The sequence below is a fragment of the Anastrepha ludens genome, chromosome 4 (assembly GCF_028408465.1).
Source record: "Anastrepha ludens isolate Willacy chromosome 4, idAnaLude1.1, whole genome shotgun sequence".
NCBI classification, from domain to species: Eukaryota; Metazoa; Arthropoda; class Insecta; order Diptera; family Tephritidae; genus Anastrepha; species Anastrepha ludens.
Window position 1 is genome coordinate 27,960,904 of NC_071500.1, and position 144,179 is coordinate 28,105,082.

Genomic DNA, 144,179 nt, shown 5'->3' on the forward strand with positions numbered 1-144,179 from the left:
ACCGGGACGACAAATGAATTAATTGCGTGGATTTGGTTTTTGCCATTTAGTTGGGTTTTAAAGACAGCGTGAAGACGCCTTTTAAATTCTGCTATCAGATTTTTCCTGATTTGCATCGTATTTATGCTGCTGCTTTGCATAACTCCAAGGTACTTGTATACCTCTCCTGGTTGCATTTCTGTTATGATAAGTTATTGAGGTTTCGACACATTTCAAAAGCTTATCTACTTCTGCTCAAATATGAACGAGACGTTATCAATAAAACGGTCCGCGGATGTCATATGGCAAAAATAAATTTTTTGTTTTTTGGCAGGACTGTTATAAGCTTACATGGCAAATTTCAGCGTGATATGTCACATAGTTTGTTTTCTGTGCAACTGTAAACAAGTCAAGCTCGAGTGTGTTCTTAGAATTCTCTTTTATGACTTCAATTGCCTCAAAATGTTTTCCACGGAGCGGCAACTTGAACTTGGGAAACAGGAAAAAGTCACATGGAGCCATATCAGGCGAATACGGTGCTTGCGGAACGATATTAACATTATTTTTGTTCAAATAATCGCGAACAAGACGTGATGTGTGAGCTGGTGCATTATCGTGATGCAAGAACCATGACTTGTTGTCCCACAATTCCTTCCTTTTAAGACGAATGTTCTCGCGCAAACGCTCTAAAACGTCTAAATAATATTCAGCGTTAACCGATCGGCCTTGCGGAAGGAACTCCTAGTGCACCACACCTTCGTAATAAAAAAAAAACAGTCAGCATAACCTTAATTTTTGAGCGACTTTGGCGTGGTTTTTTGGGTTGATGTACGGCCCTCTTTGAACGATTTGTACCACTGAAAAACACGTGCATGCGATAGAGCAGATTCCTCATAGGTTGTCTGCAACATTTTTAAGGCGTCCTTTCCTATCTCCAAAAAAGCCTTTGAAGCACTTTTGAAAAGAATAGAACTTTTCAGAAACAAAACCCTTGAAATTTTTTACCAATCTTTGAATTTTCGACTCATTCGGGCGATTATTTCCCAAAAAAAAAAAATCACTAATTTTGCTGTAAGTTCTTTTTAAAGATCAACCATTTTCATTTCAATCATTTTAACGCGTTCTAGTGCGTTTTAAGTTACATTCCTACCTGACTTCCAGTGAAACCTTGGTGACACTCGGTTTAGTGTAAGCGAAGTTATTGCGTCTAAAGTGTCAGTATGATTGTGTCATCGGTACAAAAATGAGTTTCGAACAAAGAGCTAATATCAAATTTTGATTTAAAATCGGTAAAATGTTTACCGAAACATTTGAATTGATGAACGAAGTTTATGGCGATGATTGTCTATCTCGTGCCAGAGTTCGTGAGTAGTTTACACGTTTCAGAGATGGTTGTGAGGACATACAAATAAATGTTAAAGAACATACAGGGCGCCCAAAATCAGTGATCACCGAAAACTCCATCGAAATTGTTCCTAAATTTATCACCGAAATTATCCTTGAAATTCATGGAATCGGAGTTGAATATCTCCAAAATATCAATTTATTGCATTTTAACTGATCATTTGCGAAAGGTATGTGCACGTTTCATTCCGCAGAAGTTAACTGAGGACCAAAAATTGCTCAGAATTCAACATTCGAAAGATCTCATTAAAGAGGCGGGGAAACCGAGAACTTCCTTTACAAAATTGTAACTGGTGACGAAACTTGGTGTTTCCAACATGAATCAGAAACTAAGCGTCAAAGTGCCAAATGGAAGACCCCAGACGAGTCACCACCCAAAAAATCGCGTTTGGAGAAGTCAAAAATCAAGTCGATGCCCATTTGTTTTTACGATTCGAAGGGAATTGCCCACAAGGAGTTCGTGCCAATGGGCCAAACCGTCAATGCAATTTTCTCTCTTAGCGTTTTGAAGCATTTGTTGCATCGCATTTGTCGATTACGCCCTGAATATTGCGAAGGAGTAAGCTGGCGCTTATTGCATGGTAATGCACTAACTCATAGAAGTCGGGTTTTAACCATCGATCACTCATCTTATTCGCCTGATATGGCTCCCTGTGACTTCTACCTATTCGGAAATTGCATTTGGAAATGAAAGGAAAATGTTTTGCGTCTGTAGAGGCCATCCAAAAGGCTTGTACCGACATGCTGAAGAACATTCCGGTCCGATGAACTGAAACAACCTTTCGAAAAGTTTTTAGATCGCGTAAAATAGTGCATCCAGGGCAAAGAGGACGATTTTGAATAAATAAACTCGCAGTTATCAGAGCAAAGCTACTGTTGTTTCTATTTTACCTCAGTCTTGTTTATTTTGGACTTCACCTTGTATAGTATAAAATTCTTTCAATTTGACACTTGCCACAGATGACATACAAACGGAACATGTTTTAGGAATGTTTCACTACTGATATGTAGGCGTCACTTTTGAAAGACGCTGTATTTTAAGTTTCATAGTTATATTTATTTTTTACTGTAAATTTTCTGTGCGCTATATCATCCTACCATAGGGACTAAATAAAGCTCTAGCAAATCAGTGAGCGTAGGTTGAGTTATTTTTATGCGAATAATTTACAATAAGTCTATTGTAAACTCGATCCCTTCCATTGTTGAACGAGGCGGCGCAGTCTGTGCGTACGAATACTCTTATAACAAATGCGCCATTAATTTCGGTATTTGGCAAATAATAAAGCTTAATAAGATTTATAACTAATTTTAAGGAGTCTAGGGCAGTAGGCAATGAAATGATAAGCAGGCAGAGCATATTAAGAAAACGCAGGAAAATGGACTAAGGGATAATGGATTTAGTATGGAAGTGACCAAGGCTTAACAAAGTGTTGCTGATTGCCAGCGTTGATTGCTCACCTCAAGGCCAATGCGCGAGTGAACGAAATTTTTTGGGTGGAGTGCCAACGAATAGTAGAGCCTAAGTAGTGAGAAGCCAAGAATTCCAAGTGTGGACGTCTTATTGCGCTTTAAGGAATAAATAATTGATACGTACGTATATAACTTTCGGATTATTTATTTTATTGCTTCGTCGATACAGAGTCTCATACAGTGAGTATGTGTGGGTGTGTGTGCTACAATATATTTGCATAGAGATTAAAATAATGTTAATTTATATACGCGTAAGTATGTCGGTATAATATATTATATAAGTGTGTGTTTTCATGTGTATTTTTCGAGATGTAGTAGTTGATTTTTTTTGTTTCTGAATTTTTCCAATAAAAATATCGATCCATCGCTTTACGAGAACGGCGTTTAATTAAAATTTCAATACTCATATATACTACATACATACAGATAGTAAAATTACGAACAAAATTTGGAAAGTCTAAAAACAAAAATCTCTTAAGAATATCTTATACAATTTAAAATAACTAACTGCTTTCGAAACACGCGCATAATATTCAATAAAATATACTCATATATATGCATATATACATACTTTTTAATTGTATAATAATTTTAAAGTGAAAAATGCAACGCTGCTAGTTACTACAACTACAAATAGCATGAGAAATGTTTAAAACATATTTATAAAGTCACTAATCAGGTTTAAACTATTTTAAACATTAACAAGTAAACATTTTATATTTAGCAAAAAATTCGCATTTATTGCATGCGCCATTTTCCAATAAAAAAAATGTATGCATTACCTCTTATGGAAAGAAATGACTCATTTACATTTTTAGACGGATATTTTTTAGATTTAATTTATATATTTGCGTTTTTTTTTTTTTAATAAAATTACGCTTTCGGATACATAATTTTATCGGTATTTTTTTGTAATTAATTTATATTTTTGCATTTTCTCTATAAAAACTTGTATGCTTTTCCTTTTTTTTTGCTTAAATTTTTGCAAAACATTTATATGTTCATAGTTCACTTCGCTTTTGACATTTTCGTTGGAAAATCGTGCGGCTTTCCTCGTTCACTTCAAGTGTCCTCCTCGTACTTAGTGCTAATCCAGCCATTTCGACTTCTACTCCAATTCCTCTCTCCCATTTCTTCTCTGCTGCATTTTAAGTGCGCGCCAACATGCCATTGATCATAATATTGGCGAGCGCATTACGTCGTTTACGCCAGGCGCCCATACCCTGTGCGTGATATTGCAACTGTGTGTACCATTGTTTTGTGCGAACACCATCCTCAGCCTGAAAGTATGTAAAGCAATTAGAAGGGTAGTATTGTTATTACAATATGTATTTGATTTCATATGATATTTAATATTTAAGTAGAGATGGGCTACAATAAAATTATTTAAATGAATTCAAATTTGACGTGTTTTTTCGAAAGTGGATCTGAGTGTAAACTTTTAAAGATTATATAATTTGATTTTAGCTCTAAAATACGAAAACATCGAAACGTAGTAAATGTATCGGAAGGCACATCTAGAATGACAATTTAAAGCTTATGATATTACAAATTATTAAGCGAGAAGCATTGCGGCTAACTATTTCGGTGTAGGTTGAAAAAAAAAAAATCCACAGTTTTGATCAACTATTTTCGAAGCTGGATAAAATGGCGGTGACTAAGCAAATGCAGCTATTTTTTATTTACGTTGCCTTAAGTTTATTTCACTTTGCTTCATTTTAAACATCTCCAAATTCAAAGAGTATATCGCCTAACAAACAGGGACGATGGCTCAAAGCTCTAGAGAAAGGTGGGCTGAGCATCTGGAATCTATTTTAGCTTTCTACTACCTAACTATGGCAATACTAAAGACTTAAATGTATTTTCTACCTCCAAAGTAGTCACGACATGCCGCACATTTTATAGCAAAATGGCTGTGTCATTTCGCCCAAACGTCGCCCGTTCGCCTATAACCCATGGTAATTGCAACATCGAGTGGAATTTTATGGCAGTTGAACTATCGATACTAGGCATCTAACTGCTTTAAATATCTAATATTTTTCTTCATGTCTAAACTCCAAAAATCTACGCGATTTACTACAAAGTTGAAGAGGCACAAACACTTCTGAATAGGCGCATTTCAGCCGCAATTGGTTCTATGAAAACTAATTTGAAAAAGTGTTTTATTCTTATATCTCGGAAGGGAGCAGAAAATACAATAGAATAAACGTTAATGGTTAATCGCAATCTACTTTATTGCCACAAATATCCTTTATGAAAAGTATGCTGTGCACCTTCCTTCAAAGAATCTGGAAAATTCTCGCAGGACTAACTATCTCTATCTCTGTCTCTATTCTTTCCTATCTCTTTCTTTGATACTTTTCTCTTTCCCTCCTTGACTATCTACCCTCTTTCCAGAGCTTTAAATACAATGGGCTTTTTAGCCTGAGTGTTTTAGGAATCACCAAATGTCCTGGTGCTCCTTGGCTCGACCTTTTCAAAGAATAGCAAATTTCCCTACCAAAGCCAAGTAAGATCCATTCTTATATATGCATCCGTTATATGGCATCACTTTTATGCGTTTCATATCAACAGAATTGAGGGAAGTCAGAAAAGTTATTCAAATTTGATCTTAGGAGAGTTAAGCCTTTGACATTATGCCTAACTAAGAGAGAAGATGCAAGTTAGTAGGTTGACTAGATTAGCTGAAGGAAGAAAGATATACAGTACATGATGAAATGAGCACATGTTTGTACTCCGCACACTTCCAAGTGCATAACAGTAACAGCAATAAAGCAATTCGTTAGTAAAATAAATAATAACACAAAACAAAAAGGAGCAAATTCTAGGAAATAAGCGATTAAAACAAAAACAACTTCTATGTACTCAATTTTGCACCTTTCACCAATTGTACGGATGGAGTGTGTTTTTAGTATTTTGTCCATAAACCTTTATTACGTATGACATTTTTCATACGGTTCGGCATACTTCCTACTAAATTTTGTGTAATTTCAGCCGGAATAGTTTTCCATTCGTGCTGTACACGCCGCCACAATTCGTCTGTATTGGATGGGGCTCTTTGATATTATCCTAACCGTCTTTTCACGATTGACCACAAGTTCTCAATCGGATTGAGGTCAGGACTTTGAGCGGGCCACTGCATTACCTCTAAATTTTGCCCAGATAGCCATTCTTTCACAATTTTGGACGTATGTTTGGGGTCGCCATCCTGTTGAAATATTACTTCTTCTTCAGGATAAGCGGCTATGTCAACAAAATGGGGAAGATGAGTCTTTAGAATATGCAAATATTCCTCCTTCCTCATTATTCCGTCAATCTTTTGCAATGTCCCAACTTGCCACCACGTGAAACAACCCCATACCATGACGTTTCCGCCACCGTGTTTCACCGTTTCTTTAATATGGTGTATTTGTATGGTTTCTTCGGGACGGCGCCAGCAATACTGCTTACCATCGGACTGAAACCGATTAAATTTTGATTCATCTGACTACATTACCCGCTTCCAGTCATCTTCAGTCCAATTTAGGTGTTCCCTGGCGCGCCTTAACATTTCGTTCCGACAGTGCAGGTTTTGGTTTTTTTACCGCTGAGATATAGCCGATGTAATGAAGGGCTCTTGCTGCAGTCCATCGGCTAACGGGTTTGTTTATAGCTATAGCCGCGTCCTTTGGGGTTAATCATTTGTCCTTTCTCAATTGTGACATCATGACACGTGCATCCGAATCCGTTAAAAGTTTTCGGCGACCTCTAACTTGTGCTTTAGTGACCACCCCTCTCCTTTTCTGGACTCTTATAACCACTGATTGGCTTATGTTCAGCTGCTTGGCTATTATTCGCGTCGCGGAACCAGCATTTGTCATGGATATAACACTGCCCTCAATTTGTCGCGATAATTTCTTCATGACTTTAATTACGTATTAAATTGTTTCACTAACTTCCTCTATTTTATTAAATTTAAATGTGCCGCGTTCACAGTTTGGTTTAAACTAAGTAATCTTAAAATTTTCGAGAAAAAAACCAACGGTAAATACATTTTTTCGCTGATATTATTGATAGAAAACTGAGATCTTGCAGGTGTAAAATTGAGTACATAGAAGTTGTTTTCGTTTTATTCGCTTATTTCCTAGAATTTGTTCCTTTTTGTTTTGTGTTATTTTTTATTTTACCAAGAATTTAATAAAAAATTAAATTGAAAAAAAATTTTGCGAATTGCTTTATTGTAGTTACTGTTATGCACTTGGAAGTGTACGGAGTGCAAACATGCACTCATTTCTGCACCCCACTGTAAGTATAAAAAGAACATAAAAAGTTGCTTCATATTTTTGCAATCATTTCGTAAGATATTTCGTAATAAATAAAAAACTCAACTTTGAAGGATTTTGAAAGTCTAATTTCACTACGATTTTGGAATCCTAATTGGAAAGCAACAGATTTGCAATTTATTAAAATGTGCTTTCTTATGTGCCTTAAGTTTTCTAATACGTTCGGATATCAAAGTTAAAAGGAGGCTGATTATAGGAAAATGTCAAAATTAGCAAAATATGTTCCACATCACTTCACATTTGATATATAAAACGAAAATTCCCGCTAGCAGGATACCCCTAATGTATGCTTATCTGCTTCGCTGTTTTAAAAATTATGTATTTTATTACATTTCATCGTTTTTTATACTTCATATACATTCGACAAGTTATCTATGGTAAACTGTAATATAATTTTTTATATCAAATACTCACTTTGAATATGAAAGTGTCCTTCGATGAAATTTCCTGCACCTCGAAATAATCATCCCAGTCCGCTTCGCTGCACACAACGCATCTGTCCAGATACAATGGCTCACGTATCAGCGTGTAACGTCCGCACTTCTCCTTCACCACCAGCAGTGAGGCCTCTCGTATGCCGGTATGTTTCGAGAAATTCAGTTTATCTGACATAACTTTTTCTGCCTTATAATTGGCACTCGGCTGCAAGCATCGACACATGCATGTGTTGGTTGGTAGTAAATTGTAGAGCCAGGGTGTATGCGGAATGCATAGCCGGCATTTCGACGAAGGTACATGGGAGCGGGTGAAAAAGAAACAAAAAATGCAGAAATAGTGAAATTCATGTAAATGGTTTTTTTTCTTCTTTTAAACAGCAAATCCATGAAAGCGAACTTCAGAACGCCCATGCTTGTTCATACCTATGAAGCCTAAAAGTGTTGACTTTATATTCTAGTCTGCGCGCTATAACTACTATTCGCAGTTGGTGGCTTTTGTAAATTTTAAAACATGCACTCAATGCGTGAACGATGCACTCTGCGGCACCTAAACCAAAAAACGACACGAACTAGTTTGCCAACACCCGTTGAAAAAGCGGATAGATTGGAATGTAATATCAGATAGTACGTACGACTATGTGTTTTGCGCGTTGTCTCGATATCTCCTTGCACACACATATCTGCAACACTAATCCTCACAGGCGCATACAATATAACCATGTATATGTGTGTGCGTGTACGATTGTCTTTGTCTGTTATAAGCGGGAAATCTGCCATTTGTTGAATTGCGATTAAAATCAATTCACCAAAAATGGCAGAAAGATATTTGAAAAAAGGCTTTGTACATTTGAGTTCCGCAGCTTATCTGTGGGAAGTGTAGTTGTATGAATTATTGTTGAAAGACTCGTGTGAACACGTCGGAATTAACAGTATGGTTAATGATGCTGGAAATGTATGTGCGAGTATATGAGAACGCAGCTTCGTTAAACTTTTGACACGCTTGGCGGATGTAAAAGTTTAACTTTTAATACCTACTTTTTTGTTCAACAATTTTAGGTGTCTTCTACTGTGGAAATGGAAAAGAATGGAGTTTGCTTTTGATACATAAAATGACTTTTTTAGCAATTTAGTTGGTCCGTATGGCATTAGGGGCACAATACAAATATATGGAAATACAAAATCATGGCATGCATATCGAAAAACCTTTTAGTTAGTTCGCTAGAAAGTAATTCTGCTCGCGTATTGAAAGATGGGCTCGTTGATGTGTTCGTTTGCAAATAAAATACATGGGGTGCCTTTTATATGCCGGGATTAGAGAACAAAAACAAATTTTAAACATCGAAAATCACTTTATTGTTTTTCAAAATATTCTCCATGCGCTTGAACCAATTGCCGAAGCACTATTGCAACTCTGAATGAGTTACCTCCAAAACATGCATTCTGAATGCCGCAACCGCTTCTTCAAGTGTCGAAAAACGTTGACCTTTCAGTGTGTTTTTTACGTACGGGAATAAAAAGCAGTAATTTGGTGCCAAGTCAGGACTATACGGCGGATGACCCATTAATTCGATGTTTTGGGTGCTCAAAAATGCAGTTGTTTGAGTCGATGTGTGATAGCTCGCATTGTCCTGGTGCAGAGTGATCCGTCTTTGGCGATTGGTTTTCCTAATTTATTGGAAGACAACTGGCAAACAAATGGTTGTGTACCACTCAGAATTTACTGTTCTGCGTTCTTCTAGTGGTACGGTTGCGACATGCCCAGTTTTTCCTAAAAAACAGGCGACCATTTGCTTGGAAGTGCTTCGTGCGCGAACAACTTTTGTTGGATTTGGCTCACGAACGTGCGCGATTGACAAATTGTGTGGGATCCAAGGCGAACAAATTTTTTTGACAGTCAAATATTTATGCAATATTGAATGTATGCTGGCCCCACTAATGCCTAAGATTGTCTCAATCTCACGATAGGTCACATGACGATCTTGCAATATCAGTTCGCGCACAGCATCAATGGTTTTCGGAACAACAACTGATTTTGGACTACCTTCACGAAATTCGTCTTGGAGTGAACTACGACCACGACTGAATTCACCATACCATCGATAAACACTGGTCCTTGATGGAGCTTCATCGCCAAAAAATGAATTAAGTTCATCCATGCAATGTTGCTGAGTTAATCCACGTCGAAAGTTGTAAAAAATAATCGCACGAAAATGTTCACGATTTAATTCCATTTTTGGACCGAGATGAATCTTTTAAGTAACTGTAAACAACACAAATAGCGCTGGTATTTCAAAACGTTCTGAGTACGTAAAAGCCAAAAAATGTCTAACTTTGCGATACAGCTGTCAGTTGCCAGATTGCAATACCAGGGTTGCCAAATCCCGAAATATAAAAGGCACACCTCGTAGTTCGAGCACTCGATGAGGTGACTCTCAAAGTGTGCGAGCGAAAGATTTTGCGGAAGATATGTGGCATTTTGAGACTAACCCAAATACGTACGAACTTAGCCCTTCATTACCGGTACATCTACGGCGTGCGCCATTTTTTATGTCGGTATGTAAACGCTGAGTAACTTTGTCATTTGCCAACCGATCGACTTCAACATATATGTTTTCGACACATCAATTCAGTATAATTTCAACCATGGATCGCTTTACACCAAAACAACGCGCTGAAATAGTGACGCTTTACATCGAAAATAGTTGGTCTATTGCTCTAACTCAGCGCGCATATTGAAAAAAGTAGCGCGGCAAACAGGCACCGTCTGACAATACTATTCGCCGTTTGGTGTTGATTTTTTTTGAGCACGGGACAGTGGGAGATCGACAACATGCCGTTCATCAACGACGAAGACATTCCAATGAACTTGTTGAAGCAGTGAGGGAGAGCGTTCCCCAGGAGCCTACAGTGTCGTATCGTCGTCGCGCTCATCATTTTGGCGTCAGTGAAACCACAATGCGGCGCATTTTAAAGGATGATTTAAATTTGTTTCCGTATAAAGTGCTATTGACACAAGGAATTTTGCCGACAGACCATTCACGTCGCATGGAATACGGCCAAACAGTCGCTGGAATGGTTGACACTGAACCCAATTCTTGGAAGCAAATTTTAATGACTGACGAGGCACATTTTAACCTCTCTGGCAGCGTGAATAAAAAAAATTGCCGCATTTGGAGAACTGAGAATCCACACGAGATCCATGGAACGCCATTGCATGACCGAAAAGTAGCTGTTTGAGCCAGTATTTCCGCCAAAATCATATTTTGGGCCATATTTTTACCGAGAAAACAAAACTGTCATTGGAAACCGATATCGGTGGATGTTGGCTCATTATGTCTGTCCGCAAATGCGTGAAAAAAATTTATACGGTTACTGCTTTCAACAAGACGGTGCGTCATGCCACACTGCTAGTGCAACAATTGTGCTTGACAAGTTGACAAGGGATGACAAACGCAGAAAAAAGATCGCAGTTTGTGATTGCGAATAAAGGTGGCCACTTGATTGATATTTTATTCAAAAAAAGTTTTAATTAATTGTAAATAACCAAACCAAATAAAAATACCTCACTTATACAAATCAGTTGTTTTTTTTTCAAAGTTATTCAATGTTTAGATACTGACATAAAAGATGGCGCACCCTGTAGGCGCAAAATTAATCATCCAATGTTATTTTTGAAGAACTTTTTTACTAAATGAATAAAAAAAATGATTTTAAGTGGCAAAAATCTTTATTTTGACTTTTCGCTCACCATCCCTTGTTTGTTTGCATACTGCAGTTGTCTAATTAACAAATTTTAATTATGATTTGTATTTGCAAAAATTATAATTCTTCCTATCAGGTGATTAATTTTGCGCCGCCCTGTTCTATTACACAGATATATGCGCAGAATTTTTTATTTTACACATTACACACTTTTTGCTAGTGATGTTTTTGAATTTTCACTAAAAGGGCTCTAACGACCCCATTTAATTCATTTAGGTAATGCGTTGTTCATATTTTAGGTCACACATGCAAGATATTTTGTTTTTTTAATTTCGTATGCCATTTAATACTAAAAATATGTACGATTTGAACCCACCTAAAGTACTTTTTCTTCGTCCTTTATGTTACATATATGCACCTCTTAAACTTTAAACATCCGTAAAAGTTTCAAATTTATTTATTACGTAAATAACCTGCTTCTATGATATTAAAATTTGCTTTTTTTGTAGTGCCATTCGAAAATCAGGGCGAAAGAGTTAAAAAACGGAACACTTAAAGTACAATACAATTCAATTGGTGGAAGCTTTGTATTTTAAAGGAAGCTAAATTATTTTTTTTTCATTTCGTAAAGTAAGTGCATGAGGTTAAAATTACGTATACGCCATGGTGAACAGATACTGACTTTGCTCCTGTTAAAATTTCGGTAGGAAGAACAACACAAATCGGATTTAAATTTCTTAATATAAGTAATGTAAGGTTTTTGTGGCAGTTTGATACGAGTAGCCTACTCACTGAGACCATGTAGGTCTGTTATGGTACCAGTGTGTACTACGAGAGCCTCAGTGCTTATACATCATCGAACCATTTAGACGTTCTTATAATGCGTAAGATAGGTTTTATCCCAACACCGGATAGTTCCGTAAAAGATTCAAAAGAGTATTATCATAACAACCTTGCTCTACTTCTAGCTAAGGCTGCATAATTACAGAGGAACTGTTGAACTGCTTCTTCCTCTTCCTCTTCCTCTTCCTCTTCCTCTTCCTCTTCCTCTTCCTCTTCCTCTTCCTCTTCCTCTTCCTCGTCTCAACAACTTCTGCACTATTCATGAAAAAATACTTCTACAAGAGTGCCCACGTAACAGCCAATGACTGGTGACACAAGCCACGATCTTCTTCGCGATGTTCTCTCTTGAGAGGTTGAGCAATTCTTCTGACCTTTTCTTATCTATTTGCGATGTTGTAACACAAATATTTTCTTATCTCCTTGACCTATTGGTTTCCTGGAGAATATTATTTTTTAACCTTAACTTGCAAGTTGTCAAAGGAATTCCAATATTGCCTCTGCTTTCAAGCAGTGGAAGTTAAGTACCTCTTTCCATTGTCCCGAAACCCATATAAGACTGTACTTGAAGACGGTGTTATTATTATTTAGAGCTGCCAGGCAGTTTTGAACAACCTTTGATCTTAGTATTTGAGTCTCTTAAATGATGCTTATAGGTCTTACGAGTCATACGCTAAAAATGTTTCTGAAACTGATTCATAATAGAACATAAAAAAAATTGTGAAGAAATAAGGGCAGAATTTCATTTTGGTTTCAGAAATGTCACGGGCACAAGGGAAGCATTATTTTGTGTTCATGTGCTAGGAGAAAATTGCATGGGCGTGCTAAAAGATGTTTTCCTATGCTTTAACGATTATGAGAAGGCGTTTGATAATGTGCTGTAGGAAAAGCTCTTTAACATTCTGAGGCCGGTAAATCTGGGAGAAAAAGTTATAAAAAACTTATATATCCATTCCTGAAGGTGTATGGCAAGGTTGTATTCTTTCTGCACTTCTATCGAATATCTGTTAAGAAGCAATTTTCCAAGAGGCCTTAGCGCATACTGAGGACGATATTAAAGTTAATGGCGTATATACTCATATAATATAAAAAACGAAGATATGCCGAAGACACAATTTTGATATGGATGGATGGACTCCAAAGATTGGTGGAGAGTGTGACAAAACAAAGTCGAATATATATCAAGACCAAATTCATATCGATCAGTCGAAGGAATATTTCCATAAATCTCACATTCACACTCGACCTGACATAGCGATTGAATGGGCTAATAAATTTAAATATCTTGGCCGCTTTATTAATGATAAATGCTATGATATAATGTAAATCAAATGCTGCATAGAAATGGCTAGAGCTGCTTTTATAAATACAGCAGTGTTTCTTAGCAGTTTCTTAAAACTATGTTTTTAAACTAAATCTGAAAGTATGATTTAAGAGATGCTATGTTTTGTCAGTTTTATTGTATGGTCTAGAAACTTGGACTATGAAAATTTCTGATATGAATCGCAAAGAAATACTCGAAATGTGTATACTAAGAAAACTATTTAAAATTCCGTGGAGTTATCGTATCGCCACCTTTGAAATGGAGAAAAATAGCGTACTTGGGCTCTTTATGTCGAAATTATAAGTATCATACGTGCAACTTATAACAAAGTTGAAAAATTGAAAGACGACGAGATGTAGGAAGGAGGATGTTACCATTATTGCGAATTGCGGAATATATGCCAATAGATTGGGGTTCAAAATATTGGCCATCGCTTGGAGTTAGCCCGAAACGGAGATAGTTTTTCAAATATTGTAGAAAATTTATAGTTTTGTTTATCTTCATTGTAAAATTCTTTTTTAACTATTTTATTTCAATATTTTATTTCAATGCTTTGCATTTTATACCTTTTCACACATGATCGCTTACATTCGGTTACGAATTGCCAATAAAGAGGAAGAAGGTGGTTAATTTATCAACTAGGGAATCAATCTTAATAAAAGCTTTAGTTTTCTATAAAATCAATGAAACTTGGTTTAATAAAGCACTTCTTCAAGTGGCTTTACATTGATTTTTGACCGTTTTTTTGTTGCAGGTGGGTTTGTGCATTTTCTCTATACAATGATTGCTCAACATGGTTTTTCTATAGAAGAAAACACCCAACATCGTCAGCCGCCTGAGAAGTTGTTTTCATTTTCCTTGCTTCTACACCATACACCAGCACGGGAAGAATGAGTGACTTATGGGGTGCGGCTTTTGTACGGCGAGAAAGGACTTTACTTTTCCATTACCTGCTCGCCGAAAATATAAATGTAATAGTTAATAATAGTAAATAGCGCTTATACCTTCTGTTGGGTGTTTGGAGGAGCTGTGTTTGCCAGAAGTTTTCGGAGAATTAAAGTAAACTAACCAGCGAAAAATAAACATACTTCACCACGACAAGGTGAGCTCTCCCGTATCAGCTCACACAAGGCATTTTTTGAGCCCTTCAAAGATCGAATTAATGGGTCATCCACCTTATAGCCCTGATTTGGCACCTTTTGTTCCCGCACATCCAAAATAAAATACGAGGTCAACGTTTTTTAACGCCTGAAGAAACTGCAGAAGCCTTTAAAAAGCGGTTAAGAAGCATCCACTTCAGAGTGGCAAAGCTGCTTTGAAAATTGGTTTAAGCGAATGCAGAAGCCTAATGACTAACAAACGAAAATTTTGAAAAACATTAAAGCCATTATCATTATTAATTTACTTTGCTTTTACTACTGGGCGCAAAATAAATAAGGAAATCCTTGTATTAAAAAACACCTTTTTTTATCATTTCGCATTTCTGGCACACGGTTTCGAGCACTGCCATATGGTATTCAGGGGCCTGCATGCATGTAAATTTGGACAACTAACTTTTTTAAAACTGCCTGTTCTTGCCACAACTGAAAGAGGCTTTTTTTGTTTTTTGTTATTATGATAAAGTAATATTGGGGCTGTAAATTTTCAAAATTTGCCATCACTACCATTTTTTTAAACACTTCGGTGAAAAAGTTTGTTAAAAAAATTCTTTCCTTTTAAACGAGATGTAACTTAAAATAAACAAACTATAACAGCCTGTTTTGCTTGTAAGCGTAATGTAGAAAAGCTGCAGGAAAAGTGCGCTGCATTGCCTCCTTCTCCAGATGAAATTCAAAGAGTGGGTTGTTGTTAATGATACTTAGGGCCAATTTTGGTGAGGCATACAGCCTTTGGGTAATAGTCGAGCAAGGCATGGCATATGGATCGCCGCATCATCTAATATTTATTGACTTTGTTAAGGCCTCCTCATCTACACGATGCTTTTTGGGCCACCCTCCAATGAAAAGGCATCCCCGAAAAAAATTTGCCTCATATAAAACGTATACACAGACGCACGCTGCCGAATTCTGCATGAAGGATTCTGAACTCTGAATTAACCGATCCATTAAGCGTAAAATCTGGAGTTAAACAAGGCTGCCTGCTCTCTCCAACTCTCTTTAATATTGTCCTGGACGTCATCTTAGGTCGGGCTCTAATTAGTCAGAGAGGCATTACCTGGGGTCTGCGAGGATTCTTAAACGACCTCGATTATGCCGACGCTATTTGCATCTTTGACACGAAAACTCGAATCAATATAGACCCTGGCGTCCAAATTGGGACTAAAAAGAAATCTCTTTAAAACCAAGCTCATGCGCTGAAATACAAATAGCACCCGTCCACTCCTCACTCAACACCTAGTAAGAAAGTTCAAAGTTTCTGCTGCTTGGGATGCATTATTTCGCCCTCTGGTGCCTGTGTCGACGACATCGAAAACGGAATAAACAAGTCGCAGCAAAGATTCAGGCAAATGAAAAACATCTGGAGCTCCTCAACCATTTTCCTATAAAGACGCGATGGACTGCTGCATCACGGCTCGTGCAACGCATGCAACCTTTTACAAATCGTTGCCTTAGGCGAATACTAAAAATAAGATGGGTAGAAATTATATTCTACGACAGGCTTTGGAAATGGACTAACCAAACGCTGAACAAAACAAATATTCTGAAAAGAAAATGAAATTTGATCGGCTATACGCTTAGAAAATCTGCACAAGATATTACGAGGCAAGCCATCGAATGGAACCCACAGGGATCACTTAGAAGGGGATGTCCAGCGCACATTTGGAATAGACAACTGGAGAAGAAAATAATATTAAGTGAATTGCAATGGAACGAAATAAAAATAATATCATTGGATATCAGATTGGATCAGATTAGAAATCATTGGATTTCCGTTGTGGCACTATGCTTCACTATGGAGCGGGAGGAATAAATTTAGATATATGGATTGTGCGACGAGAACAGTACTGCTTAGTAATGCAACACTTTCAGTCTCATTCTGGAAAAAATACAACCAGTCTGGTCTCTGGTGTGTCTACAAAACAATTGGTGGTCCATTGGTTCATCATTTTTGTTGATGGACAGGGGAAATTTGTTGCTCAACCTAGGCCTGAAGTACTCTCATTTCTCACAGATCTACTTAAAAATACTAAAGGGTAAATTGATATTTTGAGTGGCAATAGTTCAAGCCTTCACTGTCACACCGTTGTCAAGTGACAGCCAATATAATACATACACGCACGCACGCAAGCATTTACAAATTCTATTTAGTTAGGTCATTGGTTGGTTGGTTGTTTGGTTAAGTGGTTAGTTTGCAGGTGGTTGGGGATTGATTGTCTCATTGAATGTTTAAATTCATTCTCACCTTGCCATTTGTAACGAGCAATGCATTGACTGGCGTCAATTTGATGGTGCGTGCCTTCTTCCAATTGCTATCCGTAGGCTGAGTGTACAGCAGCTTCCCCTCCATGGCAAAACGTACCTCATCGTGATTCCATTCCAGAATGTCGATGGCCATTTTCCGTAGTTTTATATTAATCATATCGATTTCGCAAGAAGCACGTCGATTGGGGCTTGATGACGATATGCGGCGCCACAGTTTGGTCGGTACATCTTTGGCTTCCTGGTTGATATGGTTTAGATGCAATTCGATTTTCTCTTGGGCCTGTTTGAGTTGATCACGTCCTTCGAGATGAGCAGGCGTCACTTTGTATAGACGTGCGAGTAGGAGTGGATATTTGGTTACACGTTGTACGGGTACCTGCCCAAGGAAAAGTGCAATCAATAATTGAAACTTGGAATGGTTAGATGTGTGAATGTATGTATATGCATATGCTGTGTGTTCACTCATGTTTTGTGTTCAAAGTAAAATAAGTAAAGCTCTATGAAATTTGTTGTGAAAATGTATTGCTTAAAGGTTATTTATGCGTAGATGATGATTTGATTAAAATGTGCAAACAATGAACTTACGCCTAAACAGTTTTACTTATAAATACTAGGAATATGTATGCGGTGGAATTATTGATCGAAATCGAATTACTTTAACCATTTATAGCGTGCTTAAAATTGATTGAAATACTTAAATAAAGCAAATACAAAATTTAAAATATTGAATTTGGTTTAGACATATTTTCACTTACCATCAGGAAAGAATTGAGATTCATGCGTCGTAAAACGGCATTCTCCATTTGAGACACCTTCAAGAATATGCGTAAAAGTTCTTTTTCCTTTTCTAGATTAGCCAGCAGCAAACTTGCGCCCGCCTGTCGCACACAGTAGCTCTCGAAGGCGTGCAACATCTGCGTGAAATCGAGGAATATCTTACCGATGTTCACGGTCAGCAGATCGTCGTCGCCTTGCTCGAGAGCAATGTCGAGTGCGTCGCGCATACGCTCCGCCAGAGTTTGATTGTTCTCGAGCAATTCTTCGGTATTCAAGAAGATTGCAGAGAGCTGATCCTGTGTAAGTAGACCGGCCACTAGCATGGGATGACAAAACTCCTCCAATATAATTTGCAGATCCCGTCCATATTTCTCCTCTGTCTCGACAATTTCGGTTATAATCTCTTTGCGTTCCACACGTTTCTTGCCACATTTACGACAAACGAGTGGCGCAAACATAATACCCGAATCGGTGACTTTCATCTCTACAGGACCATCACAGTCCTCACACAAGTGTATGGGACTATCCAATGAGAGCTGTGCGTTGACAGTAGGAAGTGGGTTTTGATATTTGTTGCGTGAGCTTTTGCTAGTCTCCGAGCCCACACCGGAGTCGTTACGTTCAATATCGCTGGATGCGCCTTTATTACGTTGCATGAGGCTTGTTTGGCTGCTACTATTACCGCAAATGAAGTTGTTAGTCGGTGGTGAAAGCGAGCTCATCATGCTCTGAGCATCTTCGCTTGAGTCACTTATCACTGAGGCGCGGGAGCTGAAATCTCGCATTGTTTGACGTTTGCCGAGTTCGCTGAGCGTGTCGCCAGCTTCTTCTTCTATAATAATGGGATTAGAATAGCTGAGTGGGTAGTCGAACGTCTCTTCACGCACTACGCCACGCTCTTTTGCGTCTACAAGGTACGAGAGTATATCATATTTGGACGCGCCTTCAAATATGGAACGCGCCGCCTTTTTCTCCATATCGGTGTCATTGATTGGCGGTGCGCTGAGCGGCAAGGGTGGCGGCACATCGTTGATTTCTTCATATATGGGATCACCGTTGTTGCGTATCGACTCATAGTGATGACTACCAATGTCCTCCTCCAAGTTTGTAGACATCTCTATCTCTGCTAGAGTAGCGTCGACCAACATTTGGTAGAATTTAGAACGTGTGTTCGCAGAGTTGATGTCATCATCACCTGGTGATGTGATTTCGCTGGAACAGCTCTGGTAGCAATCGGATTCATTTGCGTCAAAGTCGAACAACTCATAGTTATTAGCTGAGGCAAAACTGTTCGCTGAGCTGATGCTGCCGCGATTAGACAGTCCATCTTCATCTTTGGTGGGTACGGTAAGGTGGGTATTGTTTACAGAGGATAACGCGTTAATTGTTGGCGTTGTGGAGGTGGTTGCACTTTGCCGTTCTTCCTTGATTTTCTGTAGTGAAAGATTGATTAAACGATTCATGTCGTCATTATCTTTGGTACCAGTCATATCCACAGCATTGCGTGTTTCTTGAAGACGCTTCAAAGAGTTTTCGATTAGCTCGGCAACGGTCTCGGTTTCTAAGCCATCAGCAACTTGACTAAGCATTGGATCCTCAAGTAGTTTAGTTATGAAGGAAGATTTGACAGGAGTTGTAGCGGTAACCTCTTTCTTAGTTGTAACAACGTCGAACTTGGCTTTATGCTGGCTACTTTTATTGGTTGTGAGTTTGGTGTCTGTCACGATCGCCTCCTGTTTACTGACATCCTTCATTTTTCTATTTCTTATCGTATCTCGCTCTGTTATTGCTTCATTTCGACCACAAACATGCGGTACTAAATTCCTTTTCACAGCCTCAACAGGATTACGCAAAATCTTTAACAACTCTTCCTCATGAGACAACAGTTCGGTTTCTTCCATGCTAGTTGTAATATCTGCCGGCGCACTCACACAAATTTCTATATCAGAACATAATTTCGCTTGTTGTTGCTGCTGAAAGACAGTGGACTTATCATTCTCGTAATCCAACCTAATCAAAGTCCGACCACGTTTCGGTATTGAACCACTACTGCCACCGCCACTGCCACTACCACTGCTACTCAAGCTGGTCATAGAGCTGGTCGATGTGGAAGAGGTCGAAGAAGCAGAACGTTGCAGATTTACCTCTGCAGATCCTTTAATTGGTATAATGGCTCGCCCACCACTGGAAACTCCTTCGCTTCCGGCTGCAGTTTGTTGACTCAGCATTGCATTGATTTTATTGTGCTGATAGATAAGTTCTTCGGCAGCACTGCGGGGACTGCTGACATTTATGGTCACTGTATTTGATGTGGTTGTCACTTTGAGCCCACTGAAGCTACCATCGTGCGCATCGCCAATTGTGGAGTCTACAATTGGCTTTTTTGCACTATAGTCAGCCACTACCACCGATGATTGATATAGTGGTGTGCTGGCATCATCACAACTTAGATTCATTGTTGAGTAGCAGTCGTCACCGTTAATTAAAATTGAAGTTTTCTTCTGTGCCGTAGACACAGTGAGGTCAGCCGCTTCACCGGCGAATGTTGCACTATTCATGCCATTATATTGAAAACTGTAGTGGGGCGACTTGGGTGACTGTAGTTGGTGTGCACTGAATGCATCATCGTTGTCGGTGTGACTTATTTTGAGACGATGTACTTCCGAAGTGGTTTTGGTTTTGTTAAACGGTGCGACGCGTACGACAGTGCGCTGGTGCGACGAGGTATTAGTGTTGTTGGTAGCGGTGATGTTAGCGGTAGAGGAAGACAACAAACTATTGCCCTGTGGCGTTGTTATCGGGCAAATTTTGGTCTCCCAGGCATTGAGGGTACATTGCTGTTGTTGATGTTGCACTTTTGTATCGTGCATATTTTGTTTTGGCATTTGTTGCATGCCACATTGTGCGCTATCTGCGAGGCTTTCATATGCCAGATGCGTTCGAGTTTTTGCACCCTCTTCTTGTTTTAGCTCCTCTAATCCATTTGTGCTGACTTTGGTAATTCGAGCATTTTTTCCCGCTGCCGCTGCTACATTCTTTGCTTTGTCCGTCGGTCGCTGACTTGTTGCTGCTGCAGGAGATAGCGTCGAATTGTTTGTTTGGCAGTTTTGTGTTGATGACGCCGAAGCCATTAGTGCAACGACGGCTGGCATATCTTTTGTGGCAAGTGTATCTGCGCCCTTGTTATTGCCAGCTCTGTTGGCGTTTGTGGCGGTCGAGGTCGTTTGTGTAGCAGCTGCTACTGCGGCTACTGCTGCTGCATCAACACCACTGACACCATTGGTGTGTGGTGGCGTGGGTGTTGGTGGTGGAGGCGGCGGTTCGCGTGGACGCGCAAATAAATCTCGACTATCGTTACGGTGCAGCCTGGTACGCAACGCCATAGTATCTTTAAAGCTCAAAATGGCCTCTTCGCGGTGAGTTTCGCTTTTGTTTTTGCTATTGTTGTTGCTGTTGTTATTGTTGCGTTTTCTGTGCTCCCCATTTCCGGCACAAGAGTCTGCCGCAAAACGCGGGCCACCATTTGTTGTGTGGTTTTCTAGTTGATGACCGTTGTTGTATTCACTGTCGGGATCGTTGTTTTTATTGCGTATTGTTGGTGTTATTGTTGTGCGTGGGTAGCGCTCACTTTGTGAACGTCTGATGGGATTTCGCGATTGTGTCGCTTGCGGCTGCTCAACTTTATTTGAATTTTTCTTGCTATTGTTGTGCTTTACAGCTCTGGAGTCCTGCTCAACAGCAAAAAGGTCTGCATTGCCTGAAAGTATACGAGAGCAAAGTAAGCGTTGAACAGTGATTGGGTGAAGAGGAAGAAGTTGAAAAATTATACTATTTGCAGTAAAAAAGAATAAAAAAAAACGGTATTCTTAAAAGCGACATACAAAAGTGTTGAAAAATGCCATTTTCGGTGAAATGACAATTTGGTGTGAAATAAATTAAATTTTGTTAAGTTTAAGTAGCATTTTTCATAGATACATGCATATATTATTTTCTTCAGTCACACAAATGCGAGTGCGAGAGGTACTAGTTTTAAACAGCCCTGCAGGGAGAAACAATAGTTGAGAACTGTAATATTACCAGTTGAGAACTGTAATATTACCTGTAATTAACCAGCTCGCGTTTTATCTTCTTTTCAAAGTTACGAACTGGTAGCAGTTTATACTAGCCAAAAAAATTCTAGTCCAAGACGGGCTTAACAGTTTGTAATATTCTACTTCATATTAAAAGTTTATGCAGAAAAGGTTTTTCTTAAAATTAAATGAAACCTCGTTCAGATACTGGAATTGGTTAAATATTCAAAAATTGGTTCACTGACTACCATTCGAGGAACGTAGGCTCAAATCTCTGTGAAACACCCAAATGAAGAAATAGTTTTTCAAACAGCGGACGTCCCTCGGCAGGCAATGGCAAACCTCCGGACTTTGATTAGATTGGATCCATGAAATGAATCGTCATACAAAAAATATCTGCCGTTCGGAGTCGGAGTCGTTCAAAACGCAAAGACGTATATAGAGACGTATTTCTATGCTTCGTAGACTACGAGAAGGCCTTTGACATCGTTCAACATAATAACTTATTCGAAATACCTCAATCAACCGGCATAGATACAAAAGAGCTCCGATGTATAAAAAATCTTTATTGGAATCAAACAGCAGAGCTCCGAGTGAATAACGAAAACACCGATGAAAAAGAAATTTTAAAAGAAGTGAGACAAGCTTGTTTATTATCGTTCCTTTATTCAACCTTTACTTCGAAGCAATATTCCAAGAGTCTGATGATTCGAGGAGAAGCGGTAGAAATGGTGCCTAAATTTAAATATCGTGGAAGTTGCATTAACCGGAACGGGTTAAGCCACGAAATCCTTGTCGACAACCAAACAATTACTAGGGAGATCCTGGGGCCTCAGCCCTAGTATGGCCCTCTGGATATACACCCAAATGGTTAGACCAATCATACTGTATGGGACAATAGTATGGTGGAGCAAATATATCCAACAAACAGCGATATCCAAACTGGGAAAAGTACAAAGGCGTGCTTGCCTATGCATAACAGGGGCTATGAGAACTACCCTAACAGCTGGCATGGAAGCACTGCATAATCTTCCACCACTTCATATAGCAATCCAAGAGGAAGCAGCTACACATGAAAGAAAATTTCAAATTAGGCAACCTCACCGGTCTCCTATGTATCCTACATAAAATCAAAAACACCATAAGCATGGCTCAAGTCTCAGACCACATTGACCCAACCCTCTGTTTCACAAAAGGATACACAGTTACCTTTCCTGAGAGGATCGAGTGGAAAACAAACCCAAAACGGATGAATGATGACTCACAAAAATGGTACACTGATGGATCAAAAACACCTTATGGTGTAGGAGCAGGAGTAGTGGGGCCCAGAATCCAAAAGTAAAATACTGGTCCAAAACTCTATTAAATCAGCGTTGGGACAACGTAGAGGGTCTTAGACACTCCAAAAAGTTCCTAAGCTTCAACGCTAAAAGAGCTAACATGGCCCTCACGTTAAACAAAAAGAGCATTCGCACTCTCACAGGCGCCCTCACGGGTCACTTCACCTGCAACAAACACCTACATAAATTAGGCATAACTAACAGTAGCACTTGCAGATTTTGCTGCGAAGATGAGGAGTCTATAGAACATCTCATCACCGAATGTCCGGGGTTGACGCATAGAAGGAAAAGGTTTTTAAACAAGTTCATGCTTACAGATGAAGACCTCCAATCACTCACTCTGAAGGAGCTGGTACAATTCATAAGCACACATAACAGTCAATAGACAGCATAGGGTGCACAATAGATCAATATGGTCGCAGTGCTAAAGGGCCATACCTTAACCCTTTACTACCATTAACCATTAACCATTAACCGGAACGGGGACTGCACGGAAGAAATAAGAACAAGAATTGAAATGGCACGGGCAACCTTTTACAATTATAAGAAGATACTATGCAGTTATAATTTTAATATTCGCCTCAAGATTCGCTTCATCAAATGTTACGTGTGGTCAATACAGCTATACGCAATGGAAATATGAACCCTTGAAATCGCTGTCTTGAATAGGATAGAAGCGGTCGAAATGTGGCTATACAGAAGAATTCTGAAAATACGGTGGACGGGTCACGTTTCAAACAACGAAGTACTAACCACAATTAAGCGAAGGAAGACAGCATATTAGGGTCACATCCTCAGAAATCCAAAGTACGAACTGTGGAACTAATCTTGGAGGGTAAAGGCGAAGGAGAACGATGCATCGGGCGAAAACAATTGTCATGGCGGCGAAACAAGAGAAATTGGACAGGCTTGAGCTATATAAAAGAGCTGGAACGTTGCCAGAGATAGATAAGCCTTTTGCAATATACAAGGTGAAGTCCCAAATAATCAAGACTGGCGTCATAAAAATGTGTTCGATGGCGCCATCTTTTTAATGAGTTAAGGCGTAGGAAGTTACATTCCTACCTGACTTCCAGTGAAACCTTCGCGACATTCGGTTCAGTGGAAGCGAAGTTATGGCGTCTAAAGTGTCAGTATGTTTGTGCTATCGGTTCAAAAATGAGTTTCGCACAAAGAGTTAATATCAAATTTTTTTTTTTTAAATCGCTAAATCGTTTACCGAAACATTTGAATTGGTGGAAAACGTTTATGGTGATGATTGTCTATCTCGTGCAAGAGTTCGTGAGTGGTTTACACGTTTCAGAGATGGTTGTGAGGACATAAATGACAAAGAATATACGGGCCGCCCAAAATCAGTAATCAAGAAAACTCCATCGAAATTGTTCCTAAATTTCTCAAAAATGAACCGAAATCATCGTTGAAATTCATGGAATCGGAGTTGAATATCTCCAAAATATCGATTTATCGCATTTTAACTCATCATTTGGGCTGCGAAAAGTCTGTGCACGTTTCATTCCGCCCAAGTTAACTGAGGACACAAAATTGCTCAGAATTCAACATTCGAAAATCCTCATTAAAGAGGCGCGAAAAGACGACAAGTTTCTTTACAACATTGTAACTGATTACGAAACGTGGTGTTTCCAATATGAACCAGAAACTAAGCGTCAAAGTGCCAAATGGAAGGCTCCAGACGAGCCACCACCCAAAAAATTGCGTTTAGAGAAGTCAAAAATCAAGTTGATGCTCATTTGTTTTTACGATTCCAAGGGAATTGTCCACAACGAGTTCGTGCCAACGGGCCAAACCGTCAATGCAATTTTCTATCTTGGCGGTTTGAAGAGTTTGTTCCATTGCATTCGTCGAATTCGCCCTGAATACCGCGAAGGAGGAAGCTGGTGCTTATTGCATGATAATGCACCATCTCATCAATACAATCTTGTGACTGATTTTTTGACCAGAAATCACATTTCAACCATCAATCACTCACCGTATTCGCCTGATATTACTCCCTTTGATTTCTACCACACGTACAAGTCAAAATGAATATTTCCTGCACTCAAATCACTTTCTTTCATTTTTTGAAGAAGTTATTCGTTTACAAAATTGGATGATTAATTTTGCGCAATCCAAAAGAGACACACACTAATTCGTAGGCAATCTAGTCAACCTCTTTTAATTTCTTCTATTAAATACCCCTATTCGAACTAGAATGTTTCCATACTACTTTTGTTTTTTCCTGCAGGGAGCGAGCAAGTGAGAAAACCAGAGTGCAGATTTATATTTTTTATCATTGAATTGCTCGACACTCCTGCTAAAAGACAAAATTTTCAAATTTCCCTTTCACACAGAAAATTTCTCCACCCGCAGAGCGTATGAATTGTTGGCTCACACAGCAACCGCCTTGTGTAGTGTTCTTGTTGACAGCAGCTTTAAGATTGCTTCTTAGCGATAAGTTGTTTTGTGGTACTTTACAAAGTGCTGCTACAACAACAACTAACATTTCCAACTTCTATAGTGCAGCTGTTTGAGTGCGATGCCATCTTTGTGACTTGCCAGTCGGTCTGCATACTTCTGTGGTATTTGTGACCACTATTACTCTCGTTGAATTGGGTGATTTACGGAGCGGCTGATAAGGAACCAGAACACGCGGTGAAAAAAAAAGAAAAACAAAAATAAATATTATATTAAGATTGGCGTTAAAAATCCGCTTGAAGTTTATATATGCCGTATAATATATAACAAAAAAGTGTGGCGTTGAGCGATATTACGCTTTATGGCATCTCAGTTTGTGCGTTGCAAACAATTTGAGTAGCCCTTGAAGGTGACGCTAAAAGGGTGAATGTGCATTTTTTGCTTTGAGAAGTTCCATAATCGTTGTTTTACGATTGACATTAGGATAAACGCTTATCTTTGTGCTCGTTCCGGCATTTCGACATTGACTGTCGGCCAGTTTGCAAACAATAAGATTTGCATTTACATCTTTGCCTTCAGTTGGTTAGCGCACTTTGTTTATTTCTTACAAGTCTTCCTAAATTGCGAGTGTTAAGAGATAAAATATTTGATAAGAAAGTGAGGGCACAATAATGAAATAACTCAATAAGTTATGTGGAAGGAAATTTTTGTTGCGTTTATGGAATTGAGTAATGATTTCTGTGTTTTTCAAAGAGCCCCAAGGATTGGCTTTTTTCAAATCGGCCTGGACAGGTTTCCTTTAATGAACCGTTGGACGAATTACCCTTTTCGAGGTAATCGATATGAACAACTCAGTGCAAGCTATAGAAAATTGTTCATACAAATTCTTTCGGCAACAAACTCAACTTTACTTTTGGCTGTTTTGGCTGTTCTTAGGTCTCTGGTAAAATGTGTCAAGACCATGCTGCCTTTGCGGTCACGAAGACAACAACAGGGTACCTCACTAAAATTCTGAAATGGTTGCATTTATTGTTTATTGAGGACAACCAATTTTGAAATATTTATGCAAAATAGATAGCACTGATCCATGATACCAATCTGTAGCTCCTTAGAAGTCAATATCCGTCCTCGATTTATTGACTATTTCAGGTATTGCGTCCTCAATTAGGTGTCTAAAATAATTGACGGTACCGGAAATAAATTAGCCTGTGGTGTATCACCCCAATCGGTGCTGACAAGGTTCGCAATAATTTTGAAGCTTTGGCGTTTTTTCGCTCAAAATTTGCGACCCATTAATTTTTCGTTTTTCTGCTTATTATTTATTGGGTTGGCAACTAAGAAATGGGAATTTTTTTTAGAAAATCAAAGACAATTTTTTCATGGAACTAAATTACTTTATTCTGTAATGTATTGCCCATTTTGATCAGTGACCTTTTTGGCCATCTTTCAGGCAGCATCATAATCCTATGTTCATAAAACTTCTGGTTTTATTATATTAGCAAGCAACTGAATCAGGTGCGATTTGACATCATCATCATTATTGAAATTTTTACCATTCAAGGAGTTTTGTAAAGATTGAAGCAAAAAGTAATCAGATGGTACAAGGACAGGACTATATGGTGGATGTGGCAAAGCATCCCAACCAAGCTCGAATAATTTTTGCCGAGTGGCCAAAGATGTGTGTGACCTTGCATTTTCATGATGGAATACAAAACTTTTTCGATTTGTCAATTCGGACTGTTTTTCTTCAACTGCATTGTATAATTTTGTTAGTTGTTCAATGTAGACATCAGAATTGATCGTTCGGTTGGGCGGTAAGAGTTTAAAGTAGGCAATTCCCACCAAACTCATAACAAAACCTTCTTTTGTTGAATATCAGCTTTTGATGTGGTTTGAGTTGATTCACATGGCCTGCTTCAAGATCTTTTCCGCTTGATATTGTTGCAAACAACCCATTTTTCATCGCCAGTCATCAGTCGTTTTAGAAATGGATCATTTTCATTACGTTTCTTTAGCAAATCGCAGCTGTTAATGCGTTGCGTTAATTGCGTTTCTTTCAGTTCGGGAGGAACCCATGCATCGAGTTTTTGAGCATAGCCAAGCTGTTTTAAGTGATTTTCAATGCATGTATGTGTTACATGAGGTTTCTCTGCAATCTCACGTGCTGTACTGTGACGATCCGAATCCATCATAGCTTTGATTAGGGCGTCATAAACTTCAAATGGACGTCGAAAGTGTTTTTCATCTTTAGTTGAAAACTTACCAAAAGAAATTTCGCAAACCAATTTTGACAATGTCGTTCTTTTAAGCTCTCGTCACCAAAAGCAGCACATAACTTTTTATGAGCTTGTAATGCCGTTTTCCCTTTGCGGAAATAAAAAGGCTAAATATGACGAAAATGTTCTTTTTGATTTTCCATTTTTCAACGAACGCCAAACGAAAACTACGCAACGGATCAAAACACTTGTTTTACTGATTGACAGCTGAATTGCCAACTATCAAATAACAAAATGTGTTTTACATTTGTACTACGTCTGTAAACCTAAAAATCCAACTGAAGCCATCTATGAGTGAAATCCACAATTTCTTAGTTGCCAACCCAATATTTATTATCTATTTTAATCTATTTATTTACCGTCGCAACAAAAACAAGTTTTAGGTCAGTTAGATTGAAGTTAAGTTCGTTTTGTTTTTTAATGGTACTTCTTGACAAGTAAAAGGTTGAATCTATCTAAGATAAGTAGTGCAATTCCTTCTTATATGTAGAGCTTTAGTAGCCATCTTTCGCATATTTGATGTGGAAGAAGCGAGCTTAGCTTTGTTAAAGCTGTAAGGCTCAACCTACTCTAATTGGGAAATAGGCAGCTTACCTACCAGGTATGCAATTTAAAAATAAACATTTTCACACATTTTGGCCACGCCGCTGGCAATGCTGCTCACACTCAGTTACAGTTTGCGCAGAGTGAACTCTTTCGAAGTTTTCGCTATCCTTTATATGTACACATGCATTTTTTAGTGAAGAGCTTCATTTGGATGCCCAACTTTTGTTTATAGGTACATTTTGGCACGCAATTCAACTATTCCAACCTCATAAAAGTATTACTGTACAATGGGGTATACGATATTTGCTGCATTTAGTATATGTAGGTGTATGTATTTATATATCATATGTTAGGGTGCTTCTTGTTTGACCTAATTTGGTTTTTTTGTTTTTTTTGTCTCTTCCAATTGTTCATACGCATCTAAGGCGTAAAAAAGTTATTTACAGCAAACTAAACTAATTCGTGTAATATCTGTTCGCTCGACCAAGATTATTCGCACTGACTGAAATCAGGAATTGAAAGACCGTTTAAGTTAGTTCACTAAGCAGTTGAACACATTTTTTTTTAAACATCAGAATTTTCTAAAATTTAAAATAATATTTTTGTTTAAAAGTCTTTCATCCAACATTTGTTTCCTTTTCTTTTCTTTGCGACTTTTTTTACTGCTTTATTCATAAATTCGCGAAGGGCAAGCAAAATATATTGTCAAGGGAAGTCTTGTTTCCCCCTGCCCACTCGCTGACTTTTACAAAGGCTGTAAGGCAGCAGTATAAGCAGCTTCTGAAGCCGCTAGAATATTTTTTCCCATTTAATTACTAACTTTTGCTTACTCCACTTAACGTCAACAAAATTGTTTTCCTACTCTACAGAGTACCCAGTGAATGAAAATTGGTGTTCACTCGATCTAACAGCTCAGTTAACCTGGGGTTCATTGCAATATAAACCCAACAGCTCTCACAAGAAGTGGTAAGTTCTTTATGCAAACTTCTTTGTTATTTTACACTACTACACATAACGCAACTCACTCGCTCGCTCTTTACCCCAGCGCGTTACTTACTTTGTTAAGGGGGTGGTAGGGTTTAGCGTTAAAAAAAAAAAAAATTTTTTTACAGAAATATGGCTTAAGATACTTTAATAAAATCAGTTGCATGTTATTGTACATCTTTTCAATAAGTTTTTAAAAAATATTAATAATAAAATATTGACAAATAAGCCCATGACAGAGTTTTTTGGAGATATGTTTTTCGAGAGGTGCTCTGCGGTGCCAATCGGCATTCGTCGTAGAATCATCTGAAACTAAAAAAGTCGAATTTTTCAGTTAAAGTATGACGTAATGTTCCCCCCCCCCCCTGCTCCGATCCACTTACAATTTTTACACAACATTCCTGAAATGATTTACTATAAGTTGAGTGAAGAAAAAAAATTTCGATTTTGTGACCCTACCCCCCCCTTAATGTGCGGAAAAACAAAACCAATAGGGGCGTGCCACTGTTTGCGCCGGAAGGGATACAAATTTACTGCCACGTTTATACGTACAAATAATACAATTGCGCGTGCGATAATTTGTAGGAAATTATTTTATTAAAATCAAACTAAAAATATTAAGAAATAAAAAAATCGTTCATTATTTAAATGATAACAGCAAATAGGGGTCGAAGTAGACGAATGAGTTTGTGCATGACTACCATCGGAAGCGCGTAGACTCCGGTCTCAGCGCATGAAATAGCAAAATGATAGAACAATAGCGTCCGCCCCATGGCAGGTAGTATCAAACCCCCGACTGTATTTCTGCCATGAAAAAGCTCCTCATAAGAAACCATTTGCCGTTCGTAGTCGGCTTAAAACTGTAGGTGCCTCCATTTTGGAAACAACATCAACACGCACGCCAAGAGCTCGATCAAACACCTAACAGAAGTGGACGCGCCAATTTTGTTTTAAAGCGAATGGTGAGCTGCAGCGACTACTTTTCGAAAGTTGAAAAATATGAAGCACCCTAATGCATGTGTCTACTCGCCCAATTTGTCTACTTAAAGGTGGCGCATCACGTATTTCTGTCGAAAATCTTTTATTATCTTTGCAAAAATTTAACACAGCAAATAAACTTTAAAGTTCTTTTGCAATCTTTCCTCTGCTCCGGCATTATTACGAACTATGAATTTGTGTGTTTGTATTTGTGCTGTTGGCAACTTGCGAGAAGTATAAGCAAATATTTGCTGATACCTGCTTTTACAACCTATTACCATTCTTCATCTCCTGTGTATCAGCAATAGCGCAGTAGAAGTTCATATTTCCATAGTAAAAATTTAATCTTATCTGAAAATTGTAATGCCAATATTTGCACGGAAATTTGTATTTGGTAATAAAAAGCGGGAAATTTTCAAATTATCCAGCTATTTTCTTATTATTCAAATATGAAGTGTGAGAAATGAGGTGAGGTAGTCGGTGAAAGATAGGAAAAGCAAACAGCTGCGCAAAGTGATGTAATAAATGGGTAAATAGGTTTGTTGTAGTTGTCTTACTCTCTAGTGGATTTGATAAGAAATGAGAGTGAGAGCAATAATTTGATTGCTTTTGCATTGTGCTAGAATGTGATTGAGAAAGAAGGAAGCTGGTAGCAATAGAAATAAATGGATGAAAGGAATTTATATGAAATTAGCTGAAGACAGGAGTAGGCCTCACATTACATTCATAGCTGTATATAAATCGTTAAGCATTGACTATGAATTCTCTACAATTGTTTGCAAAATATCTAAAATTTCGGTATTCATATCTAATACATATTTACGAATATGTATGTATGCTTAGTGAGAAGTTAAGAGTAGCAGATTAATTGGGAATAGTTTTCCCCATAGTCGGTTCTAATCGGACGGATCAGGTTTTAAATTCAGTTAAGGTCTTCACGACGATTCTAACTTGAACAGGATTCTCCACATATTAATGGTGAATATTTTATGCTCTAACAATAATGGTTGTCGAGACCCCGATGATGCACAACGCAGTAATATGGCGGTATCACCAGAAAACATCAAAAAAATCTACAAAATCGTTTTGAATGATCAAAACGTGAAGTTGTGTGAGTTAGCTCACATTGTAAAGATACCAAAAGGACATTTTGGCTTTATATTGCATGAGCATTTGACTATGAGAAAGCTCAGTTCAAAGTTTGCTCACTGTTGACTAAAAACAAGAGAACTCACCGTGTCACAAGTCGATCCAAGCAAGGACACAACTACTTGAATTGAGCTTTGAATTGCTCTCACACCCACTGTATGCACCAGATTTGGCTCTCAGCGACTACTGGTTGCCCGCAGACCTAAAAAAATGCTCGCCGGTAAGAAATAATGCTCGAAAGAAGAGGTTATCGCTGGCACTCAGGCCTATTTTCAGGCAAGAAATAAATCGTTCTAAACGATTGCGTTTTTCTTGATGGAAATAACGTTTACAAATAAAACTAAACGTGTTTTCTTTGTTAGGCCAGGAACTTTTCAGCTTATGTGATAAATTTTATTAACCTTCTACTCAAGCATTCAAATAGTAGAATTTCCCATTCGATTAACGGAATTTTAGAAACGTAGAAAATGTCGTACTCTAAAAGGATATTGAAATAGTTTACATTCTGTCAACAAAATATCAGAAACTGTTCGTGCACGTTACACACATGCCCAATTTTTTTGCTGAAACATTGGTACAACTGCCCTCTTTAGTGTCACAGAGTTTGACCGTGATCTGTTTATTAGCTTGTTTTTGGCATTTAATTATATCAGTCAACGGCAGGTGTGCTCTGCGATTTTCACTATGGGCAAAAATATCTTAAATTTTTGAACGGGATTTCGTTTGTCAAATCATTAAAAATGCTTCAGAAAGCCTATGGCGAGTGTGATTTATCAAAAAACACGGACCTGCGAGTGGTAGAAGGCTTTTGCAGACGGCCGAGAAGTCATGGAAGATTTGTCCTGATCTGGTCGCCCATCAACGTCTTCAATGGATGGAAACGTCGACAATTCAACAATTCGCAACATTTTACACCATCAATTGGGCCTGAGACGCGTTGCTGCTTCGACTCTTTCAAACAATTCATCGGAAGAAGGTGGCTGAAGATATGCTTGAGTAAGTGAAATCGGACCCAACGTTTATCCAGCGTATCATAACAGGTGATGAGACGTGGGTATATAAGTTTGACATGCAAACCAGTCAACAGGCGGCTGAATGGCGTTATCCACATGAGTCGACACCCAAAACAGCACGTCAAAGTCGGTCAAAAGTAAAAGTCACCTACTCGTTTTCTTTGATTGACATAGTGTTGTGCTTTCGGAATTCATTCCAAATGATTCTGCGGTAAATAAAGAATATTATTTGGAAGCTGACGTTTGAGAGAGAATGTGCGTCGGAAACGGACCAATTTGTGGAAAGAAAACTCATGGATCCTACACCATGACAACGCAACGTCTCACAAAGCTCATATTGTGAACACATTTTTGACCAAAAACTCAACAAATATCATCGAACAACAATCGTATTCACCGGATTTTGGGCCCCTGGGACTTTTCCCGTTTCCCAAAACTTAAACTGCCATCCGCGCACGCCGCTTTGATCGCCGCGTCGATAGAGACCATTAGGGAGAATTCGGTGAAGGAGCTGAAGAAGATCTCTTCAAACACTTTTAAGGTGCCTTGCCTGACTGGACTAATCGTTGGCATATGTATATTGCTTCGAATGAAGCCTCTTTTGAAGGCGACAAAATAAATTTTAATGATTAAACAATTATTTTGCGATTTATTGAACTTACTTTTTGGCAGAATGTACATCGCATAGTAAATCACGGATTTCAAATGCTCAAAGAATGCAATTTTTTTATTTTGATAGATGCATTTATATACGAATGTGTGTTAATATGTCATTGAAAGCTGTTATACAAGGCGGAAGACCGGTAATTTCTTTGCTGAAATGGAAGTTTTACACCTTTAAATGCTTCCTAAAAACAAGAGGAAGTGGTGTCACTTAGCCTCTGTTCCGACTACCAATTTTACCGTGGCTAAATATTGAACAGAAAAAAGAAGAAGAATGATCACACTAAGGCACAAAATGTACGTAGAGTGTCGTTGGAAACTCTTTTAGCCAATGTGTGATTCCCAGTACGTGCCGCCTTGTTTAAAGTCAAGCAAATGCCTCTGTCCATCCATTAAATACCTTCATGTGCGCCTGTTTATTTTGTTAGCGTAGTGAAATAAAGAAATACGTGAATTCTTGTCATACTTTGCTTGTCCCAGCTGCTGCTATGCGTTATCAAATATACCCCAAGTTGAGCTGCTTTAAGTTCACACGCGTTCCATTCATTCAAAAAATTCTTATTTCTTACCGTTTGGGGCTGTGTTTTTGCACTCACTTCAGCAATTCTCTACACCATTATTTGCGATGGATATGGGGTGTTAGTTGGTAAACAAAAAAATAACTTCTCAACAACCATTTTTTTATCAAGAGAACTTTTTAGTTAATTGAAAACCACAGAAGATTACTTGTAGTGTAGGCGCCTGGGCGGTCAATTTTATTCTCCAAAGCTCAATGCGTCGACTGTTGGTGATCATAAAATATAAGCCTATTGCCACCTTTGAGCGACACAATGACATTCTGTCAAGTGATCCAAGTATTTTGGACCTTGTAGTACAACACATTTCTCTGAAAATAAGCATATTTGTAGGCTTGATAGATCTTCCGCTCTCCTTCCACAGTTTTGGAGATCTTACCAGCCCGCGCCTTCCTTTTGGCTTTGAATCTCCAGCAATCTTTATTACTCCATCACTGGTTGCGCTTCCTATATTATCATTCCAAGCACGTCTTCTAGTCCTTACAAGTTTATCAATGTAAGTAACTTTCGTTTCCTCCCTTATTGCTTCATTTCTTACGAAATCTAGACGAGTTTTTCCTGTGATGAATCGTACAATTTTGTACTTGTACTTAAGTACTTGTTCCTCTATATTATGCCTCTAAAGCATCCGGACACCTTGCCCCTAGAGCATATCTTTCTCGCATCTCCTTAATAATGCTACAGTCACTGGGGATTTCTACCCTGAGGTATTGAAGCTTCACACTTGTTCAATAACAGTTCGATCTATTTCAAGTTTACCCTTTAATAGATTTTTTGATATGACTAGGCACATTGTCTTTTCAGTCGACAACTAGACTAGGTTGAAGCGGTTGTCTTGTGTGACACTCTCAGGCTCATAGCCCACGAGAGCTTTCCCTATCGCGCCTAAAACCAGTGTGAGCCTTTTAAAAAATTTAGAAACATCTCTGATCTCTGCAGAACGGAGATCTTCCAATTCGTTAAAAAATTGTCAACACAAAATGGTAAATCTTCGTCTGGACAGAGCAGGGCAATGGGACAGATTTAAGGATAAGTAACTAACATGTTTGTAAGGGTATGCCTATGCCACTGTCTATGTACTCATCGGTCAATTTGGTGCCGAGTATCGCTAGTTCATCGGCTCTGCAGTAACACTCAATGTCGCTATGGCCAGATACCCATGTTACACTTGAGCGAAATAACTCAGCCAACTCGTTAGAGATGTGCGGCATCTCGTGGCATTCCAGTCGATACCTCGACCGATATTAAATATTCTTGCAGTGACTACATATTTGTGTAATAGATATTGTGGCCTCCTCTGAGTTGGCTATTAAAACAGCGGCAACTGGCGAGGAATAACCTTACTTAGAAGCATCTACAAAATTGTAGCCGTGATCATACAGAGCAGGCTCAAAGATATCGAACACTCCTCAAGAGACGAGCAAGCTAGTACACAATCAGTTGACTTCACTGTCGGACTAGAGGCCAACATAACCAAAACCAAAGCTATAAGAGTTAACCACAATAACGCAAGGCAGATATTGGTTGACGGATGCCCGGTGGAATTTGTCGAAAACTTTTGCTACCTCGGCTGCATGATCACGGCAGATGGTGGAGCAGATGAAGATGTCAACTGTAGATCAAAGAAAGCAAGGGCGGTATTCGGGCGAGTGCATACAGTATGGGGGAGTTCGCAAATCTTTACTAAACTACGAATATTCCGCTCATGTGTAAAGGCAGTATTGTTGTACGGAAACCAAACATGGCTGGTCTCTAACACCATCACACAAAGGCTACAATCCTTCACCAACAAATGCCTCCGCATCATCTGCAGAATATTCTGGCCAAAGACCATCAGTAACGACGCACTGTGAAGCTCGTTGCTGAGCGGACTGGGACGATGCAAAAACAACGGCACAGAACCGTGTAAGATGGAAGAGTCTTCTCGAGGCTCTATGCTGCCGAGGGGAATGGAGAATGGGGGAAAAAATATATATATAAGGCATCTACTGTCGAACTGTTCTTTCTGAAACCATACTGTTCTTCTTGCATGCTCAGATATGGTGTAAGTTAGTCAGCAATATTTTAGGGAACAATTTTTGAGTGGATTTAAGCAACGATATTTTTGGGAATTTGGGAATTTTTAGGATCACACAGGTTACCTTTTTTGAAAATTGGGAGAGTAACGCCGGCCAAAATCGCGTAAGCGGTTATCACGCCAATTAAGAAGAAGAATGCCTGCTTTCTAATCAGGCGGTATTACAGATAACTGAGTGATAAGTTGAACAATGAAGTTGGTTGAAACAGCGCCTCTCCTCCATATTCCAGTATTAGATTCAATATCTCACCTGTCTCTCTATATAATTATCACCTAAAGCAGCGGCAACCAGGGATGTCTTTTTAGTGCTCTTAGCCTTATAAAATTAGTACTAATACCTAAACGCGCACTTCTATGCTAATTGATTTTCCTGCAGGGATAATTCAATAATTCATGCATTGTAGCTCTACATATATGTACAAATATGTGTATGTATGTAGATGTAAGCTTGCTGCAAAGGCGTAGGACCTTCCACCAGGTCGCGTTCGCTCATTTGAACATTAAGCAGACACTTAGTGGCCAACATAAATCTGTGCACCAAATCCAAGCAATTAAATGTGTCGTAATTCAGGCACGGATCGACTGAGGCGAGAAAATATACGCAACAGCAACAACAACAACAACAATAGGGCAAGTAGCCAAAGTGCACGTACAAAAGTAGAAATGATAATAATAATAATATTAAAAAGAAGAAAAATAAGAAGAAAAAGAAGAACAATATATTAGTAATGTTAGCGCACCCTCTATTATTTGTGTTTAGGCAGGCGGCATTCACCAATTATCCATGTTGTTGCTATTCACAGCCACTTCCTTGCATTGCATACAGTTATTTTTCAATCCAGTGTGCGCTGGTGGAATAGAAACTCGACATCATGAGCAATTTTGCTTACAGGTCTTTGTGTCTATTTTGTGGTATGTTGTGAGATGTAGAGTTTTTCGGCTGGAATTTGCAATTAAGATCCTACTTTTTTTTTGTAAAGCAATATGGGGACACAGACAATTATGAAGTACAAACGTCGTAGGTGAGTGCGAGCATGCATGCGTGATTACCATTGGGTGCGAGTTCAAATCCTACTGAGGAACAAGAAACAGCTTGTGTTGGCAAAACTTCGTAAAAGATTTTCATATAAAGCACCTGGTATTTCAAGGTGACATAAAACTGGAGATTTTGGAGAATTGGAAGGACAACATCAAGAACAACCCATTGATTGGAGGAGAAACTTGGCCAAATATATCTAGCAAAACATGTACGGAAAGACTGAAGGAGGTGGCAATTTTTGCTGGCACATAAATGCGTATGTTTGTATTATGTGCTGGTACAGTGCACAGAGCATCCAACAGAAACGATGTGTATTGAAGTGTGTGCTGTGAATTAAAGGTACACGCACAGGTTTGACAATTCTCGCCTGCTACCATCTTTCTTCCTGTTCATATTTATCGCACACCACCCGGTATTTCAGTAGCTGTTGTTGTTGTGCTACGATACACACTAGATATGCACATTTTTTCGATATAAAGGAGCAATTTTTTTCTTTCTTGGGATTTTCGGGACGCTGTTGTTTGTATTTAGATATTCTTCATTTGTAAAATGTTTGAAGGACTATTCCACCAAATAATAAATAATTAATTTTTAGGTTTTAGAAATGGTTTTTTGTTTAAAGTGACATGTTTTTTCTCAGGAAATTTCATAATTTTTTAAATTTGCGGTAAATGCAAAGCTCTTTTCAATTTTGCTGTTTTTGCTAAAAAGGCAAGTTTTTCTGTCTCCAATTCATGCGCTTTGCAAGAAAATTCAATTCCCGAAAATCTCGGAATTGTTGGCAAAAAATTTGGGATTCAAAATTATAGAGTTCCCAACATTGACACACCTATTATGTACGTTATAAACATACGCGTCTAAGAGCTCATGAAAATAGAGTATTTCGAGTGAAGTCAACAGGGCGTATACGTAACCTGAGCCGATGATCGAAATGTGGTTATCTCAATATGAGCCTTCTTACATGCGTGTGTTTGTACATATGTAGATATTGTTCGTCTTTTCAAGGTATAGTAGCATGAAAAATATACGTATGTATGAATTTCCATCTTTTACTACTTTGCTTTGTCTGCTTGGATAAAGCATTTTCATGGCGTTTTGCCGCACGCATTTACGTGCATACAAACCCACATACGTTTGCTTGCATTGATGTCTATGTTGCGACGCCTTTTATGGCTTTTGACTTTGTTTGACTTTTTTTGTAGCTATTTTGGTGCTTACATTAGATGGAGTAAAACGTTTAGTAACCAATTTTATTTTTATTTCTGTGTTCCATTTACTGTGTAATTATCTCTTCTAATAGCCTATAAAAAAAATTATTTTATTATTGGCCTGTTTCTGGCGTTGAAAACGAAGGAGGAGAAAATTCCGTAATTATTTTATTGCACTCTCGCGAAAGCAATTTATGTCGAATTTAGTATGAAAGTGAAAAAATAATTATTTAAATTGCATAAGGAATGGAACCATATATCCGTAAATTGTGAGAAAAAACCTTAACCCGGTGGTCTAGAGCACGAAAATTTCACCTATTTTCACGATTTTTTTTTGCCACTTAAAATTTTAAAAACGATGTTTTAACTTTTCGGGCTTATTAGTACGTTTATTAAGCATACAACAATTTTTTTGTTGTACTTTTGAAACAATATTTTTATTATAAAAATGCCGCTGAAGATGACTCTCTCGAAAAATCGAACCCGGACCGCTTAGATGATTTCGAGACTTCTCCTCATCTAAAACACAAAATTCAAGAAGATTCTTAATCAAAAAGAGTGCAGTTATGGTCGGAACTAGAACAAATCGAAAAAATGAAAAATTGACAAAATGGCGCACTTTTGAAAAAAAGTTCGTAAAATCGGTTTTTTTCACGAGTTTTTTAGTTTAAAAAATAGGAAACTATTTAAATAAAATTATGATTCTAGTTCCGACGATAGCGATACATACTGTGAACAACATATCCAAATTTCAAGTGATTCGGTTGAATAGTTTTTTTGTTTTCATCATCGCCGTGCCGAAAAAAGTCGATTCGAGGTCAATGAGTTTAAAGTTTGAGGTACAGAAGCGCGAGTTATGAGTTAATATGTTATTATGTATCCTGTATTTATTAATGTATTTACTAATGTATGTATGTATTATATTATTCACCTGCTTAACATAGCTGTACACATTTCTTCAATATCTATGTACATATGCAGTTATATGTTTCACAACTTCCCTTTTATGATTCATGTACTATGCTAGTTAATGACATTAAATATGAGATGATGTAGTTTTAGTTTTTTAGTTGAGTTCAGTGAATAAAGTCATATCAAAAAAAAAAAAATATTTCTTTTAATGATAAAAGAAAATTTAAGTCGCGCGGACCGCTCTCTACTTAGTTAATGGGCTTTAGAAGCTATAATATTGGGAACTTCCGCATGAAAATTTCACAGTATATTATAAAGATACTATACTTTTGAAATATCGAAAAACCAAAAAATTGATTCTTTGAAATTTCTAGACCACCAGGTCCCCTTAAGATTAAAATGTACAACTCGCCGCCGACGACGTTGAGGTAGCGAGTATTCTAGAATGACAATTCTTGGTTTTCGGATAGCTGCGAAGTAAAGCGCAGTATGCAGTACTAGAATTTGAAGCTTGTCCGTTGACTAGTTCCGCATGCGGAGATAATTCGCATCCATAAACCATTGATTCTCACCTCCGAGTAGATTGAAATCTAAACGAAATCTAATGATGATAAGTACTCGCACAAACCCGCCAGCATCGGTTGTTAATAAGGAGATGGGTTAGAAAGAATAATCAGTGCAAGGAAACGTTTTTTTCTTTTCCTTTGCTAGGGACTTTTGAGGCTGTCTCCAGTAAGTGCTGCACTTGTCAAGCGCTGGAATTCATCAACAGTCCTGGGAGTTTTGTAGGTAGGACTAAAGATAAGGTATTTGCAGCCATAGAAAAATGGATTCCCTGTCTCACCTCAAATTATAGGGGCCTCTCCCAGCTCGTTACTTTGTACAAAACCTTTACTGGCCTTCTTTTAACACGCATCAATGTTTGGGCGAATGTGAACAAAATAATGACTGAATTTCAATCACGTTTTTGGTGTGGATACACAATAATGCCCTATGCTCCCGAGAGAAGTAAACAAGGAAAACAAAAAAAAAAAAAAAAAATCAACAATAGATAATCAATCAATTGTGCATATAAACTTTAGGGCTAAGAAGAAAACTTTTGCATTTTTTGTTGACTTCTCATCTGCATTCGGTACTATCTCGTTAGGGTTGTTCTTTATTAAACTGGTATCTTATGACCTTTCGAGTCATATGATCGAAATTCAAAAACGTTTGTACAAAAATACAACAAACCAGATTTGGCTGCAAGAAGAACTCTTCCCCTAATTTTTGAAAATCAAGGAGTTAGACAAGGTTGTCTGTTAGGTCCGATCTTGCTTTCTATGTATTTAAATGACTTCAACGAATTACTATAAATGTGGCTAACCCGTGCATTAAACTTCTAATGTTTGCTGGCGACGAGTTTTCGACCGACCTACAGGATATGATCGTTGCCATATATACAGCTTTCAATGGGGACTTAAAGTTAATTTATCCAAGTCTAAATGTATGGTGTTTAGGGAGTACACAAGAATTCCTGCTTCATACAGTTGGAAGCTTGGCGATGAAAATATAGAGACTGCCTGAATGATTGCAAACACGCCGAATTTCCTGATCACTTACAGACAACAACTACTTCAGGGACGACTTGTCTGCTTATGCTATAAGTTTGAGGGTTAGGGAGGGCTGCTTAATCTGCCCTTTTTGCATTTCATCGACGTCGAAAAGCTGCCGAAGCAGCTCGGAACATTTGCGATGTGTATGGAGAAGGTCTCATAGGCGAGTTTAAAGCATAGAAATGATTTCTATATATATACAATATATTATATATTATTGGTGCGTACAGCCTCTTTTGGTGTTTGGCCGAGCTCCTCCTCCTATTCGTGGCGTGCGTCTTGATGTTGAACTATAATTAGAGGGACCTAAAGTTTCACGCCGACTCTGAACGGCAGATATATTTTTTTTATGAGGAGCTTTTTCATGGCAGAAATACACTCGGGTGCTTGACATTGTCTGTCCAGGGGCGACCTTCTTTTTCTTCATTTTGGTGTTTCACCGAGATTCGAATCTATGTTCTCCCTGAATTCCGACTTGTCCCGCAGCGGAGCGGCTTCCATCGAATTCGCAAGAAGGTCTCACATAACTGTTGAAGGAAATCGCCAAACTGGTCGTGAATTGGGATAAAAAGTCCCCTACGATCATAAAACGTTTCGCAATCATTTTCATTCAGTGGGATTCACCGCAAATTAGGAGCCTAGGAGCCTGGGTACCTCACGAACTGAACGAAAAAAACAAACTTACAAAGACAGAAGTCTTCAAAGTGCTTCTCAGCATCTCGCCCCCCATCGAGCAACACGCGGCCATAAACAAAGCTTTTTGTACCGAATCGTCACGGGAGATGGTTCGTATACGTAATAGTGGTGTTTGGTAGGACTGGGAGCGTATGGTGTACTGGGAAATGCTCGAAAAGAATATCACGATCAACAAAAAGCTCTACATTGCCCAGCTACACCGCGTGAATGAGGCTTTTCGACTGAAAGGACTTGATCGACATGGTCAAACCATACTCCTTCACAACAAAACCGGGCCCCATGTTGCACAACTCGTCAGAGTCGCACTCCAAGAGCTCGAATGCGAATGCGGACCTTGTACAGAATGATAACCATCTTTTTCGCTCCCTGTCAAACAACTTTCTATCTTCGAGGCCCCTAAAAACTAGCTCAACAACTAGTTGGATACCAGGCCAGGTGATTTTTGGCAGAACGGCATCAATAAATTGGTTGAGAGGTGGGAAGAGGTTGTAAATAGGAATAGCGAATGTATAATTGATTAACTTACTGTTGTAATTATTGTTGTTTGTTTAAATAAAAGTCTTCGTTAAAAACGCTGCGAATTTACCCCAAACCCAATATTTACATAGCCTCATTTTTCATGGTGCGAAACAGTACGCCAAGAATTTTTTTCAGCTCTTTCAGGATGTGTGCCGTTTTCTTGTTGTTTGTTTAAATAAAAGTCTTCGTTAAAAACGCTACGAATTTACCCCAATCCAATATTTACATAGCCTCATTTTCCATGGTTCCAAACAGTACACCAAGGATTTTTTTCAACTTTTTCAGGACGAGGGTCGTTTTCTGTTTCACAGCTTTAACGGACTCAAGTCTTGTTCCTTGTACTAAAAATCGTAGCTTATAAAAAAAATAAAGCTGATAGTCCAACAATTATTGTATTCTTAACAGGCAATGCGGTGCGATATCCTGAAATTTAGTTTGCCCAACAAAAAACTACTCTATTGCGAACAAGAGTCAAAGTTATATTGATTTGTTTACAGAAGCGAGAGGTACCGCATGTGGAAGAAAAGTCTATATTCTATACAGTTGGTGTTTGGCCCATGCGTACTTCTTCCATAGAAGCGCCAGTCTCGTTATTCAATAGCCACATCCAGTATAGTGTGACCAAACGTCTATCACCTGATTGGTGACAAAAGAGCGCAAATGCAGCTGAACATTTTTTTCTTTATCTATGCTTTTGTCGCAATTCGATATTTATTCATGGCTTACATAGGTAATTTTTGACAAAATATTCTAAAAAATTTCTTAGATGTGAATTTTTTGCTGATGACGTAACAAATAAACGGGTGTAGAACACAGACTCAGAATGTAAAATTTTTCAAACGATTACGCATTCTTACCTTAGCGCAGCGGTTTCTCGCGTATAAACTATGGGCTCTTAAACGTGAAAATATTCTCACTTTCTCATCCATTAATTTTCGAAATGTAAGTATATAAGCACATACATACAAGCATACATACATATGCAAATTAATGCTATACAACTTTTTAAATAAACAATTGGTCTTGCAGCTCAACAGTCAGAGTGCACACAAACCACAAACGCGCGCGAGCATACGCAGCAGCTAATTTCGTTATGTAACACGAAAGGCTCCTACAATTAATTCAAATGGCCCGCGCATCACTTGAGCAAACATTCTTGTGAATTGGAGTCAAAGTTCTAAATGGGCCAGTGGAATAGCATAAACAGAAGCTCGTGAAGTAGATTTATTTACACTAAAGTTCTGAATTAACACAAGTGTGTGCGTATGTAATATATAACGGCGTCTGCAAATTATTAGCTGCAAACGAAATAAATATTTTGGCAATAGCTTCCTGGCAAATAGATTCGTTTTGGGCGGAAAGTGGGAAATGAAGATAGCAAGAGCAAATTAATTGCTACATTCCAATGATGGTGAACATTTGTGCAACATCCAACGGAGGCAGAGGTGGACAAAGGAATGCGTGCAACAAAAGTTGGAAATCTATGAATTAAATTTTGTAGATTTGGAAAATTTCGTAGAAGTAAATATAGCTGTTTGAGAATCAAGAAATTCTATTTAAGTAAGCATACGCATGTACGAAACTAATGTTAAAGCACCCATATACCCATGTTCATATGTGTATGTATGTGTGTGAAAGCGAAGGTCAAACAGTTTTATTTTTCGTTGTTTGTATATTTCACATATGTGTGTTGCCATTCTATGGAAGCTCTAGTAAAACAATCGTTGAGCTATACCCAAAAAAAGTGAGTTAGGGGGAGAGAAAGCAAGCGAGTGAGTAGTAGTGAAAGTGTAGAAGCGTTTGTGCCATTGCCGGATATGTACTAGGTTGTGCAATATTAATTGGCTTTAAAACAATATTTTCTTGCTTAACAGCTTCTGAAAGTCCCACAAATATTCTCCAACATTTGCAATTTCAAGCTTCAGTGTTGGCTTAAGGCAGCCAGTCAACGAGCGTATAAAATAGAGTCACCCTACGGGCAGCAAATGTCAGCTGGCACTTACTTACATACACACGCTTGTATAGGCATATATGAGCATTCATTCCATCCATACATTAATACATACTCGTCTATGTATGTGTATTCATGTGTACAGATGTGTGCTGTTGGCCAAATGTAGATAGACATTCAATGCCCCAGGATGAATAGGTTGCGACCTGAGGTTGTGTCTGTTTGGAAGGTTTGCCAGATTCGTTGAATATATGATTGTATATATGTATATATTATACCTTATACTATGCACATGTATGCGTGCTTTCAAATTTGAGCTTGTAGTAGGGTTGTATGTGTGTGCGTGCTTTCAAATTTCAGCTTTTAGTAGGGGTGTGTGTGATGCGTTTGTGGCCATTGTGTAAATTGCTTGCAGTGGTTTTGCATAACTGCTAATATTGTATTTGCTGTTGTTGTTGCAGCATTATTCTCAATGCTTTTGTTTTACGGATGAGAAGAATTAAATAAAGACAGCAGTGACGTTGATGTTTTTAACCGTTTGAGTGCGATTCGTCGATATAGCGACGATAACTAATTACTCCAAATTTGCGGCGCGTTGCTATAGCGACGATTGCATCACTGTGCATTTGGCGTTCGGCTAGGAACGTGTTGAATATTATTTTGCGATATTTATAAAAAATTCATGTCATATAAAAGTATAAATTAGTTGAGACCGTTAAAAACAATTTTTATTTTTCGTTCAATATCGATATTTTGAAAATAAATTGCGCAAATGTGTAGTATGTAGTGTAAAAGGATCTAAAAATCCAAAGCGTTCCCGGCTAATGTGCAACATTTGCAAAAAAGGTGTGCATGGTACATGTGTGGGGAACCACAAATGTGCCAAAATTTGAATAATAATGCCGGAACTTGTTGTAAAAAAAAAAAAGATGATATTAAAAAAATGTAAATAAGTTTTTCTTATAATCATAACTAATAGTTTAGTCTACAAAATAAAAATAAAATTATTGAAATATGTAATTTTTTGTGTTCTCTATGCTTATATTTGTAAAGCCATCATATTTCAGTTTTCTTCCAATTTTCAGTTCTTCTTTCCAAATTTTGCTTCGCAATTTTCGTATGTATTAAAGAAAATCGCTTAGCACTCAAACGGTTAACGTAGATTCGGGCGCTCACTTCAATTTATTGTGCCATTTGCATGCACATACACATACACACGCTTTTGAGCAGCCAGCAGAGCAAACAATTTTCGGCTGTTTTGTATCCCATTGTACGTATGAAACTGAAACTAATTGTTGTATTTGACGCTTGTTTCTCATTGGAATGCGCATTTTGAATTTTCATGCATAGCTATTTGTTATACACCGTTATGGACTTAGCGTTAAAATCCCCAGAAAATAAAACGAAGTGTAAATTTGTTGCAGTGAAAACAAATTTTGGTAGTGCAAGTTAAAAGCAGCTACAAGTCGTTTCTGTAACAACTCTTGCCTTTTTTCTGATATGAAAAATTTCAATTTATAAAAACCCAGGTATTTGCCTCGGTTATTTATCAGCTCAGGGCCAAAGCCAGCAATCTTCCAGCAATTGATCTTCCGAGTTCCTCATTACTTCGAACTCGCTGTCAACGTCGCCAATTCTCTCACTTAAGTGAGGTAGCTGCGAGAGATGTCTTGACTGACTTTTTCAGCTACATTCTTTGCCTGTTGACATCGTACATCAAGTGTCGTGCAGAGTCGTGCGGGGTGCTGGACGTATGTTTAGTATGTAGCGGTGAATTCTGGATAGGTATGAGTTTAACCTGCTACAATACAATATCCTGAAAGTAGTTGTGCCAAGGTTACGCGGGTCTTTCGAAGTAGCTGGAGCTCTTAATCTGCTATGAGTGGTGTTTGGACTATGAGTACGGCATTCGGAAGTTGGGAGTCTAAGAAGGTGGTAAGGGTCTCCCGGTGAATGCCGCTTATTGTCTACCTAAACACTACCCGTTCCAGTAGTTGTCGATTTGTTTTGTCCTGAATCTCGTCGGCGTAATTGAAGAGGTGTCTCCTGATGTGTCTGGGAGGCGGCTCTAGTTCAAGTAGCTGTCTACTTAGGTGAAACCTGCTTACTGAGCAATTTATTATGTTCCTACACAGGAAGCATCTGTACCTCGTTATGTAGGTGTTGTAGAGGGGACATCAGGAAGCAACCTGTCATTGTCCGCAAATATTTAGCTCATGTGTGAACTCAGTATTGTTGTACGGTAAATGAAACATGGCTGGTCTCTTAAACCATCACACAGAGGCTACAATATTTCGTCAACAAATGCCTCCATATCATTTGTATTGTAGAATATTCTGGACGAACACCTTCGACAACGACGCTATGTGAAGACCGATGAATGAGAAACTTATTCTATGGCACTATCAAACGCAGAAAGTGGCGATGGATGGGTCACATGCTTAGAAAACCATCAGATAGCATCACGAGAATGATGGAACCCGCAAGGGAGTAGAGCACGCGGTCGGCCAAAGTTTACTCGGAGAAGATCGATGTTGCGCAAGCTAGCAGATGCCTACATCACATGGAATGGCGCAAAAACAACACTCCAGAATCGTGTACGATGGAAGACTCTGGTCGAGGCTCTACGCTTCCAAGCGAAGTGAATATATATATATATATCAATATATATAATTGGTGTTTACACCCGTTTTGGGTATTTGGCCGAGCTCCTCTTATTTGTGGTGTGCGTCTTGATGTTGTTTCACAAATGGAGGGAAATGTTTTTTTTTTATGGGGAGCTTTTTCATGGCAGAAATACCCTCGGAGGAGGTTTGCCATTGCCTGCTGAATGGCGACCGCTATTAGAAACAACTTTTTTTTCTTTTTGGCCTTTCGCCGAGATTCGAACCTACGTTCCCTTTGAATTCCGAATGGTACTCACGCTTCAACCCATTCGGCTACGGCGGGCGCGAAGTGAGTAAGGATATAGAAAAATGTTTGCCGGTACGTTATCTGGTATTTTGATTCCAGTGTTGACGTCGGTTTGATTACTGCCGGCTTCTTTAGCTGAACTCTTTGCAACTTCTGCGGGTGTTTTACTCCGATGTCACTTCAGCCCCAGTTTCTCTACTACCGCGTCCTTTGTGGAAAGGAAGAGGAATCGTGCCGAATCTGCAGGGCATCCAACAATTGGACTCCGTGATTGCTTTTATTTGTGCTTATTGTTAATAGTTTCCCCAGGTTTCAGCTCATTGCAGCTGAGTTAATGCTTTTAAATGTCGTTTTTCTTTGTTTTTTGTAAGTGCTCTTATGCATTTTCTTCCACAAAAATTCATTTGTAGAAGGTATAAAGCACAAAAGGCCGCCAAAAAAATCTAAATATTAAAAATCTTAACGTTTCGAAGGCTTCAAACTCCAAGATGAGGAGATTTTACTATACGGGGCTAGTAATATAATCCCAAATAGTAATTACTCCGACAATCCCAGTGAAAATATTGTACAGTACTATTTCACTTTCTATGTATATCCATACATATTCATACACTTTTGCTTTACCTTTCACCCTTTCCGTTTCCTTGTTGCTTTCCTGTTTTTTCACGTTCTTATTTATTTACCATGGCTGCATGTGCTCATACTTGTAAACGTCATCAATTATTCTTAAGCATAAAATATTTGTCACTTTTTGTGAATTTATTGTGACAGACATTATAACACTCGAGCAACACGTGCCGGCGTGCACGCAATGGCAGAAATGTGTATTGTACCTATGTGCATATGTATGTGCATGTGTTCATATGCATGTGTGTGTGCCTAGTATGAGAATGTCCAAGGAAAAGTATATTTAAACATTTATGCACACACATTCACATATATACAAGTATATTGTATTCATTGTTATAGGCTTAATACTTTATCCTATATGCGCTCGCTTCCCTTCTTAGCCCTGCGCCATCGCTCTTTGCAAGAACATACACCAGTTAAAGAGTGCGACTGATGCGTTTTATGTGCCATTAATGTTGGCCCTCATCATTGTTTTATCGCGTGAAGTGGCCTTAAAGTAAACTTAAATATATTTGCGGGCATATGCATACACACATATGCACATTTCTTTTCTGTATGTAAAAATATATCTGGTTATCCTTGCAGCAAAAATTGGTAGATTTTTACAAGCGAGTTACCCATTTATTACCCAGTTTGTTGCTATATCGATTTAAACTAGTCGCACTTGCATACCGCTTAAGAATCCATCTTTGTGTGAAAATTCGTACTGAGGACTCTAAGCTCTATGGCAATAGTGGCTCGTGAACGCGGACGTATTTATGTACATGGATCCACTGCCGTCTTAACTAAATCTGATAAAACAGTTCCTGATAGGGTGACGTGCGAATCACTTGGATTACAAGTAGATTAGGTTTAATTAATCTCATTCACTTCTGTTAGGTGTCGGCCAAGCATAGTTATAGTATCTTGAAGTACACATCGATGAGAAGCTAACATTCAAGGAGCATCTAAAAATAACTAGTAACAAGGCAATGAGACTGAATAACGCACTCAACAGACCTCAAGAAGGTTGATGAAAGATGCTTTCAATTGTTACTGCCTCTATTCTCCTATACGTCGCCCCACTATGGTCAGGAGGATGAGCGAGACGTTCAAACGAGACACTGCGCGCTAATAGACTTAGTATCTGATGATGGCATCTGCGTTATAGCGAGTAAAGTTCCCATCGATACACGGGCAGAGGAACTTAAGCGACTGTATCACTCACAAGGACAAAAGTCTCCGCCTGAAGATAAGATAACCGAGCGCGAACGTACGTTAGAAAAGTGGCAAAATAGATGGCATCACTCCTCCAAAGGTCAATGGACGTATAACTTGATCTCCAAATTAGATGAATGGATAAGCAGAAAGCATTGCGAAACATATTACTAACCAGCCCAAAATCTTAGCGGACGTGGTGGTTTTCTTGCATACCTCCAAGGTTTTAATCTAGCAGATAATTCGTCCTGCCTTGAGTGCCACAGCAAAGATGAGAATGCAGAACACGCGACTTTTCACTATGCCAGATTTTATGCGATTTTATGATTAGATCGCTTCGAGCTCGCAATTGTCGTCGGTGTTGACCTCACACCAGATAAACTTGTAACGCAAATGCTGAACTCGAAAGAGAAGTGGGAAGCAGTAAAGGATAGTAATAAAACTCCGAAACTTAGAATGACAGCGCAAAGCGAATGCGACCGATATATAGACTACACAACAGAAGCCATTTTGAAACAATTGTCCTGTAGTGGTGACTGTATTCACGAACAGACGACAAGCACGAGCACATGAAGTGAAGCCTGAAGACGAACCTCAACAGACGACAACTCGATATCGAGTAACGATATTGCAATTTTCCGATGCCTCATTGGCCACAAACCAATGGAGGCTATCTATAGCGCATAACTCCAGTACGCAACTAAGAGAGGAATCTGGACGCAGGTACCTGGTGTATCTAAAAGGCGTAAACACGGCTCTACGTTGATAAAATGCTTTTAGCAGTCCCACGATGGGATCAGTCGAGAGGGGAGGAATGCTATAGGTTTAGTGGGAGCATGGGCTACATACCACTGGTGTGACGGCACCTTTGAGGATGTCGCTGACATTTTTTTTTGTGTTTTTTAATGTAACCTCCTCTGAACGAAAAAAAAAAAAACAAAAGCTCCTTCTCCCATCTGTGGGAGACGCACTTGATGTTGTTTCACAAATGGAGGGACCTACAGTTTTAAGCCGATTCCGAGAGGCAAATAGTTTTTATATGGTAGAAATAATACAGCTCTTACAGACCTGTAATCCAATTCTTTATTTATTTACTAGCAACCCGCCCGGCTTCGCACGTGTATAAAATATATACCTTATGTCACTCATTGAAAAAATTATTAAAATCGATCCAGTAGTTTTGGCTTATTCATTAGTGCCCGTGGCCCGCACGCGTTAAATTTGGAGTAAAACAATTCCCCTTTCTTTATAGCATGAAGATTTCCTGCTATCTGTGGACTATCTAAATTCATACCCTACACCTTAACATATTTCCTTTTTGCATTTTTACATATGTATTTATTTTATTTTTACAACAATTAATATATTACAGAATGTCTTTATATACAACGTTCATAGCTTTCTTGCCATTAGACAATACAAACATGTTTTCTCTAGAGGTTACTCTTGAAAGAGCGACATACAGTTGGCCATGTGAAAAACAGTCAACGCTCAAATCTAAGCCTGCAACGTTGAAGGTGTGACCCTGAGATTTATTAATGGTCATTGCAAAAGATGTCTTTACCGGAAATTGAGAGCGTTTAAATTGGAATGGTAGATCCGATGGTATCAGAGGGATTCGGGGAATCAATACATCTTCGCCGGTACCACATCCTGTGAGTATTGTGCACTCTATTATGAAAGTTTTCAGTGATTTTACCAGCAAACGCGTGCCATTGCAAAGTTTAGGTGGATTTAGGTTTCTTAATAAAATAACAGGACAACCTATTTTCAGCTCCATTTTGTGAGGAGGGAGTCCAGACGGGTTCAAAGAATTTAGAAATTCTGTAGGAAAATGAACAGCTTCTTCCAAATCGAGAACAGTATCGACCGAGTAGTATATTTTCGTCGGTGCCTCAATCTTTGAAATAATCAAGTTATTTACTTTATCTACGTGTTCGTTAGTTGGTGACAGAATAGCTCTTTCTTTAAACCAAGATATTGTCTTATAACTTCTGTTATCAATGTCAGGATAGACATTGTTGATTAACTCTTGGATGTTGTCTATCAAAACACAAAGGTTTTCTAGGTTAATCCATCCCTCACTTTGTGTTAATTCTCCATTGCCAACTTTTAGCAGCTTCTCTGGAAATAGCCTGTTCTCACGTGAAGATGACGAAACCCTCATATTAGTTGTAAGCTCTAATTTATTGACATGCGACCAAAGGTGGGATCTTTTTAGCGAAGCATTTATTTCGTCAGCACGTGTTCCTCGAGTCACAACTGGTAGTATTTGACGGAAATCTCCTGAGAACAGAATTGTACATCCACCCATAGGTGAATTTTTGTTGTGCAAATCGCGTGTTGTCCTATCCAGTGCTTCCACAAATGTCTTGTTTGACATGGTAGCTTCGTCCCAGGCTATTAATGAGCAACCACGCATCAATTTTCCTGTATTGCTCTGCTTAGAAACACTACAGACGCTGTTATCATCATCGCTGGCGATTTTCAGCGAGAGCTTGATTGTAGAGTGTGCGGTTCGGGCTCCTTCCAAAAGAGTAGCGGCAATGCCGGATGACGCAACAGCTAACGCAATTTTTCCGGTAGATCTCAATTACTAATTACTGATGAAATATCTTGAAAAATATTGTTTTTAATTATATGCTGTAAAGAGCCATATACATAGATCTATATGAAAACAACAATGTACAATATTTAAGGTATTTAATTGGATAAGGATTAATGTTGTACCCATTTGTTGAAATCGCTTCGAAAATAAGCTATTAGTTGTCGTAAAAAGTAAATGACAAAAAATGTTATTGTATGGAATCGATAGCAAACTAAACGCGCTCCGAATCAATAAAAACTATTCAAAAACTGTATTTTAATTATGTGCGATTTACTAATATAGAACGTGAAAATAGCGTTTTATTTCGCTGTAAAATTGTATGTACATATGTATAATTACATGGAATTCGGTACATACATAGATACATATGTACATACGTCCGAAATGAAATAATGCGAGCGACTCGTAAATACATACATACATACGTCACCATACGATGTAATTCAACATTAATGAGGTGTGGTGAGATTATCGCTTAACGCCTGTTGCTTCATTCGGTTGACAGCGAACAAACACACAAACAGCTTTTTTGGAAAAAGAGCTGCTTTTGTTTAAACAATTTTGGTTAAATAACAACTAAATCAATTTTTTTTTCATGCAAGACGAAAGTAAATATTTCAAAGTTAAACTTCAAGAAAGTTTCATTTTAATTGGTTGATTCGTTTATGATTTATGGCCGTGAAAACAAAAAAATTATGTTTTTTTGCCACATTTTGACCGATTGTCACGCCCCCTTTATATATTTCTTCACATTATATAGATATAAACCTTCCTCTTCAATCAATCTATCTTTAAAAAAACCGCATCAAAATCCGTTGCGTAGTTTTAAAGATTTAAGCGTATAAGGGGACATAGGGACAGAAAAAGCGACTTTGTTTTATAATATGTAGTGATTAACTAAAATAAGGCCAAATAAAAAAACCGCTCACAAAGTGTATTGAAATGCAAAAAAAAATAAGAAAGAAAAAAATGAACACTTTTCACAGAAGCAAAATTCGTATTAGTACACATGTATTTTTAATGATTTAAAGAGTAAATAAGAAATAGTTCAGAAAATTAATATTTTGTAGGATACCCTCGTTGCCTTAGAACAGCAGACAATCTCTTCGGCATAGATTCCACCAATTTTTTTGTGAGATTTGGAGAAATCTTCTTCCACTCTGATTTGAGGACTTTTTTTAAATGTTCTCGGTTCCTTATTTGATGATGTTCCAGCTGCTTTTTGAAAATCGACCATACATTTTCGATGGGATTAATATCCGGGCTTTGTGGTGGTGTTTTGAGATAATTTGGACAATTATAAAGCATCCATAACCTTGTATCCAACGCCGTGTGCTTAGGGTCGTTATCTTGTTGGAATATACATTTTTTTTTGCAACCCAATTTTGTGGCACCTTTGCGTAGATTCTTTTTTAAAATATCAATATATTGCCTCGCAGTCATAATTCCATCAATAAAATGCAACTTTCCTACTCCGTTTGCCCCGAAACATCCCCATACCATCAGAGACCCACCACCGTGCTTGAAAGAAGGCTGCAGATTTCGTTTTTGAAGGCCAGTATTACACTCTCTCCAAATTTTTATGCGTCCATCGGACATTTTTATATTAAATTTACACTCGTCTGAAAAAATTACCCTTTTCCAAAACCGCATATTTTTGTTTAAATATTGCCTGGCGAATATAACACGCTTTCTTCTATTGACTGAGCTTACATACGGTTTTCTAACCGCAGTTCTGCTTCTAAATCCCAATTTTTTTACATAATTGCGCACTGTTTGAGGTGTAACTTTGATAGAAAAGTATTTTTCTAGTTCTGCAGCTAGTGAAACTCCACTGACGGTGGGGTATTTTCTCATAAGGCGTTTCAAATAAGTCTTGTGCCTCTGCCCAAGCTTTGCCCTGTTCACATTTCGAAGCTTTTTGTCAATCCTTCCACTGTCTCTAAAAATTTTGACTAAGTTTTGTATTGTAGACACACTTTTCTGCAATGTTCTCGCAATTTCGCGTAAAGACTTTCCGTTTTTGTTCATATTTATTATTAATCTCCTAGTTTCGTTTGACTTTGGCGACATTGCAAGCTAACTCCGCGAACTTGAACAAATGGCTACTAAAACGCAACTGCCCAAGGTTAAACATTGAATCGTTTCGAAAATAAAGGTAAATACCAACAAATTGTTTACAAATTCAACGCATACTAAGTGTACTAATACGAATTTTGCCTGCAGTAGAAATAGCTACACTGCTACTAAAGCTATTTTTTTCAATTCTATGCAAATGTTTCGAAGTTTTTGTTATTATTCTATTTTTTTATGAATTATACAATACCGCGCTACGATTGAAATCAATTGCTTTAAAGTAAATTTGAAAATATACGTGGTATTTTTATTTGTAAGAGGGTGTACTAATACGAACTTTGCATACTGTATGTGCGATTTACTAATATAGAACGTGAAAATAGCGTTTTATTTCGCTGTAAAATTGTATGTGCATATAATTACATGGAATTCAGTACATACATAGATACATATGTACATACGTCCGAAATGAAATAATGCGAGCGATTCGTAAATACATACATACATACGTCACCATACGATGTAATTCAACATTAATGAGGTGTGGTGAGATTATCGCTTAACGCCTGTTGCTTCATTCGGTTGACAGCGAACAAACACACAAACAGCTTTTTTTGGAAAAAGAGCTGCTTTTGTTTAAACAATTTTGGTTAAATAACAAATATATCAATTTTTTTTTTGATGCAGAACGAAAGTAAATATTTCAAAGTTAAACTCTAAGAAAGTTTCATTTTAATTGGTTGATTCGTTTATGATTTATGGCCGTGAAAACAAAAAAATTATGTTTTTTTGCCACATTTTGACCGATTGTCACGCCCCCTTTATATATTTCTTCACATTATATAGATATAAACCTTCCTCTTCAATCAATCTATCTTTAAAAAAAACCGCATCAAAATCCGTTGCGTAGTTTTAAAGATTTAAGCGTATACGGGGACATAGGGACAGAAAAAGCGACTTTGTTTTATAATATGTAGTGATTTAGTTAAGTCAACGAAAGAACTTCTTACTGACTATTTAAAGCTAATGTTAATGTAAAGTAAAAAAATACATTTCGGGTGTTTTTTTTAACTGCATGAGATCTATCGATATCGATAACTATAGTTTGACAGTTGAGAACGGCAAGTAGTGTTGGCATTTCTGTTCAGTAGTGTCTGGAAAATCATCATGAATCGTTTAACAGCAGAACGACGCTTCCAAATTGTGGAAACTTATGGTCCTGGACTTACAAACTTACTTTGAAATGGATCATTGGTCCTTATTTCTGCCGAAATGAGGAAGGAGTTGCCGCTACGCGGAATGGAGAGCTGAAGGGTTGAATTTTTGTTTTCTAATATTAATCAGCGAAATATTGACGACATTCGGTTTCAACCAGGTGGCGCAACTTGCAACAGAGCGCGCCTAACAATCGATTTCATGGAATTGATAGAAAGGCTTATGATTGCGAGAAAAAGAATGCCTTGCAGTAAAAACGAGCAATCAACTGTTCCGCTAATTGAACCAAAAACGAAATAGAAGGAAATAATTTTTCTTCTCGCTTCAAGAAGTTGTAGGGGAGGGATTAGAAAAATTTAAAGAGCGAAGAGCAAATTTCAGAAGGACCTTTTGCAAATTTCAAGTTGCTCTACAGCAAACTGAATGCACGATCTCCAAATGAACGTAGAAAAAAAGTATGAGATATGTAATAGATCCAAAGCAACTACTCTTCCTTAAGCCAATGCACTGAGTCGACGAACCTGCGCAGTTGCTGTATCTTAAATTCTGCTGCTACGCCAAGTACTCTTAAAAATACAGTACACGAACATAGGCAGCTTTGGTAAATACTTCAATGTTTATAGTTTCTAAACAATTCAAAAAAAGTCAGAAATTTATTATCATTATTGATCGCAAATTTGAAAATTTCAAAATAATGTTTAGATACCAATTTTTTGATAAAACTCATACTGATACAAGGGCCGTAGTTAGAGGCGGTTGTGTTGGTAAGGTTGATGAGAAGCAATAAATGGATTCTCATCTCGACAGTAGCTTTCACCACAAATTAAAAAAAAAGACAGACAGATATTGATTCTAGAATATAATAAGAATAATAAAAACGAGAGGTACATAGGTGATTAGTTAAGTCCATTTCAAGCACGTTGACGTTATAGTGTTCTGTTTAAGACCATTTAACTATTTACTCAGTGTACTTACTTTGCTCTAATGAATAACTCAAAATTAATGGTGAATAATGAAGCGAATCGCACCGAGTCGGATAAGTAGAAATTTGTTGCAAAAGAAATACTGAGCGACTAAACAAAAATTAACTAAAACTACTTCCGCACTAGTCTGCAAGTAATCCGTTTTGTTGGTGGACGAAAAAGTTAATACACGTTTTTCCTCTTTAATTTGTTGTTGTTTATTTCCTTATTTATTCGCTCATCTTAAATTTGATTTGTGATGTTTGCAGAGGATTTGCACACTTTTATCAATGGATATATGCACACCTAATAAATTAAGAACTGTAAGCATTTTATGTTGCACCATATAAATCACACGATTCTGAAGTGTGTCTTGAAAGCGCTGTGGTTAATTTATGATTCGAGCGGTTGAATGCGCTTAAGGAGAAATAATTCAATATTATTTACAATTAATGTTTTGTATATCACCAAATTCGTTCATAATACTACATACATACATACAAATAAGTATTAGAAAACGAAGAATTTCTGGCAATCTTTTTTTTCATAGTTTTGTAGTTATCCGTAGTATAAAATACATGCCTCTCTATACTCATAATTTATTTAAAATCAGCGAAAGTGCCAAAAGCAAAGGCAGCAAAATTAATGCAAAATCCACCGAAACCAATTAGCACCGACACTCGTTCTATTTAATATTTTACGGTGTGTGAATTTTTAAAAACTAGAAATTGCGGTATTAACTACAGCTGTGATAACAATGTTTTGCAAAAATTGAATCGCCATTGAGTGTGGCTTGCAGCCCATGAAAACATTTTGTATCCGAAAAAAATTGAATAAAAATTACCGCTTCACTGTTTGTCAGCAATTAATTTTGAATTGTTTTTATATGCAAGAGACTTTGGCTTGATTAAGTAAAAAAGATTAAAAGATAAAGAACATGGATGTCGATTAATGGCAATTGAAAAATGGAATAACATGTAATTGGTATTTGAAAAATAAAAAACATGGATGATTTGCACATATCCACGGTATCCATCGCAGACTAATGTGTTTTTGTATGCCAGTTCAAGGGTTCGGGATTCTTTGAAGCTTCACGTAAGTAAAACCTGAACAAACTGACGAAAAGCAGCTGCCCCCAGCCATGTGTATGGCTTCTCTTTGTAATAAGGGGACCGGTGGTTCACAAATTTCAAAAAATCGATTTATTGTTTTTTCGATATTTCCGAAAGTATAGTATCTTAAGAACATACAGTGAAAATTTCATGAGGGAATTCCCAATATTATATCTTCAACAGCCTATTAACTAAGTAAAGAGAGGTCCGCGCGCATCTGTGCCTCAAACTTTAAACTCATTTACATATCTCGAAGCGACATATCACATCATATACATACATATCTTCGGGCTGATGTTGTCAAAAGAAAAAAAAAACCTATTGTATTTAACTGAATCGTCGGCAAATTTTAATATGCTGTTCACAACATCAAGGGCTATCGCCCGTACTAGAATTATTTGATTAAAAAACTGAAAAAGAAAACGATTGTTAGGGTGTCAAATTTAAAACCGCGACATTTTGTCAATTTTTTTTTCTAGTAGCGGGACATAGCTATATCCGTACTGATTAATAATTTTTTTGGTTTTGTGTTTCAGATAAATTGCAGAGCAAAAATGGACAACACCGTCCATTTAATTTTTCGGGAGGATCAACTTCAGCGCCATTTAAAATTATTTTTTTTTTCATTTTTGTATGTAAAAGAAATTAAATAAAAAGCATACACAATTTATTAAGATGTGCAACTAAGTTTTCGCTGTTTTTTTGATGAAAATACAACTTTATACTGAAGAAAAAAAAAATGGTTACAAGTGAATCATTCAAAGTATTGCCCATCGCTTATTTATTGACATATCAGGAGCTTTTGATAACACAACAGGCAATCTATAATGCCCTATATCTAAAGGAGGTACCTGAACCCATCACTAGATGGATAATATTCATGCTGAAATCTAGGACGATCAGCACCGAACTAGGAGGAACAATCAAATCTATCAAAGCCACAAGAGGTTGCCCTCAAGGTGGCGTACTCTCTCCTCTTCTGTGTACTCTAGTTATAGATGAACTTCTCCACAAACTGAATAACCTAGGATTTCACACTCAGGGTTACGCTGATGACCTAGTAGTTTATGTATTAGGGTGGCATGAGGAAACCATTTCGGATCGCATGCAGCAAGCCCTTACAATAATAAACAAATGGTGCACGGAAAAAGGGCTCTCCATCAACCCATCCAAAACAACACTTGTACCGTTTACTAGGAGAAGGAACATAAATCTCAAATGTCCGACCCTTAATAGAACAACACTTGAACTCTCGACAGAAGCGAACTATCTTGGCGTTAGTCTTGACAAAACGCTTACGTGGAACTCCCATATTGAGAGAGTTACTTCGAAAGCCACAAGGGCATTCTTTGCCTGCACAAGGCTTTTTGGTAAGACATGGGAAATAAGCCCTAGAATGACCTTCTGGACATTCACCACAGTTGTAAAACCCATAGTCACTTATGCATCCTTAGCATGGTGGCCCAAGGTCAAGCAAAGAAAGGCGGCAAACGAATTAAGCAAATTGCATCGCCTGGTATGTGTTGGTATTACAGGGGCTATGAAAACGTGTCCCACGGATGCGATGGGTGTGCTCCTGAACATACCACCGCTTCCAATTCTAATTGAAAAGGAAGCTCGCTCGAGTGCCTTAAGACTAAAAGGTATATCTGAACTTAAAAGTGGGGATATGAAAGGACATTTAAAGATCTTAGAAGACTTCCTACATAGTCCCATTCTTCATAGGGATGATATACTACCACCCAAACCAATACTCTTCAGGAACTTCCAAGTTATAATCAATGAACGAACAGACTGGAGAACTAACTCTATCACCTTCAAACCTGGCTCCCAGCTATGGTTTACTGATGGGTCCAAATTGGAAAATATTAGAACAGGGGCAGGAATCAATGGGCCCAAATTCAAAAAATCGATTCCGATGGGATCCTACCCAACAATATTCCAGGCAGAAATACATGCCATTGAAATATGTGTGAGAGAATGCCTTAGAAGGAAAATGAGAGGTACTCACATCTACATACTTTCAGATAGCCAAGCGGCTTTAAAAGCCCTTCTATCAACAACCATCACCTCTAAATTGGTAAACGATTGCCTAAACGTCCTAAACTCGTTAGGAAACCTCAACACAGTAACACTATGTTGGATTCCGGGACATGGAGGACATGAGGGAAATGAAATGGCTGACGACCTTGCAAAACAAGGAGCAAATATGCAACTTACTGGTCCTGAGCCTTTCTGTGGACTGACAAAAGGCCACATTAATGAATTCCTTAGGAAATCGGAGGAAAGAAAACTTGCCACACACTGGCTAAACTGTGCCGGTCAGCGTCAAGCCAAACTATTCCTAAGTCCCAACAATGGAATATCTGACAAACTTCTCTCACTAAACAGAGTAGATCTGCGTCTTTTAACCGGATACCTTACAGGTCACTGCAGCCTGAGGTACCATCTAAACAATATTGGTCTATCCGAGACCAAATGTCTGCCGCTTTTGCGAAATGGACATAGAAGGCTCAGAACATGTGCTTTGTGAATGTCCTGCGTTGGGCAGACAAAGACTTCACCACCTTGATGGTATCGTAGTATCTCCATGCAATCTTTGGAACAACAAACCCAAAACTGTGCTAAAATTTCTAAAAAGCCTAAAACTCTAGGGTTACAAAATAGGCCTTTCACAATAGATCAGCTCTGGTCGCAGTGCGTAATGGCCTTCTAATAATAAAAATTGCCCATCGCTGGCTACTGCTTTTTCCCATCATTCTGGTAGATCTCGTGTACCGTCGAGGTAAAACTGTTCATCTTTTGAGGCTATCCACCGATCAAACCATTTTTTCGGAATAAACCTGTTTTGATATAAAAAATATTTAGCATCTGGGAATCTATTTGGGTATCTATTGGCGAAGTGTCTTTTTAAAACATTAGAGAAACCGATACTGGTTTATCGCTCAATAATCTGGAACTCGCCTTATCAAGTTGTGACACAGAGAAGCTAGAATCCGTTTAAAAATAGTTTTGAATTTTCACTTTAAAGCAATTTCATGCTAATTGATTCAAGTATTTTGGACTTGGCTTTAAATTTTCCAAATCGCTCAAAGCATAGCTACGTACTTTAGTAAACAGAAACCCAGTAGTGTGCACTAGTTCGCTGTACGTCATTGAAAGTTTCGAGAATCGCGCTATGAAACGTTCCGCGATTACTGAACATAGTCTCAGCTAATGCGGACAAAAATAAGAGAAAGGGTCCCCCTCTTATGCGTTTTATACAAATTACAAAAAAAAAAAAAACAGTTTTCTAAAAATGCTCAAATTATAAAATTTTTTTCAAAATATTACATTTTTTTCAAATCATACATTTTTTTTTAATAATTTTTTTTGGATAATTGTTAAGCTTTTTTCTAATTATAAATTTTGTGTTCGAATTATAAAATTTTTTTCGATAGCATTAAATTTTTTCATATCATAAAACTTTTTTCAAATTATTAAATTTTTTTCAAATCATAAATTTCTTTTGACTTGTTTCTTATTATAAATTTTGTGTTCAAGTTATAAATTTTTTTTCAAGATATTAAATTTTTTTCAAATCATAAATTTTTTTTTTTTAATAATTTTTTTGGAAAATCGTTAAACTTTTTTCTAATTATAAGTTATACAAATTTTTTTCAAATTATTTAATTTTTTCATATTGTAAAACTTTTTTCAAATTATTAAATTTTTTTCAAATCAGAAATTTCTTTTAACTTTTTTCTAATTATACATTTTTTGTTCAAATTATGAAATTTTTTCAATATTATTAAATTTTTTTCAAAATTTTCTCAGTTCACTTGTTATACCAACTTCAACAAAAAGCTTTAAGTCAACTAATTTGAGTTATGTTTTTTTAGGTGGCCACATCTGTGATTAACATTCCTAGCAAAATTTCATCGTTATTGATTAACATTTCGCACTTACTTGTTAGCGTAACAACTCAAAATTTCCAAATTTTAGTTTTTCGCAAGAAAACAATGTACAGTGGTCATCTCTACCCACTGTAAAAATCGTTCAGTGGTTTGTCGAGTCTTTCGTTAAAAAAACCGTTATGACTCTCTCTTTGTTTTCAGAATGACTTCTTTTGTCTCAACTAAAGAGTTACATTTTTAGTTGTCTCCAAGTGTTTGAACAAATTTGTGTGGCATAAAGTGTAACATTTTGAATTGTGCCTGTTTACAACCAAACGGTTTGTTTAAAATATTCAGCTAAGTGCATAAAAAAAATTCAGGAAAAGAGTAACAACTCAAAAATTTGTTATTTTAGCGCAACTACTAAACAAATAATAATGAAACAACCGTTATATTGTTATTAATGATATTTTCGTGCAATTACAATACATATTTTTTTCCTTGTAATATATTTTTAATATTTACGGAAACAGTTTTTCGTCTCTACTGAAAATGTTCAGATTTTGAGTTGTTACGCTTTAACGTAACAAGTGCGATTTGTAAAAGTTGCGCCATCTTGAGTTAATCTACCTTTGCACGGGTTCTAAATATTTTACAGTTTTGAAAATGGATTTGCATCTTCAAGAATGAGTCTATTCAATTTTACGTTAAAAATGGATGCATTGCTGCGACAACCTAAGAAATGTAGGGAAACTGTTTCGGTAAAGATACTCTAAAGAAAACAGAAGAAGAAGAAGTTTCAGAAGAGATCATGAGTTGAACGAAAGTTCGGATGAAGAACCTAATGGCAGGCCGTCGACTTCGAAAACTGATGAAAACAATAATTAAGTGAAAGAAAGGTGCATCAATAACCGCAAATTAATCAGTAATCACCAGAGGTGGCAGTGAACTTGAAAATTTTTTATGAATCCCTTCATGGCATTGCAGTGAACCAAGACCAAAAAAAAAGCTACATCGTTCTCAGTCAAAAAATATTGCATTGCTGACAGTTTTTATGGATTATTTGCCAGTAGGTCAAACAGTTAATAAGGACTTTTATTTGGGCGTTATGAGATGTTTCATCATCACCATCATCGGTTCTTGTTTTTCCCACAGCGGCATAGGGCCTCAGTAAAACACCTCCATTTGATTCTGTTCTTTGCAAGAAGCTCGATTTCTTTCTAAGTTTTTCGTGACGTTTCAACTTCCTTCCGGACTGTTCTCCTCCAAGATATTTTTGGACGGCCAACCTTGCAAACACCTTGTGAATTCCAATCCAGAGCTTGGCGAGAGATTATTTCATTTGCGCCCTTGCGAAGCGTATGCCTACTTCACCTCCACTTTCGCATTTTTACCATGTAAGATACCGGTTGAATTTGGCTCACAGATCGGCGTTACTTATGATGCTGGGCCACCAGATTTCACTGTCCACCAGATCTTCACTGTTTATACAGCTTTGAATTTTGTTTTCAATCCAATTGTTTGTGAGCCAGGATTCCGATTCATACAAGAGTATGGATAGTACAGTCGACTTCAAAATCCGTAATTTTCTGTGTAATCAGCCGGAATGATTCTACCCAATTAAGTAAAAGGATTCCTGCGTGAAGTAATTAGCCAAAACAAAAAAAGGATTTATGAGAAAAAACTCGTGGATTTTGCACCATCATTATTTCTGATTTTTTTTCAAGAACGAAACGGCCAACAGCCATCGAATTTACCTGATATTGCTCGATGCAATTTGTTTCGGTTTTGATCGAGTCGAAAACCCACTATGGAGAATGCGTTTTAACAGGAGGAGGATGCGACAGTGAGGGATGCCCATTTTGGCTGCTTGTTCTCCGATAGACCAAAAGTCAGTTATGACTGTCAGGCTCCCGTCGTTTCATGTTTAACAATGTTGACGATTGTTTGAGGTTGTAGGTGGGTCAAAACGTTCTCCTTAGATGGAAAGAGAGTGGCTAAATTCCTGTTGAATGTTACCGTCGGGACGATGTAGTCAGTCCTCACCGAGGTTAAGTGAGTTTGTCGCAATAATAGACTGGCATGACCATAAGTCATATTGGGTATTTTTTAAAGATTTTGAGTACTTAAATACTTAAATTGGAACACATTTTTGAATATAATCTGGTAGCACATAAAGCGATCAAAATGTTCAGGAGGCAATTAAAACATCATTTAACTTAAATAAAAAAATGTATGAGCCAATTAAAGGTGACTCCAGTATTCAATCACCTTACTCCACTGTCAATATCGCTGAGCATTTCCACACCTGTGTCACGAATAGAAAAGTGATTTACTAAGTCAACTGCCTTATAGAAATATAAAACAAAAGCCAGAAGCTATAAACAAAACCATACGAAAAAATTGAAACCATTTGCATTGTTTTCTTTGAAAATCCCCCGGGGCCTACCTCTTTCCTTTTCATATTTAAAAAAATGATGCTCCTGAACTGTGTTCCAGGCAGGTATATGTCGAATCTCTATTCGCTTTTGTGGAGTCAAACTAGAGTTTCATTCATGCAAATAAACTTGAACGTAGGGCCCTGCTGAACGTCATGATTTATGACAAACATTTCGATGTTTCATTATTTCAAGTAAGGATGGATCCATGAATGTGTGAGTCCACCATTGTGTGATTTGAGCATTGCCATGAGTGCAAAGTGAGGGCGGCTATGTGAGCGTCGGGAAACTTGTTGATACTTGTGGCGACGCATTTGAAGTACAATTTCATGCATAATGCCACAATGCAAAAACTCCGCGCCACGAAACAAATGTCTGTAAGCGTTGCGGGCATTATTGGATTTAACAATGTTTGGATAAAAGCTATAGAAATGTTAAGGCCATTCGGTTGCTGGCTGCCACAACATGGCCTGAATGTGTGCAAATGTACGAGTATATGCACAAATACATATGCATGCAGGCACTTGCCTATATGTGTGTGTGCTTTTGCATTTCTATGAGTTTGCCTGTTAGACGACCGTGGATGACTGGTGCTCTGCTATTGTTGACAGGCTATTTTATTGGAGCTTTAAAAGTCTGCTCGTTACGAACCATATGCTGCAAAGCCGCGATTCAATCGCCTCGCATAAACATTTCCACGGTAAAATAGAAAAAATTAAAAGGAAAAATGAAAACTGCAATGCAAAAAGAAAAACAAAATTGAAAGTATGAAGCGTAGAGTGTAGCATTTATACCTTCCAAGTGATTTAAAGCGGTTGAGTTTTTATTACAGAAAGTGAATTCCCAGGAACTTAACTCTTTGATTGACTATAAAATAAAATGTAAATAAAATCACCTGCAAATTTCTTAATAAAAATAAAAATGTTGATTTCAAATAAATTTTTGCACTTTTACACAGATTTGAAAAGCTTTATTGAGATCAATTTCATTGAAAAAGTATCATCCGTGACCAGGCTGAATGAGATTTTCGACAAGTACAGAGTCGAGAATTTTTATATTTTACCGAATTTCATTCATTCTCGTACGTAGGGCTCTGCCTAATTGGTACTCAGGAGGCAATTAACACGTGCGAGTGCCACTTGGTTCCACTTCTTTTGGGAAAAATGAAAAGGGACACAAAATCTTTAATGAAATCCTCTAATTTTTATGTCGAACATGAGAAATGTTTTAAGGACTGTGATGGCATGCACCTGGAAAGTCCAGTGCCACTGCTCAGTTAGTTTAAGCTCTTGAAAGAGCAGAAGCTGACATCCACCACTATCCAAAAATTGCTATAGGATAGACAGTGCAGAATAAGAAGACCAGCAAATCTTCCAACGTCTGCCATATAAAGAAATGCGAGTCCGCTGTGGGATTTCTGGTAGAAGAGAGACTTCATTGCGAACACCGCTTGACAAGCGTCTTGTCGCAATTCGCATCAAAGGAACACACACATCCGGTTATTTCATGCCCTTGCGTATTTCAAGAAACCTGGAACGTAACGTCTTCTATTTTACGAGACTATATTTCATTTTTTGGGAGACAGATATATACATATATAATTTGCGCGTACACCCTCTTTGGGTGGTTGGCAGAGCTCCTCCTCCTATTTGTGGCGTGCGGTTGATGTTGTTCCACAAATGGAGGGACCTACATTCTAGCCGACTCCGAACGGCAGATATTTTTAATGGCATGGGATACATAAACCCTCAATATTTTCTGATTAAATGTTAACAGTGATGTAATTTTTCCGGCTTCAATGGAAATTAATAATATTTAGTACACCTTGCAGATAGCTAACTAAACTGAAAAGGACATATTTGGTGCTCCTCGGTCTCAAATGCCAATCCCTGAAGTGAAAGAGCAGATCATCGGTTTTTTTTTTCTCAACTCACATATTAATTTCACCGAGAATCCCTGTCTGTCGGTCTGTCTATCCGCCTGTGTATGCATACGATAATAACTCTGAGCTGTCGATTGAGTGGCGTTGCCCGATTTACATGTTTTTCGTCGACTTCGAGAACTCCTCCGGCACCATAAAACAAAGCGCACTTTGGCTACCACCGAGTCGAGTAGAAGTCCCCCAGAAAATTATATGTCTCATCAGAGCGTTGAATGAAAATTCCGAGCTAGCAGTATTACGTAGCGATACTAAATATAAGCGAGTCGTTCTCCACCAACACAGGAGTTACGCAAGGACACCAATTTCCGGTGCAGTTGTTTTAGACGGCATCATGAGCGAACTCCCAAAGTCAACAAACCCAGCTCACGCCATATAATGATTGACCATGGATAGCTTCGGTTAACTTGGCTGTACAATAACAATAAACGACAGTGCCGTAGTTGACGTCAACTGCAGGCTGAGTAAGGCAAGGATGGTGTTCGGTCGACTTTACTCAGTTTAGACGAGCTCGCATATAGGCATGCGAACGCAGCTTCCAATATTTAACTCTTATGTAAAGTCGGCATTTCTGTGCGGAAGTGCAGAAATATGGCTGATCCCAAAAACATCACACAGAGGCTCCAGATCTTTATAAACATATGTTTACGCATCATTTGCAGAAAATTCTGACCAAAACAATTAGGAATGCCGCAATGTGAAATCTTGCTAATGAAGAGCTCATCCTGCGGCAGATAAAATGCACAAAGTGGGGATGGATAGACCACAACTTCAGAGAACCACCAGATCACTTAACTCGAATGGCGCTAAACTGGAGTCCCCAAGGAAATAGAGCACGATGTCGACTCGAAACCACGTGGAAAAGATCGACTTTGCGTGAATTAATCACAGTAAACTTTTCGCGAGATAGCAAATAACCAACAGCTGTTGAGACCCTATAATAATAATAATAATTGGCGCGTACACTTCTGTTAGGCGTTTGGCCGAGCTCCTCCTCCTATTTGTGGTGTGCGTGTAGATGTTGTTCCACAAATGGAGGGGCCTACAGTTTCAAGCCGACTCCGAACGGCAGATATTTTTATGAGGAGCTTTTTCATGGCAGAAATACACTCGGAGGTTTGCCATTGCCTGCCGAGGGGCGACCGCTATTAGAAAAATGTTTTTTTATTAATTTTGCTTTCACCGAGATTCGAACCGACGTCTCTCTGTGAATTCCGAATGGTAATCACGCACCAACCCATTCGGCTACGGCCGGCGGTTGAGACCCTATGCTGAACATAAATACGATCTCCGGTTTTTAGTTTTAAGAAATAACGCTATATGATTGTTATATAGTCGCAGATTGCGGTCGAATCCTACTTTTCACATAGGGCGACTTTATTTTTCATTCCTTGCGAAATATGAAAATTGTATATGTAGGTGGTTATCAAGAGCAACTACTAATCCCTCCTTCAAAATTTTTTCATTTTGTAATGAATCAACTATAAAAGTTTGTTGTTGTTCGTGGAATTTATTAGACTAGCCCAAAGTGAAGAATTTGTATTAGTTTAAGGTCATTTTTTGAAGGCTGACATCTTTATGAAGGAACCTTGTGTAGCCAAACAAAAATTTAAAGTTTTTAACAATGAACGGAAAAATTAAGTACTTAAAACAGAAATAAAAAATCTTTTTTCGTTTCCGTGTTACACGCATTTAAAGAAACATCTAAAAAATACCATTTCAAATGAGGCGAAAGCTTTCATATCGTTGAGATAACAGGAGGAAAGACGGTTTTAATTTTCAAGCAAACTCGCTAAAAAATACTCGATTTCGTACAAAGATCCCTCTTGACGTGAAGTTTTTTTTAATTTTTTATAGTGAAATATGCTTTTGAAACAAATTAATTTAATGACAGAATTTTTTTTTGGCACATGTGAAAAACACGGCGTAGTTATCGTGCGTATGGATGGGCGGACAGCTACATGGACAGACAACTCGTTCAGCTTCCTAAACAATCAAAGTAGTATTTTTTGGCAAATAACCTTAACACAGCTTAACAAAGCGCTTCAGTGGCAGAGATATTGATCAAAACTCTCCACATCAGTCAGTATCTCCAATGAAGTCAATGCGGGTACGTGAAAAGTCAGCGAGGATGTGCTGCCTCATCCTCTAACTATGTAACCTTTTAAGATACGAACATTTCGTGAGCCCATAAACCCACCAATTCTTGGCGTAAAGACTGCATACTTTTTCCGGATTAAATCTTATGTGATAATTACTATTATACAAAATTGCTAGAATTTATAACCCGGCAATGATTTCCAGGAAGAATATTTTATATTATTGGAGTAGCCCAAAGTGCATATCTTCAACTCGAGCAGCTGTGTAAAGGGTATTCATAACATGCACATACAATCGCACATCAAACGCTTTAATTGAATGCTTAAAATACGGATTTCGTTGAACAGCTGACACCATTCGTTGCCACGAAATGCTACAAAGTGGCTGTGATATGTCAGCGTGCGAATGTGGCACATGCAATAGTGATGTGCTTGCACTAACACTTTGCCCATCCGCAACAGCATCAGCATCAGCGTCGGCGACAATGCCATTCACCAAAATGATATTATTAAAGTAATTTGAATGCTAAATGTTGCAAATGATGAGAGACAAGCGGCTAAGGGCAGCACATGACACTTATTGTACATGTGTCGGTGTCGGTGTCGGTGTCGCTGTTGTTGGTTGATTGTTTCCATTTAAAAATGTTGCTTCTTTTGGTGCTTGCATTGCCATATTGCCTTTATTGCTGTAACATTTCATAGGTTTTTCCAATTTTTTATAGTTGTTGCAACGAAATAATAGCATTTCAATTGCACAAATGCACTTTTTGTGGCAGCATAAAAAAACTAAAATAAAAATAAAAATAAAAATAAAAAAGAAAAATGTAAAGCAACGGAGGGAAATAATAGTTAATGGCTGGCAAAAATCTGCGCGCACACTTCCCCCAACTTTAGCGGCGCTTTGTTTTTCACCGCCAAAGCTGATTATAAAATTCCAGCGCATGTTGCCCTGTGCTAGCCTCTGTGCTACGGCCAATTATGCCACTGCCACTGCTTTTGCTTACACGTCGCTCACAACGCTGTTGCGCATAGTACTCGTACTTACTTTATTGCTGTGGTATTGGTTAGAATTTGACTTTTGACATATGCACGTCAACGCGCGCCCCTCGGGCGGGTGCTCAATCTGCAGATGATGGTGGCTGTAATTTTTGTTATTTTTCTTGCTGCTTTCACTGTTTATAGTAACCGCGTCAAAAGGATGTGCTGCGGTTCATTCTTGAATTGTCATTTCCCATCTCATATTCCTTCACTTTTTTCTGGTCCCAGCATTGCCACAAATCTTATCGCTTTTCAATAAAATTTCAAATTTCTGCCATTGCTGCCTTTTGAGATTTTTACCACGTTTATTTGCTATTGTGTACGAGCATTTTGTTTGCGTTTTCTTAGTGCCTTTTATGTATAGCATCATTGATGTGTCTCCGTAACTTTGTGACACGTTTGCAATTCCCACAGTTTCTGCATGCGATTGGCTTGGGAAACAGATATACGCTTACACACATACACATGCACATCAATTTTTATTGGCAGTCTATCTGCGAATGCAACCACAAACAGAGCAGCAGCACAGGAATTGCCAACTGGGGGAAAATACAAAATAATTCGAAAATCAATTTTGCTATTGCTCCAGTAGTTGCGGTACTTTTCACTTACGGACTCGTGGCTACTTATTTGCAGTATTGCCAACTTTTCAATTTCATTCCAAAAAGGACCAACACTTGGAACAATACCGTCTACCATGCTAAAAGCAACAACAATTTTTATATTTAAACATATAAAGTATAGATTAGGTTAGGTTTTTTTTTTTTTCCTTGGGCTCTACGCGCTTACTGCGTTTCGAGTAATTTATTATTTCAATTAGTTTGTTTTCTAGAGCAAATATTTTCATACATATGTGCAGTATAACATTCAGATAGATTACAAGTATTTTCAATTACATAAATATTTTATAGTTTAACAAAACTAACTGAAATAAAATGCCTGCGATTGGATACAAGCAGTTAGATGGTTATTCTACTATATTAATATACTATTATGATTAAGACATTAGGTAGGAATGTTTGAAGCATTGAAGTTTTTTAAATTATCAATTATTTTTTTGACAAATTCATTAAATGATGTTATCAAACTAGGATATTTTGAAATTTGTTTTATGTTGAATGCTGGAATATCATATTGTGCACAGAATGTTTCGTGTCTCTGTCGTGCACTGTGAAAGCGTGGGCAGTCGTGCAAAAGATGATGCATACTCTGCATAGTGAGTTGGTCACACGGGCACCAGTCTTCGTCAATGATTTTGAATCGCTTTAAGTATGCCTTGTTGAAACCATGGCCAGTAAAGAGCTGTGTCAATTCAAATGATATCCCAAAGAGTTGTCGGTATAGTTGCGCATCTTCAAGAATTGGAAAGAAAATCTTTGTAATGGAGCCAGTGGTATCGTCGGCATACTCCTGCTGCCATGACTCGAATATTTGAGAACGTATTTGCCGTATAGCATAGCTTAAGGGAAATGCAGTAGGTTAGGTTAGCCTAGTTGGCAATAAGCCACGCATAGACCGTTTGGTCTCTAGCGATACCAGATGGAGACCGACCTTTATGATTACCGAAAGTAGACATCATGTAGGATGTCAGCGCTTTTGGCGAATCTAAGCAGTGCTGAGAGATCCGCTTTTGAGACGTCCTTCAGACCCCGAAATAGTGGGGCCCCCAGGCATTTTAAACGCGTTTTTAATAATGCCGGACAAACGCACAGAAGGTGTTCTAAAGTTTCCTCAATATCCTCTCTGAATTTCCAGCATTTGTCCTTGTTAGCAATCTGTATCTTGTACGCATGTGCAGCCAATAGATTATAACCTGTTAGCATACCTATGATAGTTCTGTAGTCCTTTCGCGGGAGCGTAAGTACAAATTGAGCCAGTTTTTTTTGGTTAGTTCTACACATGACTTTTGCTGTTTTGCATGTGGTCAGATTAGTCCACCTAACTTCCACTTGCCTCTTCATGTTGTCGTCCATTTCATTGTATATTGTAGTCTAAGGTAGTCTAACAGCACTTTTTGCTATCTCATCTACTATTTCGTTCCCCATAATGCCTTTGTGACCAGGCACCTAGTAGATATGCAGCCTACTGTTTGCGGCTAGCCTTTCTATGGCGTCCCTGCTCCGTCGAACATTTTTGGACTTAATACAATATGAGCTTATTGCTTTTATTGCTGCTTGACTGTCCACATATATATTAATTGTTGAGTTCTTTCTTGTTCTAGTGTAGGCTAGCTCCGCGGCTTTCCCCACAGCAAAAACTTCCGCTTAGAAAATACTGCTGTGGTCTGGCAGCTTGATAGGCTACCTTATCTCTAGTTTTGAGCGGTAAATACCCCCTCCCACTCCATCTGAAGTTTTAGAGCCGTAAAGAGTAAAGTATCAAATAACACTGTGGAACAAATTCAGGTTAACAAAAATTAGGTCCATTCTGAGAGTGGCGGGTGAAAATAGAGGCGAAATTAGAAGACCCGTATCGCGCCGTTTTTTTATGTTAGTTCGAATTTTTTTTTAATCGGCCTTCGAAGTTTGCAGTCAAATGCCGATTTTCAGTATATTGTTTCATAAGTACCACAAAAATTTTCGAAATCAATTTTTTCAAAAATTGTAATTGTTGCACAGTTCTCTAGCAATAATTTGGCTTTTACAGATTGAAAAAATATCAATTAGTCGACGAGTTATAGCCAAAAATCCATATAAACAATTTTGCTCCGAAAAAATTAGCAAAAAAAAAAAAAAATCGGTAGGTATTTTCAAAATATGTTTTCTCATCATTTTCAAATTGTGGCCATCAAATTGACTTCAAGTCATGTTTTGAATTTCGATAAACGTGTCTACTACGAGTATCGATATGTCAATCGGCATCATCAAGAAATTTGTCTACTATCGATATGGCAATCCTCTACATCTGGTATGTCTGTATGTTTAATTATCGCAACAAGAATTTTATCCTTTTAACCCGTGTTTCATGCGAAGGAATGCAATTTTCGAAAGAGGAAATAAGCGGTGAGGAATTTTGATTTTAAAAGTATTTATTTTTCTCATCTCCTGCTTTTGAATGTGGACAATGAATGACAAGAGCCGAATTGGTAAATTTGTAACATTTTCAAATGCATTCAAATCAACTGAGTCTTTAACCGCTTTCCCTTGAATTCATTTAAGTGCATTCTAATTTGTGGATTCTTGTAAATTTAGTGCTGGTACAGATGGTAATGGTAATGGTTGAACGGGTTAGGCTAAGACCTTTATGCACTGCGACCAGATTGATCTATTGTGCGCCCCTAATTACTTAATTACAATTATTTTGTATACCGAGGAATCGAACCAGCTCCTTAGGAGAGAGCAATTGCAGGTCTTCCTTCTCTCGTAGGTACGAGCCCAGGATTCTGTGTCTCCTGTGGCCTAATGCCTCACAGTTGGTGATTAAGTGTTCCATAGACTCCTCTTCATCACAGCAGAACCTGCATTATCTTGTATTAGATAATCCTACTGTGTTAAAGTGTTTATTACGGGCAAAGTAACCCGTAAGTGTTTCACAGAGTAATCTGAGACCCTTTTTATCTAGGGTTGGAGCAAATTTTGCTCTGTTGGCTTTGAAGTTCAAAAACTCTTTGAAGTGATTAATGTCGCTTGTGCCGTTCCAGTGTTCTCTGATTTTAGTTTGGTTTCCTGTTTTATATTATTTTTGTTAAGGCCGAAAAATGGGGTTGGTTCAATAAATAGCCTTTCTACCCCTTTTTTGGCATAAAAGTCAGCCTTACCGTTTCCTTTGTGTCCCTCATGTCCTGGCACCCAAATCAGTGAGTCCCGATTATAAGTGGTCATGAGAACCGATTGCCTGTCCGAAAGGATTTTAATTTTTACATTCTCGAACCCTCTTTTAGAAATGATTTCCTCTGTTTCCATTATGGCGAGGAGCTCCGCATGGAAAATTGTGGTGTCTGTACTTAGTGTTAGGGATTTGTGTGCTCTAGGCCCCACTATTCCTGCTCCTACTCCTTGGAGCGTTTTGGAACCATCTGTGTACCAATTTTGTGAGTCATCATTTAGCCATGCAGGGCTTCTCTTCCCCAGATGAGAGGATAACCTTGTATCATTTCATAAAATTGAGTACGGGTTCCGTGTGATCATTCGCCCGGGTTATGCATACTGCATGTTGAATCCTGTTCAAGATACTGAGGTGTCCAGTAAGATCTGCTGGTTTAAGTTTTTCTTTCATATTTTCATTTCTCTTCTATTGCTAAATGTAATGGTGGTAAATTTAAAAACGCTTCCATGTCAGCAGTTAGGTAGTTCTTATGGCCCCTGTTATGCTTAGGCTCGCCAGCCTTTGTAGTTCACACAGTTTTGATATAGCAGTAGTTTGATTTGTTGTAATCCACCATACCAAAGTCCCATATAGTACAATAGGTCTTACAATTTCAGTGTAGATCCAGAAGGTCCCAGGATTGGCACAGATGTAAATATATCAGACTTTTTCACGATTTTACCGATCTATGAGAAATGCATGTAGATGACATTAGATTTCAGAAAGACCCATTAAAAGGTAATTTTTTGGGGTTACAATTTTCCAAAATCACTAAATCTAGTGCTAAAGGCACCAATTTGCTTATGAGTCACTTATCTATTTCGCACTGCATTAATAAAATATTTAGCGTAGTCCCTTAAACGCATACACCGCACGAAAAAATTATAAGGCTAAGATGATTATTGATCGTTTATATCGTTTAAAACGCTAATTGATAACGGACATTTTTCTTGTTCTGTACAAAACGTATAAGTACCTCTACGACCAGAAGGATTTGCTTTTAATTAAAAATCAATTTTTTAGTAGGAAAAAACACCAATTTTAGAGTAACCCACCTGCAGCTCTGACCTTAACCCAATCGCAGCCGTAAGAACAATACTTTCTCAATCGGTTTCCAAAAATTGAAGGCAGTTTAATACTGCTAAAAGCCTTAACAGTGCGAATATCGTCGATGTAGCCCAATAATTTGGTGGTAGGTAACGTATCTTAGCCTTAGCTCGTCTTTTATAGGCTTCTCCTTGATGGCGTGTTATTTTTTTTACCTTACTTTAAAAACTTCCCCATTATGGCCCAAATTAAATTTAGGTAACGAATTTTAAACCCAAACTATTCATTTGATGTTGTTTTATTTTTACAGAATTTTTGAAACACAAATTTATGACCCAAAGGAATTTAGGGCCTTAACAATTTGTTTTGTTTTTTATAGATATGGTAATTTGAATTAACATTTAACTATAAAATATATCTCAAAGGTTGATACAAAAATAAGTTTGTAATAATTTTTCCGCTTTAGCACTTGACGATTGGGGATATCTCTTTTATCCTTACATATACAGCTCGAGCCCAATTACTTTGCGCGACTGTTTAGGTCGATGATATTGAGGTGGATCGATTAAAAAACTCCCGAAATGTACTCAGAAAATTCAAATACAAGTTTATTCCTTAGAAGTGGTATGATCGCCTTCAAAGTACTCCCCATCAACTGCAACGCACGTACGCCAGCGTTTGATTCAGCTCACGAAACATGCATGGAATTCTATTTTTAGTATAGCCAGCAGAGCCGTCTTTGATTTTTGCTTTACTTCGCTTTGATTTCGGCTATTAAAACGAGTTCCTTGTAAGGGTGATTTTTTAAGAGCTATAGGAAAGTTTTTCAAAAAAACACAAGTAAACATTCGATAGTACAGTCCATATAATTTAATGTTTGAAGATTATTTCATGCAAATGTTGACCGCGACTGCGCTTCAAATGGTCCATCCGTTTAGTCCAATTTTGTCATACTCTTTCTAATGTTTCGGCCGGTATCTCACATATAAATGCTTTAATGTTGTCTTCCAATGCGTTAATTGAAGCAGGCTTGTCTGAATAGACATGAGCTTTAACATAGCCCCACAAAAAATTATCTAAAGGCGTTATATCGCACGATCTGGGTGGCCAATTGGTAGGTTCCGAACGTGAAATAAAATGCTCACCGAACTCGCCTCTCAACAAGTCCATTGTTACGCGTGGTGTGTGGCATGTGGCACCGTCTTGCTGAGACCACATGTCATGCAAGTCAAGCTCTTGTATTTTGGGCAAAAAAAAGTTGGATATCATTTCTCGGTAGCGCTCGCCATTCACAGTTACGTTACGATTCGCAGCATCTTTGAAGAAGTACGGTCCAATGATACCTCCAGCCCATAAACCGCACCAAATTGTGACCTTTTCTGGATACATTGGTAGCTTTTGCAATTCTTCTGGCTAATCTTTACTCCAAAATCGACAATTCAGCTTATTTACGTACCCATTGATCCAAAAATCAGCTTTGTCGCTGAACACAATTTTTCGATAAAAAAGTGGATCTTCGGCGAACTTTCCAAGAGCCCATTCACCAAAAATTCTGCGTTGCGGTATGTCGTTCGGCTTCAATTCTTGCACCAGCTGTATTTTGAAAGGCTTCACACCTAAATCCTTTCGCAAAATTTTCCACGTTGTTGAGTAACGGAGGCCCAATTGCTGCGAACGGCAACAAATCGATAATTGATGGTCATTATTAACACTGGCCGATACTGCTGCGATATTTTCTTCAGTTCTCTTTCTACGTAAGCGTGTTGGTGGTTTGATGTCCAGTAATGAAAATTTGGTTATAAATTTAGTCACAATAGCTCGAATAGCCGCTTCCGGTCAGTGTGGTTTCACCCGTTAGTGGTTTCTTGACTCGATCAAACAGAAACAAATTACAGAGAGCCATAAGAGGTAAATTCAATGGTTGTTGGATGGTTTTCTTTTCGTTATTGGTTAAAAATTTATGGGTAATGAAAGCACTGTCCAACGTTGCGTTATCTTGGTGCAAAACTCACAAATCCTCTGACTTTTTGGCAAAAAAATGTGGTGTACAATACCGTTGTATGTCAGCATTCATTTTATATGCCGGGATTAGAGAACAAAAACAAATTTTAATCAACGAAAATCAATTTATTGTTTTTCAAAATATTCTCCATGATCTATACACTTTTGCATGGGTTTGAACCAATTGTCGAAGTACTTTTGCCACTCTGAATGAGGTACCTCCAAAACATGCATTCTGAATGCCGCAACCGCTTCTTCAGGTGTCGAAAAACGTTGACCTCTCAGTTTGTTTTTTACGTATGGGAATAAAAAGAAGTCATTCGGTGCCAAGTCAGGACTATACGGCGGATGACCCATTAATTCGATGTTTTGGGTGCTCAAAAATGCAGTTGTTTGAGCCGATGTGTGAGAGCTCGCATTGTCCTGGTGAAGAGTGATCCGTCTTTGGCGATTGGTTTTCCTAATTTCTTGGAAGACAACTGGCAAACAAATGGTTGTGTACCACTCAGAATTTACTGTTCTGCGTTTTTCTAGTGGTACGGTTGCGACATGTCCAGTTTTTCCGAAAAAACAGGCGACCATTTGCTTGGAAGTGCTTCGTGCGCGAACAACTTTTGTTGGATTTGGCTCATCCTGAAACACCCATACAGTCGACTGCTGTTTACCTTCGGGCTCATACGCGTAAATCCATTATTCATCACCTGTGACGATGTCATAGATGTGTTTCGAAGCCCCGCGATCGTATTTTTTGAGCGTTTCCTTCGACCAATCGACACCAACGCGAACAAATTTTTTTGACAGTCAAATGTTAATGCAATATTGAATGTATGCTGGTCCCACTAATGCCCAAGATTGTCTCAATCTCACGATAGGTCACATGACGATCTTGCAATATCAGTTCGCGCACAGCATCAATGGTTTTCGGAACAACAACTGATTTTGGACGACCTTCACGAAATTCGTCTTGGAGTGAACTACGACCACGATTGAATTCACCATACCATCGATAAACACTGGTCCTTGATGGAGCTTCATCGCCAAAAAATGAATTAAGTTCATCCATGCAATGTTGCTGAGTTAATCCACGTCGAAAGTTGTAAAAAATAATCGCACGAAAATGTTCACGATTCAATTCCATTTTTGGAGCGAGATGAATCTTTAAGTTACTGTAAACATCACAAATAGCGCTGGTATTTCAAAACGTTCTGAGTACGTAAAAGCCAAAAAATGTCAAACTTTGCGATACAGCTGTCAGTTGCCAGATTGCAAAACCAGGGTTGCCAAATCCCGAAATATAAAAGGCACCCCTCGTATAAGTAGATAACTTGGCTGGGTAACCTACTCGGAAAGAAGTCTGATAATTGAGACGTTTTGATTACCAGAAGAACTATCTCTTCTCCCTTCAGTTTTGTGAGTTGCTGTCATTTTTGTTTTCAAATTACATTTAAATATTATATGTCGGATTCAACGCAAAAAATCAAGTAGTATACAAAACCATTTTCAATCGCATGTAGTCCGAAGTTATTTCTTCTGGAATTGAATAACGTGTAGCTGAAATGAAAATTGTTTATGTGCAATCCAAAGTCTGGGAAGAGATATTTATTTTACCATATATTTGTATAATACAAGAATGCAAAATATTTCTATAGTACCCACATACATACATATACACTATGAATTTTCAGCCCTACAGCGGTGAGCGATTGGTTAGCTCAACCATAAGTAATCAGCGCCAAGCTTCGCTATAAAAACCTACCCGCCCCGTCATAAAAGCAGCACAAGCCAGTAGAGGAGTTCAATGGTCAGCTACGGTCAGGATATTCAAAGCTCCATTTGGCTACTGTTTCGCAGCTGTTGAGCGCTTGCAGTGCATTCCAATGCATTCAGTTGTATATTTTCTATACAGTATTTCGCTCCAGATTATTGTATTTCACTTGTGGTTGTTGTACTCTGCATCCATGACAAGCAACGCAATTTTCATATGCATTTCCACTGCTTAGTGAATCTTGTAGCACAATCGCTGGCATCTACGAATAGCCATGCAACAGAAATATTTTACGTCGATATCGAGTGTAAAACCATGCTTGATTAATATAAGAACAATGCAGCCATAAGAGGTGTAAGTTATCAATTTGTGCTGAATTTATGCATTTACTACAAAGCAATTCTCTCCAGGGTATTATTTCTGTGCGTTACATGAAAGTAAGTTGTTGAATGTTGCTGAAGTTCTGAATTGAATTTGAATTGGAGAGGAAAAGCGTGTTCAATATGTATGTACATACATATGTATATAAAGATGTTTGCAATAGAGGAGGGTGAATTTCAAAATTGTAGGAGCGTAACGAATTATCAAGGTTTAATTAGCTTGTTTTTGTTCATATTTTTAGCGTTTTTTTATGTTTTTATAAACGGCTTAGTGCATTCTAAAGTAAATACCATATGGGTGAATGGTCGGAACTTTGTACTGCACTAACGTTCAGACCGGGCCAATTTGACTAATTTAAAATTCGTTTTGTATATCAGTTTGGAAGAAAAGAAATTGACTTCCATTGTTAGCCGCCTTTAGCTCCCAACTGAATGGAACAAAAAGAAAAAAGTAAAATAATTTTTAGTGTGAGCGTAAATTTAAAATTGCTTGATCGATATTTCGATGAGATATCGCATAAAGAAAGCTGAAGCTTGAACATTCATGATCAATTTTGGCAATTTATTAGTTAGCTGGTGTCAATGGGTGTCTTATTTACACAATCTTTTGTCAATTCCGGTTTATAAATATATCCTGTGAACAGAACTTGTTTGGTGAAATAATATAATTTTATAAAATCATTTTTTTTGCAACAAAAATTTGAGTCGCCACGGTAGTATCAATATATACGATGGGGGGTTCAATAAGTATCCGAGTTGGATTTATTTTATTTTTTTATTTTTTTTTCAACACAGTCCCTGTTACCGATTAATAATACAATCCCATATTAAAATAGTTTTTTGTACTAATTAGACGAAAACTGTATTCAAATATTTATGTACTAAACCTGAATTATCATTTCATACTAAAAAATTCCTTTGTAATATTTTACCAAAAAATGCAACCATGCCTGAACTGTAAACGCCGTTGAATTGACCGAAGCGTGCTTTAAAAGTCCAGTTGCTTACGGAAATTCAGACGCGTACGAGGCGCGACAATATATAAAAACTTCACTTCTAAGTTAACGCAATTAAAACAACTTGTTAAACATTATTAATTTCATAAACTTTAAATTCATATACTTATAAAATATTTCATGTACAAGAAATAAAATACAGTGAACTTAAAGTGTTGTTTATTATAATTTCGGAAGCCTCGTATTTTGAGCCATTGTTGCTTTTGCCTGCAACAGTCCCCTTTTAGAAAGATACACTTCTCCCAGCACTTCGGCCATTTTTTTAACCCCTCCAAAAAATTGAATTTCTCGAACTCTCCAAAATACTAGTATGCCTCTGTCTCGGCGATGATTTCCTCGTTTGAACTAAATATTTTATCCGCGAGCCATTTCTTCATGTTAGGGAATAAGAAAAAGTTGACATGGACGACATTTGGTTTCAACAGGACGGTGCAAATTGTCACACTGCCAAAGTTACACTCGAACTTTTGGCTACCGTGTTTGAAAACCAAATAATCAGCCGAAATTCCGATATCAATTGGATTTAAGCCCGTTGAACAATTTTTTGTGGGGAGCCGTTAAGGACAAATGCTATGCGAACCATCCACAGACGATTGATGCTTTAAAACACGAAATCGAAGTTGCCATTCATGAAATTGGAGCCCAAACTATCGAAAATGTGCTTAAAAATAGGGTTAATGGAATGGCCTACTGTAAAGCCAGTCGTGGCAGTCATTTCAGCAATATTATTTTTCATTCATAAATCGTCCCCTTAGTATAACAATAGCCTATGTGCTCATAGGCTATTATTTTTTTATTGAATTTTTGGATTCTCCATCGTCGATTTTATATCTGGTCAAAATTTTGTCAAATTCTAGTTCCACAAAGTGGGTCAAAACGTCAGTCAAAAAATAATAAATGTTTACAGACATAACGAGATTTGAGTGAGAGCAACTTTCGACAAAAAGTTTGAAATTCATTTTCTCAAAACATCAAAAAATTTGTAGGCTATTTTAATACTAAGGGGACTAAATAACAATGTTCAATCTTCAAAATAAAAAAAAAGTTTGAAAAAATATTGATTAGTTTCTTTTTTATAGCCGATTCAAAAAGCAAATTTTACATGGCACACCCTGTATTTATTGTCCAGTAATCGTTCTTGCTTCTTCTAAAAAATCCATGAGGATGACGCCGTTCGCATCACAGAAAATCGTCGCCATGACCTTTCCGGCCGATCTGACTGTCTTCCCCTTCTGTGCAACAAATTCACCGAGAGAAAACCATTGTTTTGATTGTGCTAGCTTTTGGTGTGCAATGATGAATTCAGGTTTCAGCAATGGCGACAGCTCGACGCAAAAATTTCTTCGGATCTCGCTTAAATTTCTCCAAGCACTACTTCGAAGTTAACAGCCGCATCCGCTTGTTGTCCTCCATGAGCAATCGCGGCACCCATTGGGACCACAATTTTTTCAACTTCAACTTATCACCTAAAATATTAATTGCCATTTCGGTCGACACACCTATGGTCTCTGTTACTTCGCGCAGTTTCGTTCGACGATCAGCGAGAATCATGTCGTGGACTTTTTGAATGATTTCCGTAATTAGCTAATGTATCGGATGCAACTGATATGGAACTTAGTGATAACGAATGTGAAATAGTAGGGCAGATATATATATATATAGCTCCTTGCAAAGAATAGCGAGGATTATTTCTGATTCTGAAACCGAAAATTAATTAGATGCTATTGATACATCTTGCAAAGAATAAATTGCTGCCGAAAAAGATGCTGGTGGGACTTTATGGAGCACATTGAAAGAAGGTAAAGATATTTGTTGATTACCAGGTTAACCCGTATTCAAAGAAGTTTCGGCTCCAACTGCCTACGCTAAAAGGCATATTATGCGTGCTTCGGTCAGTCACATTTATTATTGACGGAGGCATGATGACACATTTAAAATCAGGCATCTAACTCGAAGCTCGTAGTGTCTTGAATAAGGTATGGACAGTTACAAAATCAGTAAATAATACGAGGACTAAAATTTTAAATTTTCCTATTTGTGCGCTACAAAGTGGGATCAGGGTTTTTTCTCTAAAACAATGACAAGAGATAGGTTTTATGGATACACTGCCTTTCATACCTTTTAATGAAATAAAACGAACGCAGTGAAAAATTGAAAGCTGATAATTTTACCTTAATTTTAAAAATATGGGTTAAATTCATTGAATATAGTTAAGCTTGTTACAAACCTGTTGTATGACTCAATTTATCTCACTTCAGTAAAAATATGTATATAAACACTCTCGTAAATGTAGTGTTATTATAAGTTAAATATAAATTATACATCATATTCATCATCACATACTCGAGTGTACTAACGATTGTCAGTTAAAAAATTTCTCTGTTAATATACATTTTGCTCTCATTAGTAACTAAAGCTTCCTACGCGTTGGCGAAACAAAACCTCAGGTTAACAAAGTCTATTAATAACACAATAAAAAAATTCTTCCTTTTGCACATACACATGCACACAAAAATATAAGCCTACATTTTATTTAAATTGGTAAGCATTTAAAGCCGATTTTTTATACCCGTGCACTTGCGTCCAGGTGTTGAAGTAGAGTCAAAGGCTGTATGGCCAATAAATAAATAAAGGTTGTGTGTAACAGTGTACTCTAACAGTATAAAGGCATCGAGATATAGTAGATATGGGCATTTATATACCAAAACACTCAGAGTGATGAACGAAGTCGATTTAGCCATGGATGTCTGTCCGTACGTGTGCACCATAACGCAAGTAAAAATTTTTATATTCCAATGAAACCTGTTACACAGATTACACTTTGTCCAAGGTAGGTTGGTATTGAAATTCCATGAACTTCCATTAACTCGGTCGATAACCGCCCCACCCACTATATAACATATAATATTTTCAAAAAAACAAAAAAAAAAAAATTGTTACACAAGTTATGAAAATGTGCGCTGGCATATAAAAATTCGTTTGGGACCGAATTTAGCACTACCTAACTTGTTCTTGTTTGTATTCCCTATAATTCTCTTTGTATGCCAAGCAATTTCAAACCAAGTATTAAGCCGAACGATTCACTTTTAAATCTTTCGACGGTTAATTAGTGCGCTGCAGCTTTTGGTTTTCAGTTTTTCTCATTATCCTAAAACTTTTTCATTTATAAAGGGTGATCAAATTTCAAGGGCCGATATTGAATGTGAACCACACCTAAATGTCAACGACACCGTTGGACTTCTTTTTTGTGGTTATTTGAAAGAAAAGGTGTACGTCGATAAGCCAGCAACAATTCAAGAGCTAAAGGATGAGATAATTCGGCTCATTAACGGATGGAGGTGTGCCGCCGAGGCCGCGGCGGCTATTTGGCCGATATTTTATTCCACGCGTAATTGAGCCATACTAATATAGTATTATCATAATAAAGAGAAATTACAATAATTAAAAAAAAAAATTATATTTTATTCAAAATCAGCACCGGCCTTTAAAACTTAACCACCCTTTATATAGCTCATACTGAAATTGTATTTGTTATTGTTAGATCCTGCCGATTGGCTTATTTGGATTAGCGGTTTTGAGTACTTGTACCTGCCAGAGATTGGTCATGAACTGACGAATGGTCAACCACCAGTAGTCCCCTCTTCAATTACTTGCAATGCTTTTGTTACACGCATTTAAATCCTACATGTTTTCGGCATTAGGCTATCGCGGCTGCAACATTACAGTGCTGATAGCGAAACAACTGCAAGGAGACAATCGCCACCACTGCATTACACTTCGTCCGACTTTCGTCACACCTTTTGGAGAGAGTATAGTAAATGCAGGATGGCAGTAACTATTAGGTTAGGTTATAATGATTGCCCGGAAAGTGGACCCACTTGGACGAATCATTTAAGGGGGGAGAAGTGAAGGAAACCGATAGGAAGAAAGGAGAGAGAGGAGGTGATAGGGGGGAAAGAGTAATTTGTGCATTGCGAACGGTGACTGATTTGCAGTTATTTTATGCTGCTGATTAAGTACATCAGAGTTTTGATAGCAAGGCCTGCTATATCAGCAGGCGTAAAAAATAAATGAGAACCAAGATGCTTAAATTTTACTCCCGCGAAAGAAGGGCAGCTAAAGAGAAGATGCTGAGATGAGTGCCCCTGCTGCTCCATATAGCTGACGCAAAAAGGACTCAAAGTAATTCCAACTCCCACGGCATGCATACCTCGCGGATAGTGCCATGGGCATCCTCCATGTTTGAGAGCTGAAGTTTTGTCATTCTCTGAATATCCCTCGTAACTATGTATTAAAAATAAGAGTGCGGAACAAACGTGATCAAATTATATAACAGGTGGCGCTAAAGTAATCCTCCTATCAGAAAATGCTATAAATTTTGCGATTGGCCCCTAATATCAGTTCTGTTTTGACATTTGTGCAGTAAACACATGCGAAATACATGTTAATTAACAATGTTACTCTACACTGCTCCAGAACGCGGAATATTGCTGACTATTTATTTGACCAATAATCGGTCGGTGACTTTTGCACAACGTGAATTTCGTCGCAGATTTCCTCGCCGTCCAACGCCTACTGGTGAAACACTGCGACGTTCGCTCGCCTCGAAGAGACTGGAACAACACGAGTTGCTGCCAGGCGTGGCAGACCCCGGAGTAGGCGTTCTGCAGAGAATATTGCTGCTGTAGCCGAGGATGTCATGGAAGCGCCGTCGACATCGACCATACGACGTGCCAGGCAAATGGGTATTAGTTGACGGTCTTTACAGCGAATTTTGGTAAAAGATTTGAAGATGTTTCCGTACAAAGTCCAAACGGTACATCAGCTGTTAGCTGCTTATCGCCAATCGCGTCTAACATACGCTCAAGCCATCCTTAATCATCACCAAGAGGAAGATGATTTTTCATCAAAAATAATCAAGAGTGATGAGGCCCATTTCCATCTTAGCGGGTACGTAAATAAGCAAAATTTACGCTTCTGGGGCACTGAAAATCCGCGTGTAACCCACGAAGAGCCATTACACCCGCTCAAAGTCACTGTATGGTGAGCTGTTTTCGCAGGAGCAGTCATCGGACCTTTTTTCTTCGAAGACGTCGCGGGCCAAACGGTTACTGTGAATGGTGAGCGCTACAGAGCAATGATCAACGAGTTCTTTTTGCCGCAACTTGATGAATTGGGATTGGAAAACATGTGGTTCCAACAGGACGGTGCAACGGCACACACTACACGTGCCACAACCGATATGCTGAAGGATGCCTAATCTCCCGTTTTGGCGATTTGCACTGGCCAGCAAGATCGCCTGATTTGACCGCTCCAGACTTCTTTTTGTGGGGCTTTTTGAAGTCGCGGGTTTATGTCGACAAGCCTTAGACTCTTGCGGCTCTTAAAGACAATATCCGTCAAGAATGTGAGGACCTATCCCCGGAAGTTTTGGCCAAAGTGATGGAAAATGCCATAAAAAGGGCTCAAATGCCAATCAACTGTGGCGGCGGCCATTTACATGACATCATATTCTCGACTTGATGTAAAAAAAAAGCCAAAAAACATCGCAAGGTTACTTTTGCGCCACCTGTACTTTTAATATATTTTTCTTCCTGAAAAAGAAATATTTTGGCAGAGGTACAATAAAAAAATCATCTAATGGCAAAACTGATGATATCACACAGCAAAATGTAATTTTCTGTTTTGAATGCTTCTGAAAATACTCTATTTTTATGTAATTAATCTTTACACTAAATATGTTTTTGATTCTGCTTTATAAAATTTCTTCGCTGCTGTTAAAGTGGTCTAAAATAATTTAATGATGATGATTTTTTTTAAATATACGAAACTAAAAAACCAACTCTTAGTTTTGAACGACTGCCACGTTGTCCACAAAATTACAATGTTACTGCCTCACTGATCATAAAGAAACGGAAAATATACAAAGGACAACGCGCGACAATATAACAAACGGTAATTTTTTTGAGTTCTTCCTCGCCTGCAAATATTGTAATGCACAGTAAACATAAATTGTAAAATTCAATGCGCACGCAAGCACAAACAAATCGCTGTGGTTGTCGTGCACTTTATTCACTGTTATGAACTATGAAGCTCTTTTTTTTTTCGTCTCCTGCCTTTCGTATGTAAAGGAACAAAAATAGACAGACGATATATAATAAAGGGGTTTTCAATAAGGGTGGGTATGCCTGCAGAATGTCAATCGTGGCGTTTGCTGTGTGGCACGTAGCTTCGTCCTGCTGGAACCACATGTCGTCTAGGTCCACATGGTTTAATATGGGCCATAAGACATTGGAAGGGCCACCACGTCTACCGAAAAATGGGCGCAATGCGTTAATGAACACTCATTTTGATAATAAAGTTTTATCATTTGAACGTGCTGTTCAATCGTGTAACTTGCCATGATGATTTGGCATAAACAACTGAATAATAAACAAAAGATTTGACAGATGTCACCAAAACAAAATGGCTGCCACAGGGCGCCAAAATCGACCCGCGTCAATTGAAAAACCCTTTATAATGCAGTAATGGCGATAGATCCCTAGCACGTATTTTGTTAACCACAATGTTAAGCTGCATGAGCGATTGCCCCCTGCATAAGCCAAACTCTACGTAGGAAAATAAAATATTTAAGGGTTAAAATAGATAGATCGTCAACGTCTATGCATACGAAATCGATATAATCCCAGCAAATTAAACAAAAAGAGCACCAAACGGTATTCTTATGGATTAAAAAAAGTGTGTTTTCTAAAATATTAGTTTGGGGGAAAAATCCATTATTTTCTCGTTAGGTGGCTGTAGTGATCGATATCCAATCAATTTAAAGTTTATGCTCGTTGTCAAGGTGACATTTCACACTAAACAAATTCCTTTGCCGTTTTTGAAGTGAAAACTTCTTTAGAATCGTTGGGAGTGATTTGAGACTCGATAAAACGAAAAAGCGACACCACGAAGCGTTATATGTTGATATACGTATATGTATGTGTGTGGCTGCGTACTGCTGAGCCACGCTAGTATAGTGAGTATTGCAGTATGTATACTACACTGCCTATGTGCCCATTTACACGATGTCTCCTCTGGAAGGGAAACATTTTGTTCGCGGGTGAAGGACGGCCGCGGAAGAGAGAAGGGAATTTGTCTCCTGTACTGGCGACACGCTTTGTGCTTCTTATTCGTATTTCCAATCTTAAAGCAATTTTTGACAGTTGCTTCATTCGTTTTCTTCTTTCGTGGAAGAAAGTTCTAAGTTATGTGTTGGTTTTCAAGCAAGCGGAAGATAACAACGATGACAAACATACGAACGCTGCTTGGGAAATGCACAATTATTTTTGCTAGTAAAGTAGTATAATTTAAAATAGTTATGGGACATGTTTATGTTGATTTCTAATTGTTCCCTGCATTTCTAGATACTCAGTTTAATTTTAAGTTAATTATTTACATATGAAGTATTTTTAATTTAATTTTTTTATTCAAGTATAAGAATTTATAAATATATTTCAATAAAAAAAACAACAAATTATTTATTATTTAACCAGTTTGCATTTTTCATTCATATATTTAAGAAACTGTTGTCGAACGCTCTCTGCTTTACATGTAAGCGCGTGCTAGAATACATCCGAACCAGACGATGCTAAAGTATTAAATGTCAGAATGTCGCCGAAAACAATTTTGCCCGTGTGTCCGCGAATGAGACATGAAAAGAGAATTTCCAGTGTCTCCATTCCAGATGTCTCCGTGTGTAAATGGGGTGTATTACTTGCTTTGGTGTTTAGTTCAAGCGTCATACGTATGTATGTTTGTATGTATGCTAGTACTAATGTGTGCGCGCCTGCATATTACGGAACCACGGTGAGCGAGAAGGCATTATGTATACCTATACTACACTACCTAATGCTTGCTTAGACCAAGCGTCCTACGAATGTTAGTGTGTATGCTAGTACGTCTGTGTAATATACGCGTTACGACGCTCATAATAGCAACCGTGTGTGCTGTATTGCGTCCGCATTTTTATATTCGTAAATATTTTCATTTTTCAATAATTTACCGCAATTGCAGGCGGTGTTGCAATATACCACAATCAAAATGACGGTGCTCGTATTGTAACTCCACAGATAGATCTGAATGCACAGCAACTAGAATCACTGTCTGTTCAGCTCTCCAAAGTGGGAGAAATATGTGCATGCGAATCCAGATTGAGCAATGGAAAAACAGTTTTAATTGTGGCAATTTATATTTCACCGAATCAATCAATAAATAGCATCATGGAATTCATTCACGAAAATTTAATAAAGTATACACCAGAGGTATCGCGGATACTTAGAAAAGATTACGATAAAGTTCCAATGATTTTAAGTGGCGATTTTAACGTAAATTTTGCATTGGACACAGCGGTTCCTTTAATTGACTTTCTCAATACAACATTCAATTTAAAAATGTGTAACAATCGCACTGAATCGACAACATGATCAAAAACAACAATTGACGCGGTATTTCAAAGATACATATGTGGACAACATCGAAACCAAAGCATTTGTATCATATTTTAGCTATCATAAGCCACTCGTATCATTTGTTGAAATTGAAAACATTGAGGATGAATAATAATAAAATGAAGAAAATAAAATATGAACTTTATAGCAATATTATAATGAACCTATAATTATCCCGCTCCTAATGTTGCTTTCGTCTCATTCTCTCTCAGTTTGTTTTACGGAAGGTTTCACTTCTATCGCGTCTAACCGTTAGACTGGTATTATTTTTTGTTTGTTCCATTCAGTTGTGAATTACAGGGTGTTGACAATGGAAGTCAACCAAAAGAACATTTGGTACATTTTACAGTTTTTCCTTTATAATAAAGGCGAACATGCTACCCAGGCGGCTGAAATTGTGAATGGTGTTTATGGTGCCAATACTGTAACAGCTTAATATGTTCAATTTTGATTTCATAGAATCGTTAAGGCATTTTTGATGTTAAAAAAATGTCGATAAAATCAAAAAAATTTACGAAGTTGACCGTCATTTCAGTAGTCGTAGCATCGCCTAAGATCTACATACCGACCAAAAACAATTTTAAAGCATTTGTGTAAAATAAAAACTAGAAAACAAAAAAAATTCAAGAAATATATTCGAACGATGAATAACAATAATAAGTAAATTCCAAACTCGGTTAATAGCCAAGTTTATTAGCTCCATAGGTGTAGTGAAAACGTGCGAGCTAACATGTCTGAAGGCCTCTTAACCTCGTAAAAGCAGAACAGCTGGATGATGCATAGATGCTAAAAGCACCGCGCATCAAAGCATATGGAATGTTCCAACCGCCGTTTGCGGTTAGGATCCATATTGATATCGAGAGTTAAGGTTATATTAGCCTAAAAAGAGCTCTCTAAGGCACATGATTCGACATCGACTGAACGACCACACGACTTTGCATGCCAGTTTTAGAGTACATCGCTCGCTAACAAAGAACGGATCACAATTAGTTAAGCCATTGTACACCCTCTCTATAAATGCATATATCTTGTCTGCCCTTGCCTGAGCTGCCCATCAGCTATAGTTTCTTGCAATGTCCTGTCTCCTGGCATCCAAACAACTTTGATAGTCAGATATTTGGATGTAATAGAAAGGGTCAAGCTTTTCTGGAATAATTTCGATTTCACTATCTGATTACTAAACACAAGTTTAGCTTCTCTCCCGTTTGTGATGATAGGAATTACTTAATTTTAACTTGTAAAAGTGTAGAATTTAACGTAGAAAATTATTCTAGCGGTATCTCGGTGCAACTTCGAACGATCCATGAAAATGTTCTCTGAACACTGTGCTGAGGTTATCATATTTAGCAACCATCCCTGCCGGGTGAGTGTTTCATGCTCCGCTTATGGAGGACATTTGCACTTTTTCGAAAGCAAAAAACTTTAGGCTCAGGAACTAATTCACTTGAATTTAAATGAATGTAGCGACATTCACTTTTCTGCACGCTTTAAACTCGCTTATCGCTGGGTATTGTTTGATTTGAATTACAAATAAGCCGCCGAATTCTTGAAATTTTTCTACAAATGATCTGCAATGAAACAAAAAAGTAGTGTGGCTAATGGCTTAAAAACAGATAACGTTTATGAAAACTGCTGACTTTCGGCAAATGTACAAAAACTGCAGGAATAAAAAAATAATATCAATGAAAAAGCAACGCATTGAATGCACTTTTTTCAGCCATATATTGTACATAGGTATGTATGTTTTTATGTACCTATACATACATAGGCATAGGAAGGCATTTACAATTTTTTACTGTTTGGGGAAACAAATTTGATGTAAGTTATTCCTAGAATTCGTATCGTATTTCGTTATTCTGAGTTGGATTTCGTGCAAAAGGATTTCTTTCCTTGCAAAAGATAAAAATATTTTCAGTTACACAAATTATTATTATTTATAAATGCGTTTATTTTTACGATGCATGTAATTCTGAAGAAATGTTGCAGATATTTTTATACTTGACCTAACGGATTGAAAAGCATACCGCACCACATATTAACATGTTTGGACTTTTTGTGTTTTTTTACAATAATTCCAAGTATTTTCTTATATATTAAGAATAAAGTTCATTTTAGAAAAAAAATCATATTAAAACGAGTTTGTGTAAGAATTCGACAAATTTAATTATTTTTTTATTTCATTTAACATTTTTGATCACTTCTGTAAATATTCAGCGGCCTGTTCCGCTTAAAGGCTCAGCGCGACCTCACAATGAAAAACTGTCACACATGAAGATTCAACCATATTAGACTCCTATATGGGTATACCCAGCGATTGTGATTATGATCCTGCTATTCTCTGCTTCGAAAGGAATATTTCAGTGAAAATCCTTCTAGACTGGAATGGCTTGAAGAAGATTCATCACCCAGCCCACTCGCAAAGCTCTACAAGGACGCATCTAAAATGAATGCCAGTGTAGGATCTAGGTTAAATTGCGAAGAGCTTTTTATCAGTGAATCCTTTAAACTACCGTATCACTTTGGTGCTTTTCAAGGAAAAATAAACACTATTCATGAAGCCTTAAAATAGCTAGAGGTAAACAGAATATCATCGAAAGATAACTGCATTCTATCAGACAGCCAAGCTGACCTTCGCGCTTTGGATGCATTTCAAATAACATCAAAGAGTGTCTTACATTGCCAGCAATCCCACCACCCATTTCGTGGAACCCATTTTCGCTGTTCTATGTGCGATGTGGTTGCCAAGTCTTAACCTTCAAAAAGTCTTAAGGGGGGCCTCTACTGTAAAACTTAAAAAAAATCGATTTTTTACTTTTTGTTGAAACATACTCAGAAACAACTCCAGAATGTTCCATGAAAATCTTAAAAAGAAATCTTGAATAGTTTTCAAGTTATAAAAGTTTTAGCAAAGCAGGTATAAACTGAGCGCTCGAGCGGTTTACGGTCATATGCGCTTGATAATGCGCTTGTTTAAGCGTGTTTTTCTCGAAACCACGTTTTCAAAATTGCCCACATCACAGCTCCGTGAAAAATTAACATATCAAGCTCAAACTTTGATAGTATATTTTTAATAATATTTAATAGTTTTTAAAGCTATGGTGGGAAAAAATTTATTATTTATAACCCCTTTTTTAATAACAAAATGACAACAAAAAAATGTCGATTTTTTAAAAAACTTGAAAAATTTTACAAAAAAATTTTTTTTTTTGCAAGTAATAGACTTAACAACTAAAAATAATGATATATAATAAAGAAAAATTGGTTTTTTTCATTTCAGATTTTTTTTAAATGCGCGACAGTGTGGGCAGATTTCAAAAGGCGTTTCGGGGGAGCGGCTGAACAGCTGCCATTTTGAAATGAAAATAAATTTAAAAAATTTTTTTGTATCTCAAGACCTGTGTTTATGTAACCCTAAACTTTTTTTTACTAATTAAATTAATACAAGTATGAAAACAAAATCCATGAAAATTTGATTTTTACAGTAGAATCCCCCTTAAACCATTACATACAACAGTATTTCACTTTCAATGTGTATTAAACCGACAACCGTAGCTGCTTTCGATTTACTATTTCTATGCGAAAAATTTGTAGCTGAAAGCAACTACAGTTTTGCGATATTCAAGGGAGTTTATTTTTAGTCGCTTAGCTCACAAGCGATATACTTATGCCAGTGCTTCCAATTATACCAAGGATATTTTTTTAAATATTATATATTTCGCATACTCTCAGGCGAGTTCTTTGAAAATCATTGGATTTACATAATAATTCACTGAAACGAAAAATTATGCAGTGCAGGATTAAAGTTAAATTTTTTGTTTTATTCACTGATCGCTAGGTGGTTGGCGAATCGAAAGCAGCTAATGAGTTGATCAGCTCGTTTTGATTTTTGTTGATGAAATACCATCTCGAGGCATAATATTTCGCTGGCTTGGCACTTCGTACTTCAGGTGAACTTCGTGAAGGTTGCCCAAAATCGGTCATCAAAAGTGATAATGTACGTGAACTGATATTGAAGACGATCTTCAAGACATATCGTGAGATCGGAACATGTTTGTTAAGAAAAAGTATAATCAAGGAGAACTTCTGTTGACAGGAGCAAATAAATGTTGAAAATTGGCTCAAACATAGATAAGAACAGCAAAGTTTATATATATTTTAGTAGAATCATTATTTTTATTCATCTATCTCAAAACTTAAGTAGAGATAACCGTAAAACCTCGAACGATAACAACCGAATTTTGTGTGTTTCGCTGAGCTCCTGCTCCTATTTGTGGCGTGCGTCTTGATGTTGCTGTAAAGGAGGGACATAAAGTTTTAAGCCGACTTCGAACGGCTGATATTTTTTATGAGCAGTTTTTTCATGGCAAAAATACACGCGTAAGTTCGCCATTGCCGGCCGAGATGTCACCGGTTTTAGAAAAAATTCTTTTTCTTTCACTTTGGTGTTTCGTGCATGGAGATTCGAATCTGCGCACCCCCGAATGGTAGTCACGCACCAAACCGTTCGGCTATGGCACGATTTCCATTAAGTTTAAAAAGTTTACAAAATAAAGAAACAACTACCCCAACTTCCTTACAAAAGAAAATTTTATCTCCATCCCTCTGTCAGTTCATATATGCGAATATCCGAATAATAAGTGGATTCTGACTTCTGACTACAATTTTACACTGGAAGCATGTACTGTGCTTATAAAGATCCATTTTGAACAAAATTTGAAATTTTTTGCTGTTTTTTTTTTAATACTCCCGCCTTCTGCGTTCAAGGATATTATAATTTTGCTCATATAACGGATGTATGATTACCCAAAATAACTCAAAATTGGTAAAAATGGTGACCTCCCAAAAAAAAAAAAAAATAAATAAATAAAAAAACCGCACCTCCCCCTGAATGTGAGTTTGATTCCAAAAATTAGCCCGCCCAAATTAAATTTTAATAAAATGTGTGCAGGTAAATAAATTTCGGATTGTGAATTTAGCCTTCCTTACTTGTAATTACATTTTCTCTTCCTAAAATTCCCATGCAGGTACGTTCTCGCCAATCTATGCAAGAAATAACAGTTATATTGGCAAGTGTAGGATTTCTAAGGATTACGAATTCAAACTGTAAATTAAAATTTCTAAATTCAAATTCTAACAAATTTTCAACAATGCAGTTATGGTAAGCTGTGCTTGTTTTCCAGTTATTGCTGTCCGTGTAACTGTGTTAGTGCTGCATGTTGTTCTTATGCAATTTCGGCTAGGCAAACCTTTTCATTTTAATTGAATTTGTTTTTGCATAAAACACTTTTCTATCAACAAAATAACTAAGCGAAAGGTTACATCAAAACGTTTTTTTGGGAACTATTTTTTGAGGGTTGGAAAAATTGTGAACGTGGAAATAATGGTACGTGTGGTAATGGACTTTAGTTGTACGAAAACTATGGAAAGGGTAGGCCACCGGCTGGTTTCAACTTAAATCACATTCATTTGGATACTAATTGATACTTTGCGCTTGAATATGTTTGGAAATATTTAAAATTTACATAAAAAATTTAATGCACCAACCAAATATTAATGTGGTCACAAATTTTTTGAAGAAAGTTCAAGAAAACTACTTAGAATATCGATGCGGTTGACGGTAGTGTGCACTCCACCTATGTTCTAGGACCTCAACATTATATTAGGTGAAGTAAAATGTTTTGCCCATTTTCCGCCAGCCATATTTCACGATGTCTCACAACATCGAGCCATAACACATGGATTGAAAAGTCCCGGACCTATCCAGCATCACCTGAGACAGACAAAAATTATTAAAAACGGAAATTCAATTGGTGAATATTACATACCGAGGAGCCAAGTATTGCGACGGCCATTGAGATGTTGCTCTTGTAAATGCGCTTTCAATGGCGACATGTTGAAAGCGATAGAATCATGAGTAGCTCCTGGCTTTTTCGCATTTATATAAGTTATTTTCATTGTATGATCTTCTTCTTCTTAATTGGCGCGATAACCGCTTACGCGATTTTGGCCGAGATTAACAAAGCGCGCCAGTCGTTTCTCTCTCGTGCTAACCGGCGCCAATTGGACACACCAAGTGAAGCAAAGTCCTTCTCCACCTGATCTTTCCAACGCAGAGGTGGCCGCCCTCTTCCTCTGCTACCACCAGCTGGTACCGCATCGAATACTTTCAAAGCCGGAGCGTTTGTATCCATTCGGACGACATGACCCAGCCAACGAAGCCGCTGGATCTTTATTCGCTGCGCTATGTCTATGTCGTCGTAAAGCTCATACAGCTCATCGTTCCATCGTCTACGATATTCGCCATTGCCAATGTGCAAAGGTCCAAAAATCTTACGCAGAATCTTTCTCTCGAACACTCCAAGCGTCGCTTCATCGGATGTTGTCATCGTCCAAGCTTCTGCGCCATACGTTAGGACGGGCATGATGAGAGTCTTGTAGAGTGTTAGTTTTGTTCGTGGAGAGAGGACTTTACTGCTCAATTGCCTACTTAGTCCAAAGTAGCACTTGTTGGCAAGAGAGATTCTACGTTGGATTTCAAGGCTGACATTGTTATCGGTTGTATGATCACAAACCTAAAATTTACATTATTCACATTGAGATGAATCGTCGAACCACAACTCCGTTGTACTCATTTTCACAAAAAAAAAGAGGTTGTCTGTAAAGCCGGTTTACTGACGATAGTTTAACGTGATAACGTCATAAGAAAATACTGATTGAATGGTTGCATTTTTCAAAAGAAAATTTTAATTTTATTTGTTTGATAGATATTTTGTATGGATATAGAGAATGAGTTAACATTAACATAACATAATATACTTTAACATAACATAACATAACATAACATAACATAACATAACATAACATAACATAACATAACATAACATAACATAACATAACATAACATAACATAACATAACATAACATAACATAACACAACATAACACAACATAACACAACATAACATAACATAACATAACATAACATAACATAACATAACATAACATAACATAACATAACATAACATAACATAACATAACATAACATAACATAACATAACATAACATAACATAACATAACATAACATAACATAACATAACATAACAAATTACCCCGTATTAAAGCACTTATCAACAGCTTTCATTTGATACCCATATTGTACATACACAACCAAAGGTTACCCAGGTCCACGTTTTGACCTATATCGCGAGACCCCAGTCACGCAGCGGCATGAAAAATACTCTGTACTAAAGCATTCACCAACAGCTTTCATTTGATACCCATATTGTACATACACGTCCGAAGGTTACCCGGGTCCACGTTTTGACCTATATCTTGAGACCCTATCTACCAATAGGTATTCAAACTATACGGAAATCATCTTCAATACCTACTTAACAATGTGTGTAAGCTTGGTTTAATTCGGTTCAAAGACACGGCGGGTCCACGTTTTGGCATATATTTCGAGACCCTAGTCATCAATAGGTATGAAAATTACCCCGTATTAAAGCACTTATCAACAGCTTTCATTTGATACCCATATTGTACATACACAGCCAAAGGTTACCCGGGTCCACGTTTTGACCTATATCTCGAGACCCCAGTCACGGAGCGGCATGAAAAATACTCTGTACTAAAGCATTCACCAACAGCTTCAATTTGATATCCATATTGTACAAACACATCCGAAGGTTACCCGGGTCCACGTTTTGACCTATATCTCGAGACCCTGTCTACCAATAGGTATCCAAACTATACGGAAACCATCTTCAATACCTCCTTAACAATGTGTGTAAGTTTGGTTTAATTCGGTTCAAGGACACGGCGGGTCCACGTTTTGGCATATATTTCGAGACCCTAGTCATCAATAGGTATGAAAATTACCCCGTATTAAAGCACTTATCAACAGCTTTCATTTGATATCCATATTGTACAAACACATTCTAGGGTCCACGTTTTGGTCTCTATCTCGAGACCCTAGTCACGGAGCGGATGGAAATACTCTGAACTAAAGCATTCACCAACAGCTTCCATTTGATACCCATATTGTACATACACATCCGAAGGTTACCCGGGTCCACGTTTTGACCTATATCTCGAGACCCTGTCTACCAATAGGTATCCAAACTATACGGAAACCATCTTCAATACCTCCTTAACAATGTGTGTAAGTTTGGTTTAATTCGGTTCAAGGACACGGCGGGTCCACGTTTTGGCATATATTTCGAGACCCTAGTCATCAATAGGTATGAAAATTACCCCGTATTAAAGCACTTATCAACAGCTTTCATTTGATATCCATATTGTACAAACACATTCTAGGGTCCACGTTTTGGTCTCTATCTCGAGACCCTAGTCACGGAGCGGATGGAAATACTCTGAACTAAAGCATTCACCAACAGCTTCCATTTGATACCCATATTGTACATACACATCCGAAGGTTACCCGGGTCCACGTTTTGACCTATATCTCGAGACCCTGTCTACCAATAGGTATCCAAACTATACGGAAACCATCTTCAATACCTCCTTAACAATGTGTGTAAGTTTGGTTTAATTCGGTGCAAAGACACGGCGGGTCCACGTTTTGGCATATATTTCCAGACCCTAATCATCAATAGGTATGAAAATTACCCCGTATTAAAGCACTTATCAACAGCTTTCATTTGATACCCATATTGTACATACACAGCCAAAGGTTACCCGGGTCCACGTTTTGACCTATATCTCGAGACCCCAGTCACGGAGCGGCATGAAAAATACTCTGTACTAAAGCATTCACCAACAGCTTCAATTTGATATCCATATTGTACAAACACATTCTAGGGTCCACGTTTTGGTCTCTATCTCGAGACCCTAGTCACGGAGCGGCATGAAAAGTACTCTGGACTAAAGCATTCACCAACAGCTTCCATTTGATACCCATATTGTACATACACATCCGAAGGTTACCCGGGTCCACGTTTTGACCTATATCTCGAGCCCTATTTCCAAAATAAAATATAATCCATGTTACTCGTGGAGGATGTAGCTTTCGAATGGTGAAAGAATTTGCAGTTCATTCAATGCAATGAGCAAGGTAACTACATATGAGCAAGGTAACACTAATGAGCAAGGTAACACTAATGAGCAAGGTAACACTAAAGAGCAAGGTAACACTAATGAGCAAGGTAACACTAAAGAGCAAGGTAACACTAAAGAGCAAGGTAACACTAATGAGCAAGGTAACTACATATGAGCAAGGTAACACTAAAGAGCAAGGTAACACTAATGAGCAAGGTAACGACACATTTTTTCGTGCGTGCAGCCTGTTAAATCGAATTATAAGACGTTATCACGTCAAAAATACTTTTTTAACTTTTAAAAATGTTGTTAACATAGAATTTCAATACAACCGCTTTTTCTTTTATTTTGATTTGCTGTATCAGCTGAGAAAAAATTATCTATTGTAAATGCGTCGAGCGATCGAAATTCACAGTCGAAGATCGAATGTTGCTCATAATAAGGACCTATGAATCAAATTTGTGTTCTAATTTTACACTGCTTCTTGTTGGGGAGAAATACCTTTCGAGCAAATCAATGGCTTGAAAAGTGTTATGAGCACTCCTCTCCTTATCTGCATCAGAAACAACAATAAACCGATGGTTTGCTCACTTCACACGTGGTCGTAGAGGCACCGATGATGCGTAACGCAGTGGACGCCGTAATGAATCGGCAACATCAGAAAACATCAAAAAAATCCACAAAATTCTTTTGAATGATCGAAAAGTGAAGTTGCGTGAGTTAGCTGACATCGTAAAGACATCAAAAGAACGTTTTAGCTTTATATTGCATTAGCATTTCACTATGACAGAGCTCTGTTAAAAGTGGTTGGTTCGTTGTAGACTAAAAAACAAGACAATGCACCGTGTCACAAGTCGATCCACGCAAGGATAAAACTACTTGAATTGAACTTCGATTTGCTCCACACTCAGCGCATGTGCCGGATTTGGCTCACAGCGGCTACTGGCTGTTCGTAGACCTACAAAAATGCTCGCCGGTAAGAAATTTTGCTCGAATGAAGAGGTTATTGACTATCGTTGAAACTGAGGCCAGTTTTGAGGCAAAAGATAATCGTTCTACAAAAGTGGTATTGAAATGTTCCGTATGGATTTTACATTCATGAGTAAAGCTAATTTTGAACAAACAAAAAAAACGTGGAGGAAGTGTTGTACCGACTCAGGTTCTTCTTCAGCTCCACAGCTCCTGCAGAAGTCATTGTGAGGTACACCCATTTTACTGGCTAGGGTGCCAATAGTGCAGTGACCCGTTATAACCCCTGTGAGGACGCTGGTTGTTGATCTGTTGAATCCAAGCAGACATTTTGACCTTTAAAGATTCAGTTTTGGCCAGAGTGCTTTAGAGATCCTACAGTTGGTAGTCTTACTCAGGTCAATCGCATTGTACGACTCGTGTATGGGAATGCTTATGTCCTCTGCAGCTCAGACCTTATCCTTGCACTCTTATCCGCTCTTTCATTTCCCTCCACTCTAGAGTGGCTGGGGGGAACCCAGCAAAGTGTGGTGTTGTGTTGTTGGATGAGCGAGCGAGTGGTAACTGACAATGAAAAATTAGGACTTAAATAAAATAATATACAACCTTGATCAAAAGGCTTAAGGGACAACCGCCAGCAGATGCTCTAAGTCAACTGGTTTGTGTTGTTTTATTGTTTTTGTTTCTGTGATTTAGCATTTCTGCTAAAATTGGCCGAAATATTGGGAGACTGTGTAGGTAATGATACTCTAAAGTAAACATCCATTTACGAATACCATTTATGAATACCATTAATAAAACTAAATAAAATCATAAGAAAACATGCAACATTTTGCAGCGTAGCAGCCAGTCGAAGGCTCAACTTGTGCATGGAAGAAAATTTAATAATTTAAAGAGTATAAAATGTAACATTCCATTTGAATTGATTCCAGAGTAATTTGAATGAAGTTCTGTTTCGAGAAATAGGTGCATGAGCAAATACGAGTAAATGCCAGCATATAGATACATATACGTACAAGGGTCGTTTGAAAAGTCCGCGCAAAGAGAGAGAAGTATCACTACTGGCGCGTATCGAGGTTATCTTTAGTTAGTAGCATCTCTTTGAAGAACGCGCACCAAATTTCAGTCAGATCGGTAGAAGTATTTCTTTGTGTTTGGTATTCGTTTGAATCAAAAACTTGAGTGCTTTTCCAGTTGTGGTCGTAAAATTAATGCGAGTAGAATTCCAACGCGTTTCCCACTCCCCTAAACACCAGACTTGGTTTCCTCAGATCACTCTGACTACTATTTGGTCCCCGATTCGAAGAAATGAATAGCGGAAAAACGATTTTGTTCAAACGAAATGTGACGAAGGGCTATTTTCCAGACTTAGACAATCCTTATTACTCGGAAGGGACCAACGAACTAGAATAGCGTTGAACGAAGTGTATAAGCTTAAAAGGAGACTAAATCGAAAAATAAAAAGGTTATATATATAACTTTTTTTCTTTTTAAGTTATCTGTTCCATTTTTGTTTTAATTTGCAGATTGATCTTTAAAATTTATTAAAATGGATAACTGGGACACGCAAACAAGAATTTGGATAGTCCGCCGCTATCACGCACTGGAGTCCGTAGTTTTGGTACAGAGAGAGTACAGGCGGATGTTTGGTGGCGATCCCCCGCAGATGGACCATAATGAGACTGGTGAATAATTTTGCTGAGCAAGGAACAGTCGCAAGAAGGCCTTATCATCGAAACCCACCAGTTCGGACGGAGGAAACGATCGCTGCTGTAGCTGCAGCTATACAAAGCAATCCAAGGGTTTCAACAAGAAGCTTATCTGCTCAACTTGGTGTCAGCCGACAGTCTTTGCAAACAATAATGCACAAAGATTTAGATTTATTTCCCTACAAAATTCAAATGGTTAACAAACTGAATGCAGCAGACTTGCCGATTCGCTTGGAATTTTGCCAGAAGATTCTGCAAATGGTGGAAGAAGACCAAAACATGTTAAACTGCCTTTTCATGTCTGATGAGGCCCATTTCGATTTAAACGGCAATGTGAACAAACAAAATTGTCGAATATGGAGTACTTCTAACCCACAGATACTCCACGAGACGGAATTGCATCCTCTTCGCGTGACAGTGTGGTGTGCGGTTTCTTCACGCTGTATTGTCGGGCCTTATTTTTTTGAAGAAAATGGTCACACCGGTACGGTTACTGGAGACCGTTATTTGAAAATGCTGAAAGAATTTTTCTATCCAGAACTACGCCGAAAGAGAATTCCTTTCAACTCTGTGTGGTTTCAACAAGATGGGGCAACGTCTCACATAGCCCAGACTGTTATGACAGAGTTGCGACGAAAATTTCCCAATAAACTGATTTCAAGAAACTCCGAATTTCGTTGGCCCCCCAGGTCGCCTGACCTTACTGCACCTGACTTTTTCTTGTGGGGTTTATGTAAACAAGAAGTTTATAAAACAAAGCCAACAAATTTGGATGAACTTAAACAATCCATTCGGGCAACAATTGCGGCTATTCCTGTCGCAACTCTCAAAGCAGCAATGAACAACTTTTTACTAAGATGCCGCACTTGTGTCAACGAGCATGGGGGGCATTTAAATTCAATTATTTTTAAAACTAGTTAAGCTACATTTAATAAAATTTAATGACCTTCAACTTGAAAAAAAAAATAAATGAATTCCATACACTAAAAAAAAAGTTATTTGAGTTTCTTAATGTAGCAAAATTCATCAGCCACCCTGTATAACTGGTGCAAACATGCTTTTTGTGTGTTTGGCCGAGCTCCTCCTCTTAGTTCTGGTGTGCGTTTTGTGGGACCCACAGTTTCAAGTCGACTCCGAACGGCAAATATTTTTTATGAGGAGCTTTTTTTTCTATGGCAGAAATACACTTGGATATTTGCCATTGCTTGCCGAGGGACAGCCGCTATTAGAAGAACCATTCATTTTTGGTCTTTCACCGAGATTCGCACCTATAGGGTTTTTCAATAAGGGCGGGTAGAAGTTGAAATAAAATGGAGTTTGCTGTGTGGCACGTAGCGCCGTTCTGCTGGAACCACAAGTCGTCTAGGTCCATATGGTTCAATATGGGCCATAAGAAATTGGAAGGGCCACCACGTCTACCGAAAAATGGGCGCAGTGCGCGCAACGTTTGCGTTAATGAACACTCATTTTGATAATAAAGTTTTATCATTTGAACGTGCTGTTCAATCGTGTAACTTGCCATGATGATTTGATGTAAATAACTGAATAATAAACAAAAGATTTGACAGATGTCACCAAAACAAAATGGCTGCCACAGGGCGCCAAAATCAACCCGCGCCAATTGAAAAACCCTTTACGTCGTTTGCACGACTTCGATATCCAGCTGTCTTCTCCAGGTATGAGCTGGCCTTCCTCTGTGTCTGCTGCCTTATGGGTTCCATGTAATGGCACGTCTAGCGATTTTGTCGGCTGGTGTGCGTAAAGTATGGCCAATCCGCATTCTACGATTTCTGTATTAATCTGTTCCAGTAGTGTCAAGTTCCATAGAGAGTGTTTTTTTAGTGTATGGAGCTATAAGATTTTGATGATTTCTCGAAGGCACTTATTGACAAACACTTGTATTTTCTGTATGTCCTTTGGTGCTGCGTTCCACGTTTCGCATCTATACAACAGTGTTGATTTTCCATTCAGAGATTTTTAGTTTTGTATGGCGGGAAATGACGCGTGACTTTCACACTGGGCCTGAAGCGCCGAAAGCTTGTCTAGCTTTTGCAAGTCGATTAACGACATCTACTGAAGAGATGCCACATTTGTCAAGAGCCGAAGTAACAACGGTAACGGTCTACATATTCCAACGACTTATTTTGGATGAAAAAGTGCTCGTTACATTTGGTGTTAATTCGTTACATTCGGAGAGCTTTGCTTTAACGTTTATTCGCAGTCCCACTTTCGTTGCAAAATTAACCACCAATTCGAGTTTCCTTTTCATGTCTGCAATGATGCTGCTTAAAAATAAGATGTTATCAGCGTCATCGAGCCTTTCATTTAAGCCCCATGGAATGCCTCTCTTTTCCTTAGTTGACTGAGGCCATACAGTGTCCAATACATTATTGAAATCGAATGGTGATAAAATGCAGCCTTGTCTTACATCAGATTTAACAGCATTTTGTCATGGTACTGATTTTCAAGAAGAATCCGGCAAGTTCCATGAGCATCAATGCTTCGACAAGCGATGTCATCTTCTTTGCATTCCTTTGCACGGTAATGTTTTCCAAATGGCGTTCTGCTCAAGTTTTGTTTTTGCGCACACTTTTCAAGCGACCCTCGTGTAAGTGCAAAGAGAAATTGAAACGAAATAAAAAATTAAAAAAATAACTGGCTAAAATGAACAAGAATATTTAAAAATCATTCATTTTATTTCCTTCCTGCCACGCAAATGCTGCTGAACAAACAAGACGTGGTCCGATTTTAAATGTAGGTGAAGTAGAAATGTACAGAAATGTATAGAAATGTTGCAGTTAGTATACAATCGAGGGCAATCTTGGAAGATTCAGCAGCAACGCAGGAAACAGTAATAAAAAAAACATGGTAAATAAGCGTTTTCACATTATGAGGAATTGCAAAGTAAAGTGCATTTAGACTACATATAAAAAAATCTAGAACGAAATTGTAAATATGGGAAGTGGGCGCTGTTAAATGCAGGCAGGCTGGCAAACAGGCAGGCAGGCTGGCAGGCAGACTGGAATGCACATAACCACAGCAGTGATAGCAACTGACGTCTGCCGTTCACTAACATCCGTTGATATACTGATGACTGCCGATGGCTATTTCGATGCTACACTGGTCAGTTGGTTGTGACTCAATGACCAGTGGCTGGAATGAATAAAGTGGCCTCTTTCGTACGGACCCTTGGCCTTATTTTTGTTGGCACTTGTAAAATTTATTTATTTTTTATTGCACACTCTTCCGTGCACTTTTGCACACACACACACACACACATGGTTGAACGTGTCTGTGTCTGTGTACACATTTTGTACACTACTCATTTTACCAGAATATTTAAATTGCTGCATAGTGCACTTCTCTTCATAAAATTTTCTTTTTTTTTTTTATTCCGCCTGTTCTATTTTTTCACTTGTCTGTTGGCATGCTTTTAATGCACATAAATAAATATGAAAACTTCATGCGATTATGGTAATTTTATTATTTTATATTATGAAAAAAGAATGCACACACATACGAATAAATCGTGAAAAAATGAAAGTAGTTCAGGGGAAGAGTGAAAAGTGCATTCGAAAATTTAAAAGCAAAAGTAGCCACAAAATATGGGACCAGGGTGGCAATAAAAGTGTTTTAAAATGAGCAAGTGTGCTCATCGTGAAGAGCGAAAATTACATTTGTAATACATATATGTACGTATGTATGTATATTATGTGTATACAGACATGAACAAGGAAGTAGCACATAAATAACATTAAATCGCAGTTAAATGGGTCCGAAACACCAGCTAAAAATGTTTTTGTATTAAAGCTTGTTTAATCACCTACCATTTGATATATGCAGCCCGCGAAAAAAATTTTATACAAGGGATTCCCTTTTACATTTTGTGCCTTTGCAACAATACGTGTAATGAAATCGAAATGTTTTGTAATATATTTTTTAGCATAAACTTATAACGTTCTCATTTATGAGTTTCATTCCGTTTTTTTAAGTGACTTCGAAAATTCATTTCGTCCAAAAAATGGGATTAACCCGTGAAAATTTTCGTGCAATAATTTATTATGCCTGATCAACTTACTTCTACTTGGACCTTAAGAGTGTGGCTTTAGACCCGGAAAATCTACAATCGAGCAGATATTCACAACGCCAAGTCTTGCAAAAAACCTACGAAAGGAGAATCGACACACGCCACCTTTTTGTCGATTTCAAAACTAGTTTCGACAGTACGAAAAAGACTTGTCTCCATGTCGCGATGCCTGAATTTGATATCCACGCAAAACTAATACGGCTATGCAAAATGACGTTACTCAATACCAGCAGCGCCACGAGAATTGGGAAGGACTTTGATGCCAAACGGGGTGTCAGACAGGTGGCTCACTATCGTTTGACTCTTTGATGCTGAAAAAGATCATGCGAGTCGCAGAACTTTATCGATTAGACACTTTTTTTATAAGAGCGCAATGTTGTTGACGTATACCTATGATATTGACATCATCGGCCTTAACAACCGCACTGTTAGTTCTGCCTTTCCCAAACGGCATAAAGAAGCAAAGCGAATGGGTCTGGTGGTGAACGAGGACAAAACGAAATATCTCCTATCATCAAACAAACAGTCGGTGAACTCGCGTATCGGCGCCCACGTCTACTAATTGTTGACAGTTATGATTTTGAAGTTTTAAGAGACTTCGTTTACTTAGGAACCAGCACTAACACCAACCGAATTTCAGCCTTGGAATCCAACGAAGAATCTCTCTTGGACTAAGTAAGCCCATTCTATAATATGGCGCAAAGATTGGACGATGACAACATTCGATGGGGCATCGCTTGGAGGGTGTGAGAGAAATATTCTGCGGAAGATTTTTGGAGCTTCGCACGTTGGAGCTTGGCACGAATATCGCAGGCGATCGAACAATGAGCTGTGTGAGCTTACCGAGGCCATAGACATAGTGCAGCGAATAAAGATCCAGCGCCTGCGCTGGCTCGGTTATGTCGTCCGAATGGATACAAACCGTCCAGCTATGAGAGTATTCGAGGCGGTACCAACTGGTGGTATCAGAGGAAGAGGAAGACCTTCTCTGCGTTGTAAAGATCAGGTGGGGAAGGGCTTGACTTCACTTGGTGTGCCCAACTGGTGCCTGTTAGTATGAGAAAGAAACGACTGGAGCGTTTTGTTAAACTCGGCCAAAATCGCTTAAGCGGCTATCGCGACAATCAAGAAAATAATATAATCTTACTTTAGGTGTTGGCGTGTGAAACGCTGGTACAACGAATACATTCGCGCAGGATGAATATCGTGACTGTCCGAACACGGTTGTTGAGTCAAAAGCAATCGATGCTGTTCGTCGTCATTTCGCGAGATAGAAGCATTCTTGAGCATTGGTGGGACCAGCAAGCATTCAATATTGCAGGCACATTTGGATGTCAAGGAAATTTATTCTCGTAGTATGACGAATAATTTGAGAATCACACAAAAAAGTATTCGCGCCGATTGGTGTAAAAAGATGTTGAAGAAATTCAACCGCAGTGGTTCAAAGCACGTCTGTGACATCGTAACAGGTGGCGAATGAGATGTGTGCATATGAGCCGGAGACAAAAAACCAATCGGCAGTAAGGGGGTTCTACGACGAGCTTAATGCAACAAAAGTGGTTCAGGAGAGAAGCTTCTCAAAGCAAATGGTTGTCTGTTTTCTGGGAAACTATAGTCATACCCCAACGATACCATTAGAGAAACTTAAAATGAACAATTCTGATACTACCACTATGCTCGCGTGATGTTTTTGTTCAATGTTTTATTTTTAATCAGATCCATTTGGTGAGATCCGCCTGGCAGCTTCTGCAGATGGGATTGAAAGGAAGGTTAAGTTTGGCTGCATCATCCCCTACCTTGCAATTACCTGTAAGGGTTCCAGTAATACGTGAGATATTTGAGAGAGAGCTTCTTAACAGAGCTTCATTCATCATCTGCATGTTGTACGATCGCCATGTTTTCCTTGTTGTGATGCACGTAGTTAATTGCTTTTACCTTCTTTCGGCTAAAGCATAGTAGTGGAAAGCAATAGATGTTTTTATTGCGGGAGCTTACTAAGAACTACTCTCACTTAATGACTAAACACATAGTAAACTGTCTCGAAGTCCGTGGATGCTACCTTTGGTTCACTAAAAGATCCTCTGTTACTGTGCTTTCGTTATCAGCCTACCGACTGATGTAGGGACTAGCTATGCATAAAAAACATATATTGTTAGCGTCAGCGGTTATTAAATACGCCAAAACGCTCGGCATGACGCTGGGAAAATCATAAGAACTCAGGATTTATAAGGAGTTCGGTGTAACTCAAAAACCTCTCTGAGACTCTCACCTCGTAGCCGCTGAACGCTGTTCTGGACTCCTCATGTCTAAATGCCTTTCACTATTCGCTAACTGTGACCCGTCCGGTCCGGTCAGCATTCGCGATCCGGAGTCGCTCTTAAACAGCTTTTAAATTTTGCGCATTGGCCAGCCGACTTTCAAGTTAGAAATTTTCCATTTCTTCTAAAAGAAGTGCCAACAAGCAAGGATGCCTAGAGATAGAGATGATTGCGACTCTAAAGATCCAAAGAATCAATTTCAAAATATGGGTCATGCATTTCTCTACTTAAAATTTTAATATCTTTCGTTCGGGCCGAGGTCCAGTTAAAGTGAGTGCTCGCTAAATCTGTATTCTAATCAATCTGGGAATTTTTTCCAATTTTTCATATACATATGAATATATTCATTATTATTCGAACCTTAAAATAGTGCTCACAGTAGTTTGAATTAGTGATAGCAGTGTTTTTATTTCCTTTTCATCTCCCCGTATGTATGTATGTATGAAAGTTGTTCATCTTCTTACGCATAACTGCATCTGCAACAAATACCATAAAAGGTGCTAATTTTGCAACTAATTTAACAAACTGCTCAACTTTTATCTATTTAGACATGAATGCAACTGTGCTTTTGTGAAGCTTTTGACTGCTTGCAACAAATGCGCCAACTGTCAACACGAATACTACATAGCATTTGCTAGCAAAATGGAAGCAATTAAGCGTATGTGGCGTGTGGCATGCGGCATGCGGTCTTTAGCGACTCTGTGCACATACATACCTATACAATATGCGTACAAGTGTGAGGGGTATATTATATTATATTAGTATGTGGCTTGTGTGACAAATAACGCCTACGCGCATGGCATAAGTGACTCCGTCTGCTCAAAGCTTATGAAGTGGCTGCTGCGTTCGTGAGACCAACTTTTTAATTTAATTAAATTACCAGTATGAAAAGCTAGGAAATAGGGACCAACACTTTTCTTTCAATTGTCTCCAACACTTCAGATAGGAGCAGATAGCGCGTTGCAACCCACGCAATTAGGAATACGGCAAGGGCTCACAAATCAACAAGCCAGTTGCAGCCATTCCAGTTAAATATGTACAAGCTTCTACGTACATATGTATGTATTTATATTCCTCTATGTCACTTGAGCGTGGCGTACTATTTGAAGCACTTGGTATGCACAGATGTAGGTATGTAGGTATGTATGCGTGCCTGGTAAGCCTGCAATGCCAGCATGACGAAAATTCCAATACAAATGTAATAAGGCAAGAAACTCCATTGGCACTAACAAATGGGCCGTTTTCTTTGAAAGTGATATAAGTCCATTTTCACAAATAAATAATTAATGATGAAAACTAATACAATTTACTGTGGAATTTTTATTTATAAACATTTAAAAAAAAAATTCGTTGTTTTTGTCATTACAAATTCTCGTAAGTAATGAGGTTACAAAGAAAGCGTGGTAAATTTCAATGGCCGATATTGAATGTGAACCCCACCTAAACGTCAACGACACCGTTGGACTTCTTTCTTTGGGGTTATTTGAAAGAAAAGGTGTACGTCGATAAGCCAGCAACTATTCAAGAGCTAAAGAATGAGATAATTCGGCTCATTAACGGCATAGAACCTCAATTGTACCTCAGCATCATCGAAAATTTGTATCATCGTATGGAGGTGTGCCACCGAGGCCGCGGCGACCATTTTGCCGATATTGTACTCCACACGTAATTGAGCCATACCAATATTATCATAATAAAGAGAAATGACAATAATTTCCGAAAAAACTTGTATTTTATTCAAAATCAACACCAGCCCTTGAAACTTAACCACCCTTTATAATTACTTTGTGAATGGTGTGAGTCTACTTTCATCAAAGACATACTACTATTTAGTTCAAATTTGTACTAAATAATTTCGTAAGTGCATTTTTGTGTGTGCGGCAACACTGTAAATCACACAACAAATTTTATTAGTTTCCCGAAATTTCGGAGTTTCGCCGCTTATTTTAGAATATAAAGTCCCACAGGTTCAATAAGTACCCGTGTTTGATGACTTTGGGGGCTTTCCTGAAGGAAGTTGGTGCTAGCATAGACTGCTGCCATCTATCAAGCGACGGCAAAACAAATTTCAGACTGATTGATAGGTTAGTGTGGATTTGGTAGCTATTCGAATGAGGCGTATTTCGTGATTTTCGCTGGAAGTGAAAAAAGAGCAGTATCGTTCGGAAATCCTATTTTTAGAGGGGTTGAAAAAATGACCGCAGCGTTTGGAGAAGTGTATCTTTCTAAAAGGGGACAATGTTAAATAATAAAAAAAAAATTTTGAAAAAATGTTGTCTTCATTTCTAATACGAATACATATTGAGTCGCCCTCGTAATAGCCTACAACGATATGTGTACTCTAAAAAATATATTTGAAATATTTGAAATTGGTTTCAACGTGGCTTAAAGTTGTTGAGTCTCCCAAGAATGGCATAGAAATTATCGACCATAAATTTTTATATTCGGGGCCCTCTTATCTACCAAAATTTGAAAGCCGATTATGGAACTATCGAGGGTAGTGTATGAAAAAAAAGATTTATTGCATGCCCCTAAAGACTATTTCATTATCATAAAATATGCCGAAAATATAAAAAATTTATTTTGCATGAAATGAAACAAGCCGATTTTATTCCTACCAAAACTTTGCAAGATACGATTCCATGGAGGCGAAAAAATATCAATGGTGAGGAGGTAAATGGGTTGAAGATATGTTGGGTAAGGGTCCCGTAAATGTTCTATAAAACTACAATACATTGAGTGAAAATGAGGATTTTAAAAAATTGCTTCTTACAGAACTTTGGAAATATAGTTCTTTTTATAAAACGTTTATATCATCATTCCATACAGGTCACATTCTAAAAATATGTACAGGCATGATTGGTTTACTACAACATATCCCCCCAATGGAAATATAGTTCTTTTTATAAAACGTTTATATCATCATTCCATACAGGTCACATTCTAAAAATATGTACAGGCATATCCCCCAATACCTCGCGACTACTTCCAGAAACTTGATCATAGTGAAATAATGTTAAAATATTATTAAGAAATATTATTTTCTCTGTCAAAGTGACATTTCACACTAAACAAATTCTTTACCTGGGTTTTTCTTCTTACATTCAGTTGTGAGTTACAGGCTCTTAGCAGTGAAAGTTAACAAAGAGAAAACGCGTTATATTTTACAGTTTTTCTTTGATAGAGGCGAAAGTGCAAGCCTGTCCGCTGAAGTTGTGCCGATACTGTAAAAGCTGGATAGTCGGTTGAAAGCATGACTGCCGAGTGGAATTTAAGTGTGCTCTGCCCAATCCACAAGAAAGGAGATCCTGCAATTTCGTTCTGTAACATGGCGTAGTCAGAGCTTTAATCGCGGCTTGACTATCGGAGAAATTTTAAAATCTTCCTTGCTCCCGCGTTCCCTAAGCATTTTGCATGCCTGCAGGATCGCAAAGACTACTGCTCGGCAGTTTAAAGCAGATAGATAAATTGGCTGATTTGGAAAAAACCCCTGCTCCGACTCCCGATTCCATCTTGGAACCGTCAGTGAAAACAGAGGTGCAAACTTCGGTGCAGATTTTCCCCTCGATCCAATCCTGCCTATTTGGAAAGATTGCCCTAGTGCGACCCTCAAACTCTAGTTTGGGATAGAGGGATCTGTTCGAAGTTCGGAGAAATACGGTGTTAACTGTCCGAAAATGCTACCATGTCCCTTGAGAGATTGCCTCCAGAGGCCAATCTTCTTTAACCTGATTCCATTTTGAGCTGCGATGGTAATGACGAAAAAGTCGATGGGAGGTTAGTGCAAAAAGATATTCATGGCAGCACTGGGGCAAGTTTTACATGCTCCGGTGATGCCAAAGCAATCAGTCCTTTGCACCCTCCTAGTTTAGTGTTATTATAGCTCTTCCGAAGAGCTTCCCACCAATTATGCATCCATACGTTAAAATTGGCAAAATGACTGCGTTTTAGAGCCACAGCTTGACTTGGGGACTTTTTACCGAATGTAGATTTGCAGGAGTAGAAGGCTATACTGGCCTTCTTTACCCGATTTTCAATGTATAGCTTCCAATGGAGTTTGGAGTCAAGTATCACTCCAAGATACCTAACTTCCGAAGAGCGGGAGAAAGTGGTTGTTTAATTTGGAAAGTGGAAAGGGTGAAGGTTTATATTTTCTGGTAAATAGCACCAGCTCCGTTTTGTCAGAGTTGACTCGGAGTGGCAGCCTAGTGACCGAGTATAGCCAGTGACCTTTCCAAAATCTCTGCCATGACTGAGGGAATCGGTCCCGATACCATCAGGACCAAGTCATCGGCGTATGCTACTACCTAACAACACTAACACTAACAAGAATTTCTGCCTTGAAATCTAACGAAGACTCTCTCTTGGCAACAAGTGCTACTTTGGACTAAGTAGGCCCATTCTATGGCATGGCTTTGCAGGTTGGCGACGGCGAATATCGAGGGCGATGGAACGATGAACTGTGTGAGCTTTACGCCAACATAGACATAGCACAATCAATAAAGATCCAGCGACTGCGTTAGCTGGGTCATGTCGTCCGAATAGATATAAACGCTGGTAGTGGTGGTAGCAGAGCAAGAGGAAGGCCTCCTCAGTGTTGGAAAGATCAGGCAGAGAAGGAATTGATTTCATTTGGTGTGTCCAACTGGCGCCGGTTATGACGGTTTATGAAACTCGGCTAAAATCGCGTAAGCGGTTATCGCGCCAATTATGAAGTAGAAGAGAATGTAACGGCTATATAAGTGGAATTTTTGCATTGCCGATTCTTTTCAGGCATTTTTGATGGTAAAGAAAATGTTGAGAATGTCGATAAAATCACAGAAATAACCGAATTTGACCGCCATGTTAGTAGTGGCAGTATCGCCCAAGATCTAAAGATCGACCATAAATTATTTTTAAAGCATTTGCCCAAAATAAAAAAATAAAACTAAGACATATTAGACAAACTAATATATTATATTTGTAGTAAGAATATACATATATAATTTTAGGTGAGTAGTAAATTACTTTTTCTTTTTAAATTTTTTTTATTTTTGAAGTATTTAAAAGGAAGTACACAAACTAAAATTGCTTTGTTTCAATTAAGATCCCGGTTAGTATTTTGTAAATGCAAGATTTATTACTTTTTGCTGACTTTGAAAGTAGTGTCAGTCCTTTTGAAGTCATTGGAAGTAAACATTTTTGTTAATCAAATTAAAAAAAAATATTGCATCATAAATTTAAATCACTTTAATGTTTAAAAAATACATAACTAATATATTAACGCATATCCATATTTTTCAAATTATTCAAATGCAAGGCCTGAAATACCTTCATTTAAAATAAAATACACTTACACCACTTTCAAAGAAAACGGCTATTGCCCAGCCGTGCATATGCAACCAGTGGGCATGCCTAGCTTGCCACCAACATACACACATGCATACAAATCCATACATACAATACATATATATAAGTATATGCAACGCATGCCCTGCGCCCTTATGATGCGATTGCGTATATTACGTCTTAGAGCATGCCACAGTGCTTTCTCTGATGTGTACATTGGCTCGCCTTTGTGAGTGTGGTAATGCTATTATGCTCCTGCTCCACTAGTATAATATAGTGTATGGGAAAATACAATGCGGCGCAATATGGCACCTCCATGCACAGTTAGTTCAGCGATTAGCGCAGTAGGCATTTATATGTGTGTGCGCGCAAGGCATGAATCATCAACGCACTCACGTCCATGCATACATGCATTCATATGTATATGTATGTATGTATGTATATGTATGCTTGTATGCACTTACACCTCTATGCACGAGGTAGAAGCCGGAATGTTGTTCCTTTGTTTTCGGTAATTTGGTGCTTTGCTTGCCATAAAGGCATAAGTGCAGCATTGAAAACTTTTGAAACTACATATTTGATTTTTGCCACAGTTAAGTCGACGCTGTTGACACCCCGCCAAGTTAGTCGTAGAACACCTTGTTGGGAGGATGATGAATAGTTTGATTGTTGGCGATGAATAGTGTGGACTACCTGGTGTCAAATGTTTGTAAAATCATATAATGACCCCAATATTTATGCATCAGTGCACATTTCAGAACATTTTGAATTTACAGAAGATATTGAGGATTAATGATTTTGCTATTATTAGGTACAAGGATCGCTGTAAAAGTTTGCGCTGAATCTTACTCGATAACTTTGTTGTTGCTTTCATATGAAAATTTTTCGTCAAGTGAGCAGAGTCCGGAGATAGTGAGCAGAGAAGTGGCGAATTGAAGGCGCCTAGTATTTACTTACTTTTTCGATCATCCTATAAATTTAATATGGCATTATCAAATTCTATAAAATTAAAATGTTTTAAAGACCTTCAAAAAAAGCAGAAATGGCTGACTTCATTTCATCATCGTCAGTATATTTTTTTCACGGAAGCCCGCTTTTAGTTTTGGAATTAAACAATAATCTGCAGGTCATATATCTGAAATATCGAGAGGGAGGCTAAATGCTTCAAAGTGATGCGCATAAAGCGCAACTAACGCTACTTATTTTTTGCTAATTCAAGTAATTTATTCCGTAACAAATTTTCCTAGTCCTCGCCATTTAAGGAATAAGGCGAAATGCATGAATAATCAATGAATTGTAAATTAATCCCACCGCCAAGCAAAAGAAAAAATGTTTTTTTTTATTATTTATTCGTTTGAATGAAGGAAGGAGTGATTTTCAAAAATGGACGACAAACGCCTCAGCAGTTGTGATTACACAATTAATTGTTATAGAATTCCAACTCATTTCACTCCAGACTTGGTTCCCTCGAATCCGTCGAACTATTATTTGTTCCACAAATGGGAAGAAATGGCTTGCGGGAACAAGATTTTATTCAAACGAAGAGGTGATTGCAGAAACGAATGGTTATTTTGCGACGTGGAAAAATCATTTATTCAGAAGGGATCAAAGAACTAGAATAGCGTTGGACGAAATATATAGGCCTTAAAGGAGACCAAATCGAAAAATAAAAAAAGGTTTACCACAAACAATTAAGTAGTTTTGATTTTTGCGCGGTATGAGTTATCTTCTACGGTGATCTGTGAAGCCTCGGATCAAGACTATAGAATTACGAACATATTAGATCTAAGCTGCCGTAAAAAGTGGTCTCTCAAGTGGACTTCTAAATTGCGTTTCATGCGAGATAGCCGCGGATTCTATATGCGCAGAAGTAACCTCCATTTTTTATATTTATTTCACGATATGCGCATTGGTACTTTTTTATTAATAAGCGAGTCTTCATAGTGCATTGTTTCTGAATAATTTCAATATCAGTGCTATGCTAGAAACCAGGATCATTAGAGCTAATATGGGTAATATCAACATAACCAAGAGAGTCCATAGGGCTACTCTACAGAGAGGAGTACTGTCTCCACTTCTCTGGTTACGTGAGATTAGCAAAATCTTATTGAAACTTAATGGAGGTGGAGCAAAAGTGGTTGCGTACGCTAATGATGTGGTGTTAATGGCATCGGGGCTGTGTCCCAATATGATCAGTGGGATCATTCAAAGAGAGTAAGGTGAGCTTAACTCTTGGGATACGGGCTGTGGCCTAAGTTTAAATGCGCGTAAAACAGAACTCATGCCCTATTTACGGCCAGATAGAAGGTACCAATCTTTACCCTACCAAATATTAACGGACAAACTCACTTTTACCCAGTGCAATGTACTTAGGGGTAATTTTGGACTCCAAACTTAGCTGGAAATTAAACGTCGAAGCACGGGTAAGAACGGAACAGATCACGTCCTAGGGAGGCTCTGAACGCACTGACATACGTTATTCCAATGGACCTACACATTAAGAAGACGGCAACCATGGGTGCATTTAGGCTAAATGAAGCGGGTCGCTGGAAAGAAAAGACCTGTGGTCATGCCAGTCTACTATTGGGACAAACTCAGTTAACCTCGGTGAGGACTGACTACATCGTCCCGACGGTAACATTCAAGAGAAATTTTACCACTCTCTCTCCATCTAAGGAGGAATGGAATAAGGGATTCTCACTAAACAACTCCGACACTACAGTCTACACAGACGGCTCTAAAATGGATTGTGGAGTTGGAGCTGGTATATACGCTCATAGACTTAAAATTTAAAAATCTGTCCGGCTCCCTAATGCCTGCAGTGTCTTTCAGGTGGAAGTACTGGCAGTTGGGGAGGCTTGTAGGCTACTAATCGCAGATTTCTTTTTTCGGATAGCCAAGCTGCAATCCAGGCACTGGATTCAGCTACAATAACCTCTATGGTTGTAGAACAAAGTAGGAATGGCCTTTCTACCTTGAGTGAAAATCATAATGTTACCTTAATCTGGTCCCGGTACATTGGAATATTGAAGGTAACGAGAAGGAATATTGAAGGTAAGCAAGAGGGGGATCTTTTATGAATAACGGGGTTCTTGCAGAATCGGTATTCACACCATTAGGTGCAGTCAAGGGTACAATTTCCCTAAAATACCTCCTAAACGCGGATTGTAGAGGATTGGAGAGACCAAAGGAAATGCAAAATTAGCAAAACGTTATGGCCCACCTACAACCTCAAATAATTGTCAACATTATTCAACATGAAACGACGGGATGCTTGGAGACTAACGAAAGTCATAACTGGCTTTTGGTCTGCCGGAGAACAAGCAGCCAAAATGGACATCCCTCACAACACACACTGTCACAGTTGTAAATAACCGGAGAAAAGGAAACAATCTTCCACTTCCTCTGTGAATGCCCTGCCCTATGGAAGGACAAAATGTTAACCCTGGGCAAACCGCTGTTCGAGGGTCTCGAACAACTGTCTGGCCTAGATGTAAACAACCTAATAAGGTTCTTAAACCACACAGACTGGATATAGTCATGCCGTGAATAACTGGTAGACAAGTTGGTAACGAGGATGTGGCAACAAAATGGTGCAGAATCGCTAGTTGGAGTCTGCATGAATCACCACTCTGACCAACCAGCCAACCAAAATATATTTAAATATGGAGGCTTGTGCAGTTCGAAATAAAGGTAAGGGCGTTTAAACATAGCTATCCTCAACTGATTGCTGCAGATTGATTACCACCCATCAGCATCTCACTTTGACTTTTATTGCATAGTAAAATTTCATACCAAATTGTATGCCTCTTGAGTTCGAGGGGTTGATATGTAGTATTAGCTTTGATATCAAAGATATTTTCTTGTGAAATATGAGTCTTCTCCCTTTGATATATAGTGGTGCTTTGAGTTTCCGACTTCAAATATTTGAAGTTACCTTAAAGTGGTAATCAGTAGAAAACAGAAAGAATGTAAAGTAAAATCCGCACACACAGTAGCTTGAAGCAATAAAATTTTTTGCTGTTTACAGTAGTCACTGCTGCTTAGTGATACCTTTTCAGCATGCATGCAGATCTATCATAGAGAATCTCTTTGAAGTTGTACCATCACTCTCAAACATCCGAAAGCTTAGCGGCGCAATGTCGTCAACCTCACTCATAATAAAAATATAAAAAAACAGGCATACAACGGCTTCTGTTACTAAATCACACATATTGTTCACTTGCGCTGCTGTGCGCAATATTCAGTTCGCGGCACGCCACAGCACACGAGGCCATTCAGTGCTTCTGTTTTTATAAGCCCACCAAAATGCAAGCAGATTTAGTCAGTTGGCGTACCTACAGTGGGACGGGCTGCTGATGGCAAACTTTATATCTAAAATTAAAAGCTAACAAAGCGGCGAACATAAAAATAAATGAACTCACCGAGTTTCGCTTTCAGAGAATCATCAGAAGGAGGGACAGCGTTTGTATTAAAAGCTACTGAGTGGTCTAACGTGGTGGTATAGCTGTTATCGTCGTTCGCATCCTCGTATACATCCTCGTCGCTGCTCTCCATGTCGACGGTATTGCTGCTGTCTTTGTTTATGTTGGTGTTCTCGTTGTTCTTCTTGATGGCGTCTGATTGCCCATCATCGTCATCATCATAATCATCGTTCTTGTTGCAGCGAATGACATGTGACATGGACCCAGCTGCTTCCGTTGTGGTTGTGGTGGTGGTGGCAAGTGATTGAACGTTAGTGGCTATTGTTGGCAGTAATGATGTCGATGATGACGTCACCGCCATTGCCGCCTTTATTATTGTTGATGAATGTGTCGATCTTTTGGAATTTTGTGGAGTAAGCAACATTTGCGCAGCGCCAAGTGACATAATTTTGCCGTCGTCGTCGTCGTCGTTGTCGTTGTCGTCGCCGTTGCCACAATGTTGCTGCTGGCTGCTGCAAGTGTTGATTTTATTACTGCTTAAGCTGCTGCTCGCACTATTTGTGCTGCCATTGTTGTTGCTGCTCTCGCCAATAGTTATGGGACTTATATCCTCGTAATATAAAGAATTTGTTGCATTTCCACCTTCTGTACGCATTTCAACGGCTGCACCATCAAAATTATAACCATCATAATCGTTGACGAATTTTTTGTTGCTGTTGCTGTTGCTGCTGCTGCTTGCTTGAGCAATCACCTGCGACACAAAATCGGAATATTTCTGCAATTCCGCCAACAAGGCATCCTGTGTCGGCAGTGCCAGTGACAAATGCGTCGATGGGCCGATGGGATGTGTTTTTGCGTTTGGTTTTGACTCAGCTGTTGCGGTTTCGAATGCATTTTCTAGGCGCTGTTGTTCGCGTTTTCGATTGTAATACTCGTAATTGGTTGCCGATTTGGGTGCCTGCAGGTTGACATCGTCCGTAGCGATGCAATCTTCTTCATCAAAGAAGTGCTCTTGCATTTCTGCCGCTTCATTGGCCTCATCACTACTCGTCGTATCACTTTCGAGCGCATGTACGATGCGTTCCTCAACGCGAAATTGAACCTTTTTCCTTGCCTGTGGAAGTGGAATGTAAAATTGCGATTTGGCAGTTGGTGTGGGCGAGATTGTGGTGTCCATGTGCATTAAATTTATGCGCCGTTGATTAGAAGGTGTCATTACTTTAGCACCATCTGTGCCGGCGCTACCCGTCAATCCCGTTTGCTGATCTTTAGCACTAACTATTGCCGCAGCACTCTCGGCTGTTGTGGATGTTGGACGTTTGAGAATGGATTTGATGTGCTGCGTGGGCGTGGCCGTTAATAGCATCATTCGTTCACCATCTAGCGCAGTTGGTGCAGATTTACTGCCAGCACTATTGGACAAAGTGTGTTCTGCTTCACTTTCAACACTTTCACTCGAATCAGACTTTCGTATACGCATTGGTCGCTTTGGCTGTGATGAAAGTGACACAGATGCAGAATCGAGGTGTTTTACTTGCTTACTATTGCTGCTTGCTGATTTTTTCGTCGTTTCCGCAACTATGATGCTCTCGTAGCTGCGTCCATCCTCGTTTTGTTTGATTAATGATTTAGTCGACGATTTGCTGCCACCCAAGCTAATACGCTGCCCAGCTATTGCTTGCACATTGCCATAGCTACGTTTGCCAAGTATTTCCTCATCATGCGAGCTACTGGCATCTTCTTCACTAATATTTACATTAGCATTTGAAGTGCCAGCTGTGCGATTCTCACGTCGCAACACCGTTGCTTTATTTTCTGCCTTTGTGTTGGAGGCTTTTATCGATTGCGCTGCTTCATTATTGCTGGTGGCGTTCATGCGTGTGCTGCCGACTGGTATGTTGAAGGCAAAGGGTGGTGCTTCTTCCGTGAGCGCCGCATCAGCTACATTAAAGTCATCATTTGGTGGCATAAACTCATTCTGAGAGCTTGAGGAGGAGGAATTGTTGGAGGTTGGAGTAGACAGTTTATTGCGTATTGTTGATGGAGTAGCAGCAGCTCCGCCATTCAGATTAGAAGAGGCTTGGTTGAGTGAGATCAGGTCATAAGGATTTACATTGCAGCGTAGTATGGAGCGACGTGTGGCGTTTCCCTCGCCGCCGATTGAGCTTGTAATGGCGCCGGTTGCATTTAGCAACGTATCACTGCTCTCTACCAGCCAACAGTCGGGTTCTTCCACCACTGCCCCTTCCCTTCCACTATTCTGCTTTTTGCTCGGTGTAGGAAATTGACCACGTTTACGACTACGTCCGCGTACTGGACTTTCACTTTTGCCACGTCCACGCGATTTATCCTTTTCTCGAGTATTGTTGCCCGTATCACGGCTGCTACTTATGCTGCCGCCACCGGCGACACCCGGCTCGGGCGATAGCAGTCGCGTACGTCGCATTAAATCATATGGATCCTTTTGCGGATCGAGTATAGTGGGACGCGCCTTTTTCGAAGTGCTAACCACGCGTACGGTCGCGGAGCCGCTGCTGCGCAATTTGGACATGGCCAACATACCGCCGGTTGGCAAGCGCATAGTACCGCCAATGGGCGTTAAGGGCAAGCGTGACCCTTTGCACTTTTTACACACGCTCGCCTTCTTTACGTCGCGTTTTGCGCCATTTAGATATTCGGGACACGAACATATAACCACCGCCAGCGGTTGCATATAATTGCCCGGCGATGATGGGGCCTGTGGCATAAAGTGATGGTATGAGGGGCGCGCGGGTATGCCACGTACGGTGCCATAGATCCATGGCTCTGCGTATTTCATGGAACGTGAAAGGGCACTTGGCAAATACTCATAGCCGCCATTGCCATTGCCACCACCACCACCACCGCCACCGCCATTGCCAATATGATAATCGCTTAGTTGCAGTGTTGGTAAATGCATTGCTGCAACTGTGTTATAATGCTGGGCTTGGCTGCGGCAAAAATTATTTGCTTTATATGCGGAATCTTGCGTTCGTTTTGTATTTACTGTTGTTTGTCTTGTTGTTGCTACAGCAGCTGCGACGGTGTTGTGTATCTGTTTTGTGGATGTCACCGTTGCACTGGACTCAGTGCAATTACTTGCTGTAGTCGATATTGTGTTGTTGCTCTCTGTGGTTTTCGTAATCTTGAGCCGTTGACTCCAGCTTTTCTTTGATTTGTCGTACATCGGCGAATGCTGCAAAATAAGAGAGTAAAAAAAAATTAAAGTGGAATATTGACGATTGGTGATTGCCTTATTAAGGGTGCGGTGTAAGAGGCTTTAAGATTGGTAAAAGGTATTTCGCTGGCATTAATTTATAGAATATAAGTACATTCGTACTTATTTAGCATACAGTAGTTGGTGGGGCCTTGCATGCAATTTCGTACGTGTCAAAGGTGTTGTACGTGAAAAGGCAGCAGCCAAAGTGGCAAATGGAATTTTGTAGCTGTTTACGCCGCTGAACGCCTGGGGATTTGCCACTGACCTGCCTTGCCAGACATGTAAATATACTCTCCGCTGCCTTTGCTGTAAATGTAAAGCATTAACAGTTCAGTTGCCTTTGCTGCGTTGTGGCAGCAGCCAATTTCTCGTGCCCACTTTGTAGTTGGTGTCTTGTGAAGTGTACTTTGCTGTAGCTTACCTTTGTTTTGCGCACATAATCTCAATTTGAATAGCTCCTGCAATTTTTCACCGAGTCGTTGCATTGAAGTAGATCAGAAGCAATCGCAGCGAACTGAAAATAAAATGAAATACAGAAAAAAAATTATTTGAATGAACGTTGAGAAGGTAACTTAAAATACATTTTAGATGATTACAGATTTTCTATTAGACTAGGGAATTGAACTTGCAACAAAGTAGTCGCTGGTCAGTTATTATGCGTCCGTGTGTATGTAAGTATATCTAGTTAAAGATATAATTTTTCCATTGCTGCCAACATTTACATTGGCCCTTCGCCTTTAGCGCATTCTTAAAATGTTGGTTTTGTTCTGCAGTCAGTGTGAAATTATCAACACACCCAAGTACAAAGGAAGCGGCTTCTCAATTCGCTTCCCTGCGTGATATTGAACGTAAATGTAAATGATTGTAGTAGGACAAATATTATTTTTAATAACGAACTGGCTGATAATGAGAAAAAGCTTAGGCTGAATACTCTGAGTTACCTATTTGGTAGATTGTACTACAGTGGGCAAAAAGTAAGGTGCATTTGGTTGTAAAATGAAAAATCTTTATTTATTCTTGTAAATCAATTTCATCCCTTTCAAAATAATCCCCTCTCGATGAAACACACTTATGCCAACGATTTTTCCAATCCCCGAAACATGCCAAATAGTCCATTTCCGGTATAGCCATCAGCACCTTCTTCGATTCAGCTTTTATCTCCTCAATCGACTCGAAACGCGTTCCCCGGAGTGGTCTCTTGAGTTTTGGGAGTAGCCAGAAGTCACACGGAGCCAAATCAGGCGAATACGGTGGTTGCGGAACGATATGCGTGGAATTTTTGGCGAAATGGTTACGAAGAACGAGTGCAGTGTGAGACGGTGCATTATCGTGATGCAAGAACCAAGAGTTGTTGGCCCATAATTCTGGTCTTTTTAGACGAATTGCTTCACGTAAACGACGCATAACGCTCAAATAATATTGCTTAGTAACAGTTTGGCCAGGTGGAAGGAATTCATAGTGCACCACACCACGAAAATCGAAAAACACTGTCATCATGACCTTTATTTTTGAACGACTTTAACGTACTCTTTTCGGTCTGGCCTCGTCTTTAGCACGATATTCGCTTGATTGGTCGGTTGTTTCAGGGTCGTAAGCATAAATTCAAGTCTCATCTCCCGTAATGATGCATTTGAGCTTGTCCAGATAGTCTGAAAGCATTGTTTCACACACATCAACGCGACGAATTTTTTCCAAGAAATTGAGAGTTTTCGGTACCAAACGAGATTTGACTTTTCGTAGGCCCAAATGGTCTTTCAAAATGGTTTTGACAGATCCTTCTAATATTCCGATCAATCAGTAAGATCTTTAATAGTCAGCCGACGATTTTTGAGCACTAACTCCTTCACCTTATTCACGTGTTGGTTATCTCTTGACGTCGATGGTCGTCCGGAGCGCTCCAAGTCATCAACACGTTCTCGACCCTCTTTGAAGTCTTTGTATCACTTATAAACATTTTTCTGCGACATGGTCGAATCACTAAACGTCAATACTGAAAGTTTCCGCAGCCGAAATTTCATTCCGCAAACAAACTTTTATGGCACTTCTCTGCTCAATCAAATCAGACATTGTAAAAATCGAAAAATGCACTCTTGGCCGTTTGGTAAACACGAGCGTAAATATATTACTGATAACGACATTCACATGGAAGTTGGTCCAGATGTTATTAACAGTGCTGCCAACTCATAAAAAAATAACTAGAGCGAAATTTTAATCCCGCGAAGTCTGACAAATAAGTTCACCTTACTTTTTGCCCACAGTAGTATTGAGATTAGGGCGTATCCAAAACCTAAAATCACTCTACCAAACACTCGTTCATACGAGTATAGTACAGCTCAACGAGCTTGAGGTCTGAAGAAATAATTGGTGTGAGGAAAAACCAAAGTGTGAAAGGCGACTAGATTCATAATGCCTCCTCAAACTCTCTTAACTTCTCTCACGTCTTCATTAGTCATAAAAACTTTTGAAAGGACTTACATTTGTCCAGATAAAACCCCCAGATGCTAAAAAGATTCACTTGCTTCAAAAGCTGGAACTGTTGTTCGTGGAGGTGTAACAGTTCCTTTGAAGACAATTTCAACACCTCCACTTCACTCGACATAATAATTTTTTTAACGATTTTTTTTCTTTTCATTGCTTTAAACCAAATTTTTTCTGATTATTATTAAACTTTTGTTTATTATTTTACTTTTATTTTCGTTCAGTATTTTGCTTTGGCTTAAAAACATCTCCATAAATTTTCGAGACATCTCCATAAAAATTAGAGAAGGCAGCGATTCGTTCGAAATTCTCAACGTAATTTAAATTGAATTACTTGAAAATTAGGAGAATCGCGCTCAAAATGTTGTATGACGAACTAAATAATTCGAAGGGTAACTGGGAGCTGAATTGCGAATGAGAGAGCGAATTACGAATAGGAGAGCAATTTACGTGCCGTGGGAGCATAGATCGAGTAGTTCGAATATGCGATTAATCGAAAATCAAGAGTCTTAGTAAACTGCCTATTTCTGAGAATAGAGCATTTTCTTCTGCCTTTTTGCCTTTTCCTTCACACATACCAGGTTTTCGCCGAAAAAATACACATTATTAGGATTTTCCAATTAGATCAAATATGTGCCAGTTTGTGTAATAAATTTTGTTTTTGTTTTTTGCAAGGCAGCTTTATAGATCTGTAGTTGAAGAAGTTCACGCCCATTATGGTAAAAATCTGAAGCCCGTTTTGTACCAATAAGAAAATTTTCCTAATGCTGTAAGCTATCGAAGCTTTTGGCACGTCGTTAAAGCTGTGTTCGGCTGACATTTTTTCGATAAAACACAACTCGCCAACTCTAACGGCTTCTGCTCGATCGATTACTTCATTCTGATCTGCTGTTAACATTAGAACACCGAATTGATTGATGGGCCAGATAGGAGAAGCTCATGGAGAAATAATTCATCCAATGCCATTAAGCACAGAAAAAAATTTTATTAACCTCTTTACCTGGTTTGAAGATCACTTGAGTGGGCTTTAAAAATTAGTCGACTTGAAAGAGCGATGACGTCTCCCAAAAAGATGGCGATCCTTTGGAGTACCTCATCGCGATTTGACTCCCATCCTTTTCGGGTTTGGCGCAAGTTTTTGTACACTTCAAAAAATGGGTCGACTTCGTTACGTTTAAGCAAATAACCACCTACATATGTATATCAAAATAGGTTCAAATGTTTCTGTTATGAGAATTTTTGTTTTATTCATACATCGAACTTTTACTTGAAATCAGCCTTATACAAATGGCTCCAAACGGTTTTCTAATTGATCTTCACTTCCTAGGCAATAAAATAAAAGCTTACGAGTATATGCCATTCCAACTGCACGGTTTTCATAATTCCATCGCAATTTTCGTCGATTTATCCATAAATTTCTTTCCAAATAGGCAGGATTGGATCGAGGGGAAAATCTGCACCGAAGCTTGCACTTCTAACTTCACTAACGGTTTCGAGATGGAATCGGGGAAGATATGAACATTTTCTCCCGATAGTCAAGCCGCGATTAAGGCTCTGACGACGCCATGGTGCAGAACGAAATTAGTAAACTCCTGTAAGGAGGACATCAAATCTCTTGGGTGTGCAGGTAACATTTCTTTGAGTCTGGGTTCCAGGACATAGGAACCTTGAGGGAAATGAAATTACTGATGAGCTTGCCAGGAAGGGGGATGTATTGGCCTCAGAGACCTTTTACCCGGTCATCGGCATCCCTCTGACACAAATTTTTTCTCAGGAAAGCGAAGAAAAGATGAAGCTCCATTTCTTCTGTTTGGCTGTAGATATCTGCCTGTTGGAGATCTCATAATGGTATCAAAACGATGCTTTAGTGCTACTTGAGGAGTGCCAGATCGGCACTTCAACCATTTCACCAACCTACCTACCATAAATTTGTGGTAACCGGATCGGAGGTCGTTGAAGAAATGCGTATGTATATGGAAAATATGGGGAAAAGCAAGACATTGGTTGCCGTTAAGGAGTGTACGACAGTCCTTTCCACGTTGTACGCAAAAGTGTGGTCGTTTGTCTTAAATTTTGGCTAGATCTGTATCGAGACCTGGACGACAGACTATGTCCTACATTCGCTGATTGAGCTCTAGAGCAACTATGGGCAGACCCTGACTTTGTGAAGGAAATCATTTGCATCGATGAAGTTCACTTTTAGTTAAATGACCTCGTAAACAAGGAAAAGTTTGGAATTTAGAGCGGTGAAACTTGGTGTGAAGTTTTGCCCGGCCCTGATTTCTTACTCAGATTTCTTACGGAAACACATTTTGTAAGGCCTTTTCTTTTAAAAAAAACATCTATTTTTTACTTTTCCATTTTTCCGGGTATTTAGGTAGTCGGTGGCTACACCAACTCACTTAGACCGTTTCCGATCCATTGTCATATTCCCGGTATTTCCATACACATACATACTAGCGCGGGTCGATTTAAAAATCGCTCATTGCTCTGTGAAAATCGTATCCTAGGGATCAAAATAAGAAACTTTGTCGAAGGAACCATACCTCTACAACGAATTCTGATGCCTCCCAATTTGGGTCGAACGAAATTTCCCACTTTGATCCATTTAGAGTGCTGCAATCGAGTCCAATGTATGACCGACCCCCACTAACTTTGGACGGCCGATCTACCCATGCCAGTGGCACACCCCCTGGAACTCCACTGGGGGGTTCCCTATACAATCATTTCAAAATATCACCATTTTTGGCCTTTACATGAGAAAAGAAACCAAAAAGTTCGACCCAAATTGGGGGACATCAGAATTAGTTTTGGAGGTATGGTTCCTTCGGCAAAGTTTCTTATTTTGATCCCTAGAATATGATATTCACAGAGCAATGGGCGATTTTTTTGCCTCCCCACAAATCGACCCGGCCTAATAAATACATATAATATAAAGCATATCTATATAGTAGATAGATATTTGCTCCTTTTTACTAAAAAAAAATCATTAAGTAGATTGAGAAGTTTGGCTGATTCTTATTTAGGAACATCTTGCGAGCCTTGGATGTCATTATTTCGAGGAGTTCTATTCAACTTTTGTTCTAAAATTTCGAGCATTTTTTACTTATCTTATTGGACATAGGAAAAAGAGAAAACTTTTTTCTTGTCTTACACTCACAGCTGTTGAACAAAGGAACAATGCAACAGTTATTACAACCACAACAATTGCAAGCGAAACACTTTCGACAAATTCGTAGTTTTTTTTTTTGCCTTCAAGAAATTGTTTTAAATGGAGGAGCCAAATGGCATGTAGCAAAATAAAATTGTATTCACCAAGTGTTGTTGTGTAAACTCGAAAATGTAATCTGCAGTGAAGTAAGGAAAAACGAGAAAAATGGGGGAAATAGGGTAGGTGTAACGGCAATATTAGCAATAACAAAAGCACTAGTCATAGTGGCAACAGCAATAAAAGCAAAAATAGAGCATTCAACATTTAACAAAGTTTCTGAAGCGTTGCATGTAGGATGTAAAAAGAAAGGACACAAAAAAAAAATAAACAGCTCAACACCAACAATAATCGCCCGAACAACAGAAATAACATTTACAACAAAAACATAGAGGAGCAAACATAATAAATGCTGTAACGATTGCAAACGCAAAGGAAACTGTGCTACATGCAGCGGAGTTGAGCTGCCGCAGCTGCAACAACAGCAATAGCAACAATGCTAACGAAATCAAGAAAATCAACTGTGCAGCAACAAAACCCAAAAGCGTTGCTTAAATTTAAATGACAGTGAAGAGCGAAAGAGCGAGCGCGCGAGAGAAAGAGAGAGAGGGAGCGAGGGAAAGCGAAAGAATTAGATGCGCCAAAGAGTGTGGAAATTGGTGTAAATTATGTGAAGCAAATATAATAAGGAACGCAAAAGCGCAAGAATAAGCAAGCTGCGTATCCTGCTTTTTGATTAATATGCGGCGCACAGTGGCTAGCGTCCACAAGCTTCCGAGTGAGTGAGTGTCAAGTGGCCGACCAGTGAGAGATGCTGACTAACAACCGGCGACCAAACCAGTCGTGTTTAGCGTGACCCAGCAATATTATACCGCATTGTGTACAAACAACACTCACCTAAATACAAATAATAGCAACAACACGAGCACCACATTTATATTAACCAGCGCACAAAGACACCATTTTCTGGACTAACTACGTACACACGAGTATGTGCAACCAGTTTCCCCACTCAAAAATTGCAGAAAAGTGAAAAAAAGTACCTATTGCCAGCGGACATTTGTGCAACTTTATTGTGTAGCAAACTTGGTAAATAATTACACCAACAATAGCATTAGCTCCTCTTGTGTGGGTGTTGAGGAACAGAAAGAAAAATGAAGAAAATCTTGCCCTACAAGATGTGCTGCATGTGCACATACATACATATGTATATGTGCATGTATGTACATAAAAATAAAAGCTGAAAAAAAAAAACAACAACTAAGGAAGTGCTAAATTCGGTCCTGACCGAACTTGAAATACCCGCGCACGTTTTAATAAATTTTAATTTGGGCTGGCTATTAATTTTCGCAATCAAACAAAGGCAACGGAAATGGTAGAGTTTCAGCTTGCAATATTAACACATAAAAAGTAGGCGTGGCATTTTTATATCTCAATAAAATTTATGTTGGATCTAAATGAGCTGTACCAAGTTTGTGCGAGTTTTATGAAGCCCTTATCGAGGTATAGCACTAACCTAAAAGTGGGCGTGTCACATCCTATTTCTTAAAGATTTACTTGCGTCGTATTTCTGTTTTTGGGTTCATCAATTGAACCAAACTTGAGTAAGTTTTTTACCACTTATAACAGAGATTACAGCTTTACCGTTATACGTCAGGTGGACGTGGTTATTCAGAAATTTCTCTCATTTCCAATACTAAACTACTTTGGATTAATAATGATTTGTTTCCTTGAAAAATATTAATTTTTGCCCGAGTTATCGTGTGCACAGACGAAAGGGCAGAAATGCCTAAATCAACTCCTCTTAATATTCTGATCATATACTTATATGTATAGAGGTAGTCGATTGGGTAGTCGAAAAAGTCTTTTCGTATTTCTAATCAAACTTCAACTAATTTTTTTTATATTTATAATGAACTTTATTAAACCAAATATGCACCATTTTGGTCGACCACCTTTTGCCATTTTTCTTCTAGAGACATTATTCCATCAGTGTAAAACTTTTGTGGTTTCTCGGCGAAAAACTGCGACAAGTAATTTTCACAGGCTTCTCTTGAAGCCAACTTTACTCCATTAAGGGAGTTCTGCATTGACCGAAACAAATGGTAGTCCGATGGTGCAAGGTCAGGGCTATATGATGGATGCATCAAAACTTCCCAGCCAAGCTGTCCCAGTTTTTGCCGAGTCATCAAAGATGTGTGTGGCCTAGCGTTGTCCTGATGGCAGACGACGCCCTTTCTGCTGATCAGTTCTGGCCGTTTTTTTCGATTGCTTGCTTCAATCTCATCAGTTGTTGACAGTAAAGTGTAGAATCAATCGTTCGAGCAGGCTGGAGCGGCTCATAGTGGATGATTCCTTTCCAATCCCACCAAACATCCAGCATAACCTTTCGAGGCGTCAATCCTGGCTTTGCGACCATTTGTTGAGCTTCACCACTTTTGCACCATGATCTTTTTCACACATTATTGTCGTATTTGATCCACTTTTCGTCTCCTGTTACCATTCGCTTCAGAAATGGTTCGATTTCATTTCGTTTCAGCAAAGAATCGCAGATGTTAATATGTTAATTCGGTCCATTAAATTTTTCACAGACAATTCCTGTGGTACCCAAACATCGAGCTTCTTTTTGTAACCAGCCTCTTTTAAATGGTTCAAAACCGTTTGATGATGAATGTTTAGTGCCTTGGCGATGTCATGGCAGCTTATGTGACGGTTCTGGTCAATCTTCTCCATAATTTCATCGACTTTTTCAACGATAAGTCGACCGGAGCGAGGTGCATCTTTCACATCGAAATTTCCAGAACGGAAGCGAGCGAAGCATTGTTGTGCTACACGAACTGATAAAGCAACGTCTCCGTAAACTTCACAAATTTCATTGGTGGCTTGCGTGGCATTCTTCCCTTTTTTATACAAAAATTTCAAAATATAGCGAATTTCTTCATTATTTTCACTCATTTTTGAACAGCTATACATTTTTTTAACTTCTTCGAATTTAATTTTTTTTTGGTTAAATGAAGCTTAAAATGTCACCTTTCTAACACCATATAATATGACAAGATGTGATTGGTAGCACTGGAGATAGATGACTCCAACGGCATCTATTGACAAAATACGAAAAGACTTTTTCGACTACCCAATATAATAAGAGATCAATTTAGAGGTATCGTTTTTTAAATTGAAATAAAACAAAGCAAATTCAAATTATTTGGGAAATCTTTATTATTTTTGTGTAAAACCATTCACGACATTTTTGTTTTAAAGTTCCCTTAATCCTTTTTAAAAGTTGCCGGCAACTGCGCCATAATTCAGCCATCCGTAGAAACCAATTTTGAATGACTCGCGACTCGCTGGAATACTTCGGTCGGTGTCTCAAAATGCACTTTACTAATGTTGGCTTCCAATGCCTCAATCGAAATTGGTTTATCCGTTTATCTACGAAGCATTTTGACTTTACATATCCCCACAAATAAAAGTACAAAGGTGTGACCAATCCGCTGGTCCGGGACAAGAGATAAATTGCTCACCGAAACGATGACGCAGTAAATCCATTATTTCACGGGCTGTATGGCAAGCAGCGCCGTCTTGTAGAAGTAAATGTTTAGGTGATCACCGGGCTTCAATTTTCAGCATCAAAAAGTCCATTTCGCCATTCACTCTTACATTGGCGCCAGCCTCGTGTTTGAAGAAATATGGACCAATGATTCCTCCAGCCCACAGGCCGCATCAAGCAGTTGCGTTCAATGGATTTATGGGTGAATGACTTCGACTAGGTCTTCAGCTCAAATACGGTAGTTTTACTGACATAGCTTTTTAGTCAAAAAAGGGCCTCATCGCTGAACAACCAGAACACCATAAGATGCCCCGAGCGCGCGACGAACACTTTTCACAGAGCGTCGATTTTCCTAGTACAATTTTATGATTTGTAAACGTTGTTGTGGCGTAAGTCTTTCCATGATGAAACTCTAATGAATACTGAAAAAAATTACCAATTTAGTTTGGCAGTAGTCACGCGCGATTTGTCAAAAATAGCCTATTGGAAAAAGTAACTCCAATCTGATGACCCTTTATATATCTATCTTGATTCATTTATGCTATTGCACACAACCGTTATGCGCATGAGTAAAATAAAACAAAATAACAACCTATTTAGTTGAACTTATGCAACCGACTTAACAACGTCGGCAGATCCAGTGATGGTAAATGGTTTTTTGAAAAATCCCTACACAGCCCAAAAAAATTCCCTACTTTTCCCTACGCTTACAAAAAATTTTCCCTACGAAATTCCCTAAATTTTTTTCTCCTGTGTTTACACTATAATGAGGCAATTGCAACGCCAAAATTGAATTGTGTGCTTAAGATTTTTTAAAAATTCCGTACAGAGCTTCTGCAGTGCAATCAGTTCTTTTTGGAATTAGATCCAGCAGCTTAACCACAAGCCGCTCGCTTTCCTCGTCGAAAAATCTCACCATGAGACACATAGGTATGCTTATTGAGTCCCATGTCTCTCATCGATCATTATGGAAAACTTGTTTACTTTTAATTTTCTTAACTAAATTGTCTTTCCTCTTTTGCCAACTCATTTTTTATTATGCTGGTGCACTTCTTTCTTCCGAGCTCAGAGTTTTTTATTATTTCAGAATCGGGCACGATTTCTTTTAAGAGTGGGATTAAATGGTCTACCACTTGCAGCGCAACATTATGCTCAGCGAAGAACATGCTAAGTCTTATTTCGAAATTTCTGGAACCATTTGGTTTACTCGCTTTATTTTAGATGTCTTTTTAATTGCCTTCATATTTTTTGGTGCAATTTTCGCGCAAAGAAAAAATCGTGCTAGCGTTAACGAAGAAAAAAACAGGCAATGTTGCCGTATTAACGCTTTTAAAAGTATGCTGCCATAAGGAAAAGAAGTATGGCATAAAGTCTTACCGCAGATTTTTATTTTAAATATACTTTTTTAATTTTACCCCGCTATTTTAAAATTTTTTTTGCCCTTCTTGAAAATTCCCTACATTTACAGAATTTAAAAAAATCTGTCCTTCTTTTCCTTACGCCCACATTTTTCGACAAAAATCCCTACATGTAGGGAATTTTCCCTACATTTACCATCACTGGGCAGATCTCGATTTCGAGACCAAAACTACTGCTGTGTAAGGGTATGCATGTACGCGTGCTTCAGCAGTTGCTTACCAAGTTTTCGCCGCCATGTAAGCGAACGATGAAGCCTGTAAATAAATGGAAGCAAAAAAGAAAAAAATAAATAACTAAAAGTAAAGCAAAATTTTGTTTGAATTGAATGCTGTCGAATTTAGAACACAAAAGAGAGTGGTGGCATCGAAGAACCATATAATGAAATTCTCGGGAAAAATTGTTCTTGTTTTTCTTATTGTAATTGTTGTTATTATTGTGAAACGCTTTCAGGTCAACTTCATTCATGCGTTGCACATGAACAAGCGAAATTTATCAACAATTTGCGGAGCTATTTTAGAAGTGGCTACATTTTCTTTAAGGGGCCACAAGTTGCCCGTGGTGGCTTAAGTGGTTTGGGAGTTGCACAAATACAAAGCAAAGAAGTGTGAAAACAGTGAAACGAAGTAGTATGCCATTTCTCTTTTTGTGGATTATCAACAGCGCTAGCTTTTTGAAAAACCCCACTCTGTGATAAAGAAGCCTAAATATAGAATTACTTCGAATACATTTCAGAATATTCAATTCATTCGCGACAGACAGAATTCAATAAAAAAGCGGATTTTAGCCGAAAAAATGAACTTAGTTTTCATGTTGGGCGTGTTCGATTTGCTTAATATCAGAAAAGAGAGTTGGCAGCATTGAAAATTCTGAGTTATACCAGTTTTATGAGCAGAGAAGTGGTGAATAGAAGAGACCTACTACCTTACTCCCTAGCGGCGAGTCTGCTGAAGCGAGCAGAGCCCAAACATAGCGAGCAGAGAAGTGACGAATCGAAGGCGTCTTCGAAGGCGCCTTTTGTCACAGTCAGTTCAGTATAAGGTGCTATTTGGTAACGATGCAAATTTAGAAGGAAAAATATCGTCGTTGATGAATATGTGAATGAAAGATTATATCTTAAGCTAATAGCATCCATTTATGTGTGTGTACACTTGTGCTCACATAATTAAGTCACTTTACCTATGTGCAATTTTCGGAATATTTTTCTATATTTTTTCTTAATTTATTTTTTGAAATATAATTCATTGTCTGAAAACCTTGTAAATTAATAGCAAGCTGCCAAGCTTGGGATGGAATTTACAAAAATTTAACAACAACATTTTATCTAGAATATTTAGGAAAATTATGAGTATGTAATCTTATGTCGCATTCAATATAAGTGCAAATTGTAAGTTTTAAACAACTCAACATTTTCTTGTTTTTTCGCTGTTTTGTTGAGCATTTTCTCTTATAAGAAATCTTCCGAACATGTTTTTTATATGGAAGAAACGTCTCGAAATCTTAAGCAAAAAAAAAATCCTAAAAATCAATTTGAGCCAGCTCAAACTTATATTTTATCATGCCAAAGCTGAATGGACTAAGCAACTGCAAGCCCAGAAATTTTTGCAGAATCTGGTAGGGAGGTGAACATTTTTATGACAAGTTTGTGAGATTTGTTACATTTTTGTGAATTTTGTACAAAGCTTGGATCTTTGATTTAAAGGGTGGTTAAAATTCAAGGGCCGATGTTGAATGTGAACCGCACCTAAACTTCAAGCTTTTGCCTGCATTCTATTTCATATTTTTCAATTTCAGACCAATTCAATTTGAATCATGTAAAGCTACACAATCGAGCAACGCGTTATAGTTATTCAGGCTTATTATGAAAATGGGCGTTCAAATCAAAATGCATATCGCGCACTTAGTGATTTCAGTGATCTTCAGTGATGAGGCACATTTTCACCTCAGTGGATTCGTCAATAAGCAGAATTGCCGCATTTGGGCGAATGATTTTCCAAGAGTGATTGCCGAAAAACCAATGCACCCAGAAAGAGCGACCATTTGGTGCGGTTTATGGGCCGACGGCATCATTGGGCCGTATTTTTTTTTCAAAATGCGGCCGGTCAGGCAGTTATTGTGAATAGTGCTCGCTATCGTGAGATGATAACGAACTTTTTATGGCTCGATGTGGACGATATGTGGTTTCAACAGGACGGTGCCACTTGTCACACAGCTAACGAAACTATGGCTCTTTTGCGCGAAAAATTTGATGGCCGAATAATCTCACGTCGCGGCGATGTCAATTGGCCGCCAAGATCTTGTAATTCGACACCGTTGGACTTCTTTCTTTGGGGTTATTTGAAAGAAAAGGTGTACATCGATAAGCCAACAAGAAGTCAAGAGCTAAAGGATGAAATAATTCGGCACATTAACGGCATAGAACCTGAATCAGCGTCATCGAAAATTTGGACCATCGGATGGAGATGTGCCGCTGAGACCGTGGAGGCCATTTGGCCAATGTTTTGTTCTATACGTAATTGAGCTATACCAGTATTATCATAATAAAGAGAAATGACAATAATATTCTAAAAAAATTGTATTTTATTCAAAATCAACACCGGCCCTTAAAACTTAACCACCCTTTATAAGGTTTTTGTTATATAATGAGCTATATTTTTATAAAAAATAATGAAAAAATTTAGTCCGAAAAATCTTGCGATTATTTTAAAACGACATCATCATCATAGCATCGCAGTTCGGGGTGAACCATTGCTTCACGTCACTTGGTCATCAGCTTATCGTTTGACTTCAGATATGGCGTCATAGCTTCAAAGTGCCCTTCGATGTCATTTCTCCATCGCATGCCCGGCCGGCCTCTTCTTCTGTTGTTGTGTGGACTTGTTTCGAAGATCTTTTTTAGAGTTCTATCGTTGTTCATTTGTAAAATGTGACTATACCATACCATTCTTTGCGCTTTGACGTATCTGATTACATTTGCAGCCCTGAGAAATGTGTCTCACTTGTCGTTGTACCGAATGCGGTAAGAACCCTCTTCAGGTCGTATAGACCCATATATTTTTAAAACGACAAGGTAATTTAAATATGTGAGCCCAAGTGTTTATAAATGTAAGTTAATAATTGTATACCAGTAGTGGTTTTAATGCTAGTAAGCGTTTAGGCAAATTTTAAGCGAAAATAAATTCTTGAAGCAAGAAAACTCCAAAAATCGAAATTTTGTAAGTGAATTTTGAAAATTAATCATCTTATGGCATTTCAGCTCTTTATAAAAAAAGATACATCCCCGAACATAACATGAAAAGTGTTGTTTACTTAATTTTAATAGATTTTTTGCTGATTTAGTAACAGCTTTTGGCAACTCTAACCTTAAAGTCGGCTTTAGAAGTAAAAGGTGACTCTAACTGGACTTCGACAAAGATAAAGTACACTTTTAACTAAAGTGAGCTGCAACTTTGACAAAGATAAAGTACACTTTTAACTAAAGTGACTCGGCTTTGATAAGGAGTACTTATAATTAAAGTGTACTTTAACTTATTTACAACCCAAATAATTTTATAACAAAGGCCATCCAATCATCCAATTTTATTTTTGATTAACCTTTTTTCTAAATAAATAAAAAACTAAATTGTTTTTAGTAATGGAAATCTTTATGCGCTCCACTGCTTGCCTGGTTGTACAGCGCAGCTGACTAGTTCACATGTGTGAAATGTTCTAATTATTTAATAATTTATTGACAGCAAATATTTACACGGCATATAATTTTAGTAGAAAAATCCATAATCTTAATTTTTGATTAGTTTTCAAAGCATAAGTTATTTAAGGTTGTGCGGGCGTCATTATTGGAACACTCGTAATAACACAAGAAGCTTACAATTATACATCTGACCAAAAATCACTTTGTACTCAAAATAAATTTAGTCGTGCTTCTGATATCAATGGAACTGAAACACGCAAGCTTCTTAAATGAGTACCTTCGCTTTGTCTAGACAATGCCGGCTAGCAGCAGAAACTTCCTATTTCAAATCGGAAAACGCTGAATAGAAGTTGGTCCAATAAACGCCCGATATAGATGCGTGGAAACCAATCGAGCCATGTTCGTTAGGGTTGTTAGGCGAACGCCCTCCCTTTATGCAAAAATGTGATGTTCTAGAGCAGACGCCCAGGGTGTTAAAAGAACTACTCGACATTTTCGCCTAGCCTATACCCTCTCAATTGCCAAGTGGTTCTATCGATGGCTTACAGTCTAGTTCAACAGAAGCTTCAGGTTTGAGAAGATTCCAAATAATAATGAAATTCGTAAATATCCTAAACAGATGAATTAAAGATAAATTTGCGATTCGATGAGATATTTACCATTTTCAAAATTAACTCTCCAAGCATTAACTTACATAGATACTTATATTATAACCATAACCAGGTTTCGCATATTCTGCAGGTTCTCTCAATCGATATCAAACTTTGGTCTACCGCTTAATACCTCTTAGTTCCCTTCTTTTAGAATAAACTCTCTGAATTCATAAACCAAATACCTAACAAGAGCACCAACTGCGCGCCACGTGAAGTCCGTTTCTCAAACTTTGCTGGCAATTGATGTCCCATGCAGTGAAATATTTCTGTGTCGCAGCAAATTGTGCAGCTTCTGTGTCTCTGTATTGCCATTTTCAATCACTAAAGTTTTGCAACAACAACTCACCGACAACACCTTTCGGTTTTAAGATTCAAACACTTATACTTATGCATTTGTGCTGTAAGCAAAGTAAAGGGTTTTGCAATAAGAGGTGTTATTTTGATATTCAAAGAAAAATGTTATTTTTTAATATAAATGATCGGATGTTTATTTGATTAAAAGTCGAAAATAACATCAGGCAAATGACCACCATGACCACGCTTACAGGACAATATCCTTTTCATGAAATTTTCCATAACCGAATTGCAAAGTGGCTGCCCTATGTCCCCGATAGCCTCACAAATTCCATTTTTGAAGTATTGAATCGACCCTGGGCTATTGGCGTAGACCTTCTCTTTCACGTGGCCCCAAAGAAAAAAGCCACAAGGTGTTAAATCACAAAATCTCGGTGGTTAATTGTGATCACCTCTTCGAGAGATAACAAGGTCCGGAAACTTTTCCCGTAAAAGATCAATGGTTTTGTTGCTTGTGTGGCACGTAGCGCCGTTTTGTTGAAAATAAACGATGTCCAGATCAATACCATCCAGTTCCGGCCATAAAAAATCGTTAATCATCTCTCCTGTTATTGGAAAACCCTTTATAAATACAGTAACTAAAAGTGGATTGGGTGCAGAAAATTTCATTTGTTAGTAGTTGTGTTTTGTACGTTACGCATTTGACGCCACTGGTCACTTGCTACTTGCTGGCAGCCACTTGCCATTGCCACCTTTTGCACAACTAAGCTAAATACAATTTGCCATTGTAAATTTAGGTTTATTTGGGAGCATTCGAAAACGAAAACTTTGTCCAGCACTTACAAATGATCAACTGAACCGAGAGCGTTGCTGCCGCTGCTACAAATGAACATCCAGCAGATAGGAAGTAGAGTACAGGGATGCATATACGTATTTGTAAATATATATGTTCGAGCATTAGGGAAGACCTTAGCTGATGGAGAAAAATAAGGACTAAAAGTTCGGAGAAAAAATATCATAAAATTCGTAATATGCTTGTTTGGGGCTGAGTTCGATTTAGTTGATCTTTGACCTTGAGTGGTGAGTTCAGGATCAGAGATAGAATATTCACTAGAAAGGTCTAAAAAAAATGAAAATATCCGTTTTTGGGGCTGAGTTCGGTTTCGTTGCTCATTTGACCTTGAGTGGTCAGTTCAAGGTCAGACATAGAATATTCACCAGAAAAGTCTCAAAAAATGAAAATATACGTTTTTGCGGTTGAGTTCGATTTCGCTATTCATTTGACCTTGAGGGGTTAGTGCAAGGTCAAACACAGAATATTCACCAGAAAAGTCGCAAAAAATGAAAATATACATTTTTGGGGTTAAGTTCGATTTCGAGTCCATTTGACCTTGAAAGGTTAGTTCAAAGTCAAACACAGAATATTCACCAGAAAAGCCTCAACAAAATGAAAATACACGTTTTTGGGGTTGAGTTCGATTTCGTTGTTCATTTGACCTTGAGGGGTCAAACTCTAAATATTGTAAACTGATTCCCAAGTCCAATATAGCCAATCTTTGTTTGGGAAAAACGATTTATCGGGCAAATGAGCAACAAGTACACTCCTGGTTAATGCTCATTATTCAAAACTTTTAAAGTGTGAGCTCGAAATTATCGAGCTTTTTCGAGAAATTCGAGCAATACTTTCGGCTGTTTTGACTTTTATCAGCTGTTTTTAAGTTTTACAAATTATTTATATGCACACTGTGCTAAAGTTCTTGGAAAACTAAAGAAGTGATAAATAAAATTTGCTATAATAAAATTTATAACTTTTGTTTAGCTGCTCAAATTATTCAAATAACGAGCTACTCGAGATCCGGGTATCTGGAACTCTGGTATGTATTTTAATTACCCTACACAGAATTCTCTGATTTGCATATTACTTTTTTATTTATCTAGATTTATCTTTTCTGAAGAGCTTTTTGATAAAACCCCGCCAGTAAAACATAAAAATCTTAAGATAAAATTGCGGTTGTCCCTCTGTGGACAGTGTCAAACACCCAAGTATGTTTATACTGTGCAAAAATTTCTCAATACCATCACAAATCATTTGAAAAAAGTATGTGCTTGTAAGTGCTTCCATTATTAGACTAACGAAACCAACGCAAGACTGAGTCTTGTCGAGGCCCTATGCTCCCGACAAGAGTGAACAAGGGGAAAAAAATATGCTTCCATTTGAAGGATGCAGTGGAGGTTTCAATTAAGAATGCAATTTCCTTAAAATACAATATCTAGAAATCGCGGAATGCAGGTAAAGAAACCAGATAACAGATAACGCCAAGTTAGAAGAAGATTATGACCCCCCTACAACCACAAACAAACATCAATAATAACAAACATAAAACGAAGGGATGCCTACAGACTGATAACTGGCTTCTGGTCTATCAGAGAACAAGCAGCCAAAATGGATATTCCTCACAACACACACTGTCATATTTGTACATTACCAAAGAAAAAATAAACGATTTTCCATTTCCTCTGCGGATGCCCCGCATCATATGAGGAGAAAATGTAAACCCTTGGCAAACCATTGTTCGAGAATCTGGCTTGGATGTCAATAACCTAAACCGCACAGGGTGGATATAGTCGTGTTGTAAATCACCATTAAAAAAGTTGGTAGCGGGTATGTGACCATAAGATGTTGCGGAAGTTGGATTCTGGATGAATCACCACTTTAACCAACCAACTAACCAAGCAGTACCGCAAATTAGAGGATAAGTTCAGCCAAACACCCAAAATAGGATGAACGCGTTAATTATATATTATGTACTGTACATATACATATACATATATATGCATATATATACTCGCACATACATTCATATGACTTGCAGACATTTTCAAAGTTTCTCTTTAATTTAAGATAGATAGATATTTTGCTTGTCTGCCTATTTGAATGTATTTCGACAAGTACAACCTCTACAAGTGGAACGATCCTCGTATTACTATGAGAGAGTTCAGTTTTGTTTCGCCACCAATTTGATTTGAATGATAAGAATTAATGATTTCCTGATTTACAAGTAAATACTGGATACTTTTTCCATCATCGAGTCGTTTCTTTAATCGATGCTCATTTCGAGTTTGGCCTTTACTTAATTTCATCATAAATGCATTCCCTCGCGACAAAGTAGGTAAAGTAAAATTCAATTTGCCGTTACTCTTTCGTGTTTACTTTTCTTGTAACTTTTACATGCAATTGATTTTTAAATGTCGAGATTTTCCGCTTTAAAAAACTTGGAAAAAGTTGGTCCTAATAAACTTTCTGCGAGCAAAGTATGTAATAAGAGGATTAAGGACTTCTCCTTATAGAAAATACTTTTGGCGAAAGCAAGAAATATAATTACTTAGAAAAAATTGCATTTCAATCAAATATTTAAAGGACTTATAAGTTATGGCTGGCCGTAGTAGCTGTGGGTAGGTGCGAAACTCCGTGCATCAACATAAAATAATAGAAAAAGTTTTTTTTAATAGCGGTTGCCCTTCAACAGGCAATGGCAGCCCCGAGTGTATTTCTGCCATGAAAAAAGCTCTTTATAAAAATCATGTGCTGTTCGGAGTCGGCTTTAAATTGTAGGTCCCTCCATTTGTGAAAAAACGAAAAGACGCACACTACAAATTGGAGGAGGAGCTCGGGCAAACATCTAAAAGGGTGTAAGCGCCAATTATACAGATATATATACATATATATTACATATAGTATATGGTAAGAGGACGATTTTTTACCTTAAAAATGTTAAATTTTGTGAATTTCCCTTTGAAAAAGTTAAAAGAAATATGAATAATTTATTTCGGTTCAATAAAAAAAACATTACAAAAAAATTCAGATTTTTGTTTTTTCTTAATTCTTTACTCTGTACTTGTTTATATGCAATATTTGTCACCCATATTTAATCGATATCCGATATTTTGCCCCGATACCAGAAACAAGTGAAAGTGTCGGTAGCAAGGGGTTATGGAAGACTGCTAATTTAAGAACGACTGTTCGGACATATTTGAATAAGTGGGAACGAAATGGCAGATAAGTTATTCAGCAAAAAGGCGGCCTCCTCATTTATAGTCTTAGGGCAATTTTGTGGCCTAAGAAAGGGTAACCTCTCCTCTCTTATACAGGAAGTAGAAATAACTTGAGAATCATCACAAGACTTTTAACAGGGTATTGCAAATTAAATTAATATATTCGATTGAGAAAAGCGTTACCGCCGAGAGCTCGGACAAACACCAAGGAAAGGGTGTAAGAGCCCCATATATAAATATATATATTATATACTAAGTAATTGCGGATTTGTTTAGAAAATCGAAGACAATTTTTTAACGCGTTGCGTTTCTATTTTTTGCGTTTCTTTCAGTTCGTGAGGAATTCATGTGTCGAGTTTTTGAGCATAGCCAAGCTGTTTTAAGTGATTTTCAATGCATGTATGTGTTACATGAAGCTTCTCTGCAATCTCACGTGTTGTACTGTGACAATCCGAATCGATTATTGCTTTGATTACGGCGTCATCAACTTCAACTGGACGACCAGAGCGTTTTTCGTCTTTGAGTGTAAACTCACCAGAAGAACTGCCGTTCTTTTAAGGCTTCCTCATCATAAACAGCACATAACTTTTTATGAGCTTGCGGAAATAAAAAAGCAAAATAAAACGAAAATGTTCCTTTTGATTTTCCATTTTTCAATGAATGCCAAACGAAAACTACGCAACCGATCAAAAGACGTTTTTTACTGATTGACAGCTGAATTGCCAACTATCAAATAACAAAATGTGTTTTACATTTGTACAACGTCTGCAAACCTAAAAATTCAACTTAGGCCATCTATGAGTGAAATCCGCAATTACTTAGTTGTCAACCCAATAGATTGAATAATTATCATCTTACTTACCTAAGAATATAATCTAACGGAACTTGTAGCGGCGAAAGGTTAAACCGTCAAATATACGCTGGCATCGTTCCTATCACTGATGCATATGCGGCACACAACCTAGGAAAAAAATATTTTTCTGAGGAAATAGAACTCAATAAAATATTTGCACCATACTCTGAATTCATGAACGGGGCGCGAGAGATCGTGCAGGTAGGAATGCTAAGTGCTCTCATAATCATTATAATAATTAATGAAGTTTGGAACTCTTCGTATACAAAGTTTTACTAAGTCGTCTTTGAGATGCATGTATTTCCCCAAAAGTGGGCGTGCCATTGGCATTTTTTTAAATTTTACTCGCGTCGTAATTTTTGCTTTTGTGTTCATCATTTGTACCACATTTGAATAATTTTGCTTCGTTTATAACAGAAATATAATGTTTTTCTCGAACATCACCGTTATATGGAAAGTGAGAAAGCTTATTAATCGAATTTCCCCGTTTTCAATACCAAAATATCTTTGACAAAGAGCAATAATTCTAGCAGATTTCATTGAAAGACAGTAATTTTTGCTCGAGTCATGGAGCGCACGACCGACAAAGCGACGACATTGCCATATAATCGATTGCTCTTATATTTTTGAGTCTTTTGGTGTACAAGGTTACGGGCAAACTCATGGTAGATACTTCAGGATGTTATTATTTAGGTAATATATGATTAATTTGGTTATTAGACACGATGGTTGAGACTTAAAGGGTTGCGAGGTACAATATTATATTTTAAAGATTATTTAAAATTTTCTCTTTCATGTTAGTTCAAGACTTCGAATTTTATGTTTTAATTAAAAGGTATGCCAATCAAAAATCCTCAATGACATTTGAACGAAGCGCGACTGTAAAAAGTGGCTGCTTCAAAAAATTTTGAGTTTACGATTTTGCAAAATTTCCTACTTCACATCATTAAAAAAAAATTTCGTATGGAAAGTATTCTGTAAATTATTATAAAAACTAGTATGTCTTTTTAGCTCTCCATAAATATACGAGGTGTGTTCAAAAAGCATCGCGAATTTTGAATTTTCGCAAGTTACGTATATTTGAATCTCGATTTTTTTGTGGCGATATGTTGGTACTCATGTCTCTCACTCATGCCGTCAAGTTTGGCCATTTTGAATGTTCAGTTAATTGTTGACAGCTGCTTTGCTTGCTCGTGTTTCGGCTCATCTTCGATTTTTACCTATTCAAAGAGATGGATCAAAGAACCTTTATCAAATTTTGTGTGAAAAACGAAATTAAGTGCGCGGACGCATTCCGAATGTTGACTATGACATACGGCTACTTTATCGGTGGTATGAAATGTTCTCAGATGGCCGAGACGATGTGAACGACGCAAAGCGTGCCAGACGCCCGAACACTTAAATAACAGACGACAAAATTGATGAAGTGAAGAAAATGGTATTGACCAAACGTCGAATCACCGTGTGGTGTGCGTTTTGATGTTGTTCCACAAATGTAGGGACCTACAGTTTCAAGCCGACTCCGAACGGCAGATATTTTTATGAGGAGCTTTTTCATGGCAGAAATACACTCGGAGGTTTGCCATTGCCTGCCGAGGGGCGACCGCTTTTAGAACAATGTTTTTATTAATTTTGCTTTCACCGAGATTCGAACCAACGTTCTATCTGTGAATTCCGAATGGTAATCACGCACCAACCCATTCGGCTACGGCGGCCGCCCGTTAGAGAAGTAATAATAAATCTGCTCTGGGTGCCGGGTCATAGAGACATAGAAGACAACTGCAAAGCAGATGAACCAGTGAGATTGGGTACCACATTACCGATACGTCCAGACAAAGCTAACTTGTAAGATGCTTATAGATAAACACACTATCAGTGCTGCCAACAGGCTATGGTCTCAGTTCCTGACCTGTGAAAGTAGCAGAATGACGTGGCCGGAATGGAACATGGGCCGCACAAGCCGATTGTTGAAACTAAACAGGAAAAATATGAGACATTTTCTCGGGGTCCTAACAGGGCATTGTCTAAATGGCAGGCATGCCAAAAGACTGGGATCACCCTATAACGACTATTGCAGAAGCTGTAACGACATTGATGAGGAAGAGACTATAGAACACTTTCTATGCGGGAGGATAGCTCTGGATAGAAGAAGGTTCAATTTTTTAGGAAAAAGTTCCCTGATTAACTTGACAGAAGTAGCCAATATAAAAACAACAAGTCTTATTAGATATATTAAAGCCACAGGTTGGTTCAATGAGGACAATGTAGAGTGAGGAGAGCGGAGAACCCTGGCGGCATCACAATGGGCATACAGCAAGCCTAGGTGTGTTAACCGACAACCACTATACCTATCTACCTATGCGCAATTTGCGCTAAGCAATCCGCCAGAAACGCCCGGATTTGTGGAAGAACAAAAATAACGCACCTGCTCATACATCGTTGCTTGTGCGTGACTTTTTGACAAAAAACAACACACTAATGATGCCACAACCACCGTATTTGTCAGATCTGGCCTCCTGTGACTCTTTCTTGTTCCCGAAACTGAAGAGGCCCAAGAAAGGATGACGCTACACTACGATTGACGAGATAAAGACGGCATCGAAGGAGGAGCTGAACAAGATAATAAAACAATGATTTTTTTAAGTGCTTTGAAGATTGAAAAAAAAGTTGGGACAAGTGCATAATATCTCATGGGGGTTACTTTGAAGGAGACAAAATAGATATTAATGAATAAATAAATAATTTTTAGAAAAACACAAAATTCGCGATACTCTTTGAACACACCTCGTATAAAACTTAAATTATAGAGGTGACCCATAGGCGAATTGCGGGCTCAACAAGTGGAGTCGTGAGTAAAAACGAACTTATTTTAAATTTATGTATTATAATTCGTTCTCGACCGTTCATGACGGCCAATATTCCTCAAAGAAATTTTCATTACAATCCTTCAATTTTTCACGTTAATTTTTTCGATTGCCAAAATTATGTCAAGTTGTCTCAATTCTTTATGCTTCTACATGTAACCGTTAGGTGAACAAAATAATAACACAAGTGCACGCGGGTATACGAACATCAACCTCTAACGGAAAGCAAACTTTACAAAAAAATCAAACACTTATTAAGGTAAAAAGCATAAATACATATTTTTTGAAGTAGCAGCAAAAATTAGCCAAATTTCTCTGCAAGTGAGTACACAAATCGCTTCAGTACATTTTTCATACAGTAAACAAATAAAGGAAATCGAAATTTTTTTCGTGAGAACTACATTAATTTTCGTGGGAACTTTTACTAATGTTGTGTCAGGCAAGAGGCGATCAACTTGGATATATTTACTAGTGAGTACTCTTAGGAGTTGTGATTATATTGCTTTTAATTTTTGCGTTGAAATAGCGAATTTTTGCAACTGAATAAAAATAAAGTATGGAGGTGTGAGCATAAATAAGGGTCTAAGGAATTGACAGCGCAATACTTGTAAAATACATATGTACAGTAGGTATCTGAGGATGTTGTATGATTGTCCATGATTGCTTTCGGAAGAAATTAAAATTCGTATTTTTATTTATGTATTGGAGTATTTCAAATTACGCAAGGTGGCACACAATAAATCATTTTTTTTTGTGTTTGAATAACTATTTTACAAAATACTAATTTTCTATTTTATTACTAATTATTACTATTATTATTATTATTGATTGTATGTTTGTATACTGCAACTGTCTAATTCAGAAGTGTCAAATTTGATCGACATACGACACCATTTTCCAAAAATTAAAAATCTTCCGATGCGCGACTACCATTCGGATTTCACAGAGAGAACGTTGGTTCGAATCTCGGTGAAAACACCAAAATTAAGAAAAAAAAATTTCTAACAGCGGTCGCCCCTTGGCAGGCAATGGCAAACCTCCGAGTGTATTTCTGCCATGAAAAGGCTCCTCATAAAAATATCTGCCGTTCGGAGTCGGCTTGAAACTGTAGGTCCCTCCATTTGTGGAACAACATCAAGACGCACACCAGAAATAGAAGGAGGAGCTCGGCCAAACACGAAAAGGGTGTACGCGCCAATTATATATATATATATATATTTTTTTTTTGACAGATCGCGCGTGACTATGGTCAAACTAAATACATCCTTTTTTTCAGTAGACATTTCATCATGAAAAGACTTACGCCTCAACAATGTTTAGACATTGTAAAATTGTATTACGAAAATCGACGCTCTGGGAAAAGTGTTCATTGCAATCTCAGGTTAACTTCTAGTGTACGAGGTGTACTCAGAAACTATGGTGAACTTCCATTCTTCTCAAAAAATATGTACTTATTCATCAATTTCTAGTTTATTTCCTCCAAAGTAGTCCCCTCAGATATAATACACTTGTTTGCCAACGTTTTTTCCAATACTCAAAGCAGTTCTGATATACTATACACTTTTTGTGATGTTCTTGAGCTCTCTCACCGATTCGGTTTTTATCTCCTCAATCGTTGCAAAACGCCAACCTTTCATGGGCCTCTTAAATCTTGAGAACAGGAAAAAGTCGGAGGGGGCCAAATCCGGTGAATACGGTGGCTAAGGCATGTTGGTTTTGGCCAAATAATATTTCATAAGCAAAGATGAATGAGCAGGTGTATTATCATGATGCAAAATCACTGCATTTTTTTCCACAATTCCGGGCGGTTTTTTCGTATTGCTTCATGAAAACGGCGCATAGCTTTAGGGTAATTCTCTTTATTTACCGTACGAACTTGTGGTGAGAACTCCTCATGCACTACGCCATGGTGATCGAAGAAAACAGTGAGCAAAACCTTGATATTTGATCGAACTTGGCGTGCTTTTTTTGGTCTTGGCTCTCCTGGACTCTTCCATTGGCACGATTGGGCTTTGGTTTCGATGTCATAGCCATACGAGTATACCCATGATTCATCGCCAGTTATGACCCTTTTAAGCAAATCTGGATCATCGTTGACGCCATTCAACAATTCCTGAGCGATGCTGTTTTTGGTAAAAATTCAGCAATTTTGGGACGAACTTCGCTGCCACACGCTTCATGCCCAAAATTTCCGAAAAGATTGAATGGCATGACCCAACCGATGTGATTCAGCAACTTATGTAATTGTGATTCGCCGATTCCCCATTAAAATTTTTTTCACTTTCTCAACATTTCCATCGGTTGTTGATGTGCTGGGGCGTCCAGAGCGAGCGCCATTAATCACATCTTCTCGACCTTCTGCGAAAAGGTTGTACCACTTGTAATCATTTTTTTTACTCATAGTACTCTCACCGTATGCGACTCTCAACATTTCAAGTGTTTTTGAGGACTTAATTCTATTTTTTATACAAAATTTGATGCAACTTCTTTGATCCATTTTTTTCGATAGCACAAAATCGCCCAACACGCAAAACACTTCTCTTATTTATGCCTCTCACAAACAAACTAATTGAGTTATATTGCTTAATCCATAAACATATCTTCGGGATGAGTGTACCAACATAAAGAAAACAAAATAATAAACGAAAGTCGAATGTACGTAGACCGGTAAATTGGAAAAGTCAGATTATTTTTTCAATCCAATTTATTAATTCAAAGATAAAATGCTGCATCCTAAACCTATTTGTACCATTTATGTAATAACTTACTACATACATTTTCATTCTACTCAAGAAAGTTGCAGTTACTTCAAAAGTCTGTTGATATTCTATTGATTGCTTTTTTCAAAATTGCTTTTCTCGCTGATAATGGACGACTTTAAATGAACTTAGTATAACTTTTTCGGTTTTCTTTTTGTCAAAGCAAAACCGAAACCGAGCAGAACTTTTGTGGCCTAACATGGTCGAAGCCGATGCCGATGCTCGGTCATTCTCTACAAAGAATCAGATGATTTTCTGTTTCTTACTGTCCAAGAAATGGCTAGCACGCACGAACCCAGCCAACTACTCTCAGCTTCGTTATATGAAGAATGAATGTGAATTATTTAAATAAGAAGCCAAATGAGCAAAAAGTTATAAAGCAAGTGGTAGTTATAAATCAATAATTGTACAAAGTTCTCAAATTTCGCTAAAGAAACTTTATTTTGGACATTTGTTTGTGGCTCTAATGGATTTAGTTGACGGTTGACATGTTTTGTTGCTGCAGTGGGTTGTTAATTGTAGGCGCTGCGTGCTACGAGCTTCGGCTTCTCTATTTCTTATTGTTGTTGTTTTTGTAGTTGTTAAAGTTTCAACAAGATGAAAAACTTTAATAAGTAAATACTCTTGTTTTACGTTTTATATTTGTGTGCATGCGAAGGAAGAGGGGGCTGTGGATAGTAGGACAGACAACACTCTAATTGTTGCTGATTTTATTTGTGTCATTCCTCTCGTTGTCAACGTTGCCTTTGCTGTTGCGTACACTGTAAATATTGTTGGTTGCACGACATTGCCTTGTCGCTAATGACTGCAGCGTTGCTAAGCTTCTAACGCTCAATGGCAGCAATGCAGGCGCTTTTGCCGTTCTTTAACACCGACAGCAGCACCAGTGCCGGTGCACGTTTATTGCTCTGTACAAAATATATTTATTTGCCAACAAGACTTC

At 38.1% G+C, this 144,179-nt stretch overlaps 1 protein-coding gene across 1 annotated transcript; it reads right to left on the reverse strand.

The window, feature by feature from the left end:
- Positions 1-3,802: 3,802 nt before the first annotated feature.
- On the reverse strand, positions 3,803-117,932 carry LOC128861358 (serine-rich adhesin for platelets). Its single transcript, XM_054099448.1, has 6 exons — positions 117,839-117,932; positions 114,180-117,393; positions 17,656-21,434; positions 16,881-17,276; positions 7,590-7,817; positions 3,803-4,133 (listed from the first exon to the last, which is right to left on the reverse strand). The coding sequence occupies exons 2-6, from the start codon at positions 117,382-117,384 to the stop codon at positions 4,002-4,004; spliced, it is 7,740 nt and encodes a 2,579-aa protein (XP_053955423.1). The 5' UTR covers positions 117,385-117,393; positions 117,839-117,932; the 3' UTR covers positions 3,803-4,001.
- Positions 117,933-144,179: the final 26,247 nt, after the last annotated feature.

What these genes read in the sequence shown, in the direction of transcription:
- LOC128861358 (XM_054099448.1), bottom strand. Translation starts at nt 117,384, where the DNA reads ATGTACGACAAATCAAAGAAAAGCTGGAGTCAACGGCTCAAGATTACG. An exon ending in TTCTCTGAAAGCGAAACTCG is followed by an intron (nt 21,435 to 114,179) that starts GTGAGTTCATTT and finishes GTATACTTTCAG; the next exon opens with GCAATGCAGACCTTTTTGCT. An exon ending in AGGACACTTTCATATTCAAA is followed by an intron (nt 4,134 to 7,589) that starts GTGAGTATTTGA and finishes ACATACTTTCAG; the next exon opens with GCTGAGGATGGTGTTCGCAC.